The sequence below is a fragment of the Haemaphysalis longicornis genome, unplaced genomic scaffold (assembly GCF_048455015.1).
Source record: "Haemaphysalis longicornis isolate Haplotype H1 unplaced genomic scaffold, Haemaphysalis longicornis Haplotype H1 scaffold_1, whole genome shotgun sequence".
Classification (NCBI taxonomy): Eukaryota; Metazoa; Arthropoda; class Arachnida; order Ixodida; family Ixodidae; genus Haemaphysalis; species Haemaphysalis longicornis.
Genome location: NW_027526203.1, coordinates 150,611,359 through 150,733,254, shown reverse-complemented (window position 1 = coordinate 150,733,254; position 121,896 = coordinate 150,611,359). Strand labels below are relative to the sequence as shown.

The 121,896-nt window shown below is 47.7% G+C and overlaps 1 protein-coding gene and 1 pseudogene across 1 annotated transcript; one reads left to right on the top strand and one right to left on the bottom strand.

The window, feature by feature from the left end:
- The first annotated feature begins 4,902 nt into the window (after window positions 1-4,902).
- LOC144166589 (chitin deacetylase 7-like) lies at window positions 4,903-46,154 on the top strand. Its single transcript, XM_077696098.1, has 5 exons — window positions 4,903-5,022; window positions 23,014-23,468; window positions 25,731-25,943; window positions 33,108-33,350; window positions 45,149-46,154. Exons 2-5 carry the CDS (start codon window positions 23,101-23,103, stop codon window positions 45,678-45,680), a joined length of 1,356 nt encoding a protein of 451 aa, XP_077552224.1. The 5' UTR covers window positions 4,903-5,022; window positions 23,014-23,100; the 3' UTR covers window positions 45,681-46,154.
- A 41,051-nt stretch (window positions 46,155-87,205) lies between these two features.
- On the bottom strand, window positions 87,206-111,206 carry LOC144155159 (uncharacterized; annotated as a pseudogene).
- Window positions 111,207-121,896: the final 10,690 nt, after the last annotated feature.

The window sequence follows — 121,896 nt, the reverse complement described above, 5'->3', positions numbered from 1 at the left end:
AAGAGCTCGTTATGGCCTTCCCCAGCCAAAGGGCCAATAACTGGGTTCGGAATTTTCTTGAAAATTGACCAATTCGGCTTAACGGCATGCATCCAGGATGGACTCCAAAAACCTTTTATCTAGACAGGGGTTTTTCCCAGGGTTCTGTCCTTGGACCCATTGTTTTTTTTTTTTGGCCATGGCACGCGTAGCCCGCAAGCTGGAACGGGACACTGCAGCTCGTTTTGCTATCTACGCGGACGACCTCCCAGTGTGGGTTGAAGCCGCCGACTACAAATGCACTGATGACAAGGCTACAGAATTGCAGGCGGTGGCAAACAGTCTCTCAACCATTCTCCCAGCCCTCGGACTTGAACTGACACCACAGAAGGCAGAATTTCTCCTGCTGCACGGTCAGCACCAACCGCCCGCCAACATGCATCATACTATCTGCATCGGCGACACACCCACTGCCTCACACTGTGGCCATATCCTTCTACTAGGTCTTCGCCTCGCCAACCAGAACAGTGCTTGGCAATGGATAACGCAGCTCCGCAAAAACTGGAAACCGATGCTGCGCCTAATCTCTCGCCTTTCCAACAAATTTGGCGCGTTAACCAATCGGCGTGTCTCACGCTCTCAAGGGCAGTAGCTGTCGGTCGTCTGACTTACGGCGCCCCGTCTTGTGACCTCTCTTCGACTCAGAAGAAGCACTTTGCGGTGCTTTACCGGGCCATGCTTCGTACGATCACCGGATTTCCGAGGCATACTCGCATTGACGCTCTTGAACGGGCTGCCCCGGTCTCTCCGATGGAAGAGCTCCTTGCGGAAGCCGTACATCAGCTTCGGCAGACACTAACGCAACAGGGGACTGCACTCTGTGCGTGGGACGAACGTGTATCTCCAGTACTTCCGTCGGCCTCACCACCCCCTCCCCTTGGTTAAGTCCGCCTGTTACAGTTGCTCCCCAACGAACCGGAATTCTGCGTTCCCGTCGTACTGCTCGCGAAAAGGCCCTTCAGCACGTCATCGCAGTGACATTGCCGGACGAGGTCGATATTTTTACGGACGCTAGCCTCTCCCCTTCCCATATGGGTCTGGGCTGGCGCTGCCCAGCTCGACCGAAACTGGACGGCTCCCTCACACATCACGCTTTTAACTCGTCCACCCTGGAAGCGGAACTCTAGAGCATCCTTAGCGCACTGGATCATTTGGCCTTCACTAGTTCAAACCCGCCATCTCTACGCATCCGCATTCTCACAGATTCTCACCAAGCCCTCCAAGAGCTGCGCAAGCCCTTCACCGATCGTCGAACAGTGCACCGAATCCAACATATGACCACCATTCTGGCCCGTAATGGGATCACTACCTGTTTGGCATGGGTGCCGGGTCACACGGATCCGAATGGGGGCAACAAGGCTGCACATGATGCAGCACGGGAGAATGGGCAACAAGGCTGCACATGATGCAGCACGGGAGCGTCTTGATAGTACACCTCCCCTGGTTGACAACGCGTCGCCCTACTCTCCCTGCCCTCGCCTTCAACTTGATCACGCATGCCAGGCACGGAGGTGCCGTCTTTCTTCTGTTACCCGTCCTGGCTATCTGGCTCTGGCTTTCCTGATGCCTCGCTCTGCGGAAGTATTCGTAAAAAAAAGCTAGGGCCAACGCAGCTCTCACACCACACATCACTAGAAAATGAATTTACCCAGCGGGGTCTTCACCTCCTTACTGTCCCCACTGCCGGATGACCGTATTCGCCAACTCTGACCACCTAATCTAGCGCTGCTCCGCGTTTTCACTGTACCGGCCTATCCTCACAAATGCTATGCCTCCTGATGCCTCCTAAGATGGTCTTCCATTTGAAGATCCAAATTTTATCAGAGCCCTTGGGCAGTTTGGCGTAGAGAGTGGTCTGTCAGGATTAGTGTAGACTGGGGCCTACTCCGGTCGTGAAAATCCCCTAATGGTAGATCTTCACCTTAGCCTGGCCTCCGCGGTGTGAAGTTAACCCCTGGGCGGTCTTCATGGACACATCATCTTTTTAACTGGGCTACTCCTCCGTTCCCCTCCTTCTCCTGCCCTTGTTTTGGCCGCATGGTCTTCGTTCGCTTACAACAACAATTTCGCACGCGAGAAAAAACATAAACAAATTTACATCAACTTGTGGTGAGGATTTTCCCAAATACCCAGCGATAAACACCATCTCACTGTTGTGCATAACAACTGAAGTGTCGCTGACGCAGTCATTTCTCTTTTTCCTGATGTCGTAAGCCTCGCAGATATGTCTTGCTCGGCTACCTTTGTATTTACACAAACATTAGCGCCAATCCACCCTGTGAATGTGGTTGGAAAGCGAAGCTGTAAACGCCACTCACAACGATTACCCACTCCACGTCAGTTAAATTCACTCACGTGGATCTACAAATAGTGAAACCAGAGAGAAGTGAACACCCTCTATTACTTCACTTAACACCCTCTATTACTTCAAAGAGATATTCTTGGTAAGGTTAAATTAAAGCATGATGCATGAACGGTGGTTGACAGAGCTGTATTGGTGTAGCACGTGAGTGGAAACTGTTTCTTTATAAAATGAAAGCTCAAACCAGGCGTTAGACGATCTCATTTCTCCGTCTCTGCCGTCGCGTACACAGGCGACGAGATCGGCGGCAGAGACGGGGGACTAGCAGAAGGAGGAGGAGGAGAAAGAGGTGGAAGAGGAAATACTTCTATTCAGATTTATGAACGGCCCGAAGTGCGGCCTATGGGAGTGGTTCCTTCTTCAATGTAGCCCGTATTCAGTCCGCGCCACCTATGCTCTGTCGACCAGCTGAAACTGGGTATGCCCAGAGTAGCTTGACAGCAGCATCTCCCATGGCGCTTGTTGGGTAGTTGACGGGAAAAGAGGAGGGCGCTCAGGGCTAAAGTTGCACACCCCGATTATGTGGCAGAGTGTTCCTGCTTCTTAGCAAAATTTACATTTAGCGTCGTAGCGATTCGGGTGCATTAAGTGAAGACGCGTCGGGTGTGGGAAGGAGCCGGATTGTGGGAAGGAACCGGTTGTTGGAAGGAGCCGAACTCTGCGGGAAGCATTCCGACTTCTCCTGGCCTTCCTGGAGGAGACGGACCTCATACAACTGCTGTAGCCGAATGCCTACCGGCCATCCTTACGCAATTCTTATCTCTTTCTTCCTCTCTCTACCTCTTTCTCTATCCCCATTTTTTCTCACCTATCCCCTCTCATTCCTCTTCTCCCCTTCCCCGAACTGGGTTGTATGCTTTTGAACTCCCAAATGAGTTCAAAATAACCCCAGTTAGCTTCTGTTCCACTTTCTGTATCAATAAATCACTTACTCACTCAGGGTAAGGCGAAGGTAGGGTCTCTCTCAGAAGGCGATAATGCTGGGTTATGTCCGTGAATGAAACAAGCAGGTGACTGTCCTCGTGCAGCTCCATAGCACGGGGGGTAAAAGTGCAGGCTTGGTGGACGTATTCGTTGCCCTCCATGGAAGCCTGAGCGGGTGTCCAGAAGAGCTGAATGGAACCATTTGGGGAGTGGTTTTTTAGCACACGCATTCCAAGAATTATGCGCTATCAGTAAAGAGAAATAAGGTAAACTTTAGAACTGGTGCCCGTAAACGTCATAAAACGTCAAAATGAAAACAGCACACACACAACCGCTTTGTCAACCGGAAGCACGTGACCAAAATTGAAAGCCAATCAGAGAAGTCTTCCGGCAAATTCCCAGATTTCCCGGGAATTTGTGCAGTCGAGAATAAGGCCCCAATCCCTTGATGTTCTTGCCAGGTCTGCATGGCATTGTTTCCCCGTGGCTGCCGTGCAGCTGTCAAAGGCTGGGCAGACAAGCGTTTGGGCTGGGTAAAATATCTGGCATATGTACAACCAAACACGCGCACATTTGCCAGTCACACGATATCAGCGAAACACCCCCTCACCGCTTACAAATACAACTCCTCGCGACAAGCGTGCGCACATCGGGACAACGGGCATGCATGCGAAGACGGTACATGAGTCTTGTAGAGTCTTATCTATTACACGTTTCTACGTCGCTGGCCGCAAGCTTGTGCAAGCGCTCGCACTGTGCTATTACAGCTCTATTTTATGGGACCGAATATATATTCGATGAAACGTCTTCGATGAAACGGCGTTCGATGAGACAGTATTCGATGAAACGGCGTTCGATTAAACGGCTTCTGCGAAACGGTTTTCGATGAAAAGGTGTTCGATGAAGTGTCCGGAACCAATCGAAAATAGGTATGTATAGGCATTTACATTAATGTAGGCACGAAATTCAAAATAGATATTTATAGGCACAATAGAATTACAGTAAAAGTCCTTCTTAACCTCTAATTTATGCTCATGTATCAAAATGGCACGATAGGATCGCCAGGAACAGAATAGGCATTTGCCTAAAATCCGGTCTCTATAAGGATAAGTCAGTGAGGCAGCCCGTCGTTCGATGGGACGGTGATCCGGCCGGTTTAGACAAGTTTCTTTATAAAACGTAAATGAGAGTGACCCCAGGTTTTTTAGTACATCGGTGGTGTTTTTACTGCCAGTACCACTGGGTGCTCGTAATACTACGAAAACAGCGGCTCCTATTAAGACAAGGTCACCCTGGCAGACTGCATAGTTTCATATTTATTTATGTCTTGCATTTTCTGCTAGCTAACTTTAACCGGCTCGCCCATCTATGAAACGGCTGTCACTATTTTTACCTTTTGAAGCATCCGAAATTGGTGCCTTTCAATCTACCTACCGAGAACAGGTCAATAAAAAACGAAGTTATAATTGGTTTTTGGAAGCTGTCATGAGGTCTTTCCAGCAAAACGTTCCATCTGCAGCCAATCGCTTTCTCTGCAGTCACTTCTCGAACCTGTGCAGAACCGTCACGGATACCCCAGCTGCCCAACAACCGCAACGCGTGTCAGTACTGTGATTTTTTTGTTACTTTACAAGCTTGAGCGCACGACAAGAGTTTCGGCTAGAAAACAGGACGATCCGTCAGGACGCCACGCTCAGGTAGGTGCCCCACTGCACCCATTTCCACGCTTGGTTCTTGAGCTGGGGGTTTATAGTGTATTATACCTTCACTGCGATGAGCTTAATTTCCGCATACAGTAATGGTAGGTAAACAGATAATCATGAAAACCCGTCTACATGGTATCACATCAAACGTAAACACGCTTCGGTCGACCAATTCTTAGCGCAAAAACTTTTTTGGTAAACTGCTGCCGACTATACTCGGTTTTCACACAGTTTTTAGGCACAGGGAACAATGGGTGCTCTACCATCGCAAGAGTGTCGATTAAACGTGAATTCTTCAGTGTTTCTGAAATTTGTGTCATGACTTCGATCCATGGCAGCCGCTGTGCTGTCGTCGGTCCCGGAGTCAATACACTTCTGGCGGCTAACCACACGGTCATATTGAGTGGCTGCAGCTTCAGAAAGAAGGAACAGAGTGATTACATATCTTTGCGCCATCTCCTCCGTCTTCCTAAACTCACTGTTTCAAAAAAAGATACCGCATTTTGGGCAGTGGCTAAATTTGAAGAATGTGCACGAGAACAAAAGTTAAGGAAAACGCTCTTTATTTTAGCGCATCCGATAAACCGAGGTCTTTAAAGCATACTGTTTTGTTCTTATTACTGTGAACTTATGTGAAAAATTTTGGTCCCCCGAATGAAGTTCAGCTTGACGTGCACAACATATTGCAGTAATAGCACAAGGCAGGAAGAATGACTTAGGGAACGCAGTTTATTTGTGACAAAGGCGTTGTGTGCACAAATTCTCTGGTGTCTAATAAAACACATGCTTTCTATAGGTCCTATGTATCGTTGATACGCAGAAGCTAAAACCCATTTTCTATGCCAACTCTTATGACCGCACCTGTGTGAGCGTATGTTGAGATGACTGTGGCGTTTAAGGAACGAAAAATGCGAGAATCCGAGATTTGTGATTTCGCACACGGGTGCTAGATCTTCATTCATATGGCCGAAAATGTAATAATTACTCCGTGACTCACCCCCTTTTTTCATGGGTTCGCACTGTTCACTATTTCAAGTTAAGCCCCCCGTGACCTTATGCAACGAAGACACTAACATACCGCTGCTTTGTGCGTCCCATGGCTAGGGCAAGTTATCGTTCGTATCGAAGTGGTGTCAGTTGGGGTAAGTCCCTCTTGTTCTAAGTCATGTTTTTTCCGCTGTCCTGCAATTATTATGCTCGATGTCATACTCGAAAAGTCAGCATTAGTCACTTTGCTTTGAGAACGTAATTATTATTTCGAGTCCCTGCATACAACGTTGCGAGGAAAGATATCTGCGGATCCGCACTATAAGAAAAATGTGCTTCCCAAATTATCCACGACTATTAAACCATGCATGCTCGTTGTAACTGAAAATCAACGTGGAAAACTCATTAAACGCGTAAGCCCAGCATTTTAATGACGATGGTCTTTCTTGGGCTACCCAAAAATCCAAATTTTGGTCTGTCCGTCTGTCACTAGATTCAACCTCCCGCCCACAAGAACGGGGAAAGAATGCTTGGACACGAAGTGTATATAGACACGACCGCTTCTGCGGCCATGGCTCATACTGGTGCCATGGCTGCGGCCAAAAGTGCAGGCATGGCTCGTACGTGCCTACTTTATTAGGTGCTGTTGCGAAACAGGGTAGCATGGTCGAAGTGGACCGTGGTTGGTGTCGTGCCGGGCAGTCATGATGACGAAGTTGACGGAGAAGAAAAATTTATTGGCTCCGTGCGCTGGTGTTCCGAGCGCGACCGCAGCGCCGCCGAACAGCGGCGCCGTCGAAAATCGATGTTGGTCACCCCGAAAGAGCGGCTTACCGGGCGGAGATTCCGCAGTCGTTGTGAAAAATTCGAGCTAGTAGTGCGCATTTCTGTACGTATTGCTGGGTCTACGGCTCCGCAACATTTTAAAAAGGTCGCGAGGAGGCTGGCGAAAAAATAGTTTATCTCGGTCCCCTTGAAATGAAGCGGAAAGGCGTCAGCGATGAACCCGCGCCGTGCGACGGGCAATGTAAACAACGCCGATCGACTTCTTGCCATAACGTTAGTTTTGCTGTTTTGTGTAAATGTGGTTTACGCTCTGGGGGGACCTTGTTCCTGTGCACACCCGCCATCAACTTCATGCGACAGCCGGCGAAACTTGCACCGGCAACGCGAGCTTCGTCGGGAACAAAAACAGCGCGCCAGCATCTCACCTGAGTGCTACGCAATATGACGCACAGTAACGGTTGACACGAAACTGCAGTGATCCAACAGGCAACCACCACAGCTAAACGAATGGGCCATTAATATGCGCGTCAATCATCTTGAAGCAGTAACGGTGTCGGTCGTTTTCTTTTTGTCGCTGAGCTTATGCTTCCCCGTCATTTTAGCATTACGTGTTGCTTATGCTTTACCAATCTGTATCGGTTATTCCTCTTCTGTATTATGGTGCTCATCGCTGCTTACCCCTTCCTATATAGGTGTACGCGCGGAGGTTCTGCCCGTGCGGCCTCGGCGGCTGCTTTGACGCAGATATCGCGGCCAACTCCATACGACTAACATTTCGTTGATTCGGACAGAGCTGGAACACCGGCTTTGATACCGGCGCTAAAATTTGACAATAGCTGCCCGGTGTTCACAGTTATGAGTTGACGAACATAGCAACTGCATCGGCATGTTTACGCGAGCCGTGGCACCCGGCCTTGCGCGTGCCGCTTCTCCCGCCTACCTCGCTTAGACTCACTGAACTCATAATAAAGTGCAGAGAAGCGTGAGCCGCGTGTTTACAACAGAACTCACAACCATTCACTGTAGCCGCCTCTAAGTAAAAGTCGCAGCCCAGGGTCACGTCTGTCATGTGCCCAACGCCATTGCTGGAAACATCGGACGTCTCCGTTGCGTTCGCTAGCTCCTCCCGGATGCAGTAAACATCGTTTGCGGCGTGTGTCGTAAAACCGTTAAAACGAGCGCGCTGGTTTGAGCAGTCATCGCAGCGTAGCACGGGCAGTACGGGGAAGGGCGCAAGCGATGACAACATCCGATAAATGCCTCCAGTGGCCGTAGATGGCGCCAGTTGTTCAGGCGCTGGTGTCGCCACCATACCAGCGCACGGAGCCTATATACAAGTATTTACTTCTCGGAATCACAAAACAGGCAGTGCGCTCCTGCCCGCGAGAGATTAAATAGGCGCGTTGGGTCCGTTCCCTTCACCCTTTTCCTCGGCTGACGTCAGGGCGCACCAATCACAAATTTTATGGCACTGATAGTGGCGCCCCCCCCCCCCCCCCCGCACGAACACACACACACGAGAGACCCGCTCCTCTCTTGCGCAGGGGAGAATAGGTTGCCTGCGCCGTGGCAATCCGCCGTGGGTCGCGGAGCCTGCTTTTGTCCTGACGATGTTGCACCACCGGCAAGACGTCTTGCATTCCTCTGTCGTAGTAGTCGTCGAGTGGCTTGTTGAAGACGTCTTCAGCGTCGTCAAACACGCCACAAAAAGGGCATGACAGTGATGCGCGGGCACGCCGTCGAAGCTTGCAGTGCGGGCGCCAAGCAATGCTATTGTCAGCACCACCGCTGGCCGGTTGGCGCTTGAGGGGCCACGAGGTCGCTGAAATGCTATTGTCAAGTAGCCGCATAGTTCGCCACTGTGAACACGCCGAGTCGTGGAAAGTCGATGAGGGAAGACCGGCAGCAAGTTTTAAATGCAGAGCATTTCTTTAACTCACGATGTCACCCGGCGTTGGCGTGCCTCGGCGTCCGCAACAGCCGTTACAGGTGCGCCCTCTCCCCCACTCCTCCTCTCCCGCATTACGCTACCCTCCTCGCTCTCAACAACAGGTCCGCACCCCTCCCCCTACAGTATATAAAAAAATAATACTTACCGGCCCCTGGTTTCGATCCCACGACCCTGCGGGCGGAACGTAAGGTACATGGTGCTCTACCCACTGCGCCACAAAGCCGACACAGAATGGAAGGCTACGAACGCGCCTTATATCCTTGACTCATTCAAACTACGTCAAGAAGCTGCTGATACAACGCATTCACTACCTGTGGGCGGAACGCGAGTTACATGGTGCTCTTCCCACTGGGCCACAAAACCGACACAGAATGAAAGGCTACGAACGCGCCTTATATCCTTGACTCATTCAAACTACGTCAAGAAGCTGCTGATACAACGCATTTACTACCACCAACTCCCCAAACACTAAACGTTAACGCAATACACCACCCCCTATGCGACGCATTTACTCGGGTCCCCCTCGCGGGGAGATGGGCCCTTTTTGGTGGTTCACCCGAGCGCTGAAGCCGGGTTGCGTAACAGCATCGCAACAGCACCCCCGCCGCCAGACTATGGTGGCTAGCCACCATAGCCAGACAATGCATCAGGATGACGATCGGCTCATCGTGGCTCGACTGGAATGATACGGGTAGTCAGCAGGTCCATCCAGGGCTTGAGGCAGAGTTCTCCGAAGTGCTGCTTTGTTTCTCTGGTCTCGTCCGCGAACCCACAGAAGGCACGAACACAAGGCTCCTGCAGAAATGACGAACTCGACAGTACAGCCATTGTCGAACCACACTCGATGCGGAAAGCGCCTTCTGAACACCCCTCGGGATGCCAGACCATGATAACAAAACAATTACTGACCCCTTAAAATATTACACCCCTCAAAACAATTCGAAGCGCTCATCTCCTGGCACAAGTTCCGAATCAGCCCTCAATTTCGGGAGTTATTAAAATAACTACACTAGAGCAAAAAAATCATGAATGTACTATAGGCCTCGTGCGCTGGTATGGTGGCGCCACTGAATTTCAACCAGCGGCGCCGCCTGTCGATACGCGCCGCATCTTTTGCTCGTACCGTGCTTCGCCGGTCCGCGTATCCCGTGTGCAGGGCTAGCGTGACTACGCGAAGCGAGCCGTGCGTGAACTGGTCTGCGGCTTCGAATAAATAGGAAGCCCTGAGAAATACTAAACAATAAAGGCTACTTCACCTGCGGGAAAAAAAAGAAACCAGGCGCCAGCAACCATGTCTTCGGCATCAACGCAGAAATTCAGGCCGAAACAGGGCCCTCTATATAGCCGTGGAACATGGTGTGATTCAAATGAATTGTTTAAAATGCAAGTGCGGCTGGGAGTATAAGCAAAAAATATAGAATGTAAATTTTAATCCGTCAGCATTTTTTTCGTAATACCCCAGAGCCCAATCTTTGTAATGCCTGGAATTTGCACAATGGGAGATCGAAGTTAACGCGTCGTAATAGTGTAGCTGTAGACCATTTGTCGAGTGAAGTTAAAAATACATACAGGAAAAAAAGAATAAAAATGAACTTGCTATATCGAGAAGTCTGCCTATTGACAACAATCACACGATTAATAAAACAAAATTATAAAGAACACGGAAATGCAACCCGAACAACACAAAAAATTATTAATACGCACCAAATCCCAAACGCCTTGCATTCGCAGAAAAGGGCATAATTATTAAAACATTTGTCGCATAGTAACGTAAATGTATGTTATTTGTATAAGAAAAACTAAAAATACCAATAGAGCTAGAAATGAACCAACGGAACAAAAAGAAAACCAAACCGCCGCACTCACCTGTTTATTGATTCCAAAATAACACAAACCAGAAAAGCAAACAAAATTACGAAAAAATCAGACAAGCACCAATCTGGCCGCAATTAAAAGCCTCAAGTTGAACAGAAGCGACATAGGAATTCATACACACGTACAATTCTCTAAATTTCTCGAATTTTGTTGATATTTCACGTACATAATACCTTGCTTCGTTTCTGTGCTCGTCGGCAAACCCAAAGCGCTTTTTTTTTTTCGAGGAAGCTGCTGGAAGGCTGTCTGCCACGGCTGGGGCTAACACACGGCGACGGCGATTTTACATCAGTAGCCACGACAGCCGAGCAGAAATTGTCCACAAAGTTGCCGTGTGCGTGGGATAAGCCATCTGTGCGTCCAACGCAGGACACACAGCAGCAAATAAAACGCTTATTTAAATGTTAGCACGACGAGCGCTATTGAAACTGTCGAACATCGAAATCAGTGTACACGTCACACGAAAAAGGTGCCCGCACAAATGCGTGATGTGAAATTCGGTTTTGCTGACGTTCCTGCGTGCGAGGGCAGCCACAAAACTGTAGAGCCAACATATGCTCCGACAGACGCTGTTGACGAAGAAATGCTGGCTGTCCCCTTTTTGCCCAGGACAATTTGTCAAAGCTACTTAGTTAACTAAGTAGCTTTCAACTGCCGCACGAGGTAATCGAGGCAACCCTCGCCTTTCGCCACCGTCTACAGTACAAAAGTCAAAACTACGAGACGGATACAACGGCACAGCAAAACAAAGCATGAATTCACATGACTCTTTGAAAAACAACACTTTGCACGTACACTTACGAAAATGAAACTTGTGATAACATGGAAAACATAGATATACGAACGCTTATCTGAAAGATAACCTGCAGATAGCTAGCTCACAGAGCTCGGCTACGTCAATCAACAATTATCTCTAGCTTCTCTTCTTTACACTGAACCATAAAACTCCGGTTGGGTTATTATTACGGAAGACAACCGAACTGGCACATAGAAATGCCTCAAAACACGAACTGACCATAAACACGTAGCACTAAACGGGCACACTTTCGGTGTGTACATACAACAACCTCGTACACTCCATCAGGGTGAGACGAACTGAACACTGACACGCCTATTACACCCACCTTCACTGTGTTCAATCACGAACAATAACTATTCTCCAACGAACGACACAAAATTTCCGCTTAACTCACGCTGTGTTCGATCTGGAACAATAACTACTTTTCTAATGCCGAACAAAAGGTCTAACTACGCGGTGTTAGGTCACGCAGATGAACCACTTCTTCAGTTGAAAAACACAAAAAATTTACGCTTACTTCCCGGTGAGTTCGATCACGAACAATAACAACTTCTACAACGCCAAGCGAAAGTCTAACTACGCGGTGTTAAATCACAACGATCGACACACTGCTAACCAAAAGAAGCAGACGCTTAACTTCCTCCGTATTACGAAAACTCGGTAAACACTCCACTGACAATAGAGAATGAGTAAACTACGCAGTTTATGTACGCGCAAGCGGATTCGTCTGAATCCTTTGAAACATCCTAAGCGCTCGTCAAAACAAACACGTCCGGGTGTAGCCTGCCGAAACTTTGCTGCCACGTAGGCCGACCGGCTCTGCTCATCTTTTGCAAAGTATACCGCACAGTGTACGGGGGAGGTCTTCGACACTGAAGGGGAAAACAGTCGCAACGCGTGCCGAGAGTACGGAAGTGAAGGGAACCCAGAGAAAAATGGGACGCCCGACCATGACGAATGTGTCGACGGTGAACACTCTCTCCTCGAAACGCCTTCCCCATCGGTCTCCCAGAATTCCTTCGGAACCTAGTCACCCCCTTCTGCCCTTTCTAGCATAGTGCCCCTTGGCCTTTGTCACGGCTAAGGAGAGGCTTCTTTGTTTACCTCAGACGTCTGAGTTTTCGTATTTCTCTGCCGCTTCTGGCCATCTTAGCCCTGAATGCTGAAAAGTGAGAGGTTTCGCCTTCTTTCTTTGGCTTTTCATTTGGATTCTTTCTCAGTTACCTCAGATTCTTTCTTTTAGGAATCACGGCACATTCGAGCGGCAACGCACCGATCCCAGGCGACTTACAGTCAAATTTGTGTGGCTTGTAGCCGCCATTGCTACTCTGGCTACCCGGGCCTACAAACGCTTCTAAGCTTGCATAGCCAAGTGCCATATTCTGGACCACTGTTCGCGCTGAATACCCTTGTCCGTACGGATCATGAAGGTCCGCATCTTTCCCGCGTCTGTCTGCGGAAAACAACGGGCCTGGCAATAGCCCCGCTCGGTGACATGAGTCATCCCTAGCGACTGCTATCTCCAAAGTCTGGCCATGGCCCATAACAATGGTTTGTGACCTAGGTTGCTTCGTCAGCGACCCAAGATCTACGGCTTCACTCACCTTCGCCTTCGGCCCGCCCCTGTCTGAAGCTGCTGAGCCTTCGACGTTCTCGTGGAGAGAGCTTCACGTCAAACACGTGTTTTGTTTGATGACAAGCGTCTCCTTCTCAGAGTTCGAAAACTGCTGAGAAGTTTCTGACGAGGGGATCAAAACTAGGCTTTCGTCGCGGTCCGTACACTTCACGTGCTGGTTGACCGATTTCCGGCCCTTGTCTCGCACATCGCGATCTACCGACAAAAGCAGCTATACTCGGATACCACTCAAGAAAAATGCGGCTTTTCCTCATCAAAGGACCCCCCTCCAGCCAATGGTATCACCGTATCAACGTGACGTCATGGTAGACCGCCTCTACGCCGCGTTCACGGAAGAAATCACAGAGCATGTTCTTCCGCGCTTACGAACTTTACCGAAATGGCCACCTCCGCTGTTCGCGTCAATCCGCCGGCAGCGTCCGGCTCTGAGAATGATTTTTAGTGCCGTTCAGTCGTATTAATTGTTTGCGTGTTGTGTGCAGTGTTCTGAACATGCTCGGTAACGACAATCGTTATGGTGTCTTTTCTTCTGCTTTGTGAGCGACCGGCGTTGCCGGGAAATAGCCGCCGCTGCAGGTACTGGATTCAGAGTACGCTGTGTGATACAAAGCGGTCGTCGTCATCCTGTGCGGGCGTTTCGTGTTGAGCGTGAAGTGCTTCTCGTTCTACCGTTTAGTCCCTTCTGTGTCTGTGCTACGCACGTTATCGCACCAGTCACTGCGACAGGGGGCGATAGCTCCTTGTTAATTTCTCGTAGATTACGCCAGTCGTAAATATTACTGTTGTGCATAGCGCACGTTAACGCCATGGAGAGCTATGCACGGGGCGAAACGCAAACAGCGCGACGTCGCGCGCTGCATTTCGTTAGAGCATATGTCGAGCCGTGTGTCCCAAGTCCATGCCGGGCGCAAGCGTGACCAAATTGTGATCAAGTCGCTAAATACAAGAAGCTGAATTATCGCGTTTTTTGAACGTGAATGCGTGCGAGCTGTAGCTTAGCTGCGTGATGTGATTTAATATGCCACCTTTTCTATTTTGATTCCCGGTTACGCGGAGATTCCATTGTTAAATGTGTTATTTCAAGCTGGTATGTTTTCTTCGCCTGTTTTATGTTGGAGCGCTTTAAATTGCTCTTTTGGACAAAGCCCTTTGTGAATTAAATACGAATAGATATCTGTGTTGAGTTTGCATTGTCTATGATAATAAAGATTGTACATGAGTATTACCACTGTAAGTTCAATTTCATTGTCTTGCTTAGGCTTCGCAAATGAGCTGTGAATAGTGAAATTTCATGAGCTAGATTTCACCGGTATGATTAGCTGCAACAATGCATGTGAAGATGTGAAACACAGCAATGAAATCAAATAACCGAACTTTCAGTTTTTCCTACACATGCGCATGCATATTCCTCACCAAGTCAAATTCTTGCATCAGAGATGTGCATTATTACAGCTATATAGGCACTGCTCGCCTTGTGTTTATGCCACTTAAGTAAGAAGCTGCTTCTGTAATGGTGATCTGCATGCATGTGCTGTAAATTCGAGGTAGTGCATTCAGGGTGCAAAAAGTGAGCATTTCACCCATTCTCCTTGTTGCATCACAAGTGGCTGCTGGAACGAGAAGCTCGCTGCTCCAGCAGTGCTCAACATCGTGGATGCCAAGTCGAACAGTAAGCTGCTGCTTGCTGCAGCGCTGTTCGCAACCCAACACGTGCCATGTCTACACATATATTAGGAGTGTAAATCACAATGACAGCACATCAATTGATGCCAAATTCATAACACGGGCAATGAAGTATGTTTGAAGGGTTACTTAGTGATCTGTACCATAAAAAGCTATCTACACTGGTTGATGTATGGCATGTCGGTTGAGTGGACGCATGGAAACACACATATGATACATGTCGCTCCGCTGAAACTGGTCAATGGATATCATACTTTTCTTGTCACGCAAGAGCCAGAATCGGATCATACGCTCAGGAAGAAATTTATTATCTTGACAAAAATGCACTACATGAAATTATTTCAATACATGGGAGGGTCGATTTAAGCCAACGTAGTTTCCTCTTCCCAAAGCTTTGGGAATTGTCTTTATTAACGTTGTGCTTCTGCATTTTATCCAGTGGCTTAGGCCACAGATAAAACCCATTTATCCTAATTCTGGCGTAAGACAGCAGATAGCAGCTAAGCAGAATCAAAGTAGAAATAAAACACCGAAGCAACTTTTCTGGTCCTCACTGCTGTTATCATGTCAGATTTGGCTGAGACAGCTAAACAGACACACTGCTGAATTATGCAGAGCAAATGAAATGAGCAATAAGAGACTGAAGCAGATTCATTAGTTCTCAACGCTCAATCAAAAGACAACTTGGCTCAGCCAGCTACACAAGCAGACAATGTTCAGTTACATGCTTTCATGTAGGCATTTTATTTGCAACTGTTTCTGCATCCCATCGTGCGTAAGTGTCCAAACAATGTAAAAAACGTGCAGTGAAAACTCAAACTAGTGTCTTATCCTGTAGGTGAAACTTGCCTTTATCACCATTTACACTGTCGCACAAGGAGCCCCAACGCCACACACCGCAGAAGTGATTCTGCTTGAAGTGAATTTGTGAACTCGCTGGACTCGGCTTGCAGACACCTTATGCTATACATGCGAATAGTCACCCTCCTCGTGCAGCGAAAACTATCGCACAGTGTAATCGTGGCTTTACTTCCGGAAAATAGTTTGTAACAAAGCAGGTTTTCTCTAGCTCGAGATGTACGGTTTCGTTTCATGAATACATATGCCACGCAGAATCCTGTCATGACTGAACTTATTCGGCTTAATTCCTGCACCACACTCATAACAAATGAGATCATAAACCAAGCACTGCAAAAGCCTTTTCTGATTCTCACAGCTACATGTCAAGGCAATCAACCATAAGCCAGCACCACACAAAACACCGGTCCGTTCACTACAGCAAATGAGATCATAACCCGATTGTTGAAATAGCTTCTGCCACCCTCACTGTTATACTGGAAGATCACTGTTGAGTCTGCGACGCAGCAGACAAATGAGATTACAAACCAAACATTGCAATGGTCTCTTCTGATTCTCATAGCTACATATCAAAGTAATCAACCCTGAGCAAGTTACGCACCACACACAGGCTGCTCAGTCAACTCCAGAAATAAATAAAGCACACAAACATCATATATGGTCTTCTCCGCTGTCTGAAGGAGTTTCTTGCTTCAGCGGCTATGTAAACACAGGTATTTAAGCTAAACACCGCACTCCGCATTATCTGAACGAGGCAAAGGCGGCACTGGCGAATAGGTCGCAGCCTTACACATCTTGAAAGGACTCGATAGCAGATAGGTCCCTGTCGGAGTCCATGTCTTCACCCAGATGTATTATAATAGGTTGAACATGCGCACTTGCTCCACCGTCTCCTCTGAACTTTGTTTCAATGCTGATCACATGCTGAACAGTGTTTGCCCAGTGCTGAGCTGTTACATTGGCAACTTCTTCCCTCAGGAGCACCTCTACATCTGGCAGCTTAAATGTGGCATTTCTTGCTGCGACGCCTCGCTTCATCTGTGCCCATATGCGCTCAGTGGGACTGAGCTCACAATGGCAGGGCTCCCGAATACATCCTGTCCTTTCAGCTGCACCGTCAATACGTTACCTGATTTATCGTGTCTTAACAGAGGCCACAAGGCTGAGGAGCTCCTTTTTAAGCGTTTTTTCATCCCAAGCAAGTAATTCGGACGTGAAACAGTCCTGAACAACATTTTTGCGCGAAGTCGTCGTAGGCATCGCTTCTTCCAGCCACGAGTGGTACGAGGCATTGTCCATGACAATTACACTACCGAGTGGCAGTTGTAGCAAAACGGCCCCCAACCACCTTTCAAAGCGGATGTCGTCGTCTCCTCGTGGTATTCGCCTGCCTTCGTACTCCGAAAGATGTCCAGGCACCCACCGACGAAGCCGCCCTCGCTGTGCGTTACAATCAGGCGCTATCCTTTCCCTGACGGCTGCTTCAAACCTGTCGTCAGACCACGCATGAAGGCGTCGTGGTGGGAAGCAACCATCGTGTCCGTCAAACAGTCGATATCGTGTGTCCCGCATTCACTCAGGTTTCATCAAAGTAGAATATTTTTTTACCTTCAATCCTGTACCTGACGATGTCGTACAGGTACTTCTGCTGCCACGCGACAGTGTCGTGCCGCTCGATCAGCAGCGAGTTCCGGCCCCTCTTCTCATACCTGAACCCGATGTCATTCAGCAGCCGGCGCACAGTCCATGGCTTGAGAGGAGTAACATCGCCGCTAGCGTTGACATCCGCAGCAATCGCCTTCACTGTCGGGATCCTGTTGGGGCGAAAAAGGCGATGCACGGACGACCGCAATGCGCACTTCGTGAAGTCGTCGTACACTTCTGAGCATCGTCTCTTTCCACCGCTTCGCGGGCACTTTCGGGAGGGCGTCGAAAGATTGCCATCGTTATTTTTCATCTCCTTCTTCACGTCCATCCCCAAACTCACGCTGATTCCAAGAAGATCGCTCGTTGTCGCGACCGTTTCTTCAACGCTGCAATCCGGGTGTAGATGCCGCAAGGGAACGTATGCGTTCCGGATCATCTCCCGCCCGCAGCTGCACATGGCACGGAGCTTTTGTTTTTCTTGTACCATCGGCGTGGCGTGGATGGGAACGCACCACAATCCTACCGTTGTCAGATGGTGGAGGGATTGGCACCAAAGTGCCGCACCCCAGAGCAGCAAAACTCAACCAACCATCATCATTCAACTCCGAATCCTCTGTCTAGAACGATAACGCAGACTCACACGCTCTATGCTCACACGCGGCTTCTTCGTGCTCCAAACCGGAAAAGGGAACAGGCAATGCATAAAACGAGAAGCAAGCAGTTGAGGGAAAACCCAGAAGAGCAGAAATTTACCATTAGCAATAAAATTGAAACTTACAACTCAGGCTGACGAATAAGTTTTTTAACGTGTTGCATTAAATTGGCAAATAAAGAAGTTTTAACTAAGGTTCTTATCTCGGCTAAAAATATAGGCGTCCTGAGAACTACTTTTCGGCGCGGACTCACTCAGAAAAGCTTGGCTCCGAGCGCTGCCTGCAGGTGCAAGGCGGTCGGCCGCGACGTCACGTTGATAGAGCGGCACCATTGGCTGGAAGGGGGGTACTGGAACTGGGGGATTGAGCTACGCCCCTTTTTTCTTGACTTGTATCCGAGTATAGCTGCCTTCCTGCGAGGCTACTGGTTCGGCTCGCGCTCTGCGATCCGCCGACGCAGTGGGCTCGCTACTTCTCTGCGCGCCTACGGACTTTGGTCGCGCTCAACGATCTGCCCACGCAGTCGACTCGCTACTTATGTGCGTGGCTATGGAGGTAGCTCGCGCTTCGCGATCTGCCGATGCGGCCGACTCGCTACTTTCCGGCGCCGCTACAGGAGTTAGCTCGCGCTTTGCGATCTGTCGACAGGCGGTACCTACTCTGCAGGACAGCTGTTTTGACCTTGTCATACACCTCCGCATTCTCTTTAGTCAGCCACGCGATTACATTGGCGACCCTACACGGCAGCAGTGCCAAAAGTTTTTGGGGCCAAACGTCGAACAGAAACCTGCCTTCTCGCAAGTGCACTCAAAATCCACAAGAAAACCAGCGAACCTTGAACGGCTGCAGAAGGTCTTGGATTTTTAGGGTCACGGACTGCCGCAAGGATGGAGCAGAGTGTTCGGCGGACATCTGAAACTCCAACTCCTTCCTCTTGAGTTCATGCGCTGTCTCGGCACCTTTCCCTGGCCCTAATTTGCGCCTGCTGTCACGTTCAGCCTGCATTTTTCGCCGCGCTTGTCTCTCGTGTCCAGCGGGCTGTGTAATGTCCTCATAAGCTTCCTGGGCTTCCTCTAGAGTTACCTCATCGGCCTCCATGAGCTCGAGGATCTGTTTTTTTTTTCACCTGCGGGGCCAACAAAAGACTCAACTCCTCGCAAATTTCGAGGAGGTCCCCGCACTCTGAACTTGTCCATCGTGATACTGCACCCCGAATAGTCTACCCTCACATACTCGCTACAACGAAGTAGAAACCAGTGACAATAGTCAAAACTCAGAACGCACGGCGCTGCGCTAGCAAGGTCTCGCAATACGAGAGGTAGAACTTCAGGCACTTACCACACCAAGGTGCTGACGCTGGCCGATCCCGCCGAGCTGCCATCCACTGTTGCGAACCAGGGTAGCGTGGTCGAAGTGGACCGTGGTTGGTGTCGTGCCGGGGAAGTCATGATGATGAAGTTGACGGAGAAGAAAACTTTGTATACAAGTATTTACATCTCGGTATCAGAGAACAGGCCGTGCGCTCCTGCGCGCGAGAGATTAAATAGGCGCGTTGGGTCCGTTCCCGTTCACCCCTTTTCTCGGCTGACGTCCCAACGCAACAATCACAACATTCATGGCACTGATGGTAGTGCCCCCCCCCCCGCGCGCGCACACGCACACGCACACGCACACGCACACACACACACACACACACACACACACACACACACACACACACACACACACACACACACAAGAGACCAGCTCCTCTCTTGCGCAGGTGACCCTTAGGTTGCCCGCGCCGTGGCAATCCACCGTGGGTCGGAGCCCCGAAGCCCCCTTTTGTCCTGACGATGCTGCACCACCGGAAAGACGTCTTGCATTCCGCTGTCGTAATATTCGTCGAGTGGCTTGTTGAAGACGTCTCCAGCGTCGTCAAACACGCCACAAAAAGGGCATGACAGTGATGCGCGGGCACGCCGCCGAAGCTTGCAGTGCGGGGCGCCATGGCAATGTTATTGTCAGCAATGCCGCTGGCCGGTTGGCACTTGAGGGGCCACGAGGTCGCTGAAATGCTATTGCCAAGTAGCCGCCTAGTTCGCCACTGTGAACACGCCGGGTCATGGAATGTCGATGAGAGAAGACAGGCCGCACGTTTTTGGTGGTTCACCCGAGCGCTGAAGCCGGGTTGCGTAACAGCATCGCAACAGTGCTAAGGGCACTTAAAGAATATTTGATTCACCGGCATTCCTTCATTAGCAATACAAGTTAGTCCAACATTTTTGTACGATAGAAAATGAAAAAAAGCGTAAAAATTGTGTCGGAGAGAAGCGAGATAAAAGTAAACAAAAATAAAATATATCTTCGTCTGCTTCAAGCACAACAAAGAAAAAGGCCGCAACAGATGGTCCGCCAGCAGTGCAAAACGCGGAAATATTGAATTGAGCAAACCTCCATGTCATTCATCATGAGAAGCGAGGAAAGCGTTAGGAGTGGAAGGGGGACAAAAAAGGGTGTTATGTGGCATAGCTGGCTGAAGGCTTCCGTTTGTCAACAATATTCGTAGCTAAATACGCAAGTACCCAATACCCAATACAAATTTGACTAAATACCCAATTTTAGGTTTCTTTACCAGCTCATGGGGTTCCGCAGCTGTTTTAACGCGAAAGAAGAATACCTGCATGGTCGTGTGAGGTATCGGGCACATAACAATTGTTTCTTCCAAGGAGAGGGATGCGGAGAATGGGATGAGGAAAGAGTAAGGGATAGCTCAACCATCGTCAAACCAGCGCTTCGTGTGCTTCCGCAGTGAAAGCTTCTAATTGCTATTTCGTTCCCACAGTAGGGCTGTGGAGGGGGGAGGGAATAAGCGGATAGAGGTAGGGCCCGTGCCATCAGAAAGTGATACAAGAAAGCTCTGGTTGCCTCCAAGTTCACGGAGCGTTGGCCCCAACCCGGCACTGCGCCGAGCAACTTCTGTGTTTCGTCTTGCCGTGCGGTTATGCTAGCGCACACAGTGGGCTCTAGCCTGAGAACCGATCTTTCGTTCGACAAACTTGGTTTAACCGCGTTCAATCACGGCAAACTTGATGGCTATGGTTGCCTGTATGTATCCTGGCCGTGATGTAAAACTCTTAGGAACGACCACCATCCACACTGCAGAGGAATAAAATTTGCTCATACCTTCGCCCATATTCTTCGTTTCCTTTATGTCGTGTGCTAAAAAGCTTTGATCCACCTTCACTGAGCGGAATGGCTCCTAATTATTGATCAGACGTCCAGCCGGTTGCCCGAATGCCGTCAATCGAAGCTGCCCCGGTAGACGAAGGATTGCAGAGGCTGTGGTAACCGTAAGAGGAACACATTTATTCTGGTAAAACATGGCCATTATAAAAAAAGAGCCTCCTGACGGTTACGTAACTCCCTAACCCGAAATTTGAGCGCATCTGTTTAGATTCTTCGACATTGCAAAATATGTTGCGGCAGAAAATTGATTGATTGATTGAGTAATTGATTGTAGGGTTTAACGCGCCGACGCAACGCAGGCGATGAGGCGCGCCGTAGTGGAGGGCTCCGGATTAAGTTTGACCACCTGGGGATCTTTCACCTGCGCCGAAATCTCGTACACACAGGCGTTTTTGCTTTTCGCCTCCATCAGGAAAGCGGCAGCCGTGGGCGGGAATCGAAAAAGTGTCCTCGTGCACAACCGCACATTGTCTTAGCCACTGAGCCACCGCGGCGGGGTGTTGAGACAGACAATGTCAGACAGGTATACAGTACGGGCGGCGACGGTAAGCATCTGCGTAGACAGCGCCAGCTGCAAAGCCTCCTCGCCGACGGCGCATAGCTACTGCTTCGGTGATGCGCACGTCTGGATTCTGACATCGGCGGCACTGGCGGCATCGAACTCACAACGTTGCGCGGTACTGTGGCGTTATTCCGTAGCGGGTCACCACCGCGGAGCACGTCTCGTGCGGCACTCGCGGTATTTGCGTTCCTCCCCTCACTTTTGCCATACTCTCCTCATCCGCTTTCCTCCTGTTCTTTTCGTGTCCTCCTCGTTCTCTGAGTTACATCGAGGGACGACGGCGAGGCACGCCGCGAAACCACAGGAGCGAATACTAACAGGACTTACCTGTTAATATTCCCTTCCACTCTGTGAAGGATAAACCAGTGGGCAGGGCACAGTCCAAGAAGGGCTCAAAACGTTGTTAGCAATTAGCTATGGAGTATACGTCCTGCTGAATAAATTGGATAATACTTTGGCAAACATAGACAAACATGGCGCTGTTCGTTTATCTCCCGTAAGAGACTGATACCACACGAGAATCAATAATAGTTACAACTTGTCTGGGTGCTGCGGAATTGTTAAAAGTACTTGAAACTCAAACTTATTGTTCGATTTGTCTTAGCCTCTAATTGCCAGATAATTTGTTTTGGCATTGTGCCAATAAAAGAAGAGCTACAGCCGTTTTCTGTAACAATACTCCCTACGCAGACGGCCGTGTGTTGGTGTGTTGGCAGCAACCGCGAATTCAGTAACGTTTACAACTTCACTGTGAACTAACTAATTTTAACAAGTGAGTGAACCTCGGCGTAATAATAGAGTTGTCGTAGCGGCGTATTTCAGTACGCTATTTTTAAAGATGCTTACATTAGATTGAGAGCTACAAAGCATTTCACCAGAAACTTGGCTTTGACGCGAGACTCACGATTGTCGACGCGACTTTTTTCTACACACCCTGTCGACGCGCGCAGGTTGTCTCAAAACTACTCCTATAACAACATAACTCCGATATGAAATGAGGGGTGCAGTTCTTTCAGTCAAACGTCGGTGTGTTTGCGGAAAAGTGAGTTATTGCTATTATGCCGTGTGGCGGGCGAAACATCTGGGCGGCTTTCCTCTTAGTTGATATGCCCGCGGACGGACCTGCGGTGCACTAGGATTTATATTTTGTGACGTCTTTTTCGAAATAATCTAGTGGATAGTGATCGCTCATCCCGCCTGCTTGTCTTTTAGTTCTCAATGTTATTTTAACCATCAACCAACCCAGACAGCAAATCATTTTACAGTACAACGCACATTCAGGTTGCAAGCGCCCTTATGCTATCGGACCTTTCCTTTCAGTGCAGCTACATCCCACGAAGTGAGCAACCCTGTGTGCTGTCAACGTTACCCTAAAACCGACTCCGCTGGTTCCCAACTGCAGCCACCATGGGCAAGGAAATAGGTTTGGGTCTTTGGTTGTTGTACTTATTTTGCTCCTGCGAATCCGCCGGGCGTACCAAGTGCGACCCCACGACGTGCCGTCCAGATAACCAGTGCACCTGCATGAGCACGCAGCCCCCGGGCAACCTGAGCATCGTTGAAATGCCCCAATTCGTGATGCTGTCATTCGACGATGCCGTCAACGAGCAGAACATGGGATTCTACCGCCATCTTTTGGCTCCGGGAAGACGGAGGGGCCGTGCGAGCGGTTGCAACATGGCAGCCACTTTCTTCGTGTCTGCGGGCTATACCGACTACAGCTTTGTCCACGAGCTGCACAGCGTCGGAAGTGAGATAGCACTGCACTCAATCACGTAAGGGAACATTCATAGGTAGAAACAGCGTTCTTTATTATAGGAACGGGTATATATAGATAAACCTCTACACAACACGAGCGACCTTTGAACACGTGGGCCAGTAGGCAATAGCTTTCCCGTTTTAAACTAGGTGTTTCTTCATAATTAACCAGGCAACCACCACCAAATTTTCTCTTCCTAAGCATGATCAGCCATTTCCCACATTAAGTACTGCTGTCATTAAAAGGGTGATATTTCGCAAACAGCTAGCCTTTCGCTTGCATACTAACTCATCAGTAGGACTGAGTAAATTTTCTGCAGTTAACCACAACTACCAACAAAAAGATGCCGCCCACAGAGTAATGTCAGATAGTTAGCTTCTTCCTGAAGCACAGAAGATCCAGTTTATAAAGCGTAAATTCAACACGGAACCTGTTTTCCCCTTGAATGGCAACTGCACCATAAAATTTATTGGGAAAATCAAGACTTTCAGATAAATAGGTAATGGGATGTCCTGAAATCCACAGAATTGTGCTTCCGCATGCTAAGGCATTTTAGGGAAAACAATCTTGAACGAGTGTACGCGTCTGTTTGTACCAGTTATTGTACTTTTTGGGCCTCTAGTTCCATGTCCTCCCGCGTCTTACTGCATGCATCTTAAAAGAAATTATACAATGCTTTTACGGTAGCAAATCTTAAACATGGCATCGGTGCATGTTCACTTATTTCGAATCATTACTATTCCATACAAATGTAGAGAAGTGTTCGCGGGCTTCCGAACCTAAACGCCCAAGGCGTCCTGAATATTTAAATACACAGGACCCTAGGTGAATGCCTTGGTCCCCTGGAGTATCCTTGAATAGCCTTCTAATACAGTGGTCTTGTTCATGGCGTTATGCGCTCCCCTTTTATATCCTCCTCACGGTATGTTCAACTTACGTACGGGGACCTGGGTGCCGCTGTGTCGCCACCCACTATCACCGAGATTGTTCAAGGCGAACCGTACTAGGCCCAGTATACCCGAATGTACGCAAAACCCATAGTTGCCACCTGCACTCCCTTCCCCACGTTCCCCCGAGCAGCACAAGACACTGCTGTCCAGCTACCACTCTTGTGATCAGCTCCTGCTGGTTGAGAGAGTGGTAGCAGCCAGTACTGTGCATGGCTATCTGCAAAAAGGCTACAGTCCTACAATAGTCTCCTCAATAAAGACGCTTTACGCGTTCACTCTGTCTTAGACGGTAAAATATTTCGAAAGACGGTATTTCACATTAGACCGATGGTTTTCATCAGTTGTTTTTCGCTGAAATTTAAAGCAAAAGCGTTTGAAACGCGGTAATTTTCCCGCCCATTTTTCGACGTGCTCAGAAACGAGACTACAAAACAATTGTGCGGGTTTAATGCGTGACATTCAAATCCATACTGCATAGAGGGGCACGGGCCTCCAAAACTACTTTGGAGCTTCAATGGCATATTCGAATCCGTGCAGAACTATTGCCACGAGATAGCAACGACGGGTTAGTTGGAACAAGCAGAGCTACTGACGACGAAGAAGCTGTGTCCGGCACTCAGCCTGGGGGGTTCTGTCTCATGGCCGACATCGTGTAAATAGTGTAAAAACGTCGGTTCACCGTCACCCATGGTCACTTCATCATTGCCGCGCCCCCACGTAACAATCTTTTGCCGATATACTGAAATCTCAAATATTGAAAGTCAACCATGCACCACCGAGAGTGGATTACACTTCTCTGCTGCATTATGATGTGGGTAATAAATACATTTGTTCATACCGTCAGTCCAAAGCTGTAACAGCGCTGTTGAAATTCTCAGAGCGGGGCAGGAGAAGCATTGGTTATGTTTCACTTGGGAAGAAGGTGGAAGTATAAGCTCTAACAGACCATTCTCGCCACCCTGGGCTTTCATTACATACAGTCCGCCGGGACTACCTTCTTTTACCCAGGACTATGTTGCATGATACTAAACTAGGATGTAGCTCTAATAAAGTTTTATCATGCGTCACTTTGGAGTTATATTATTTGTATCCACGGCATGTAGGTGCGCGAGAAATCCCAAATTACTCGACGGTGCTCTTAATTCCCCCATGTCCGACAATGTATGTCAAAGAGGCACTTCTTCGGCTGCACTAGATTCACTGCATCTTTGACGAGCATTTTTGGTTCCCAAAAAGTTGCACACATATTTTTTGTGCAAGTATAAGCTACATTGAACTTTACGCGTGAACGTAATGCCAACCTTTGTTCGCGGCGTTGCACGAACCAGGCACGTGTACAACCTGACCTACTGGAGAACACTGGACAGCACTGGGTGGGAGGCCGAGTTCGTCGCTGAGCGTAGAATCCTCCGGAACTACGCCCTGATTCCCGAAGAGGACATGGTCGGTGCGAGAGCACCTTTCCTAGAAGTCGGAAGCGGGGGCAGCCACGTGATGATGCACAACAACGGATTTCTATACGATTCTTCGGTACCAGTCAAGTGAGTCCTAAGAAAATAGCTGCTATAACGCATGTACAGTAGAAAAGGAAGCAAAACAATATCCACCCGACAGCACAAATTTTATTAATACGTTCTTTGAAAGACAGCTCATTGGCTCCAATCTACGCTGTGGAGGTGGTTGGAAAGCAAAGCTTTAAACGACACCCACACTAATAGCCCATGCGACGTCGCTTGAATTCATGCACGTGGCTCTACAAAGAGTGAAACCAGAGGTTCTGCCAGCCGTTACCTGGAATTCGGTGAGGCGGTGTCCCGAACGCAGCACCAGCGTCGGCCACGGCCGGGCTAGAGCGGTGGACGCCACCGCTGTAGCCCAGCCGTGAGTCGGGAGAGAGCAAACAGAGAGGAGCGTCATTCCAAGATTGAGACTGCGAAACCTAGCCATCCTGATGTGCTAGCTTGGGGCTACACCACCGCGCGACACAAGCGCAGACACCGGAACAATTCGGCATGTGAGCGTAGTGATTCCCATTTATACAGATTTAAACTGGTTAATTTAGTAAATTTGAGAATTGCGAGAAAGCTGAGGGAACTTTTATAATTCCTATTCATCAGAGCCTGTTGCTACTTTCGCCTTCTGTAATACCTTTTAAAACACAACCGAATTGGTAATCACCAATTTAGAAAACGGAGTCCCATTCCCGGCAACCAGTGTGCAAAACGTAACCTTTCTCTATTGGCCAGATGTCTGTATGGGGTTTGTACATTTTTTTCCGGCCTGCAAACCAATCCATAAAGGGGTTCTGCAGCAGTTACCATCGACTACTGCGAATGTATGTTGGGGTAAATTCTTTTGTACCAGCAATCTCCTTCCGCAAGAATTATGAAAATCCGTTCACTATCACCGAAACTACTTGCGATGAGAAATCGCGCATAATCGTCCCCTCTCAACTCGACCGCGGACAACGCGACGAGAGCAGCGCGCTCTCTTCCGGAGAGGGGGGCGGCTCGCGGCGTTCTCTTCCGCGGCCTTCGAAATATCACAGGCGCGGGAGTTTTCTCCTTTTCTCCGCAACGTGGAGGGGTCTATTTCCGGTGTGGCGCCACAAAAAAGCGGACATGGGTGCCTGCTCGCAAGTGCGCGCTCGGGCTGGTAGGGCGTATTTGAAGCAATAAACATTTTTTTGTCGAGTGGTCTGGTTGAATGGGAAGTATTGAGCTCATCACTCAAACTCTGAGCGCACTCAAAACATAAAAGAAAGGGCAGAACTGTGCCTACAGGTCCAGGCATAGAAAAGGTTCGTACACAGCGCTGACGACGGCGGATAGTCACAAGAAATGCGAGAAATTAGCCGGAAGTTGACCAGTGACAGCCAATCGGACAGCCATGGCCTCATTGACGTCGTTTAGGCCATGCCAGGGGTGCATAATGAGAAGTAAAGAGAGGATGGTTGGTTTTTCTCCGTGTTTCACAGCGATTTGAGCGCTCACCGCTTCACGAGCACGTGTAATATTTGGCTCAGGTATTTCTGGTAGTGTAAGCTAAGCGTCGCGCAGGTTTACTTGCACTGCTCAAAGAGGGTTGCAGGGTCTCTTTAACGTATGTTTGCCGTACGACTACTTCATTCCGTCGGGTGTGGGTTACCCTGGAGGCGCTGTCGAACAAGTTAAGCCGTGCGAAGGCACCGGGAAATGGACGCGAATCTGCACCAAAACAGGCCCAAAACAACCGCCGCTGAAGCAGACGGCACAGTCGTAACGCCGACGCTGCCGCTGGCGAGCAGGCATTCCCGCACGGAGAACGATGGGTAAGTTCGCGGCGCCATCTGTAGTGTGCAATGTGAGTGAAACCCTCTGCCCCCTCCCTCCCCCGGCCGCCGCCTCCCATGCGTAAAGAGTTTATTGTCCCGCACGCCACGAAAGAACCGTTGGCTGGTAGAGCTGTAAAGCTTTGCTTTAAAAAGCGGAGTCATAACACTTTCGGTTTATCACAGATGTTAAGGATAAACTGCTATGGATAGAATCCACGTCCTAGTTTTTTACCGGTGCGTATATTTATTAAAACGAATAAAAAATTCATTGGCGCACTTAAAGGGGCCATGAAGACAAAATAGAACTGGGTTTATTTCAAAATAACTAGCCTTTGGTAATTCGCTCAGCTCCATTGAAGCACCCATGGGGTTATCTTTGGCCGAAAGAACGCAAGAAATATGGAAAAATCTTAAAATTTCGTGCTACCGTGACGGAATAGCTGCAGGAGTGACGCAATGTGGGCCGGCCCTAAAACTTCGTTATCAGTGTGTTAACTTCACGTTCCCATTAAAAAAGATATGCTGAAACGTAAGTAGAGGCGTACTACAATAGCCCGGAGCCGTAATGTTTCATGGCAGCGGGTTACGTCTCCAGCCGCCAATCACACAAACAAGATTCTGTGTAGTCACAAAAAAATCGCGGGAAGGCGGCTGGGGAGTCGCCACTGTTTCATACGTTTTCTTTAGAGTGTCGATTATCGTTTGTAGTTTCCGATAAAATTGGTTATCATTGATGAGGGGGCAAGGCACTCTTTCTTACGAAACACCCGCCGCGGTGGTTCAGTGGCTGTGGGGTTGTGCTGCTGAGCTAAAGGACGTGGGTGCGATTCCTGGCCGCGGCGGCCGCTTTTCTGATGGAGGCAAAAAGCAAAAACTCCCGTGAAAACGTTTGATATTTAGGCGCACGTTCAAGATACCCACGTTGACAAAATTCATCCGGAGCCTTGCACTACGGCGCGCCTCATCGCCAGTGTAGCGTCGGCGCGTTAAACCCCACAATCAACCAATTGCTAATGAACCAACCCTGTATTTTGTCTTGATTCCCCATTTAAGCCTGCTTGCGAGGCTAGAATAGGAAAGCATTATGACTTTGTTTGGGATGGCTATAGAAGGCTTGCGTACTGCTGCATTCTGTTTGCATACCTGAGTTCAGAGCCGACTCCTGTAGACTAGCACTAAGTTCCTGTCGTTTTGCGTTCGCCGCGGCATTGTACGCCTCCTGAGTTGAGGCCGTATTGGCGTGCTTGTGCAACAGCACGCGCCTATTCGACGGTGAAAATGGCCGTAGAGCCGGCGAAAAGCGTCTTCCACCAGGAGACACGGCGGACGTCATCACGAAGACTGCCGCCTAGACCCGACATGGCAGGCCAAGCGCGGTATCGAGCAACGGGGGGCGTGTGTTCGTGGCGCCACGAAGGGCTCGAGCTCGTTTTTAGGGACGAATAAATTTGAAGCACACCAGACGATCGCCCCTTCTGTACCGCTAAGTATAAAATACATTTGAAACTTTGGTGACTTTAGGCGCTAAAGCTAAGCCTGAGCTATGATCCATCAAGGCTCACACCTCAGCTCGTTGTGTTGTAGTACGTGCGCAATTTTAATAGGGACGTATAAATGGCTACAGGCTGCGGGGTGTTTTCACGAGAGATGAGAAAGGCGTGTCCGGTCTGCATCTTTGATTTTGATGAAAGTTTGTTAGCTCCTTGTGCACAGGAGAAAACATGAGCAGAGGTATTTTCTGGAAATCATTTTTCCCTTTCTCAAAAAAATTCCCACAGCCGGCTCGGGTCACTGGCGCGTTGACCGGCTAGCGAAAAATGTGAAACTTCGACCGCTGTAAAACAAAAGCTACTGCAGCTATCGCCCTAGTTCTTTTTATGTAATGACTTTGAATACTCTCAAATCATTGAACGTATCCGTGTTGGTCTTGTGGAGTCAATTTCTTTAATAAAAATTCTCAAATTGGAAAACATTTTGAAAATAGGCCAAATGAGGAGGGGGGGGGGGCGGGGCTTTCCTCTCGAAATTTAAACAAAATTGGTTGTTGAAAGTTTTTAGTGATTTTGTTTTGTCATTCTTCAATCCTCGTGCCAATTTTAGTCTATCTCAAAATTTAAACAAAATTGGTTGTTGAAAGTTTTTAGTGTTTTTGTTCTGTTCTTCTTCAATCCTCGTGCCAATTTTAGTGTATGTGGTCAAGACAGTTCAATATGAAAAACGCACTGTACTGCAGCTAAGTAACGATATTTGGTATATTTGGAAAGTCAATTAAAAAAAGGCCATCTTCGATTTTTTTCAAACATTCAAAAATTTAAAAAAAATTACATGTCTCATTTTTTTTTGTTTTGTTTTGCAGCTACAAATCGCTAAATATAGACCTGTTAGCAGTATTGCGGTAACATGCTCAGGTTGTTTGTTAGAAGCCTACAACCGCAATGTAGGGCGAGAAATGGCCGTTACAAAAAGAAAATTAAGAAATAAACATTGCGGTGAGCATGCTTTGCTGAAATTAAGCGTGAACTCCTAACCAAGAGAAAAGGGGAAATTGTGTCTTGGTGTTTTCGTAAATTCTTCATTTTCTCGCTAACCCGTTCACATATCCAAGTGCTTTTTGCTGATATGCGCCGCCCTTACGGATATCTAATGAGCATTTTTGTGGTTTTCCCCTAACAAACATTATTGGGCCGATTCTGCATTCTGAAAAAAAAAGGGTGTTCTGAAAGATTATCAAGTATATGTTTCGCTGATTGATTTTTTCAATTGGTTTTCGCTAATAAATGTCACTAATACAAAAACACAAAACCAGTTTTAAGAATGTCGCCCTGCGGCGCAGGTAACGGCGCGAAAAGATTTTTTTTATGGCACGCCTGACGAGCCGAAAAGGCCTAACAGGTGATATCAACGCGTAGCTAAACTTTTCATTGAAATGGTTTCAGATTTCAGAGCACATTCTGATTATATTGTAGGAGCTCAATATTGCTGAATATTCTAAAACATTATACACAGGAGGGAGTGAAGGGAGCTGAAAAATTTTTCCTAAATTTATGTTTTTTTACCGCAGGCAAGTTCAGATATTGTACTGGCTTTTGTTGATATAGGTAACATACAGGTATCTAAACGCTGATTTAGAAGATTTTTCTATAACACCTAGCTGAAATGGACAATGATGATTTTGAGAAAATTATGTGTTTTCACAAATTACTCAATAACTAAGGAGAGTATTGTTATATCCAATTCGTTTTTACTCCGCTACCCATAAGTTGTCCAAAACCCAGTTTCAGGATTTTGTCTTAAGCGGTGCATAAAGACGAGAGCGGGATTTTTTACCTTATACCTGTGTGGACGTGGAACAATTTTCTCGCGTTCGCATAGCTGTAGCCATCTGCTGGGAGTTTTTGCAACCACGCGCTTCCCCATAGCAGCCCGCGTTATCATAAAACTTACAGATGAGTACCCTTCATACCTACTTAGATAACACTTCCCATGGGCATGTAGCCGTTTGTGCGCACCATCTTGGTACAATTTGTTTATGGCGAGTTCAAATAAAACACAAGTTACAGCCTTTTCCCATTACCACACGCCTCCGGTATTGACAACACGCGGGAGTTCCCAATTCTGTGCAGGGCAAGTTAGCGGCGGACTACCTAATTATGACTAGAAATTACTGAACAGGTATTATGGCCATTAGTGTCGTTAGTATAGTGGCCCACTCGGGCATCGCCGGGTACTACCGCTAGTCGGTACATAATCTTTTTCTCTGTAAGAGCGACTTCCAGAACCTAGTTAACCAATCCCCATGGCCGGCTTTTGCGTCGATAAAGCCGCCCTCCGGCGTGATCTTAGAGAAGTTTTGTCTGCTTTTCTTTTGTTTTGTTATTTAACTGATCCTCTTAGCTTGTTTCTTTCCTTACTTTTATTTTATAATTTTTTGTATTTTTTTTTCTTTCTTTACAAGCCAGCCTTCTCATCCAGGCGGGTTTGCCTCCTTTCTCATTTTTCAACCAATGAGCATCGAGTTTGCAGAAGCGTTTTCTTAGGTCTTCACATTTTATGCTTCCGACATCTCGGACAGCTAGCGTAGAAACTTTTCACATACAAATAACGTTGCTGTTTTCGAGCATCATGTTTTCGCAACAAAGGCTTCATATTTTTTGAAATATTGCCTTGGAATTTTGCACAATGTTTTCTTGCATAAGTTGGATGTGTTTTCAGGAGGGGGCCTGGTAGTATCATAAGCAAAGGAGCTTCCTGGTCCTTATCCTTGCGTACGTTGCTCTCAGAAAAATTAAAATAAATTATACAAGCCCAATCCTCTGCATACTTTGCATAGTGCCTTCGCAAGGGTTTCTTTTTTTCTGCTTATACTGAATGGTGCTATGACTTTTATTATGTATGGCAAAGCGTACAAATATAAGAAAGACAAAACAGTAGAACCGCGATAATTCTAACTCGAAGGGACCCCAGGATTTTGTTTGGATTATCGGAAGTTTCAATTATCCCAAGTTGTCATAAATATGACTTGGCTCATCATACCAACTAATGTTGCACTTAGACATTACTTATTTTTAATCATACAGCATTCGTACACAATATTGAAGTTCTATTAACAGTATAGAAAATCGCGAATGGTTGATGTTGGCGGCACCGCCGGTAATCAAGTTGGAAGGATAAAATACGTTGCCGCGCAGCAGCGGCGCAGGCAGCTCAACACAACACAAAGCACAAACTCGAAACACAGGTGGCGTGCTCTGGCGCGCGCGCAGTTGGCCTAGGGTAACGCGTGTCACTTTCCCACAAGCCCCGCCTGCCCCGCCGGCCGAATTGTTGTTTTTTGCTTTATTTCTTGCTCTATCCACACAGGGTTGCTGGCGCACGTGATTTCGTTTTGACACGTCTACGCAGGTAATAAAGTTCATTTCTCGCTGTTAGGGATGTAAGTATGCACAAGTGCAGCAGAAGTGGAAAATCAAGCAGATGGTTTCTGTCAAAGACAGGCAAGGAGCACAGGTTAACCAATTTTTTCCAATGGAGCAGTTTGAATTAAGCGGCTTTGAAATACATTGGAAACATAGCGGGTCAACAAGTATTTTCAAATTTCTTTGAATTACGGGAAAGTTTTAATTGTGCAAGTTTGAATTATTGCGAGTTTACTGTGCGTCGGACCCGTACAAGTTCCTGTGCTGTTCCTGTATTCTTTTGCCATTTGTCTTTGCAACCACGGGCCCACTTGATTGCATTTAAAGCCCTGCAGTTTCTCGTCCTGAAGAAGCGCTTTTTATATCTGGACCGATTTTGGCTGTCATACGATCACTGTGAGGAAAGAACTTACATCTGTGCGAAAGTCGTTTTAGTACTTCTTCGATTTAATACTTCAATTTGTTTCCTTTTACAGTTTGACCCAAAAACCAAACAAGCTATCCGTCTACCCGTACACGTTGGACTATGGCTTCCAGACGGACTGCTACATCTGGCCATATCCCAAAGGCGTGTACGAAGGTCTGTGGACGGTGCCCCTGAACAACTTCTACCGAACGGCCCTCGATGACTCCGGATCACGCATACACAGCGAGTGCGCTATGGCCGACGCGTGCTACCCTCAACCGACAACAGCATCCGATACGTTCGATTTTCTCAGGTGAGGACAACACAGCTCAACTGAGGACCATGTGAGAGTGGCCAGTATGTGAAACAAAAAAAAAAAGTTTGATGGTTTAGGTTCAAATCGCAGAGCCTTCTTTCTCGATCTGTTGATAGCAAATCAACAGCACGAGTTCTGCTGTAGGTGACAGACAAGCCAAGTGAGGCGCTGCTGTCTTTGCTTGAACTCTTACTTTGAACCTCCCGTGGTTGGAAATAATTCCTGGGAGATTTATAGTGCATTGATGTAATAATACACAGTTAATCAATTGAGGGTGCATTATGTTGATCACGGACAGCCGCCAGCCCTTTTTAGAGACCCAAAAATAAACATAAAAAAACATGAGGAATATTATACGGTGTTTTGGGAATTCCCCCGCATACGTCAATGGGCCAGTAATGGGCATGTAACACTTTGGTGGGTTTCAGAATGCACAAAAAAACATCAGATTTCGGGCGCAGATTCTTTGCGGTCTTTGCGAGGTCAGTGCTTCCACTCAAATTATTTGGTTGTTAAATTCCTTGATTTATTCGTACACGCGCCAGATGCGCATACACACCATTCTACTCGGTGTGTATGTACCACTTTCCTAGAACAATAGCCGCAACTGTCGGATATGTACACCATTAGGCCTAAAGTTTCTCATTGAGGTCATAGGAGATTACCAGGCACTGACAGCTTCACGTAGAATGGCTACTTTTTTTCCGATTCGTACCGGTTGAAGATGTTAGCTCTTATAGCAATTGGTGTTAGGCCTAACATCCTCTCTTTATTTTTAACGTTAGTGGAGCTTTAGGATTAGCCTTACGACGTGTCAAGCAACGCCATACTGACTGCATGTCCGGCTACCGGTATTTGGTTGACGACGTTCGTCCTCAAGGCGTGCCGTTACGCTGTCGCCTGCCCGCGTAGGTCGGCTGTCTGTTTTGCATCAACCTTTGCGCTGGCGAGATATAAACTTAAAAATGCGGGAGCCTTCACGAATTTTCCGCGAAACCGGCAGAGTTCGGATAATTGTGCTTTCGTACTGAAAACGGCACTTAATTTGACGTGCTCCATGGCCGGTGCGATAAGAGTGCTATTTATTTATTTTTTATTTATTTATTTTGAATACGCTAAAGGCCCCAAAGGGCATTACATAGGGGGGATGCAATTCAAACAACGCAACTCAACACACATTAATACAAACTGGTAACGGCAGTCAGACACCTATCTGTGTAAAAGGTTCAATTTACAAAAAATTTAGATAAAGAGAGAGAGTAAGAGGGCAATTAACATCTGCAGTGCATGACAACACTGAACCAGGCACTCGCGGGGGTCAGTTTTAGAGGAAACTCACTGTTCAAAACAACACCAACAACAAAAAAACAATTCAAAGAAATCAAAGGGCTGACAAAAGTGGCATGTGTACATCTGATAGTTGTGAAAATATCCTACACACGCAGATTGGAAAGCAGAAGTGTTAGTGAGAGACCCATTATTTTGAGGAAGAACGTTCCACTCCTGTATAGCCAACACCAGAGGGGAGTTTTGATGCTTTTTTGTCCTGGAAAAAATGGGAGCAACTTTGCATGTATAGTCATTGCGGATGGACACATAATGAGGGGGAAGAATCTGAGTTGTTGAAAAAGATGAATTGCAATAGTAGATAGACTGAAAAAGGGACAAACGAAAAAAATTTCGGCGCGTGCTCAGATCCGGAAGGTAAAGTGACTGTTTTAATGCCGAAACGCTTTGATTGCAACCTGATAAAGCACAATGAAATAAAGATACAAATTTAAGATATAAAAACTAAGCACATGATAGAAAACATAGACCAGCATAACCTACTTTAATTCGTTAATGCCCAGTCTAAAATCACAACAGGAATATCGCAAAAACATAACCAAAATTCCTGTCGTACAGCAAAAAATGTCTTGTGACTACAGAAGTCCTGTTGTTACAAAAAGCCAGCTGTAGTTACGGCACACAGTTCTGTTGTAACGACAAAGTCTGTTTTCTCAACGACAAACATTCCTGTAGTCACAACAGAACTGCCAATTCCGCTGCCAAAAAAGACGTAAGTACGACACGCAAAAATACGACAAACTACAGAAATTTTTCTTTTCTTTTTCGGGAGGGCGCAGCTTCATCCGATGTCCAGCCTGACCATACATCTATTACAAACGCTGGCGCTTAAACACCTCACCTCTGGAACCAGCGCAGTCGGCGGTAAGGGGTGATTTTCCCTTGAAAAGAGAATTTTCTGAAAGGGGCCATGCAGACAAAACACAAGTTTGGTTCATTCAAAAGATTGCCTCGTTACAATCATACTGCACCACTTTAACCTAAAGTTCGATCAAACAAGTTTATAATTAAGCAAAAAGGAAATAGCAACGCGACCCACTAGCCGATTTACCGCAACAGAAATTATGATGCCATATGCCCAGCTGTGCGATTGGCTGAGGTCGGCAAAATCAAACGCAAATTAGGCAGGGCTACAAGCTTGCGGAACGAGCTATTTGCGCTTAAATGTAATGAATATTCATTTTACAGCCGTAGGAATGTGGGGTAAACAATTAGTTACGAAACAACGTGTAAACATAGAAGTAAGAATCCGCACTGCTGTTGGTACTGGACGCACTATGCTTGTTTTAGCAGCACAGCAGCCCGCCGCTTTGGAGTTGTCTTACACGCCACTGGCCCATTGGCGTAAGCGACATTCTTACGTGGCCCTGTTTCTCGAGCATTTCCGATGCTCCACGAAACGATTACTTTCTACCGTAACAAAAACAAGCCAGGTGCAAATACGGTCAAAAACAAAGCAGCGGCGGACAGCGGTCCGCGGCTCCGTATGGTAGCGCTATCTGGAAGGACTCACGGTAACCAAAGCTGCAGAGCCTAATGACGAACTGGGAGTTAGTTTGAGTACCCGCCGTTGTGACTTCATAGTAGATGTCAGGAAAACACACGATTTGGAGGGAGAATCAAAATTTCAACCTGAATTGATTAATTTTTCAGTTAATGCGGCGTCGTTTGTTGCCGTACAAGCGCTGGGGGCACTATGAAAACGAAATCTTTCGAATAAAGCAAACTCGTATTTTGTCTGCATGGCCCCTTTAAAAAAGGCTAACAATCCCCCGATGTATAGGCCTCCTGCGCTGGAGTTTTGGCGACATGCAGCGCCCCTAGCGGCCGACGCCTCTGGGTAGTACAAAAGCAGACGACCCTCGCCGCCCTCCATGTGTTTTCGATTACAAGCCAGAGTGAAAGTTGGTTGTGGCGCTTTGTGGCGTGTTTAAATGACTGCATACTGTATGAAATAGCCCTTAAAGTAGTTGCAGAGGCTAAGCAAAATAATATCCGCTAAAAGAAGCCGCTTTGTCGGCGTTCTTTTGAGCGAGCTGTCCCGGTGGTCGCGGCGTGGGACAGTATCGCCAGGTCGGGTGGTTTAACTGTTTGACGACAGTTACAGTTTTTTCTTCTTGCGTGTGGTCGACAAAGGAAAGTTCACGAGTAGCATAAACAAGGAGCGCTGCTCGTCCTATATCCTGAGGTAACTGCGAAAGGTTGCTTCAGCGGGAGCATGCAAGCGAACGCAAGAATAGCGCAGCCGACTCAGCTGACACTTCTGGCCTGGCACCGCCTTTGAAACGAGTGGAAATTTTGTTTCGTATTTTCGCAAACTAAATGATTCTTGCGTAACGGTTTACGCCGCATGATTTACGAACGGCAGGGTACATATATACTAGCGAGTAGGTGGAGCAATAACGCCAAATAAACAAATTAAGCGCTATTAAAGGACGCAAAACATGCACCAAATCACACGCCCGCTGCCTGCAGAGATGTGTACTTCTATAACATCACATAACACAGCCGAACGGCACGGGGCCCCGAATCACTGACTGTGTTGGTTTACTAGTGCAGGGCTTGTCGAATCTGAACGCCGACACGCCAGTTTTGACTTCAAATGGAGTTAGACAGCGAGACAAGAACAGAGAATGGGAGTCCTCCAGTTGAATTGCCCCCCCCCCCCCCCCCATCTTCACACTTCACCAGATTATTGCCAAATGTTATTAGAAATTCGCTGAATTTTTTCTCTTTGCATCCAAAGCCTCCTCCTCCTCCCGCCCGATTTGCCGTCCAGCCCTCCGCCGTGTCGGCTGCATGGAACTCGGCCGTTGCTGACCCTCATTCTAGGCTATTAAGTGCGAACTGGGAATGTATGCTGCAAGAGCGTAATTAAGTAAAGTGGGAGCAAACAAGGAAAGCAAGCAGCCTCTTAGTTCGCCCGACCACTTTGTTTTGCGGCCACTAATTTCGGAATCGCAAAACAGATTTCACGCTTCTGACGGTAGCGGCATTTTGTCACTGAGACACGCAACAAAACGGCAAGCTAAGCTGCACCATGTATTCGTAACGGCAATGCAAACGAGCACTGTTTAATGAAAGTGCACGCATAGTGTGCAGGTACGCAAAAGAGCGGCGCACCGCAGCAGGCGAGCCTGCGGTCCGCCGGACTCGCTGGCTTTTTAAAGCGCGATCATCGCCGATCGCGACACTCTTCTTTTTTGATCAGCCGTTTTTGAGAAGTCTTTGTCACCTAGAGTAGTAGTTTAAACTAGAAATTTCACTTAAAATTTCACTTCGTACGACCATCCATCGGTGAACCTGCGAGTAGCAGACGCCGTCACGGCCCCGGCACTTTCGTCGGCGCTGTAAACGTGTTTAGCGCTGCAAAGCTTTTTCCCGTAATGCCAAGTTGATCGCTGAAATAGATCGGACGCGTCGGGGATGAGCTAGTGACCACGTCGCAAAATAATAGGGAGCGTCGAGCTCATTTTGCGTCAGTCAACATGGGATCCTATGGGACCCGCGCAGCTTTGTACTACCCGGAAGTACAGCCCGGAAGCCGCTTGCGCAGCGCCCCCTGGGCAGCGCAGGAGGCCTATTGGCGCCCTTGTCCACCAAAGAGCCGATACGCCATTTACCCTGTTAAGTGATCGTGCTTGTGCAGCACGCCCGTGCAAGAACACTCATGACGGCATGGCAGAATGAAGGCACGCTAAATATTGCTCAGTGAAGCCGGCTTGCTTCTGCGAGAAAGCTTGCGCTAGTTGGAACCCTACGTAATAACGGCTCCTGTTTGCACCACAATCGGCGTATGGGGTGCTCTAAACCTAGCTCGTGTAGCTATTATGGTTTAGTTTGCATGAATAACACACGGCTTCCTATTTTGCTCTGTACGTTTCTTATATATCACCCATCATTTTATACATAACCTACCCACCATTTATCATCGTGCGACTTCATTTGGCGTCGCACGTTGTATATTACGCATGCTTGTATTGACATTTCGAAGCCCACGCCTTTAGTACCTGTGAAAGGTTTTTTGTACCTGTGTATCTAAATAAAAGATACGTCATTTCTAATCCCCACCCTGTATTTTCTGATACAGTAGTAATAATATAGTAACGATAAAAACTATTATTATTGTTGATGTTTTTATTATTCTTATTATTATTGTTAATTGTTTCGTATATGTGAGGGGGGTGGCAAACTTTCTGGGCTCCGGCTGCAAGTTTGGCCAGCAACGCCTCCGCTCCTGCAGTAAGCGTAGGGCTCGCCAGTGGAGGTCAAGTATGAGTGGACGGGTAGTGAGGGCTTCGCGTTCAAAAATATGTGCGTCGCAACCGACATTTGAGGCGTTGTCCTCAAGCCTGCGTCCAGTGCGCACTGCTGTTAGAATCTTTGTGTTTGCGCTGGAGGGGCAACTGACCTGCAAGGTGCGGCTTTCTACTGAGCTGCATACTAACTTAGGGCACCACGGCATTTAACGAAAGGCATTGAACTTCTTCGTGTTTATAAAAAAATCGCCCAAACTTCTCGCCTGGCTCCTTAGCAAAAATAACATCCTTTCTGCTGAGGCATATTGTCACGCAGACAAGGACGATGCAGTTGTCTTGAATGAGAAACACGTTTATTGGAGCGAACTTGTGCTCCCCTAACAACTCAAAAGAATACAGAGGCGGCGAAGCAGCGGTCAACAAAGTGACTTGCACAAGCGAGTGTCGTCGAATCGAATGCCCCGGCGTCCGCACTGCAGGCTTTTTGTCTTTTGGAGCGCGTGGTTCTCGAAACGTCGATTCGCATCGAGAACATAGTAGATCCAAGAAGATTATTCTGGGCTGTTCACGTTAGATCGAAATGCTCTCCCTATCACAACAGACAACACATGCGGCACAGAAAGAAAGAATGGAACACGCGCTTCCCTTGGCGCAGAGATAACACAGACCGGCGCAGCCGGGCGGTAAAAGCAAAACACAAATAAAAAAACCCAAAGTATGGTTCGCGGCATTACCCCCCCCCCCCCCCCTTTAAGAGTGCATCGACCCGATGCTAACATAAGCGACAGTCCGAACAAATGAAAATAGAAGTTCGTCATCGTCCGTAGAAAGGTTTTAAGCGAACCACGTGGACGACTTCAGGCCGCGTGCGTTGTCGTGATGTGCCGGAGTCACCATCGGGGATCACTTCGTAGGTAGTTGGCCAACACGTCGTAGAATCTGGTAGGGTCCGAAATACCGTCGCAGGAGCTTCTCACTGAGTCCGCGTCGTCGGATGGGAGTCCAAACCCACACACGATCCCCTGGTTGGTACTCGGCGTCTCGGCGTCTCGGCGTCGGAGGTTGTAGCGGCCCGCATCCACCAGCTGCTGGTCCTTTATACGAACTCGAGCGAGCTGGCTGGCCTCCTCCGCACGTTGAAGATATCCGTGGACGTCGGCGTTGAGGTCGTAGTCTTCTACGTGCGGAAGCATGGCGTCGAGCATCGTAGTCGGCCTTCTACCGTAGACAAGCTCGAACGGCGTCAGCTGCGTCGTCTCCTGGATAGCCGTGTTGTGCGAAAACGTGACATACGGGAGCACTTCGTCCCAAGTCTTATGTTCAACGTCAACGTACATTGACAGCATATCTGCGATTGTCTTGTTCAGACGTTCTGTTAGCCCGTTCGTTTGGGGGTGGTACGCCGTCGTTCTTCGGTGATCCGTGTTGCTGTAGCGTAATACTCCTTTCATCAGCTCCGCAGTAAATGCCGTTCCGCGGTCTGTGATTAGGACTTCCGGTGCTCCATGTCGCAGCACAACTTGGCTTGTAAAGAACTTCACCACTTCTTGTGCAGTCCCCCTTGGAAGAGCGGCGGTCTCTGCGTAGCGCGTCATGTAGTCTGTCGCTACGACAATCCACTTGTTCTGTGATCGTGACGTTGGGAACGGGCCTAAAAGGTCCATTCCAATCTGTTGAAATGGTCTCGATGGGACGGCGATCGGTTGCAGAAGTCCGGCGGGTCTTGTCGGCGGCGTTTTTCGTCGCTGGCAGTCACGGCAGCTCCGGACGTAGTGGGTGACGTCAGAGGTAAGGCCGGGCCAGTAGTACCTCGCCTTGATTTTTCCAATAGTGCGGGCTGTGCCCAGATGTCCGGAAGACGGGTCGTCGTGGCACGCTTCCAAAATTTCGTCACGAAGGTCCGCGGGGATGATGAGAAGGTAATTCGCTCTTGTTCCGGGGCTGAAATTCTTTTTCACAAGGACGGAGTTTCTCAGGCTGAATGCTGGTAAGCTGCGTCTGAAGGTCCTAGGAACGGCAACGTTGCATCCCTCGAGGTACTCGATTATGACGCGTAAGTCGGGGTCGGCACGCTGCTGGGCGGCTAGGTCGCTCTCCATCACGATCCCGAAGAACGCGCTGTCTTCATCAGAGTCTTGTGGTGGTGGGTCAACGGGGGCGCGGGACAGGCAGTCGGCGTCGGAGTGTTTCCTGCCGGATTTACAAACTACTGTAACGTCGAACTCCTGCAGGCGCAAGCTCCACCGCCCAAGACGGCCAGAGGGGTCCTTCAAATTGCCGAGCCAACACATCGCATGGTGGTCTGTTACAACCTTGAATGGCCTTCCATACACGTATGGGCGAAATTTTGAAATCGCCCATATAATAGCCAGGCACTCTTTCTCAGAGGCAGAATAGTTTTTCTCCTCCTTCGACAGACCACGGCTGGCATAGGCGATTACCCTTTCGCAGCCGCTTTGCTTTTGGACAAGGACGGCACCCAAGCCTATATCACTGGCGTCTGTGTGCATTTCCGTTTCGGCATTTTCGTCGAAATGAGCGAGCACGGGCGGGCTTTGCAGGCGTTTTTGCAGCTCGCAGAATGTTTTTTCTTGGTCGTTTTCCCAGCTGAAAGGGGTGCTATCTTTCGTCAAGCGCGTGAGTGGCTCTGCAATGCGTGCGAAGTTTGCGACGAAGCGCCGGTAGTATGCGCACAGCCCGAGAAATCTTCGCACGCCCTTCTTATCTTTCGGCCTTGGGATGTTCGCAATGGCTGAAGTTTTTGCCGGGTCAGGTAGGACTCCCGCGGCGTTGACGATGTGGCCCGAGAACTTGAGTTCCCCGTATGCGAAACGGCACTTTTCAGGCTTCAGCGTCAACCCCGACGTACGAATGGCCTCGAGTACAGACTCCAACCTTTCAAGGTGTTCGTCGAAAGTCCGGGCGAATACCACTACGTCGTCGAGGTATACGAGGCAGGTGTGCCACTTAAGGCCAGCTAGCACAGTGTCCATGACTCTTTGAAACGTCGCTGGTGCTGTGCACAGCCCAAACGGCATCACCTTGAACTCGTATAGGCCGTCTGGGGTTATAAATGCAGTCTTCTCTCGGTCTCTCTCGTCCACTTCGATTTGCCAGTAGCCGGTCTTCAGGTCCATCGATGAGAAGTACTTCGCGTGGCAGAGGTGGTCGAGGGCGTCGTCGATCCGGGGGAGGGGGTACACGTCCTTTTTCGTGATTTTGTTCAGTCGCCGGTAGTCAACGCAAAACCTTAATGTGCCGTTTTTTTTCTTTACGAGTACGACGGGCGCAGCCCAAGGGCTTTTCGATGGCTGTATAATGTCGTCGCTGAGCATGTCGTCGACTTGAATGCGGATGGCTTGCAGGCGGAGGCTGGCTCTTGCAGGCGGAGGCTGGCTCTTGCAGGCGGAGGCTGGCTCTTGTTGGACTGGCTTGGCGGCTTCCCGAGGTTGTAGTGGGCATGAAGGGTGCGTTCCCCGCACCTCCACCAGATGTCACGGAGACAAGGACGATGCAGTTGTCTTGAATGAGAAACACGTTTATTGGAGCGAACTTGTGCTCCCCTAACAACTCAAAAGAATACAGAGGCGGCGAAGCAGCGGTCAACAAAGTGACTTGCACAAGCGAGTGTCGTCGAATCGAATGCCCCGGCGTCCGCACTGCAGGCTTTTTGTCTTTTGGCGCGCGTGGTTCTCGAAACGTCGATTCGCATCGAGAACATAGTAGATCCAAGAAGATTATTCTGGGCTGTTCACGTTAGATCGAAATGCTCTCCCTATCACAACAGATAACACATGCGGCACAGAAAGAAAGAATGGAACACGCGCTTCCCTTGGCGCAGAGATAACACAGACCGGCGCAGCCGGGCGGTAAAAGCAAAACACAAATAAAAAAACCCAATGTATGGTTCGCGGAATTATGAAGCGCATCAACTGTTATGGATGTCATGCCGCGGATTCAAAGCCAGCGGAGACGCGAGGCCGGGGCATACCCACGCAGGCAGCCCATTAGAATTATCCAATTGTCGGAGGCGTCGTTATGTGGCTCTTTGCGCCACTTAAGCGTTAGCGTGAAATTGAGGCCAAAATGGAACAGGGCCTCAATGCGGATGAGGAACAGAACGCAATGCGGGTGAGAAACATCGAGTCCTCGTTGCTTTCTTTGCGGTGAAGGGAAAATGGGAACAGCAGCGAGATCGTTACACCTCGTTATTTTGTCTGGGCGCACAGGAGGCGTCCGCCGGGCGAAAACAGAACTGAGTTTTCGGGGATTATGGAACAAGGAGGATACCCTGGGACGGGGTTTCAAGTTCGGCGGGTTCGTACTTGTCAAAGTGGAATAGTCCTAGAACGCGACGCCGCTGAGAGAAACGACTGTATTTTTCGCTTCTGTTGATTAGTTTCATTCCGGTTCTTTTTGTCTGCGGCGCTCAGTGCGATGCGATGCGATGAGGTTTTACGGGAGGGGGCAAGAGGGAGAGAAAAGGGCCCGAAACTGTCTGGCGTGGGGTGCCGACACCTTATCAGGCCCGGCGCTCAGTGAATAATGAAGATAAACGATAGACCCTCGGCTACTCCTACGTGCTTCCCATGACTAAATATTTTTCTCTACAGTGATCCAGAATGCTCACCTCAAGTTAAAAAAGATCAGTGCCGTAAAATTGGCTGACCGGCACACCCCATTCTTCACAGCGGTCCTCCTGAGTTCTAAAACGAATGGTTTGCGTCGGACTGGTGTACTCTCGAAGATGCTGCCTTGACATGACGTCTACTAATGGTTATTACGACGGTTAACTAACGTGGAAAGCTGGGCCTGTTGGTCTATCATTAGTTTAATAACTGAACCAGCGGAAGAACCCGTCACAGAGACAGGGAAACAGAAAACTCAAGGACAGCCACTGTTTTTTATTGGAAGCACTCCCTTAAATATCTTTTCTCGGCAAATACGTGGAGGCGCAAATAGGAAGCAGCATTTCCCGCTCAGGCTCAGTACCGAAGAAGGCCAAAGAGTACCCCGAACTATCACATCGCTCTCCCCGAACTTCGTAACGCGATTCCTTCGTCGCTCAAAAACATTCGTGGTTCTTTGCTGCAAATTTCTAGTTGTAAGTTTACCAATAAATCCTCCAGTAGCTTCGCTCGTGCTGCGATGAACCTCGACCCTTAATGAGCACAGGTTTGAAATCCTGAATAAACTGAGGCACGTAATATCACCAACTTGCTGCCGGCGTCATTCTTGAATCTCACGCGGTGTTCGCTGATTCGGTCGTTAATTTCACCGCCCCTTGAAAGAAGGAGCACATAATATGCTACCCGATAAGAGCCACTCTTAGGAGATAGTAAAAAAAGCTCGAAAGGGCGCTATCACGCACTGCTAAATTCTAAACGCATTTATGAGTATACTACAAGCATGGATACTTTGGGCCCATCGGTTCATATGCATGGGCGAATTTAACGAGCTGATAAATTGTTCTTAACTTCAATGAAACATTAAAGGCCTTGGCGACGGCAGTAAAACCCAGGTCCGTGGTCGAACTAGCTATACAATCTCTTCTGAGCAGACAGAAAATAAATTTATGCAGAATGGCTGTTGATTGTTCTCGCTCCTAAGTGAGTGAGTGAGTGAGTGAGTGAGTGAGTGAGTGAGTGAGTGAGTGAGTGAGTGAGTGAGTGAGTGAGTGAGTGAGTGAGTGAGTGAGTGAGTGAGTGAGTGAGTGACAAAACACCATTTCTAACTTTATCACTCCGTTCAAGGCTGGAAAAGCGCCAAGGTATACCTTACCGGAAGACTTGGAATATAAACGTTAGTCGAAGGCATTGAGCGTAGCCTAACAGAAAATCGAACAGAAAGATTTTGCCAGTAAATTTTATGTCACCACAGTAATCTTAAATTGAAAATTAACAGGGGAAAAAAACGGCTCGAAATGTGTGGAGCTCACCCTCTGCAAGTGCTCGTTTTTCTAAGCAAGCTACGATTTTCTGGGATATGTTCGTCTCACATGCATAGGCTGAAAAGGTCGTTTAGATATCCGGCGTATTCGTGGGCCTTAGTAAATGTGTGATTTTGTAGCGTGGGAAACGGGCGACCACCAACTACATGTCTAGCTCATTAGGGCGACATTCCTGGTTTATTCCGTTTCAAGAACATAACGAAGAGAAGTCTAAACTTTGTTCTCCTTTATCTTTGCAGGTCAAACTTCGAACTACATTACAACTACAACAAGGCGCCCTTCCCGGTGTTCATTCACGAAACCTGGCTTCACCACGCCGACCGACAGCGAGGGTTCATGACCTTTATTGACTGGCTGCTCGCCAAGGATGACGTTTATCTCGTTAGCATCGCTGAGGTGGTGCACTTTATGCGCAACCCGAAACCCCTGGGCGAATACTCACAGTCCAGGTGTTCTAAAGCCACAGAGTTTCACCGCTGTCCCATGATTTATTCGTGCCGCTTTCCAGACGCGCAAATAGAGGAGGCCCGTTTACTCAGGGGCTGCAAACAGTGCCCGGAAGAGTATCCGTGGCTTCGAAAACCTGTTGATAGGCAAGTGCAACGAAACAACGCTTTTGATCACGTTCATCTCAAACACCGCTTCTACAGTGCAGGAAGCCTCTTGCTGTTTCCTTTCGCTTTTGTTTGTTTTCTTTGCTATTTTCTCCGGCAACTTCTTGGGCAGCACAGCCGCAAAAATCTGAGCGCTTCTCGTACGAAAGTCGCTTAGAAGTAGCAACCTCCGATGTTTGCAAAAAGCCAGCGTTGTCAACTCGGAATGTGGTTGACCGTCTGCCAGTTTTGAATGTCTTCGGAAGAGCACGAAAAACGACTCTACGAGCACCTGTTCTTTCCTCTTTATGGCTTCGTATAGCCTAGGGTTTCTTTCCGCTGTGTCACTGGAAACTACACGCGCCTCGTTCAAGGAGAAATCGTAAACGTGAAGTGCTATTTAATGGTATCTACGGCCTACATGTGAAGTGCAACCAGAAACTGGTCGGCTTGCCCTAGTGGCGTCCTCTAAAGAAGCGTTGCGCATTATAATTGTCCCAAGTCGGAGGGACGGACGAAAAAATTTTTCAGCAGTTGATCACCTCTACTTGTCCTGAAGAGCCCACGAGCACATCAAAGCTATGAAGGGATTGGTAAGCAGTCTCCTTACCTTACCAAAATAAAGGCTAGAACACAAGCGCTTTGTTATGAGTTGTTCGAGCTGCTTTAATATACAGTTAAACCTAGAAACGAAGTTGACAAAAATTCATAGTTTTTTGTTACATCCAGGTTTTCGTTACATGCAGGTTTCGATTGGTAGATCCCGGGAATGAAAACGAAACGAAACCAATACGCTAGGCATTTGTAATGCTGAACTTACCCTTGTTCAAGGATATATTTCACACTAAAAAACTGCGTGATTCGCGCTTGCTGCTGCTACTACACGACCCCCGAATTCACAAAAAGTAACTAAGTATCACTTTTGCTTTTTCATACTCTTCGGTGCCTCAGCGCGTTTCAAGAACCAAACTTATGCTGAAAGAGCGCCTTTCGAGAACTTCGTGCTCTTTTCTGCACTCGAAATTGTTGTAGGGATGCTAGCTGGAACACTGTACCGGGTGGTGACGTTCTTCTTTGTCGCTGGTCGAGACGCCATATAAATGGTTTTCACGAAACCATTTTCTCCTAAAAAAAAAAAAAAAGGCAGAAAACGACACGACACGGTATGGTGGCGCCATCTAGGTACAGTAACGTAGACAAACGCGCGAGTACCTCAGTGCCTGCACCAACGTACAGGGTGGAGACACCCTTTGAACGGTCCCGTGCCGCTGCAGTTGGGTCAACGTGCACAACACGTCGTTCTTGTTTCCCACGAGACCCAGCAACGCGAAACAGATAAGATGATTCAAACTTCGCCAGTTAACCCCGTTGCGGCGATAATTTTAGCGCGGTTTTGATACAATGACTTGTTTCGGCAGCGAGCGAGTGGGCCAAAATGGCGGCGCCAGCGCATACGTGTCTCCACCCTGTACGGCGGATGCGTGAATCAAGGGACCATAGGCTGCAGAGCGGTCGGTTCCTGTGATGTCATTTGGGACCACGAAAACGCACGATTGAGCGGGAAAATCAAAATTTTTACCTAAATTGATTAATCTCTCGGTGAATAAAGCATCGTTTGCATTCGGACAAGCGCTGGGGGCACTATAAAACACGAAATCTTTCGAATAAAACAAACTTGCATTTTGTCTTCATGGCTCCTTTAAAGAGAAGAGTGCGTTCGAAAGTGCGGCTTCATCGCATCCCCTTCTCTGCCGATTTCCTGTGTTCTGCCGTGACAACTCAATGTTAAGCACACGAGGCTGAATTTCCCGCATTGCTCGTCTGCGTATCCAGTACGATGTGTGCGTGAGCAAGCAAAGAGCCGATATAAACAATGAATGCCATCATCCGCCAATTGCCTCTCTTTTGAAGGGCATTCGAAAGCCCTGGTTGCCCAGTATATTATCCAGTGTGATTATCCAGTGATTATTATTATTATTGTGATTATTATCCAGTGATTATTATCCAGTATAATAGCCAGTGTGCACGCTTTCCTCTGTTTGTTTGGAAGGACGTGGGCGGGTGCAATCTTAAAGACGATAGTCTTTCTTGCGCTACTTAAACGCGAGAATTTTGGCCTGTCTGCCTCTCGCTCGATGCAGCCTCCCGGCCAAAGCTGAAAAGATTTGTCGACAAGAATGTTATACCGGCAGAACCATTCCAAACTATAGCAAAGCTGCTAGCGCCAGTCCCTATTCTTGTCCCTATGCATGCATGTCCCTATTATTCAGAGCAAAAGAAACCTCACGCACATTTGAGGCAAAATGTTAGTACTTAACCGGTAGTCCCCTCATTCGTTTAGCTGAGAATATACGTTTGTTGGTTTTACCGATAGCAAGTGAAAAGACAACTCGTGAAAGCGTTAAAGATGGCGCCGAAGTGTTCCAGCCTGTGCGATGTAAAAGCAAGCACAAAAAGAACAACGCTTCCGCTCGTGCGGTTAGTCACAACAAGTAAAAGAAAAGGTCAAGAAATAGATTGCCGCTGTACCAGAAGATGGCGCACGACCAGTGAAGAACCGGAAGAATTCAATTGCATTAAACAAAACTGCGCTCAGATCAGCACAAGATCAACGAAATAGGCAGGGGAAAGTCCTGAGGGGTGTTAGTGCAGCGCGAAGAACGGGTTACGTGGAAGAGGCGGCAGACGACTGTCTTTGGACGAAATTTGCATGGAAGGGAGCTGACAAGCTTTAGGAAATTCCTGGCCAAATTCGGCGCATTCTTTCAGCGCGGTTGAATCCGCAAAGATCTGCAGCATCGTGGTGAGCTTGGGACCCGTCCGTTAAGCGAACGTTCGCCTTATTGGGGGCGAGATTTCAAAGTTAGGGTTATCATCACCCGAACGCCATTGTGGCTGCTTCCAGATTGTAGTAGCTAGCAGGTGGTGATGACTTATCACTTGCATGACAATTTTATAAGGTCACGTAGGTCTCTATCACTGGGTTGCACGTTTCCTCGCAGCCTGCAGTAGCTACTGACAACCTTGAATTGCTAGTTATACATTCCTACGGCGCCATGGAAAATTCCTTTCCTGGTTTGAATATTCCCGCTGCAATTGGCTTGGAACATTCGCCCATATCTGTGAATGACCATCAGGAAGGAGGAGTTTCCAAACCCCACTTGGAAAATCCAACGCACCATTCAGCGGCAAACGCTGCAAGCTCTGTGACTAACTTTGAAAACTGCGTCCCACTTTGTGGTGACGATTTATCAGCTGTAGCAGCGTTGGGGCTCCCACACAGCTAAGCAAAAAAAAAAAAAGTGGGTTTCATATCTGACAAGCGGAGCAAGGTGCCAAGGATTCGAGGTGCCAAAGGGTCGGCCACGGACTCGTAGGAGGGATCAGCTGCGGAAATTTGGTGGAAAGGGTGGACCAGTGCACTCGATAAACGTGGCTGGAGATGTTAGGAGAGGCCTTCGTCCTGCAGTAGAACCAACCAGGCTGATGCTGATAATGACGATGATGGTATTAAAACAGATACGCGGGCAATTTGTTTTAACGCGATAGTTACTGGTCTGATTCTGGTATATTTTCATGGGTGCACACCTCCGCCATCGGCTTTGTTCATCAAGCGTACAGAGAAATACTTGATCGCTGCCAACCAGCAACTACTACTCAGGAAGCTAGTTACGGTGGCTCTTGATTGATTGAATGATTGGTTATGAGGTTCAACGCGCCTACGCTACACAGACGATGAGACACGCCGTGGTCGAGGGCTCCGAATTTATTTTGACCACCTGGGGATCTTTAACGTGCGCCGAAATCTCGAAAACATGGGCGTTTTCTCTTTTCGCCTCCGTAACAAAAGCGGCCACCGCGGCCGGGAATCGAACCCGCGTCCATGGCCTCAGCTTCACAGCGCCTTAGGCACTGAGCCACCGCGGCGGGTAGATATGGGGGCCTTCAAAAATGTGGAATACGGTGCAGCGGCAACTGGATGTCGAAAAGAGGATGATGTACTCGTTGTAGGCGAAAGAAAGGATAAGTGATATTAATGTGCCCCCAAACTGACCCCATCACACCAAGGTGCCTTTCCAACCACAACTGAGACAGGAGCCACTATAACGACTGGTATCGACAACGGTGAAACGCGGGAATACGTTACTATGATTCGTATGAGCTGTTATGTACCTATTTGTGGGCATGATAAACTATCGACAAAATAGGTTTTCTGATTGTCTGCTAACTTATTTGGCTCCTTCCTAGCGTGAATCGTCATCGCGCGCGTTTCGTTTTGCCTCTCCCAGGTGGCGCCATCGTTCCAAGATCAGCTTGCACATCTAAAGTGGCCACCGTTTCTTATATGTGAAAATCGCTTTTTGTTTTCTGAATAAAGAGCAAACAACTGCCGTTGTTCCCAATGTCAAACAAAATAGACCGCAAAATGCGACCTTTTTTAAAATAAACCCCAAAATGCAACCTCGTTTTAAGTTTTTAGGTGTTTAAATTTTTGAAGTGTTCCATTTATCGATGTAACACACTGTACAACAACGGCTCTCAGGCGACGAGCAAGCAGAAAGAAACCAAGTGTGAGCAACTGCCCTCTGAACCCCAAAATGCAACGCGTATTCCTGCGCAGGGTCTCGCACAGAAACACGACACCGATGCCCGACGCCAGATTGTCCTGGAAGGAGAAGTAAGCGTGAATAGAGAAACGCTAGCGAAACTACAGCTTAGTCATGGCCTTCCTCTGTCCCAGTTGCGCAAATCTTGGGTATTGAAAAAAAGACAACTCAGAAGTAATCAGAAAAAAAATGGAACCACTCATGTTAACCCTACCACCTTTAAAACTCGCTGCCTTCAGAAAGCGCATTAAGTTCGACATACAGTTTATCCTTGTCGTCGGCGTGATCGGTGTACGACGACGGCAGTAACTTCCGCTTCGACGCGTTTAGTCTGTCTTTGGAGAAGTGCGGGAGTAGGCAGCAAGTCAGCACCTAGTTGAGGCCGTTGACGATGCGACGTACGGCACAACGGAGGCAAAGCTAGCGATGATGCACTCGCCAGCTGACAGTGGGTTGTCCTGATGAGCTGTCGGTGATGGCACGGTTTTGCCGCTCGCGCTGGTTGCCATGCTTGTCGACGAGGAAGGCCGACGTTCCGTGAGCTGCGGCTGCGCCGTAAGGACAATCGTGACATCCTGGCTAATAGGTGCGTCCTTGAAAGGCGCACAGACGTTGCCCATGTGAGTGGTGCGGCTGCTTTCGGTGCTCGAAGCTGTACCATGTGTACCATGGAGGGATGATCACCAACGGTGTCACCGCTAGAGAGATGGTCTCCTCAACGCCGATGTCCGACTAGTCCCATGCGACGACTGAATCCGTTGCCGAGAACAGTCCTGATAGGGTAGATAGTTCGTCCTCAGACTCATCACTGTATGGTAATTACCGGGCGTCAGGTGGCGCACGGGGCAAAGCCTGGAAGTTGTGAGGTGCTGCCGCGTAGCCGCGTAGCTCGGCGGCAGGCAGTCGGTCCGTCAGTAATCGCCCCCGCAACGCCAGTACTAGGCAGTGAAATCTGCCGAGTCACCTGTTGAGCAACGACGACACAACGGTGTCTTGCAGTCGCTGCCGCAATGGTCCGCCTGGTTGCAGCGCGAGCAAACCCGCAGTACGCCATTGTACTCGAGCTGCACGCACAACTCTGACTGACACGAAATTGAGTACAGGCTTTGGTACCTGAATGCGCACTAGTCCCTGACCGGTTCGCCCGTGGTGTTGGCACTTTCAAAACCGGCGGTTGCTGGACCCCAAGCACACACCCGAGAGGAGTCAGTGCAGCCGCGACAACAGCATCACTGACGACGGGTTTAAGGAGGTATACCATCACGTAGAGCACCTGCGAGCCCAGTCAGGTCAGAGTGTAAGAAATACCATTAAAGACGACAAATCTTTCTAGATCGACTCTTTGCGAGCAGCAGCAGTGAAGGCTGCACCGCGCGAAAATTGTATCATCCCTGTCTCCACGCCATTACGGCCAACGATTCCTCGCAGCGCTGTGATCAGTTCATCGACGCTCACGTCCTTGGGCGAGCTGCAGCAAAGCACATGGGTCTTGGGCGGCGGCTGCGAAAACTCCAAAGCCATTTTGACGCGTCGGACCGAGGTCGGTTGGTCAAAAGTGGGGGTCGAGTAGTTGGGAGGGAAGGTGGCGTCCACGTGCAGGGAGGTGCGCCGGAAACGAGTCAGCGTCGGGCCACGACGTAGGTAGAAAAATGACGATAACGATTGGCCGGAACGATGCGTTTGCAGAACTCCTGTTTTGACGTCCGTGATCAAGACTGCGCGGGTGATAGGTATCAGAGCCTGGTGGAGGAACCCAAATAAAGTGCGGCACCAAGCCACAGGGTTATGCTGGGGTAAAATGAAACCGTGCCGGAAAGCCCTCGCTGGAGCTCAACCGAGCCCCATATTGCGCTACCATCCCGCTTCCGTGATCTTTATTTTTCACACTCTCTGTAACACGAAATACCGCTGAAGACCTACCGAAAAAAAATTTCGCAGAAGCCACGAGTATACCATTTTCAGTGAAATATTCCTTGCAAGGATATGTAAACTGGCTTTAAGAAAAGAAGGCCGACGACACCTAAATGCTTCTTTTGTGTTTTTAATGCGAAAGTATGGATGTCCAGCTAAGCGTCTTACACGCCTTGTTTCACCTCGAGTTGTCGAAGGGCTTTGCAATCTTCCACTGCAGACGCTTTGCCTTGCGATTCGTTTTATCACTTTCGAATGGCTTCGATCTGTACCCTACGCGTTGGACCGCCGCGCGTTCATACCGGGGTGGAATGAGAGATTGAACGACGACGGTGAATTCTGCTGGTTGTTGTTCCTGTCCATCTGCGGTATACTGGTGAGGACGACCATTTCTTGCGACTGCCGAGTTTAATGCCGCGCCATGGAACACCTCGTGATATCTATGGCTTCCGCATGACCATACCACCGCCATTTCTCATAAATCGCTCTAGGCTTCCTCTGCGCCGCTTGACAGATAACCTGACAGATAAGTTCGCAGGTAAGTTGAGAGCCCTCCGCAGTGCAGGCAGTGTACCAGAACGGCACGTACAGAGACGTCAGTGCGAACTATCACGCGTCAGAATGAGTCGTTTCCTGCTATGGAAGCCGGGCAAAGTTTTTTTTATAGCGAAGCTGGTAGCCTCCGGTTGGTCGGAAAATTTCGTGTCGTAAAGAAAACCCCAGGCACGACCCAGCAGTTCTCGCCCAAGACGCCGAGCGCACGCGCCAGGACCCAGGATTTACTGCCAGAGAAGCCGAATGCAAGCGAAAAGCCCGCCGAGACAACGAGGAACATTACATACCCTCCCCCGGCAGCATGTGTAGCGGTTTAGAAACACTCGGCTGGACAACCACTTTCGCAGGGTGGAATGGCGACCATTTTTTTCGATCTATGCGCCATTCCACATTTGCGCTTAAACATATCTTCGCACGAACGTTGGCGAAGCATTGCCCTCACTATGAGAACATCCTCAATAGCAATTAAATGATCGACAAACAATCGTTCGCGCTATTGAAGTGCGCATGCAACAGAAGGCGCAGGCTCCCGCTCCACAGAGGAGCTAGGGACAGACGAGTCGATTGCACAGCAGAATGGCACGCACTTGTTTCTCCTTAAGCGGGAATATAATCGTCTCCAAAAGAGATCAAATAACATTTCACTCAGCGGAGCAACGAGAATTCCCCACCTCAGTTGCCTGGCCGTACGAGGATCGGCGACTTAAGATAGAACAAATCTGTGTTTAGGCGTGATAAATTACCCTGTGGTCCCACTGGGGATTTGTATCAATATTTTAGAATGAAATTACCTCAGGCCTCAGTTGCAAATTGAACTCATTCATTCAACGTCAGACTTGCAAGCAAGCAATGGCTGATACCTGAGGTGACGCTTATAGTAATCGTGTCTTACACTGGACTAATGAGGCATGTATTGAGACCGGGGCGTATTAGATGATTTCCCGGAGTAATACGGTCGTAATGTTTTAACTGCGCTTCGCAAGTAGCTAAAAACTCGTGTACAGGAGGCTCGTTAAGACGAACTCAGTGATACCAATTTTCATGGTTAGGACGAACAACCCTTTTGCTCTCTTTTAACGTGCACAACGCAAAAAAAAAAGCCCGCTCAGACGAATTTATGATAATACGAACACACCTTCATGGCCCCTTCAAGTTCGTCCTAACGGGAGTTTACTGTTATTTTCGTCGAAAGAGATCCAATTTTTTTAGCGCCCTGTGGCGGGAACATAGAGAAAAAACACTTTCCGTGCGTTATTCTCGGTGTCGTAGACAGCAGGGTCTCTTTTGGAAACCTGTACAGGGCCCCTATCTTGATAAAAATATTAAAGGGACAGACAACCGATTTTTGTCGAGTATATATTCTCTATCCCAAATGAAAGGGCATCACTTAAAGCACCTTGACGAAAGACGGTTTTGCTGATAACGCCCTAGAACTTTTTAAATCGAAATTTTTAGATCTACGAGCCTTATGTGTCCCTCCCAAAAATAATTCTGGCAACCGTGACATAGAGTAGCTCGGCAACATACTTTTGTGTGTATGCGAAATGAAAAACGATATTTAAAAACTTGTCCCCAGCTAAAAAGTTTGAATCGCAGGCTTTCCTGTTCCTTTATGTGTGTTTTTAATGCACCCTAGTCTATTTTGCACGAATGCGCCATCTGTTAGGATAGACGATAGGTAGAATCTGGCTTCACGTTGTGGAGGTGGGAAGTTCGATTCTCCCTGGGCGCGACGTTTTTTTTTTTTTTTTTTTAGGCTGCCGTTGGCGTATTTGGAAACTGAAATCAAATATTTTGGCAGAAAAAACGCCCCTGACTCAGGCAGCATCGTCAAAGCTCCCTGACTGGGTCTGTTTACTGAACGCTGCCGTTGATTCTGGGCATGGAGGCTCAGTTAGCCACACTGAGAGCACCCCAGCGACGGTGGGCGGCGTGTTTTTAAAATTTTCAAAATAATGTTTAGAAATAAATATTCAATTTAACCTTGTACAAATACTTGTATTGAAAGGTTTTCAATACTTAAATAAACGTTTCAGCAGTTACAGTAGCTGCTAGGTTTGCAGGTCCCGTGACCAGGACACATATTGTATTGTCAAGTTTCGACACTACGAACCACCAGCTTTCCGATTTCAGGAAGTTTGCTGCCAAATCAAAATTATTTCCCCCCATTTGTTTAGAAATTGCTTGGGGTTACCGGGTATATAAAACGCTGGCTTTCATATAAGCTACAGAACCTATACGCGACAAAAATCGGTTGTCTGTCCCTGTAATAAAGATGGGCGGCTATAGCCCTCAATCAAAGAGAAGAGCCAAAATATCGACAAAACAACTATAAATACCCGTAATAAAGCGCCAGGAGGATACAACACCACTTATTTCAAAGTAACACTAGTACGAGATGCCGAATCGTGGAACATTCAGCTTTGAGGTACACAGCCATCTTTACCGAAATAAAAAGTCTTTTCGGAGAGAAAACACAAACATCTTGCTTTATTAGCTCAATTCCTTGGAGAAAGGCACTTTTTTCTCAGAACACAAAATCAAAGAATTCGCACAGGCACTGTACTGCTTCAACTTCGGAGTTTTCATACCTGCGATTTAGGATTTACTTAAATCGCCACAGTGTAAGTAGCTTAAATCGTCACAGAGCTTCCCTATTGTTACATTTGCCTCGATTCATTCTCACCTTGTGAGCTGACACAAAAAGCTGGGGAAAAGATCTTTTTGGCTTAAGTATTGTGACATCGTCAATTGTACATTTAGCCTGCGTGCACGCCCGGGCGACGGCTACTTCGGCTTGGGTCTCCTGGGGCTTGGGTCTCTTGGCTTCGGTTTATACCATGGCAATGAAAAGTCACTGTAACCGAAAGGGGTATCCACGTCACAAAGCATAGACAGTAAGCTCGGCAAAGCGGTAAAAGGGACCAAGCAAAACCATCACTGCTATTTCACCTTGGTAGGTGCAAAATTTAGATTCGACCACCTAGAGCTCCTGGCCAATACTTAGCGTGCAAGTCAAGCAGGAAAGCAAATTTATACAGCGAGTTCCTAAAACGCAGAAACGCCCTGTACCATATGAACTTATTTGTGGTTCAGTATCGTGCACTCTTATCATGCTTATAATGCGCTAACTTTCCCAACATTTCAATTTTACGAACTAATATACTAGGTACACAAACAGAAAAGCACACCCCGTTCCTACACTCACAGCCCTACGGCATGACGCTGAACGAACGCCTTGCACGTTTGCGGCGGGCTCAAAGACTGAGTGATTTATTGCAGGATTTGACGCCCTGACGGAACGCAGGCGATGATGCGCGACGTAGTGGAGGACTACGGCTTAATTTTGAGCACTTGGGGATCCTTAAGGTGCGCCGAAATCTCGTACACACGGGCGGCTTTGCTTTTCGCCTCCATCAGACAAGCGGCCGCCGCGGCCCGGAATCGCACCCGCGCCCTCTTGCTCAGCAGAACAACGCCTTAGCCAAAAAGCCGCCGCGGCGGGTGGAATAGACTGGAGGACGAAGAACTAATACAACGCGAAGCTAAAGCTGAACTTCACAAGTGCGATCATATGGCCGGGTTCAGACTGCTATCGCAATTGTCGTAATACCTTTAAAAAGTGATGTCATTTCACGTCTCAGCTAACGAAACTGCGGGAATTGGCGATTTTGTTACGTCCGTAGCGCACTATACGGCTGTTACGTCGGTAGTCTGAACATAGCCTAATGCAGAACTAAGACAAGTGGAAGCAGGAACCAAGCGTTGTAATCGCGCACAAACTTATAAGGCTTTCCCGTATAACACATGAGGAGTCCTTATTGATTTGTCGTATACGAAGAAACAGAAAACGTCGCATTATCCGCCGCGGTGGCTAAGTGGCTATAGCGTTGTGCTGCTGAGTTCAAGGACACGGGTTCGATTCCCGGCCTTGGCGGCCGCTTTTCAGGCGGAGGCGTAAGGCGAAAACGCCCGTGTGTTCGAGATTTTGGTGCACGTTAGAGATCCGGAGGTGGTCGAAATTAATCCAGAGCTCTCCACTACGCCGTGCCTTATCGCCGCAGTAGCGCCGGCGGGTGAAGCCCCACAAAAAATCAGAACGTCGCATTGCGGGGCAGCAGAGATTACAGCAGTAAAGGATAGAAGCGGCCGTTTTTTGGAAAAACGAGGCACTTCACTTTGGTTAGAGTAGAGGTGCCGCCAGAGGTAACTGGAACACGGGTGCTGTGGCCGAACCGCAAAGGAGCGCCGTGTAGCTGCACCGGCAGTAAACGAAAGGAGCAGAACACTCCTGCGCGAATTTCGACGGTGATCACCCATCTATACCTCTCAACCCACTTCTTTTATTTATTTTATTTGTTTATTTATTTACCGATACTGCAGACCAGTATTTTGGCCCTGGCAGGAGGGGCTACACAGTATACATACAATATAATGAAGATTAGTAACAACAATCAAGACAACACGAAGACTACAGCAACGTTCAACCATCAAAATTTACAATGTGGGACTCAAGCTCTTTCATAAAATCAGCAGATTAAAAAACCTCTCGTGCCAAAAAATTTCATTCAGACACAGTTCGGGAGAAAAATGTGTACTTGTGAGTGTCAGTTCTGGCGAAAATTGGCGATAATGAGTATTCATGGTTATGTCTAGTTGTCCGTGAAGTTAAAGGTTTTATACAATTAGGAAGTAATAATTTAGTTTTCCCTACAAGACAGTCATGAAGAAACCCAAGGCGACTAACTTTCCGGCGAGCCTCGAGAGTCAATACGTTGTAGTTCTGCATCAACAAGGATGGCGAATCATGCCTTCTATATTTACCAAAAATAAATCTCATTGCCTTTCGTTGAACTCTTTTAAGCTGCATAACATCCTTCTTAAAATGGGGATCCCATACTTCAGCAGCATACTCCAGTTTTGACCACACGCATGTATTGTAGGCTAACATCTTAGTACTAACTGGAGCATTTTTAAGTTTTCTTTTAAGGAACCATAGCTTGCACAGGGCTGATGAAAAAATATCCAACATATGCTCTGGCCAAGTAAGCTTCCTCGTAAGAGTCACACCTAGGTACTTATATTGGGAAACTTCTAATACAGGCTGTTGATGTAGTATATAATAAAAAGAACTAGGACATTTTTTCCTTGTGACCCGTAAAAGTACAGTTTTCTCTGAATTCAGCGCCATACCCCAACGCATACACCAATCATCAATTGCCAAGAGAGTTTTTTGCAACAGGAAATGATCATTTGTGGATGATATTTCTTTGGACCAAGCTGCAGCTCGACGAAGATCGCCGTTGTAACAACGGTTCGAAGCCATCGTTCCCGAATTGGAAATCGGCAGACGTTTCTGCGGAAGGAATCGTCGGACGCTTCTGCGCCGGCGCGGCCTGCAGCTTCGGCCCAACATAAGCGACGAGCTTCCTGGCGGCGGTCACTTGGCAGCAGCGGCAGCGGCCTGTTCGCAGCTCTAACCAGACATCTACCCTCGTTGCAGGTTAGTGCCTACTGAAAAATGCGTTTATAATTCACGTTTCTGCTGCTATTGCTGCCGCTGCTGCTGCTGTTGCTGCCATTGACCGATTTTTCATTTCACTGTCAGTGTGTATGGTATAAAAATTGAACCAATGTCTGACACTTGTTCTTCGTGTAGGGCCGTCTTTCACGAGGATGAGCCGAATGTAAACTGTGCTGAGTGTTCAGGCACGTATCATTTCGGAAAATGCGCTGGTGTGACAGAAAAATCTTTCAAAGGAAAGAGTAAAGCTGCAAGGAAAACTTGGCGATGCCCTCAGTGTCGCGATGTTGGACCCCGTGCTAGCAACAGCGAAGGTAGCGACTCTGAATTGGACATCAAATCGGCTCTTGCGTCCATCATCGAGAAGCTAGACAGCCTGCCTATCCTAGCGCAAAAGGTTGAAAAGATGGAGCAATCACTCCAGCACATATCTGACAGGTTTGATGAATTTGAAAAACAAGTTGGCCGTCAAGAAAGTGAAATCAAAGAACTGAAAAAGAGAGTAGCGGAGCTTGAGGCAAAAGAAGACATGAACCAAGTTGTTCAGACACAGTTGCAACAAGAAGTAAATGAACTTGAGTTCCGAAACAGACAGCTTAACTTGGAAATTCATGGTATTCCTGCTGTGGCTGGTGAGGACCTGCTCGCCTTGTTGAATAGCGTAGCGGAAAAACTGGAAGTTCCGCCCCTCGCAGAAGCAGATATCCAGACTGTTCACAGGCTTCCAACAAAGCCAGATAAGGTTCCGGGCGTAATCGTCCGTTTTACGAAACAGGCTGTGAGGGATGCTTGGCTCAAACAAAAAAGCAAACTAAAGGGGAGCGAACCACCCATGTTTATTCAGGAAAACCTTACGCGTCACAACAGAGAGCTGCTTCGAGCTGCAAAGGAGCGTGCCAAAGATAAGGGGTACCGTTTCACATGGCACATTAATGGAAGGATTCTTGTTCGCAAGGATGATGGGACGCGCATCATTCGTATCAAAACAACGACCGACCTCGACCGCCTGTAGATAATATGCTTCGTATTTGTAATGCCAGGAAAGCATTAAAATGACTCAATCTCACTTTTACCTTCCAACTGATTTAAACCGTATCGCTTCGTATTTTCCAACTACGTCGGTCAAGGCAATACACCTTAACTCGCGCTCGGTTAGAAATAAAATGCAGTCTTTGGAAGAATTTTTCAGTGAATTCAATTTTAAATTTTCTGTCATAATGCTTAGCGAGACCTGGAGCACGGGCACGCATGATGTCTTTATGATGAATAGCTATAAAACACACTTTTTGAACCGATCTTCTGGTCGTGGTGGAGGAGTTGCATTACTTCTTGAGGCCAGCCAAAATGGTCAAATATTGAATTCTTACAGTGCAATCACACCCGACTATGAAATATTGTCACTCTTGGTGGGTAGATCGGTTTACTCTGTGTGCTACCGCCCTCCGAATGGGGATATACCTGTGTTTTTGGAGTTTTACGATAACTTTCTGTCATTTCTGGCAGAGAATAGCTACTTGTTTGTTGGCACAGGAGACTTTAATATCGATGTGAGCGCGAACAATAGATTTTCAAAACAATTTACCACCCTCTTAGTTTCGAGTGGTTTTGTTAATGTAATTAATGTGCCCACCAGGGTCACCGCTGATAGCCAATCCATTCTAGATTTATTTATTACAAATGCCTTACCACCAAAAATTGAAGCTGGCGCTTTATCCTGTGCTATTAGTGATCATCTTCCTGTCTTCCTATGTATGGACAGGCCTCTAGAAACAGTAAAAAAACAAGAAGCTTTTACTTATCAATGCATAACACAAGGTGCCCTTGAGGCTTTTCGAATGGCTGTAATTCAGCAAGATTGGGCCAGTATCACTACAATTAATAATGGTAACGAGGCCTATAATGTTTTTCTTGGTATATTTACGGAAATATACAAAACTCACTTCCCTTTAAAAACCCGTAAAATATCTCGCCGAATCCGAAAACCATGGATTACGCCAGATCTGAGGCAACAAATTAAACTTAAGTACAAATTGTACAGAACGTTTCTAAATACACGTTCAAGTGGTGATTTTAAGTGCTTTAAGCAGTTTAGAAATAAGCTAACACAACAACTGAGGTTAGCTCGGAAAGAATATTACTCGGCCTTGCTTGAAGCCAAGAATGTCGGGAATGACTTAGTATGGGCACGCTTAAACTCTCTGTTGAAGCCTGAGAAGCCCCAAAATGAACTTTGCAACCTAAATATTAACGGGATAGAACTCTCTGGAATTGAACTAGCTAATGCCTTCAACAAACATTTCACGACCATAGCGGCTAGCGGTTCATCGCAGGATGCATGCAAGTATATAAATGTGCACAATGATAAAACAATATTTCTTGAACCAGTTAGTGTAGAAGAAGTCATGTCAGTAGTTTCAAATTTGAACAACAGCCGGTGCCGTGACATTAATGACATCCAAGTGAAGCCCGTTAAATATGTCGTGGACGTAATTGCGCCAGTTCTCGCACATATATTTAATATTTGTATAACTACAGCTATATTTCCAGAACAAATGCAGATAGCAAAAGTAACTGTTCTTTACAAAAGTGGGGATCGCAATGACCTTGGAAATTACAGACCTGTGTCTATTCTTCCTGTTTTTTCTAAAGCGTTTGAAAAAATCTTGCATTGTAGATTGTCTAAATTCATTGATCAACATAACATCCTTACCGAAAATCAATTTGGTTTCTGCAAAAACAAATCAACAGAACTGGCGCTACTGCATCAAAAGGAATATATCCTTACACAATTTGAAAATAAGGCTCTGGTCATAGGAATTTTTGTAGATTTTTCCAAAGCGTTTGACTTAGTGAACCATGAACTACTGATCAAGAAACTAGCGTGTTACGGTATTAGGGGCACTGCTGGTTTGTTGATAACGTCATATCTGTCTAATAGAAAACAGGTTGTCCACATAAATGACGCTTACTCCAGTGTTAGCCCTGTGGTCTCTGGTGTCCCGCAGGGCAGTATACTGGGGCCTCTGCTGTTTAATCTTTATTTGAACGACATTGTAAATATTAGTGACACAGCTACACTTGTTATTTATGCAGACGACACTAGTATGTTTTTTTCTGGCGATAATATTGATGAACTTATCTGTACATGCAATCTCACGATGGAGGCGCTGCACAAATGGTCTGATGCAAACTACATGCGAATTAACGAAAATAAAACAAAAGCAGTTATATTTCGCCCTAAAAACAAACCGGTTCCCTCTCATTCTCCCATTAAACTAAATTCGCGAAATTTACAGTTTGTGGATAGCTTCAAATGCCTAGGTGTCGTGTTTTCCGCAAACATGTCGTGGGATAATCATGTTGATCATGTTATAAATAAGTTGGCTCGAATCACTGGTGTCGTTGGTCGTTTAAGGTACATTCTCCCCAAATCTGTGAAATTGCTTCTGTACAATTCTCTTTTTTATTCTAATTTAAATTATTGTCAACTTGTCTGGGGTACCGCAAAGTATTCCTCTTTACATAAAGTTTATTTACTACAAAAAAAATTTCTTCGTCACGTTTATAACAAATCCTATAGGGAGCCAACTAGAGACCTCTTTCTTAAAAGTGGTGTAATCAAAATCTTCAACTTGTACAATTATCGTTTGAGTAACCGATTCAAAATAGAAACCAAGATAAACATAAACTACATGCGTAATTTGGCCCGGTTGCAACAGAAAGAAATCGGTTACCCTTTCAGGAATAAGGAAACTTGGGCGGTCCCTACATCCCGTTTAAACACTGGGAAAGAGCGCATACAGTGTACCCTGCCTTCTCTTTTAAATGTATTTCAGTGCGCCGATTTTGATATCTATAAATGTTCTAAACGTCAATTACGTGTCATGTGTACTAAACTGCGTTAACCTTTCTATGTATCTCATTTGCTTTCTTGTTTAACTGTTCTTTTTATACCTGTTGAAAATGACGGGTTTTAGCTTTTATTGTTACTTTTTTTCGGTTGCCTGTATAACTGTGTGTTTTCTTTTGTCGCGATGCTGCTGTCTGAGAAAAAAGGGGGCTGCGGCCTCGTCAAGCTGTCTATGACAGCTTTTTTCCGCGGTTCCTTTTTCTGTATCTGTGTTTATGTATCCATATCTGTGTTTATGAAACAGAAATAAAGTTTCATTATTATTATTATTATTATTATTATTAAATACAGCACAATCATCCGCAAACATACTTATGGATACATCATGAGGCACTACGTCCACCAAATCATCTACATAAAGAAGAAACAGCAGCGGACCTAAATCACTCCCCTGTGGAACGCCCGACGTAACAGAAAGTGCACTAGAGGAACAATGATCAATTTCTACAAACTTTTCTATCGGCTAAATACGAGGCAATCCACCGAATTATGTACAAAGGTAACCCTATACACTCTAATTTATACAATAGTTTTCCATGAGGCACTCTATCGAAGGCTTTCGATAAGTCTAAAAATAGAACGTCAATTTGACTAGACTGACCAAGTACACTCGATATTTTGTGTGCCGTCTAAATAAGCTGCGTGGTTGTAGATAGGCCCCTTCGAAAGCCGTGCTGATGGGGCGACAAAATATTGTTTGTAGTAACGAAATCCTGAATAAACGTCACGACTACGTGTTCCACGTGTTTGACGTGGCCAAGAGGATTCTTCGCCTCATACAGGTGTCAGCGATCGCGCTGATGGCAAAGACACAGCTGGCAGCGTTTCTCCCACACTTGCACCGCAAGCGAACTGCTGTAGAAGCGGCACCATCACAGGGATCTCAAGTGACAATTTTAACAGCGAAGCCGTTTAGCAATTTGTTAATTTCGGCGTTTCACAAAACTCAGGGTAACAGTATAAAGAAAAGAAATCACCGGCACCGGTAGGATTCGAACCTGTATCTGGTAGATTAACGGAGATTAACACCCCGTACTTAGATTAGGGGGTCGCAAAGTACCTCAGCCAGAAATTACTGCTCTATGCCTATCAGATAACTTGTAAACTCGCTCAAAAAATTTTTCTCTTTTTCGTGGTCTTGGCATTCTTCGACGGCTGGAATTACTTCACTGAGGCCAGGTAGCAGCTGTTGGCCGGTTTTCGTTCAGTCGCAGCAATGAACGCTTTTCGATAGCAACTAAAAAAAAGCCACGAAAACAAAGCAGAAATGGAAGGCGTATCTGGTGCGATGAGTAAATCATGCAATGCCGCTCCGTGCTCGCGATAGCTATAGGTGTCGCAGTGGCTCCAGACGCGAAGGAAAGCGTTAAAGTGATAATTGAAAGTGTTGCAGGGTTTCTTTAAGTTTGCGTGTTCCGTTCGTTCGTTCTGCTTCTTCGATTTGATTCTTCTTCACCGTTATAGCAACAAAGATGGAGTAAAGCTCACTGCGACAGCGAAGAAGAAGCAAATCGGCTGCAATCATGAACTTAAACGGTCGTGAAGGTCGTGAAGGTCGTGAATATTGCGCACAGCTCCGCTACCTTCAAGTCTTACGCGTTAGTGTGAGCTTCCTCAGTTTCTTCGGGTGTAATATAATAGGTGCGTCTGCTATCAGTGCCATCGCTCAGACCAGTATGCTGCAAGCAGAGCTCTTGGCCACGTTAAAATAAAATGGTTGAGAGGTAAAGATGGGTTATCACCATGGGGAGCCCCGCATACGTGTTCTGCTCCTTTCGTTTCAACCGATGTAGCTACACAGTGCTTCTATGCGGTTCGGCAACAGCTCCCGTGTTCCAATTACACCTGAAGTACATAACGGATCAGTTAACACGGGCACCACCATCACTTTTGTGTAGCACACTAACGTGTAAACTCCCTATATTACTACACCTAGCAGATCGCCACGTCCTGCTTATTCAGGCCTGCTGTAGAGAGAGAGAGAGAGAGAGAGAGAGAGAGAGAGAGAGAGAGAGAGAGAGAGAGAGAGAGAGAGAGAGAGAGAGAGATAAACTTTATTTTGAAACCTGCGTCCAAAGGACAGCTCGGCGTCTTGGTTAGTTACAGGGACTATATTCCAGGCTATAGTCCTGGCTGTCTTTAGTCCTGGCATGTTTTTAATGTGGTTCACAAGTGTGGTCCAATAGAGCTCTTCAAGCTCCTTAGGGGGTGTGACCCATGCCTCCCAGCAAGTAGGCCGCTTTGTATAGCGTGTTTTGTATAATTGTTTGGGCATGTCCAGAGGGTGTGTTCATTGTTGGGGTATTGGTCACAGTGTGAGCGTTTTGGTGTACCTGGAAGCCCGTCTATGTAGTGTTGTATGTGTTGTGTTGGTAGCGTGCCGGTTTGTGCTCGGCGAATGAGGACAGCGTCAGGGCGGGCGAATTTTCTGGGGTAGGGGAGGTTGGTTCTCTGGTCTCTGACTTCCCGTAAGTACTTTCTACGAGTCTGATGCATTGCTCAGCGGTGCTTTTTTTGGGTCATAGAAGCGAGGCCAGGGTATTGGGGCGCCCCGATCATAGAGAGCAGCTCGGACTAAGGCGTGGGCCTTCTCATTCCCTTTTACGCCTGCGTGTCCAGGAACCCATATCACAGTAGTATCAAGCTCGGGGAGGTTATGTGTGATGCTGGCGAGTGTGTAGCGCATGTGGGGGTACATGGGACTCTCTCGTAGATTGCGAACGGCCGATTTGCTGTCCGTGATGATGACCAGTTTTGTTTGATGTTGGTGTGCTTCTATTGCGTTGACAGTAGCCTGAAGCTCCAGACATGTCGACGATGGTGCGGGGGCGTACTTGGCTACTTCGTAGAGGACGTCGCTATGGAAAGCTGTCGTTCCGATTTTGGTGTCTTTGTTGTACGCAGCGTTGGTGTAAATGACCTTAGTTCCTGGGGAAAATGTCTTCCTGTTGTAGCGGTTTGCCCTGTCAGCGCGGCGACGTTCCTGGTCTGGACCCATATTTTTGGGTATGGGCTTCAAGGTTATGTTGGCTGGACATGACCATGGTGGCGGCTCTGGTGGAATATACTGGAGCTGCGAGATGTTATGGCCCAGATCAAGGAGGGTGAGACCACCCTGAGGCATCGGTGCCTGACGCTGGCGTTGGTTTTGTGCTGTTCTCATTTATCACCAAGATATACATCCGACGCTTCATTGTCCATTTCTGGCACCCTTCTAACATGTAAGGCTCTCATAGGAGAAATTTACGCGTAGCGTGAAAAAATGCTATGCTTGAAAAGTGGACTTGGGCCGACTACGTAACGTGGAGGATGGGCAACAGGCGGACTGACGCCTAGCACAAAGCCGGGGAAGCCACGGGTTGACAAGTAGCGAAACAAACTATATCTCTGTAGAAGGACATGAAGGAGTATTGGGGGAAACGTATGCATCGGATCCAGGAAAGGTAGGTTGGAAGCCTGCAGAAGGGACCTTTGTCCAGGAGAAGAAAACGGGTGGATGATGGTAATGATGGTGAGGATGATAAGAGTTGGCGGTTTCATCATTGTTTGACTCGTCTGTGATTATGAGTGTTACTTGTGACATTTTCCACACGTATAATGAACCTATAGAACTAATGAACTCATGTTTAGGTACCAGCTAAATATAGGTCCATTAGGTGCGTTTAGTTCTTCTCTACTTCCCAATTTGTCATCACCATTATTCCTAGGGTAAACGTTACGAGGCACACAGGGGACTGTAAAGGGCATATGACGTGACAGTAACGCTTGATGTGGCGTTTAGGGTAAAGCACGCCTTCCCCCAAATTGCAAAGACAAACAAAAATGGATAAGCCGAACGAATTATAAAGCCGTCAACGTATAGCCGCAGTGCGTAACGGTCTTGCTGAGCGACATATTTACTATTCCTGCCTCGGTTATACAAAGTGCTGTCGGACCGACGTAGGAGGTCATTCAGTATCTTCTGGCATGAAAGATGCAAGAAAGTGCGGCAGGAATTTGTTTTTTATTCTCTGAAAGGGCACACTTACGATTGTGGTATATCCGGTAAGGCTGCGCCGAAGGCGAAAACCGGGAGGGTCTCCACGACCTCAATCACTTGAACTGCAAGTAGCAGGCACATAAGAACTTCAAAAGCATTGAACATAAAATTTCTACTATTGCGGATTAGGACCTCAAAGTAGTTTCTCATACTGCATCTTGCGCCAGTATATTCCGCGTGACGCACGAGTGCGTTGAAATTGAACCTTAGATCTATGAAATCACCGACCACGATATTCCCCTTTATGAGAGCTACGTTAAGCGAATACTGTCGCCGTAAAGCAAGCATGTGAATTAAGAAAAAATTGCCGAAGTTGAATGACAAACGACATCCACGAAGTTTAATCCGTAGTAACACTGAGAAATAACAAGTTTAAACGAAACATTTATTACCTTTGAATTTATGAACTGTTATCGCAATGCATTGACGACGTTATCTCTTGTAATATATTTGATGAAAAAGGATAAGTACCTGCTGGATAGTACATCTGTGGAAACACTAACGCGGCGCCTGCTGTTGATTATGCGCGATTTAAAGCTGTAGAGCCTACCCTTGATGAGGGAGGTTCAGTGATTTTTCATACCACAATTTGTGGTCGAGACGCAAATAAATTCCTTAAAAGTACAAGTTACTACTTCACGCTTGAAATAAAGTATGGCACAGAATATGTTTATTACGTATACGTTTATTGAAACGCTGTTTAATTATTTAAACCCCCATGCCAATAAAGCACTACAGAAGTTGCTGTTATTTTTTGAGCATTTTAACTCACCTTTGCTGCTTTATAATACAATCTTAATGTCCTCCCTTGTTCAACCATTCACGGAAAGTGTTACGAAGAAAACTCACGATAAAGCGAGACCAATTCTTAGGCGTCCATTTTTAACAGCAAAGCTGTTTAGCAAATCGTAATTTTTCGCGTCCGAAGTTAAAAATACCAAGAAATCACCGAGCGCGGTTTCTTGGCCACAAATGGCCACAGAGGTCGACAAATACTCGAGGGAATTCCAAATGCCTGAAAATCTGTACCGTCGCCCTATATATTTTTCCGAAATACGATGTGTGGAAAGTGGAAAATACCTAAAATTAATGCACGTGGACGCTTTAGTTTAGGCATGTTCTTTTAGGGACGTGAACGTCCTGTTACTAATCATCGCCAAACAGGTGGCCTTTCTATCTAGCGCGAACAAGTTTCTTTCAGTTCTAATTTCCGTGGGATGGACTCCCTGGGTTAAGAATCGTATCTAAAGATTTAGAAAATTGAACGGTTCTACAGCCGTCTGCTCTAAGCGCCAACGTACAAGCAGCGGAAAAATTCCACTATTCATTTACGGATAGTGCAAGAGGCGAGACCACTAAGCTAGGTGTTGGTTGATACTTTGTACACTTTTCACCCAAACGCAACATCTCGCGACATGATCTCAGCGTGGCCGATACTTTGCGTTTTCCGAATCTGATGCACTGCTTCACTTCGCGAAAAAGAAAAAAAAATGAAGGAGGCTCAGACAAACGCGTAAGACTTGACCGTAGCGAAACTGTACGCAATCTTCACGACCACCACGACGGTTTAAGTCCACGATTGCAGCCGATTTGCTTCTTTTTCGCTGCGGCAGTGACCTTTAGTCCATCGTTGTTGCTATAAGTGTGGGCTTCCTTCATTTTTTTTTTGGAACTGACAATCACTGGACATTACTTTGGAGGGGGGTACGCTATGACGTGTCTTTCTGATTCCGAGCGTTGCCAGAGATTACGACGAATGCTGGAGTTTCTTTTCCGTAACCAATCTCCATAAGTGGGTATGCTACGCTTGACAAATGCGCGTCGGGGACGCTGGGCGGTCGCCGCGAGGCCCGCTATTTCGTGCGCGCTCGGCAATTTCTTGGTATTTAGAACTTCGAACAGAAAAAGTCTCGATTTGCTAAACAGCTTTGCTGTTAAAAGGTAAGCTGGAGAAAAACAGGCTTCAGTTGTCATCCAATAGCTGCTGAAACAGCTAGGAAAGGTGGGATATTCTCGCTAAAACAACGAGTCATGCCGCATTCAGTTTCGCGTTCACAAACTTCGCCTTCTCCGCTGGCGTGTATTCGGTGACCAGGAAGAGAGTTCGTAGTGAGATGAAGCTTTGCTTAACTGGTTCCAAGATGGTTCTTGTCCAAAAAGTACATAGTAAAAATCTTCTTGAGGAGTGCACGAAAAAAGCTCGATTCAGTACAGCAATCGTAATATTTTGTGCTGTTTAGTAAACGGGAGATCTTAGGCTTGTGTATATAGATTGCTTGGTGGCAGTTTTACTGTCTCGCGGACTCTCGCCTGTGAATTGTGAAAGATTACAGGAAGTGCAAAAACAACTGATATCAGTGATACAGGGATCCTCTGACCAATGCCGTTCTGTCATATAAATGTATTTCCATTGTAGGTAAATCCTTGATTGCAGAAACAACTGGGCTCCAAAATTAGTTATCAATGAGACGCGGAAGCATATTTCGTGTAGGACACTGCAATATTAAGCATTAGGTTACTTCCTGAAAAGCTGCTTTATACAGCCCACACAAGTAACATCAAACGCACCGCGCAGGCACGACTCAGGGCATAAGTTAGGCGCAGTGCGTTACAATTTGGATTACACAAAAACTACGCCCCAGTTATATGTATACACGCCACAGGAACTCACTATTCTAGCACATACATTCTAACAAATAAATATAATGTATCACCGCATACTGTCATCTTTTCATTGTCAACTGCAAATCGAAAGCATTTCCTAGGGACTTAGACAACCTAGTCCCTATGAGCACTGAATTTATCCCTCAAGTTGAACTTCCTAAATCAATCCTCCATTGCCTCAGTCGGCTTTACTTGCCTGCGTTGCAGCAGTGCTACTGTTGTCAATGTGCTGCATCTGCTGTGGCAGAGGATGAAATCATGTGGTTGAAGTTCAGGACGCAGCGGTTGTACTATCTTTTAATTAATTTTTAATGTTTAAACTGCCTGGTGTACCATACTTCGAAATTCATTAGAGACCCTCAGGCCTGCTTATTAGCTTGTCAGCCCTCCACCAGGGTGCCCCATGTTTAAAGTGTAGCTTGGTCGCGTTTGAATTGTTGTTTGATTAGCTCGACCACGCTGCTGGCAATGATCAATGCTGCTCATTTTGCTCAACTTAGGCTACCATATTGTCTCATTTGGCTTATAGGAACCTTCGGTATAATCATCAAGGCCGCCGTTCTTTTTTAGGCCGGGGAAATTAGATTATAGTCTGCAGCATAACTTGCGTAAAGTAGAACATTTACGTTCTTCCAGGTGATCAAAGGTGATCATGGGGATTGTGTCATGATAACAAAACCATGCGGCGGTTTTGCGGTAACAAGCAAAGATTTTACTCCGATGCATGTCCGTCAGTCCCCTACGCTCTGGTATCCTCCCCCGCTTTACGAAATACAACGAAATTTTTTTTCCGTTTACAAAGAAAGTGTCTAGAATGTTTCTATCAGGCCCTGGGAGCCACGTAACCAAGTTAGACGTGACTGAGAAAGATTACGCACTGTCTTCTGGTTCACCGCAAAAGGAGCGCGGCCAACGCTGCGTGCTCTCAGCAGCCGGCTCCTGTCTGCGACGGAGCCGCGCCAGGCGCTCCTCCTCCCGCTGCATTCGCAGGTCCCACCTGCAAAAGTGACATGTCCGTTTGCGAACTGACAAGTTTACAAGCGATACAGAGAAAGCAGGACCTAACTGGAAGGGCAGAAGCCATTCGCAAAAGATAAATGAGGCGCGGTGGCTTCCTTCGTAATACATGGATGGCTGTGTTGTGACATTAATATGGAGGCTTGGGTCAAACTTCATTACGCGAGCATTGCGGATATGCGTTCAATCAAGAGCACAATTACAGATGACTACAGGGTCAGCAAGTATAAAAGTTCCGTCAAAAGAATGAACACAAAAAAAAAACTACTTGAGGATGTTACCAAGTGAGCGAAATGGCGATGCGCTCAGCAGGACTACTGTGCGCTCGCAATTCACATGGATTGAGATCACTTCTTCAAAACGCGGTTCCCTTACGTTCGGTCAAATTCATGCTGAGCGCCAAAGTATTGCTCAATAGTCATATACTGGTGTTCCCATGAGGCCCGTGCACGGAGCTCTTGTTTACCACTGTTCGCTCATTTTACACCCGGCGTTTCGCCATATCTTGAAAAATTACTGTGCAATACAATGTGCTCGGAAAAACTTGAAAGGCGGTTTCTCTGTATCGACAACTAATCATCGTGTGAATGCAAAATGTTTAAATTGCTTCGTCCACCTTACCCACAGTGGCTCTATGCTCCTACAAGCGTACGAAACACTTCAGTAGGCTTCAGTGTACCTTCACAGGATTCAGAATGCGGACACAGATTTCTCGTGGTTGGCCCTTCCAGTGGGTGCGCTCAAAGTAATCGATTGAAGATTGATTGATTCATTGGTTTATTGATTGATAAGAAGAATCTTTGGTGGTGCATGCCCTACACTATATTCCGCGCCAAGACAGGTACAAGCCCCGCACTTCCGGTGGGATGCAAAATGTTCACTAAACGGGAAGATATACCACACGTCACACCTCGAAACCGGCCTAGAAGACACAAATACACTTTTATTTACGAGAGGAATGCGCACAAGTGAGCTAAAAGAACATTTCGCACACAAAAAAATTCCAGATGTGATGAAAAAAAAATGTTGGCGCTGCCAGCGCTGTAGCCCGAGACGTTTGTACCGAAGCCCACCCCCGGGCAGACAAACAACAGCATTCTTTCAGCAGTTGTACAAAAAAAGATGAGTGTTCCAAGCGAAGCAGTTGACGGCGCTGGGTGGACACGGGAAATGTTGGCCTTGCACCCTCGAGGGAATGGAATCTCGCTACCTCAGCTTGCACCAAGCTCATAAACCGTTGACCTGCGGGCACGTGGCACTCGGTGGAAATTTTCCCTTCGCTAGGCTAACAGCTGCAAATGTCGGGTATGCGTCTATTTAGGCCTAACGATGTGCCATGAGGTCTTACGATGTAAATCGTTATCCGCGCCTTGACGTACAATGAGTACTTCCTTCAATAAGTGCCGGTAGATTGCAATAATTCACACCGCACTGTTAAGTCTATCGGCACGTGTCTAGACGTAGCGTTGGCTAACCTGTAAGTTAAGGCTTACGCCGGTCGAAGCAACTCCATGCTCATTGTCAAGGGAGCTGCGAGTGGCGGCGAATGACGTCAGAAAACAAACGCAACGTTTGCGTTATCGCCGGCTCGTCGCATACCTCTACTGGGCATCAACCTGTGTACAATTGAGCTGCAAAATCAGGGTCCGGAGCAACAGCCAGCAAGTTCTGCCGGCGGTGCAACGTCGGTGTTATTACCCGCAACGGCGTACGTTGCGGGCGCGAGAGGATGTTAATTATCCACTGGCCATGAACCATCACCAACATCATAGTGTCGTAAATAATCGTGCCAAAAAAGCTTTCATCCTCGTATACAGAAGCCATGGGACCGGCCTCCCTCGCGTACGTGATCCGCTTCAGTGCCGGCACTGCAACGTGTGCAGTAGTGCGAATGCGTCTCTCTCATTATCGCCACCATCCTTACCTATTGTGGCGTTTTCTTCCTCTTTCAGTCACCATTACTGAGAGCCCCGACTAATCGGGCTCGAGCTACGTGCAGGCTATTGGCGGGAACGTGCTTCGCAACGCGATATTCCGTTCCAAGATAGGTTTACGGCCGGCACTTACGTGGGAAGGAAAGCGTCAATTAAACGGGTGGACATGCCGCCCCACACCTCTAAAGAGGCATAAAAGATACCAACCGACGATCCATTTACGAAAGAAATGCCCATAATTGAGCTAACAGAACATCTTACTTCAAAAGAGATCACGGATCTCATGAACCAAATATTGGCGATGGTACGGCTCGAAACTGACCTTCATTTCAAAACCTTCGTTTTTACCCCTAGGTTACTAAAGCAGAACAGCACAACTCCTTTAGCAGTTGCCTAAAAAAAACAGAAGTAGTTTTTGAAGCGAAGGAAGCACTATATGGCACTCGGTGCGCACAGGAAATACCGGGCTTCTACCCATAAGTTTGCGGAATCTCGCCTTTCCAACACCCTGAATTGCTACTTGTGTAATTAGCAGGCTGAAATTTCTTGTGTAGGACTCAGTACACGTCTCTAACACACCTTTCCAAGTCGGAGGTCGCAATTCTTTTCCAATGTACGGCTTTCCTAGCCTACAAACATGGGGTGCGGCAGCAGGTGTTCTGTGCTTGTTTCGCATTCCGGAGCACCATGTTGCGTCATCCACCCTTTCCCAATTTACCCAATTTTCTTTACAGCTCAGTTAGGGACTTTGTGTGTGCGCAATACCCTGAGAAATGTGCCGTCAACCCGGCGGTTCATTTTTCGGTGCGCTGATCATTGATCCTATACGCAGTCGACCGTTTTCTCTACGGTGTGAGGCCATGTGGACCATGGACGCGCCTGTTTTAGAGGAACATAACTAGTGCTTTCGTATGAACACATTTTTTGCTAATAAACTTCGTTATGTGTTGATGCCGATTTCACGGATACTGCGAGGTGCCGTATTCGCGGTATTTTCACTACGACGGAACATATTCACGCGAAACCCTGCGTTCTGGGGCGCTTGCATATTACGTGTTTACACGAGCAGCTGTTGACAGCATGGTGTCAACCGCATGGGTCTTTACAGGCTTCCTATGTTCTTTCGGCCATAATTATTTGTACCTTTCCCGGCCGCGGCATCTTCTTTTCTGATGGAGGCGAAAAGCGGAAACGCCTGTGTGTACGAGATTTCGGCGCACGTTAAATATCCCCAGGTGGTCCAAATTAATCCGGAGCCCTCCATTACGGCGTACGCGTCGCGCCTCATCGCCTGCGTTGCGTCGACGTGTTAACCCCTTCAGACAGAATTATTTGTACCTTATAAAACAGGTTTCTCCCGACGATTTTGAAGATGTCGTGTAGTTTGTTGTGGCTCTCGCCGGGCGGGAAACGAACGAAATGAATAAAAACAGGTCCGTGTGGGATTTCAACCCGCATCGCCGGAGAAGAAGTCCAGTTCGCTAACCCTAGCGTTAACTCGTCTTCCCGCCAAAATGGAACAGCACTTACTCTGAGGCGCCGCCGTGACAGGTAAATGTGGAGGCACGTCCGTAGAATAGGCGCACGTGCACGCAGGAGAGCTCTCACTATGGGGAACCGGCTGGACGAATTGCAGCCAGTCCGCAGGCCGGGGTAAATTGCGTCGAAAGACAAAGAAACGACAGCGAAAAGAGGCAAACTGGATGCAACAGTGCATAAATCTTCGATAATGGCTAGCTTTCCCCTCCAAACCACGTAAGCAGACTTAACTGCCCGAGCAATTCTTGCACCTTTGTGTATTGCAGGGCCGTAGAAACATAAAATACCTTTTTTTTTCTTTCCTTGTTGACCGTTGAGTCCTCTTCGCCCATCAAATTAACTTTGACGCAGCTATGTGTCTGTGACGCAACACCTATCAGACGGAAACGACGATGAAGACTACTGCGCCGCTAAGGGCGGATTCCACCCCGATTACCATTCCCGAATATGGTTAAAGCTGCCGGTGATCGGGCTATAATCGGGCTGTTCGGGCGGCGGCCAATTGATTCTGGCACCGTCTGTGGAAGCGACTCAACTCCACGGCGTGTCTTTGTTGGAACCAATGTCGATCTTGTTCGTCCGTGGCAGAAGATTAGCTTAGTTTGTGCATTTAGCACGAAAATGGAGGTACAAAAAATTACCGTGAAAAAACATAACGCGATGACGTAAAATCAAGCAAGAAGCGTTGCCGTTGTCGAAGTGATTAGAATTTCTTCCAGTAGGGCCCCTCTCCACCCATTGAGCCGGACGTATCTATTACGTAAATAAAACTTGCCATTGCGAGGAATTCTCTAAAATACTTGTTTAAAAATGCTGTATATCTGCCCAAGGCAAAAAGGTAATTGAAGAAAAAGCACCAATAACCCGCAAATAAACGTCCTAGCTCAAATATGTAATGAATAATACAGCGAGTATCACATCAAAATCGCAATTTTAGTATCAAGTAGATGCAGGTGTGAGCAAAAAAGAACGACAATAGCTGCATAAAAGAGTAATTACAAAACAGAACATTTAGTGATACCTTACTACGTCTAGCAAAAGAAGCAAGAATTTTGACGGAGTTTGCGATTTGAAGAGAAGTATAACAAATGATGTATCTATACACGTAGCACTATAGTAACCGAAGAATTGGAAAGAGTGCAAAATGATATGTCCGCTAAATAACTGGCTAAATATACGCGGCATGAGTACAGGCGTAAGCACGACTGTCGACGGATAAAACCCGATATTTATTTTGTGAAAACGGAAACAAAACACACATAGAAACTTTTCAACATATTTTTCACTCAAAAAGTATGAAAATCTCGTTATAACTTCTGCTGCTCTGGTTAAAACGGACGATAATTAACCATACGGCAGTCCCCCATAACGGCGCCGTTTAGTCGCTGTGCTGTTCTGACGGACGTCCTTGTGTCACGAGCTACTTCATGGCAGCGGTGGCTTGTGGCTGTGTGGTTAGGACCCGTGATGTCGCAGTAGTTTCTGTTGCGAGCTGTTTTGTCGCTCATTGCTTTGACCCTCACCCAGTGCCGATGCCCGCACATGCACACTGGATTTGGCTGCATGCCTTTGAAGGACAAAGCAGAAATACTCAGTGGTGATCAAATTTTAACTTGGCTATTTTAGGCAACTTCATGCAGCATACAGATATTTGGACACGTAAGCCAGCAGATAAAGTAATTAACGATGCAGTGGAACTAATTGTAGCACCTACCGCTTACGGCGACGTTCCTCTGCCTCGGGCTTTGCATGCCTGCGTCGGTATACTTCATCGGAGGTATCCTGAATTGCAACATGAAGGAGGACGAAGGCCGATTATAAATTGCTGTCCGCTCAATACACAAAATAGAACTGATATTAAGAAAATATTTGCAAATTTCCTTAAAGCTTAGGCGGGTACCTGCTACTTTCCATACTCAGCGGATGTCTGAAAGCACACTTTAGCCTTGCACTGCCCGTAACTTTTTGGTACGGTACTAGAAGATTGCGGACCGTGTTACGAGGTTAGTACAACTTTCATATCATGCTACCTCGCCGCGACACCAACCACGGGCCAATACCCCAATGCACATGGCTCGGCGACATTCACCCACGAAGAAAACTGTATCTGTCATAATGTCCACCAAACGTGCATCCAGCGTTGCAGCGCTGCAGAAAAATGTCCTGTATAATGGGAAACAGATGCGCCGAATTGTTATGCAATACAATAAAACTTATGAAACTCTTTTGTTCCTTTGCCACCACATAGATACTTACCCTTGATGCCATTTTATTCTCAAGATGCACTAATGAGAACGGTCATTATAGGGTCGTCTATCAGAAGTCAGTGGCTGGCAAAAACAGAAAGCTAGTACGCCATTACGTCGAACCGGAAAGTAAATTCTGAAAGCAGGTTTCTACTTTGCTTGGCTGATATTGCTTAGCTTCACTATTCTCGGCCCAATGAAAACGTTTTACTTGCCGGCGAGACTGTATTTGTAAACACGGTATTGGTTCCTTAAAAAAACGGAGAAACCTTGTAGAACTGCAGTTGATGTTCCTGTGGTCCGCGTGTGTATGTGTTAACGACCAACGTTGGTGCATAATAATATCGCTGTGCAATCTCCCCCTTGGCACACGCCAATCATCATCATCATCACACCATAATCATCATCCACCGTCGTCGTCGTCGTCGTGCAGAATTAACCCATGCCATTAAATGTTTCCCTCCTCCCACCCTGTGCCCGCACTTACAAAAAAAAAAATAACAGACCCTATCACTGATCCGGAGTTAACAATCAATAACCAAGCAGTGCCCGCAGTCTCCCGCCTGCGCGTACCCTGCCTCAGCATCCACAAAAAACGACATGACTCTCAGTCCCTACCTGCAATACAACGCACCCTTACACAACTCACCCACCTCGTCAGCCAAATCGCCCATCGCCGCTACGGCCTTCAGTAGGACATCCTCATAATAACACAAGCAATACTGATCAGTTGTCTAAACTACGGCCGACCATTACTGGCTCTCAAATTCGCCGAAAACGAAAATCTTAATACCTTCATCCGCCAAGCCCACAAACACGGCCTAGGCCTACGTCTCTCAACATCCACGCGCAAGCTGGTCCAACTAGGAGTATACAATACGTTAGAAGAATTGCACGAAGCTCATCGTCACTGCCAAACCACCCCCCTCAAGCTCACACATACCGAACGAGACACGCTTACACTCCTCCGATATCCAGTACCGCCCAAAGGAGACCAGCGCACAACGTGTCTCCCTTCACATCCGCCAACACATTCGTGTGGCACCCATGCCGCGGAATATACACCCCCACTACAACAAAGCATGCCGCACAGCACAGGTCGACGCGGTTGCTAATAAGCACACAGGGAACCATACCACTCGCTACAGGGACGTCGCAAGCTACACTTGCAAACCCGGTCATACAGTGACGGTGATCGACCACAAGGGAACTCAAGTCTGCTGCCACGATATGCCTCACCTCTACAAACCCCGCCGAGGAAATTGACATCACTGTAGCACACACAACAAATAGCGAATACATTACAGCCATCACGGACTCTCAAGTAGCATGCCGCAACTACCATTCGGGCCGCATATAAGCCTTCGGCCTCAAGATTCTTAAGCGCATCACGCAACTTCCCGACCCCTACATAGTTTTGACCCCTGCGCACCAGTCCTTCTACGAAAAAGGCTCACACGCTGCTTCCCGAGTACACACCCTCGGGGCTATCTCCAGAGAGAATCATGACCAGAAGACGATCCCGCCCCACACAATGGCTACGCGGACATCTCGCATTTCCCTAGCTGAACAGACCACACTCCGCCTGTTCCAGACAAACTCGTACTCCCAATTTACCCTCTTTCACCGTATCTACCATACCCAATATTACAGTACCTGCAACACTTGCCGCCACCACGGCACCTTGTACAATTTGGCCTGGGAATGCCAAAAATCCCCACCTCTCGTACCCAATCCCCGTTCACGTATGAGCAGTGGGTGAACCGGCTCTCCAACTCGGAACTGTCGGTCCAGCGCATGCTTATAGAGAGGGCACGAAGCAGGGACGAGGACATCCCATAGTAGCGGACGCCCCCACGAGGCTGGTGCTCTCACCATCCTGCATCATTGAGCTCGCAATTGAAGATGTTTATTCTCTCGTTTCCCGTTTTGGGGAACGTCTTTCTTCCGCTAGATTTGTTTGTGTCGCCACTCAGAAAGATGGTCCCAAACGCCAAAGGAGACCATACACGCACCTCCGGATTGAGCTTTGCAGAACTCCGCTATTCTTACTGCCTGGCCCTGCCCTTAGCCGTGGGGCGCCATGGCTGGCCCCGGGCGGCTACTCACCACTGAAAGCAACCTTCACACGAAGAAGCTACGCCGACAGCGACGCGTCCTTCGTGAAGTCATTATGAGGCTTCTCAAGGCAGCGACCAAGCTTCTGCAAGCCCCCTCACCGTCCTTGCACGACTTAGGAGAGGCCTTTGACGAGCTTGTAAGCCCAAGCGGCACACTGTAAGAGCTACAAAACAAAATCATTGAGCTATTTGAAACTGCCGAAGTGTAACGGCATTACATCGCACATTGGAGCTCTAAGGACACACATGGAATGCCTTCAACGGGCTGCGCTATGCCTTGAAAGTCCCGAAAACGGCCGGTTTGAAAGTTAACCCCAACAGAATTTCAGGTAACTCATGTTGCGTTCAACCATCGAACATGTTGTCGAAGGGCGGTCGCCCTGTAGATCATCCATACGAACATTTTCACGTTGGCTAACGAACATCAACCTCGAGAGTTGTCCCACCGAAGCCGCAGGTGTCCTACTTTCCCCGTAAACCACGTTGGTGGCCGGGATTTTTGAACCATTTCGAGGCGATGACCGGCAACCATACGGACGTTTCGGACATCGTCCATGGCAGGAGCAATGCCAAACATTCAGAGCTCTCCGGGCTATCAACCGAAGTTCCGCAGGTGCAGGAGCCTAGTACAGGTCGTTCACGTCTATCACGCCGACAAAACGAAGCGAGAACGCATACTAGGTTTTCGCATAACACAGTGCTCGCAATCTGGAGTCAGGATAGTGTGATGCCACGAGGTTCATTGGAGTACAGCTCCTCAACGATGGAAGCGCAAGACCATTTTAGTCTACTGCGATGGGTAAAGCTACACAGCGGTTTTTTTCCCTACGAGAACAGCGAGAGACAACCGAAAGCAATCCAATTCATCCGATAAGATACGTGAAATTTCCTTTTAGGAATAAGTCATCGTTAGAGCCCCGGCTTCACCATCGCAAAATGACGAAGATGGGACTCAATGCAAGGGCGTGCCAGCAGCAGCCAGATAGGATTAAGCATCAAGCGGGCAAATGAATAACGGCAAGTTTTAAGAACGAAATCATACGCCACTCCTAGGCAAGGGTGAGTGCGCGTCACTTCAAACCGACGGCGAAAAACGGAAATGAAGTACAAGAAAGAATATAGTCGCCACACCATGTGTGTTCGAGTACATCTTCCTTCCTCACATCGTGAACAGTGAATCCAGACCGCACGTTCTTGAAACCCGAGAAGCGCCAACCTATCAACTACTGCAGGATGTTGCACCCGTGCACGAAATTAAGTCGTTCCATTTCACTGAAGCTGCACAAGCTGAACAACCCTTGCTCATCACTTCTGCCCCATGAGAGAACAGAGCGAGGACTGGTAGAAATTCCGCAGAAGCGTATATTAAGCTGTCATCCATCACAGAATTAAACTCAGTTAAACTCGCCAGGAGCGGAAAATACCCAGAACCAAATCCAGAGAAGGCACAAAACTTCTACGAACGCGGCTCAACTCGCTTCACCTGCGCTACCGTAACACAAAGATATCGAGGATCCCCGATAACACCTTTCGGCTAATGGCTCCAGTACTAAGGGGCTAGACACGTTTCAGGAGGCTGGGCGCATATTTAGGGTGTCCTCCACTTCTCCGCAGCGACGCTTGGCTATCCTGAAATTTCAGCTACCGTGTAAGCAAAGCTAGTACATGCCGTGAGTGCATTCCACGACAGCTTTCGAATGATTCACATTGCGGACCAAAATTTGAAATTTTAGGATTGCTTACTAACTGCTCAACCTCGAAACGGTTTCTCAGTGGCGGGAGTAAGGGATGTGAACAAGCCGCTTCGACCTAACGGGATTCAGTGACCTGTGGGAAAACAAGCATTCATCTTCATATCCACAGGTATTTTGCACGTTCACACAAGAAGCGTTTGCTGCTTCTGGGTACACCTCTCCCGGTTGTTTCAGCGACAGGAACGTCACACAAAGAAAATAAGTTAAGAGGACAGTACTACATGACTGCAGCACAAAGCCAAACCCGACCGAGAAACAAAAAGTAGGTGAGATTTTGCACATTCTCTGAGCCCAGATAAAACATAAAACGCATCGACAAGCCTACCACGGATTTTCTGGAACTGAAAGTCTCCAGAGATTTTTTCCGCAAATAATCTGCAATCTAACCGGAAAGAGTGTCACCGCATGAAGCCCCGAAATTAGTTAGATCCACAGGACGCAACTTGCAAAAACGTTTCCCTCGGCCAAATTTGCAGACCCTACCACGCTAGCCTACGGAAGCACAGGTTACATACGCAATCAGGTTATATACATATAGGCGTTCATTGCCGCAATTCCAAAGGTTGTCTTATTTTAAAAAGAACTGAAGTGCTGCCTAGAAGTCGTGACTCGTAAGCTGGTACATACCTAACTGCTCGCGGAGGTAAGTATGCGTATGTGTGTCATTGGGTGATTATTATCGTAAAGGAATAGCATTTCTGGCCGGCACGCTCGGTGATGAGTGCCCCGCTCTAGGCGGCTTGTTCGTTACCGTGAATCGTATTTGTGCGGTTTGGGCCGTGTTTAAATCGTACTATACTGGAGCAACAACTAAATCTAATTTGTTATTCAGGGCGGTGTGGCATGTGTTTCTCTTTTTCTGTGTCCTGACGTTTGGAGAAATCTTTTTATTATCGTGAGACCACGCCGTCCGTCATGTTCTTCTGGATGTTTCTTATTCGCTTGCAGTATAGATCTTTTATATGAATGTACAATAAATTAAACGAATAGTTACAATACATGCACTACACGGCTTTCTATTCAAAGCATTCTCTAGTATACGGGTGAAATTTACAAGCTTGCACCGAATTCTGTCGGCTATAAAAGAAGGCATAAGGCAGCTTCATTAGTATTTTAGCTCGTAATTTACTGCTACCCAAATGACAAGTTTATTAAAAAGCAAACGATCTTTGAGTATGAGATTCTAGCTACTTGATGCCATGGTTCGGCTAGATGGGTGACGGTGATATAAGACGAGCATAACGTCAAAAAGCTGTTGTGCGCGATATTCTTCACGCGCCCTTATCTTCACGGCGCTATAGGGGGGCCGAGGAATGCTCACGCAATCCACGTCGGCTCCGGCAAAACCTCTTCCCAGACCGTACCTACTGTCTTCAACCGCGTTGCGTGGCATACCATCGAGTCCCCGACAACGAGAGTGTTCGCCTGACACCAATTTTTGGTGATTTCTACCTGAGTTCTTTAAATCATCGGCGCCTGAAGGTTCCACCACGGTGTTCCAAAAGCTAGGCCTACTAGGCCTAGCTCGACCCCGACGTGCTCGCCTCCTCAACCGGCGCGGTCTCTCCACCACGGACATCCGTCGGAGGCGTCGTAATGGAGAATCTCGTCGAGGGGGTGGATGTGGACCCCGAAGAGTTCAGTCACCCTGACTGGACGGACGTCCGCCGCCGCCAACGTTCACTCCAAAGAAGCCATCGCCAGGCCGATCTTCCTGCGGCCACCAAGCCCAATGCCGGCAAGGTGAAGCCTTCACCCCCACGTTGTCGACGCCCTGCAGCGAGGGCGCCTCCTCTAATCCCTGTGCCCTCCGAGGATGTCAAGATCATTCTCAGGCCATGCTGTGGTCTCGATGTCGCCGCGCTACCACCCGCTACGATTGCCGACGCAGTGCTGACTCAGGCCAATCTCCCCCTCAGCCACGCGGACCATATACGACCGCACAGGATCGCCAATTATATCCTGGTGCGCACACCCTCCGATAACCTCCCTTCAACTCAAGAACCAGCCTTTCCCGGTCTCGGCCCATGTGGCCGCTCCATCCAACACGGTCACGGGAGTACTATTTAATATCCAAGAGGACGACACCGAAGAGGAAGTCCACAAGATTATTTGCGAGTTCAACCCTGACCTTCCAATCAATTTTGGACGCTAAAAGACTGAACACGTCGAACACGGCCCAGATTCTTTTTCACGGAACAAGGGTACCTTTCTGGACACGATATCGCTCAACGACGTACCGTTGCCGCCCATTTCGACGAAAGACCGAAGGCTGCCCCCTGTGCTGGTCTTCAGGCCACAGGCCGGACGTGTGCCCTCACACCAAGTTGCCCCCCCCCCCCCGTTGCCCCCGGTGCGGCCAAGTCAACCCCACGGAGCAACACCCATGTCACGCCCAATGCATCGTGTGTGGTGGCGCTCATCTCACCGGCTCATCGGACTGCCCCAGGAGATATCAACCCAAGCGCCGCACACCCACCTACACCCAGATCGCATCGCAGAGCCTTTCCCAGTCCGCTACTACCCCAACTAGCCATGGAAAAGAGTACCCCAGACGTCACCCTCCCGGGACCGGTTCCTCCAGACAAGCCGGGCGTGGATCGGACCTGTCCCATCGATCCCAAGCCGGGGCTGCAACCTGGCCACCCCTGCAGAGCGCAGCAGGGACGACCCACCAAGCCAGCAATGTCTTGACCCCACAGGTGAGCTGCTTAGCGCCGTCCACCCACTGCTCCGGGCCATTCTCCTCCACCCCCTCGGTCGCACACGCGGATGTCCTTAAGGAGCTTGCGGCCATCAAAGCCGAAATAGCCTCCCTCAAAAAACAAAATGAAGCTCTCCGCCAGGAGAATCGTATGCTCAAAACACATACTTCCCCCTCGCGTGATGACCCCTCCCCTCCGCCCCCTCCTCCCGTTAAACAGAAGGCAGTCTCTGATGCCCCATCCGCCCTCGAAGCCGTTCACCAACAGGACGCTGCATTGAGAGACCAGATCGCTCAAGTCGAGAGCAAATGTACTCTAGCCCTTGCGACGCAACAGGCTGAATACATCTGCCTCCACTAGACCGCCTTCGCCAATATAGGCACTATTCAAGGCAACATTGAGTCATGGCGCGCGGAAATGCAGTCAACCGTCCGCGAACTATTCGCTGCAGGAAACGCTCTCACTCCCTGTAGCTCACCTCTCCCGGATTCCGATGCACTCAACGACGAAATGTAAAACGGATACTCTCCAGGTCTGGCAGTGGAACTGTAGGGGGTATCGTAACAAGCGATGCGCCTTACAGACCTTATTACAGTCCCAAGAAACTCCCCCAATCGTAATCACTCTTCAGAAAGAAGCTACAAAAGTCTCGCTTGCCGGCTACAAGGCCTATCAAGGCCACTGCACGGCTACGGCTACACGGCCACGGCTACAAGGCCACTGCCGTCTTGGTGCATCGCAACGTGTCGGCAGAGCGTATACAATTTGTCAGCATCGCGATCCCTCACGATTTAGTGGTGGTATACCCTCCGCAACGTGGTGACATCAAACTGTACGTACTAAAACTTTATAGCTCTCCCAGATCAGTCAACCACTCATTCGACCAATTATTCTCCTTAGCAAAACGCAAGGCGGGTCCCCACGCACTCCTTGTCACGGAGGATTTCAATGCGCCACATAGCGCCTGGGAGTATCACCACAGCACCCGCAAAGGACAGCGCCTCTGGGATCACATACAGGCACTCCGCCCTGTGATTGAATCGGACCCGCAGAGCCCAACGCGTGTGGGTAACAGCGTTCAGAAGGACTCCTCCCTGGCACGCTCACGTTAAACACCCCTGAGACAGCCTGGGCTAACCTGACTCACACACTAGGCAGCGATCATTTCATCATTCAAACCACCATTCAAGTCCTTAAGCAAACATTCTCATAGTCGTCTCCGCAGGATCCACTTACCGAACTGGGACAAATTCCGAGAGGTGCGCCGTGGTCATTAACGACCCAGAAATCTCACCGCAAGGTCTCGAGCACTGGGTCCAGCAAATGGTAGCTGATGTACGACAAACCAGTACTCCCCTTGATACATGCATACCGGCGCAAACGATCGACCCACACCTACATCTTTCGGCAGCGTACTGCGGCATACAGCGCCGATGGCGGAAGCAAAAACATAATTGGAAATTTCGGCTGAGGGTAGCTCGTATGGAAGCGGAAGTTCTCAGATACTCGGCTCAGGTTACCCGTAACCGATGGTTTGAGATCTGTGACGGCATTAAAGGCACCTTAGGCATGAAACGCACCTGGTCCCTCTTGAGGCCCCTTCTAGATCCGACAGGCTGTAAGACGGAACAACGCAACCGCCTCACAGTTATATTACAGAAATGCTCGAGGGATAACGAACAATTCCTGCGCACATTGAGCACGCATTACATCCCCACCGGTCCCTCGATTCCGCTCCCGTCATACCGCGGCTCGCCTAACGAAAAACACCCATCACCGAAGGAGAAGTGAGAAGCGCCCTCCTACTGATTCGGTCAGGATCCGCACCAGGTGCAGATGGCGTGACCAACAAACTTCTTCGCAACCTAGACGACCCTTCTATTACGGCTTTAACTGCTTACTTTATTTATTACTGGACTCAAGGCACCCTTTCCCCAGCATGGAAACATGCCTCCATAACATTAATTCCTAAGGCAGGCAAACCTCTTACTATCGTACACCTTCGACCCATATCTCTCACTTCGTGTATGGGCAAGGTCCTAGAACAAGTAATCCATAACAGACTAACCGCTCACATCATGAGCACGGAGGCCTTTCCCCCCAGTCCTAGGGTTTAGACCTAAACTGTCCACCCAGGATGCCCTCCTGCAGCTACACCAAGAGATAATTTCCCAACCACCTAAACGCGACGTAGCGGCAATCCTTGCACTCGATTTGACAAAAGCATTCGACAGAGTCTCCCATAGTGCCATCCTCAGAGGCCTAGAGACCATCCACCCAGGAGAGCGCACTTACAACTACGTACGCGATTTTCTCACCGCACGCACCGCCGCACTCCAGGTAGGCGAGCTCCATTCTGATCTCATCCGACTTCCTTCCATAGGTACACCCCAGGGTTCAGTATTGTCTCCTCTTTTGTTCAATTTGGCAATCCTGAACATCCCCAAAAAGTTAGATTCGGTACCTGGCCTCCGATACAGTCTATATGCCGACGACATTACGATGTGGGTACCTGGAGGTAGCGATGCTCAGATAGAAACAATCCTTCAACAGGGTGCCCATATGGTGGAGACAGAGTCGCAACTCGCTGGGTTATCCTGTTCTCCAGAAAAATCTGCCCTGCTCATTATCCCTGCCCGGTCTTGTCGTGATCCGCCGAACATACAAGTTTCCCTCGGCAACCGAATAATTCCAGAAGTGCAAACCCTTAAGGTGCTAGGCCTAATTATACAAAGCAATCGAGGTAACGCTAAATTCCTCTCCATACTTAACTCTCCTGTAAATCAAACAATTGGCCTTATTCGAAAAATCTCTAGCCGTCACCAAGGGCTCAAGGAGAGAGAACGAATACGTCTAGTTCAGGCTTTCATCATCAGTCGGATCACGTACTCTCTCCCCTACCTTAAGCATACCACCTCCGACATAGGCAAAATTGACTGCCTCATCCGAAAGGCAAACAAGGCAGCCTTACAAATCCCCCTCCACTCGTCCACTGCCAGACTCGCCTCGTTGGGAGTATACAATACTGCCCACAAGCTACTAGAGGCCCATCGTATTAATCAGTTACGTCGCCTCTCTACCACTTACACAGGGTGGCACATTCTTCACCGCCTACGAATTGGCAACCCGGTAATGGTAGAGACCGAAGCTTTCTTGCCTCGAGACATCCGAGACTGCCTCCGCATACGTCCACTCCCGCCCAACATGCACCCAGTGCATCACGCGGAGCGCAGGTGGGTGCCAGCGCGCCCGTGCCCTTACAGATAAATACCCCATCTCCCCCACCACCATGTATGTAGACGCCGCGGAGTACCGACACGCGGAACGATTTGCTCTCGCAGTGGTCACTCACCCTAACTCTCCCACCGTCACTTCCCTTACCGTACGGACATCTTACCCCGCAACGGCGGAAGAGGCGGCAATAGCCCTGGCCCTTATCACTAGGCCGCAACCACACATTATAATCACTGATTCGAAGACGGCCGTTCAAAACTTCATTCGCGGTAGCATTTCGGCTACGGCACTCAAAATTATCCCCCAAAATCCCCCTAATCAACCAGTCGACATCGTTTGGACTCCGGCCGACACTGGGGCGGGTAGCAACGAGGCGGCCCACAAAGCAGCACGAGAACTCACCAGCCGTGCTGGGCTCGCTCCTGCTCCCTACCACGCTGCTCGGTGGGCCCGCGATCGACTGCTCTCGCACCAAGAGGTCACGGAGCATTACTGCCTCTCCCGCCGCCGCTATCCCCCTGCCCACACATCCCTCCCCAACGATCAGGAGCGCCTATGGCGACTCCTTCAGACAGACTCCTTCGCCAGTCGGTCCCTCCTCCACAAGATCTATCCCTCTGAGTTCGCTTCACCCAACTGTCCCCTCTGTGACTGCCTGGAAACTCTAACCCACGCCATGTGGACCTGCCCTTTTAAACCACTCCCCCCCATCTCCAGCGTCGAGAAGTTGGAGGACGCGCTGGGCAGCTCGCACCCGGGGGTGCAGCTACTTCTGGTTGACCGAGCTGCCACCGTCGCCGCCAGCCTTCGGCCGGCAGCCACCACGCGTTCCTAGCCAACTTGCTTGGAAAATGAAGTGATTTCTCTCTCTCTCTCTCCAGCGCTAAAATCAACGTCGCACAAACAATGCGAGCTTACGACCGACGCTACTCGATCAGTTGCAGCTGCAAATATGAACTCTCTTTTGACGGAATCGTCTTTACAAACGGTGTGCCCGTTTTAACAGCGGAGCTGTTGTTACTGGCCGTAGGTTCGTGGTTACAGGAAAAATACCAGAAAATGCCGAGCGCTCGTGAGCCCGTTCCTCGCGGCCACCGCCGAGTTACCGGCTCGCGCAGAGGCTTTGACAAAAAAGAAGTGCCACTGCTGTCGTCAAGCGCTACCGCGCATGCGAAAAACAGAACTCCAGCGGTAATGGTAAAGTTTTAATGACAAAGTTGAAAAGACGCCCTGATTGGGAGAGGTCACCGCGGCCCCCGCATTCTCTAGAAGCCATTATGGGTAATTGGTGACATGTCTAGGAGTGTGCCAATCCTTTCCGAGACGACTTGCAGATCCCGCCAGCGCTGCCTCGAGTCGATGACGAAGAGACGGAGGAAGTCTGCAGTGCGGAGGGTGACTTCGCATCGACCACTCACCTCGAAGAAGACGACCTCTTCGATGAATATGACGACGGTTGCCAGACCCGCAACTATGCCAATAAACAATGATACTCAAACTTAACTATGTGTCCGTCAATGCTCACGTACAAGAGATTCAACATTCAAGTAATTAACATTCAACATTACGACATTCAAGTTTTGCGCGTGAGTGCAAGCTTCCCTGAATTAAAAAAATCGTTTGAGAAATCAAACATGTCATGAAAGATATCCCAACAGTTTGAAAGATTACGAGTTAGAAACTAAGAAAATGCATTAAGTGGCTGGAATAATGTTAATTCGGCAGTAACAGGGGGGGGGGGGGGGGGTGCTAGGTGGAGGTGGAGATTTCCTGCAGCACTCGAGGGACAGAGCCATCAGCTCCCTGTCCTGTGCACCATGCATGGAATTAAGGATGTCTGAAAAACAGCGCTCCTTCCACTGCGCGCCATCAAGATATCGCCGATATTGGGGTGAGTGCCTTCTGTAGAGGCCCTCAATGTACACACCCATTCGCTTTAATATTCTACGCCTGTGAAAGAGAAGGGCAAGAGAAGCCATGAAGCCCCGAAATGTTTATTCTGGTGAATGAATCTCCCACAAGTCCCTAAAAGATACAGTATGGTAGCCAACGTTGTCATACGACATAGCTAACCGAAGCCAAGAAGAGGGAGAGAAAGCTTTAAAGGGGTCATGCAGACCTAATACAAGTTTGTTTTATTCGAAAGATTTCGTGTTTTATAGTGCCTCCAGCGCTCGTCCAGCAGCCAACGATGCCGTATTCACTGAGAAATTATTCAATTTAGGTTAACATTTTGCTTCTCCCGCCAAATAGCCTGTTTTCGCGACGTCTGCCATCAAGTCATGAGGGCGAGTATTCAAACGAACTCCCAGTGCGTCATTAGGCTCAGCAGCTTTGCGTACCGTCAGTCCTCGCAGATGGCGGTGCCATTGTCAGCCGCGAACCGTTGCCCGCCGTTGCTTTGTTTTTGACCACATTTGCTCCTGGCTTGCTTTTGTTAAAATAGGAAGTAATCGTTTCGTGAATCATGGGGTATGCTTGTCAAACAGGGTCACGTAAGACAACGTCGCATATGCCAATCGGCCAGTGTCATGTAAGTCAACTCCAAAGAGACGGGCTGATGTGCAGCTGAAAAAAGCATAGTGATCCCAGTACCAACAGCAGTGCGCATGAGTACTTCTATGTTTACATGTATTTTCGAAACTTTCGTTGTTTACCCCAACATTCTTACTGCTGTAGAATGAATGCACATTGCAAATAGGCGCTAATAGCTCCCCTGGCAAGCTTATAGGCCCTGCCTGATTTGCGTTTCCTTTTCCCGGCCTCAGCCAACCGCACAGCTGAGCATATGGCATCATACGTTTTGTTGCGGGAAAAAAGCTGTTGGGTCGCATCACCATTCCCTTTTTTCGTAATTTTATAGCTTATTTGAACAAAGTGTGGGTTAAAATTGGTATCAGTATAATTCTAACGAGGTAATCTTTCAAATGAACCAAACTTGTGTTTTGTCTGCATCGCCCCTTTAATGTTTAGCATAGCTGAGCCTAACAACGAGCTTGGCTTGCCACTCCAAATGGACTGAACAGGGCCTGAATGGGTGAAACAAGCCAGCACACTGAAAACGCACATAAACACAAACAAAAAATGTCAAATTATGGAGTACAATGCGCGGAAGTAGCAACTGCGATATAATGGGGTGCCGTAGTGGAGGTCTCAGGATTACTTTTGACGAGCTGAGGATCCCATACGTGCGCCGCAATCTCGACACATGTGCGTTTTCGCTTTTCGCCTCCAGTGGAAGAGCTTCCACTCCGGCCAACAGCCAACGCACATCCTTGGGCTCAGCAGCACAACGCCTTCGTAACAGCAGAAACACTAGCAGCGTTAGACTCCTGCCTGCTAATGAAGCCGTGGTACTGACCTCGATGCCTTCGGCGTCGTCCGATGGGGGCACCGGATTCAGTCTCCAGCCCGGCACTGCAAGAGGTATTCAGAGGTATTGGGAAACGAGCAATACCACCAATACCACGTTGGCCGGCGGGAAGCGCGGGGAAGGTAGCATTGGAACTTTGGTGCACAAAATTGAATGCTTTTCAAGCGACGAAAAAAAAAAAGTTTTGTTTCTGGTGATAGCTCCACGCACTTCGTTTTTTTAGTGCGATACATGTTTATGTAATTTCCAGCCGGGAATAATATTAAAAATCTGACTACGGCTTCATTAAGAGCCCGAGGATTGGTTCCTGCAGTACAACTAGGTCAGGAAAGGCATTACTGGCACCCGGATCAATAAAATACTCATGCATTTTATTTAGCCAGACATGACTCCTTCTGTAAAGTCTCGCAAAAGTCGCTAGGAATAATTCCTTTAGGCAACATGAACCGTTGTAGCAGTGCGTCTACGAACGACGTGTTTTCATAGGAAGCCAGTCTGCAGACTGCATTTTCTGGATGTTTTTCCCATTCGAGGGTGAGGCAGCCTTGTGTAGTTAAACTTCCTGACGGGTATCCTGTGAAAACGTCAAGTGTTGATCCCCTTGGCCTGCTCTGGGCATACAATATTCGTAGTCATTCCAACCGGCTAACGGCTTGCTCTTTTAAGACCTACACTCTGGTAGCACCCAGCACCTCCCTAACAAACGTAGGGCTACGCATTAGCGTACTTTCGGGGATTTTTCACTACCATCAGCCCTTGGCAGGCATATTTGAGGCATTTAGGCAGATACACAGTACCGTGGCCGCAAAACAGGAGATCGAATCAGCATGCGGACACAGCGGTCGCACAACCATATATCATTCAGGACGATAAAGTGCTTAAAACAACTAAACATAACTTCCATTCGCGAAGCTGAAAGTCACGTTAAAAACGCACAGCAAGATTCCCAGCAGGAATATAACAGAAGCGAACTTACCTTTAACGGCGAATTCTGATGCCAAAGCGTCAACTGATTCCGAGAGGGAACATGGCGGGCTTTCCCTGCAAAAATAAGCGTTCTCCTTTCCGACCCACACTTTGTTTTACGCATATGTCAGCTGTAGTCGAACAAACTACATTAGAATGTAACTACAAAAAGGTTTCGTGGCTGTCATAGCCTATATATTCCTCGGAAATATTTTAGCTTCTTCTTTATTGTAAACACAAACCTCACGCCAACCACACAGGCCAAGTACCAGGCTCCAGCCCCCCGATCACGAAAATTATATCGAAAATTCGGTGATGCATGAAGCTGCGTCCCGTGCAGTTATTGCAGCACTTTGGAAAATAAAAAAAAAGTTCTTAATTTTTTCTTGTGTTCTTAATTTTTCATGCTTTATGTCAAACCGGAAATGAAATCTCGGCTCTGCAACAAGCTGCTCGATGATAACTACGGCTCAGAAGTACAAGGGACTTGGCAAAAGCCGCACAAATTTCTTGGTTACTACATGATGGCCACCATTGGGCGGGCTCCAAGTTTTAGTCCCATGGCAGGGAAAAAATAAAAGTCCCCCTCTCTTGTAAAAACCGAACCAGGACAACAAAAATAACAACCGCAGTTTGTTCTGAGCTTGTACAATTCTGTGGTTGTGCCGGCATATTTAGCGTTAACTTCACGGGAGCAAGAAGTCGAATATGCACCAACTGGATTTTACGCACGGTGTGTAAAGTGACACGCATGTACCAAAATTTGATGACTATATCGGTGCCGATTTTGTTATTTTCATATTACCGTATTTCCTACACAAAGATGAGGTGGATTTGTTCCCGCAGTATTTATTACTACAAATATGGCAACATTATAATTCAGATTAGCATCAGACTACCTATTCCGCAGACGCAGCTATAATGTTTATTTTCATGCACACTTTTGCGCGTCTCACAACTTAGGCAGAATGGGAGCTTTTCTGCAATCCTGCTTAAAGTTGTTTTTCATTTCTTCATTACATATCTATCCCACCACTCATCATTTTTAGTACATGTTCGTGAATGATGATTTTCCTACTTTGGAGGTCCACTAAACAAGAGAATGGCATCCCTAAATCTGAAGTCACTCATAACTAGTGTCCCCGCCTGCTTTTTACATGCGACGCATCTCTTGCTCTGAGGCATGTCCCTCCTGCGTCGTCGTCGCGCCGTCCGTCCGCATCCCTCCTCCGTTCTTCTCTCCGACCGCTCCGACAGCTGTGTGCAACACTCTCACTCCGGCTCATTATCATAACAACAGCTGCTGCGCTTGTTTTTGCGCGCGCTTCGCTGCGTGAACAACTGCTCGGGCGCGCACGGTGTGCGCAAGTGCGCGCATGCGCGACTCTCCTCCGCTGTGTCCTCTCCGTCAGGCGCTGTGAATATAAAGCGGGTAGCGCGCTGCGGCGGTTCAGTCAGCGCTTGCTCTCGTTCGACTCCGCGTGACTTTGCTTGACGACTCCGTGCTTGACTTGATTCTTCCGATGAAGACGTGATGGAAGCGACGGTCCGTTCAGCGAGTGGGCTGACACAATCCAATACCAGCGTCAGCGCAAACGCTCAAGGCAACGTTACGACCAATTGAACCCCCCGATGCGTCGCATCACATCAGGGTTCCCTCGCGGGAAGATGGGCGTAATTTTTTAATGATGCTTTCGAATGGCGGAGGGGGCTCGGAAACACCGGAGTGGGCTCGGGGGCCGTGTTCTCCGCCTGTGGGTTGTATGACGCGGTAAGGAAAGCGAAACTCTACGCCTGATAACGGCGGAGCGTACCGATGCCATCGATTCACCTCACTCATCAAACTCGAACTAAATCAACGTAGTAATGAAGAAAACAGTAAGTTTTCTTTGTTATTTCTCTATTGAATTCGATCATGTGACCCATCAGCTTACTAGAAGGAGTGCGGACCAATGCCATGCGTTGGGTTCGTTGCAATGTAGAGTCCTTGTACTGCCTTCTTGTGTTATTGGCACTCCAAAAAAATAATGTCATTTTATTGTCAAACATAAAAACAAAATACGGCACGTTATTTTTATGACCGTTATCGCTGACTTGGAAACAATAAAAACTACCATTTCTTTCGCTATAAAATATTTTGCAACCGCACGTCATGCGAAACTGCGCCTGCTGGAAATTCACGGGGTTTCACGACGCCCAATGTCGTTGAAATGCTTTGCCTATTTCACGGCGATGGCAACCGCCATTTGCAAGCTGTTCAGTTACACGTCAGTGTTACGCAGGCTGAATTAGTCAATGTGTGACGTAAACGTCCCCGCCAACTGTTTAAAATACATCCCGTCTTCACAGCCAATCACAGTGAAGGCGTGACATACAAGTCGCAGTGTAGTTGAGCAGAAAAGTCGGGGCTACGTTGTCATGTCCGCTGCATTTCGTCTAGTTTTTCATTGACCGCCAAGAATAATGCGCTTTCAGTAGAATGAAATAAGGAAAACTTTAGAACTGGTGCCAGAAAACGTCATGAAAGGCCAGAATGACCAAAGCACACAAAATTTATTTGTCAACCGGAAGCACGTGACCAAAACTGAAGGCCAACCAGAGAAAGCTTCCGGCGAATTCACAGTTAATAGTGAATTTATGCCGTCGAGAATGGGGCCCCAGAATAATGCGGCTCCATTTTCTTAGTTTGTAGAGCTATTGAGCTTAGTACAGTCGATAAGGCAAAAACAACCCCACATAATAGCGGTTATGCAAACCGTACATATCCGTTACGGAACTTCGCTGATTCGTCTTCACTGGTAGTGGGAGCTGCACATATGCCTGCGCGACTGGTCCGCTTGTAGACAATCTAAGGCCAATTAAAGGCAGCAGGAGAGACAGCGGAGTTAGTCTACGTACTCTGGAATTATTCTCAACCTAAGATTTTATTGCAAAGCGTTAAACACAGGTAGCATAAGCACCTATTTCTACAGGGTAAACTATCACATCGTCAGCGTGATAGCGTCAGCAACACAACGACACATTCGTCATAGTTTTTCGGGCCTCAGATGCGGAGCCACTAGAGATAACGTATTTTTGGGGGCTTTGGGGAAGCTTACTGCACAATCTTCATAGAGCAAAAACTCATCTAAGCTGCCCTGAACGGTGCAAATCAAGAAATAAAGAGCTTCTATGACTTGCCGGGTTAGTCTTCAGATATATATACTTAATATTTCTACCTCATCAACGAAACAAAATGTTTTGGACAGGTGGTCTCAAGCACTGGGTGTAGTGTGTCACATACTTAACATTTCCTGCCGAGCTATCAAAGAAAAAGGTTCGGACAAGGAATAAAGAAAAAGGTTTGGACGAGCAATGATGAAAAAGAAGTTAGTTTCGTTAGGCAAGCGTACACTACTACCCGTCTCCCCGACACGTCCGCATAGGACGTACATAGCACCTAGAAAAATGAAAATACTGCAGTCCCCGCCTTACATCCGCATAGGACGTACATAGCACCTAGAAAAATGAAACTACTGCAGTCCCCGCCATACATCCGATGTCACCCTCTGCGTCCGGAACTGCCACGTTTCGCGGCGACGGACGACTGCTGACAAAGTACGCAAGATCGGGGTACCATCGAGACTCTTCGAAAAGATCGAAATAGACCCATGTCCGCTCGCTACAAATCCGTTGCTGTATCCCTAAACAAGCTGACACCCTATGCACAGGCAGCCGCTCTTCCGAAGTGTCTGCCCAGGAAGCCGCGAAATTCTCCGTTGGCAAAGTTGCCCTTGCGACATGGAGCCCTAAAGAAGTAATCACGGAGCTTATCCATGGAATTTTACGCTACAGCAACATGGCTAACCTGATGGGACGGATGGTGATTTCCGAAAAATTGCGTGTTTTCCGAACTGTCTAGTTTGCGCTTACTCCTGTAATATATATTATTGCTTCTTGGTTACACATTTTAGCCATACAGATGACCATACCATGAACCAATTTTAAGACGTCCTGAAAAGCCTAAAAAGAGATAACGGGAGTTTTTTTATTTACACTTCAAAAGACGTGAACAAGACAGCGAACAAATTGACCAAGCAAAGGCGAGAAAATTGTTGCACGGCAACATAAAGTTCGTGAGACATAAAACATGAATGAGCGGTGCGCAGCGCAAACGAATGCTAGAAACAAAATACGAGTGTTTGTAATTTGCATTTTAGCGTTGTTGGTATTTCAATTATGCATATTAAGCATCGCTGAAAACCGTGGACTGTAGTTTTTACGGAGGCTTTGTGATAGTTCTGTAATGGTTTTCGAGCGGCGGCTTCGTGCATTTGCAAAAAAATGGCAAATCATGTCTATCCATAATGTGTACGGGTGAAAACCTCCCAGTGTTCTGCAATAGTTTTAGCAGTAATACATTGTTCAATTCGTTTGGTAATAGTTCTGATATAACAGTAGGTAAAGACGCTTTTTGCAACCATTCTTCGCCCGGTGAAGCTGCTATATTGACAACAGCCGGGAATTTTGCTTGTTTAGAACTATAGTAAGAAATAATTAATTACAAATGAACATAACTCGGCGTATTGAGAGTGTCGTCTCAGCGGCTGTTATAGCATGATTTATTCTTACAAAAATATTTAGATAGTCGACTACCGTGCAGTCGCATGAAAGTTGCCTCTTCTGCAAATCGAATTCTGTCTACTTTTGTCTATGTACGCGTACGCCTGGATTTGACTCACCACAAAGTAAAGACAGGTTCCCTTCCAAACAAAGACTAATGGAGACAACCTGAATTCTGGGTGTGGTGTTAAAATCCGCATATTTAGGAATTTTGCACTAGATATTATGCGCCTTACACGGCCTTATCGCGAAGTACTACACTTACTATGTGTTTGTCTGTGTGCGTGTGTGTGTATGTATGTATGTATGTATGTATGCATGTATGCATGTATGTATGTATGTATGTATGTATGTATGTATGTATGTATGTATGTATGTATGTATGTATGTATGTATGTATGTATGTATGTCTATGCAAGCAGGTAGGTAGTGAGATAGGTAGGTAGGCAGGAATGCAGGAACGCAGGCAGCCAGGCAGGTAGGTAGGTAGGTAGGTAGGTAGGTAGGTATGACGACACCGAGGTGGGTAGGTCAGTGTGACTAAACCGAGCTTATTCCGAACCCGAACCGGACCCGAACCGAAAATGAAATAACGGTTACCGCTTCACGACGAAACGGTTCGGCCCTCCGCTGCTGATAATGCCTTCGCCGTCAAACCAGGTAAGCAGGCTTAAGTGCCCGAGGAATTTTAAGAGCGGAGCACTTTTTGGGCCCGACTTGTCATCGTAGCTCGTTCAGGGCAACGGTTTTAGCCACCATAGTAACGCATAAGGTGGGGTCACCTGCCCAAACACAGGATTTAAAAAAATCTCCGCTTCCCCTGGACGGGATCAAACCTGGGCCCCTCGCGTTACGGAGTCAATGTCAATCCCATTGGGCCACACAAGCGCACCGTCCTGAAACGCAGTGTTGGCGCTGATCTTTGCGCTGTGCCATTGCCTCGGAGGCTGCTGTAGCTAGTCCGGAAACAAGTACAAAATAACACAAAATAAAAATGATATCATCCATTAACGCGTTAATTACCCCAAATTATTTTAGAACTCAATCCGGGGTTTCTTTATAGGCATTTTCAGGGGGCTGCGGCGCCCTCTCTTTACTACTTTCGGTATCAAAGTGCGGTGTTGCTGAAATTAGTCAAGAGAGGGCGCCACTGCCCCTTTTGCGAGTTACTGCTCCGCAGTACACAGCTTTCACGTTAAGTGGAACTGCTTTAATTTGTTACCCCTTGCGCAATGCAGGGCGTGGAAACATAAAAAAACGTCTTTCTTTCCATGTTTCCCGGTGAATCCTCTTCGCAATTCAAATTAAAGGGACACTGAAGACAAAACCGAAGTTGTTCTAAATAGATAAATTGGCATCCGAAGAAAACGAATGTACCAGTTTCTGGGGCAGTACCTTGAAAAGAATCGCTAAATAATAAAAAAAATAAAGCTATTAGTCGCCAAGCTTTATTTTCAACATGAAATGTTATATGCCGGGATGCACCAAGATTTCACTGTCGTCATATCCGTCACGGAAATGGCGTCAGCGCAACTAACACAGGAGAAACGAGAGGAAACGTTTTATTGACGCGGATGGCACCGCCGTCTAGGAGAGGTCAAGCGAAGTAGTGTATCATGACGCTAATGATCGCCGCCAGTTGGCGCCATGATCGCGTTTGCACAGTGATCGCGTTTGGATAGAAGCTTGGACCGTGAACAAGTTCGCGCATTCACGGTCCAAGCTATAAACTCTCCCTCTAGCGTTCCACAACCTCAGCTCGTCGCTATGCAACCTTCTGCCGTACACGCCACGAAGCAGGACCGCACTGGTCGCACCTTTGACGAAGCGACCCGCCAGCAGGACGTCGCTCGCCAAGCACGCCCACAAGACAGCCACCGACCCGCTAATGAAGCTCATTTCTCTGGAGATTTCGCTGCACATTTCACTTTCGTGTTTTACCGATTCCTACGACTGAGCAATCAACCACAGTTTTTTTATTAGTTACAGCTCACAGAAGCTCCCAAGCACATACATAAAATCTGTCTTTGCAAGTTAACTTTTATAAGTTAAAAACAATTGTAAATGTACAGGTATAATACAAGCCGTGTCGACATTCGCAAGCTGCCAAGCTGCAGCGCTGGTGGCGATTGCGATGGTTATTTCAGGTTCGGCGTATTTGCATGTGCGGTATCTCCTTGTTTACATCATGGCGGCAAGTAGCGCGTCGGCCTGCCACGGTTCCGCTCTTCTGTGCACAGTAATTTGCGTCTAATTGAACAAGTTGTTGCTCCCTCAAGTAGCACTGTCTACGAAGTTTGGCACCCAGGTCGGCGGCCGAAGCTGTGTGCGTGTTGTGATGGCGTTCGCTTCGTGATTAAATGTCACAGTATGCTACGGTGTGTGGAACTGTGCGTACTGTGTTGGAATTATCAGTAGCGACGATTCAACCCCGTACGGGGTATGCAGAGTGTGCGCAATTCTTTCAGAGGCGACGCACCCTCGGGGCTAGAGATGTCGGTGTCTCATGCCGTCGTCGTCGTAACCGTCGGCTCACCAACTCACGGTACTAAAACACACGCACGATCGTTTACGCCTCGTGCTAGAACGTAATGCGTACTAAAAAACACCGGGACACTTGTTTAGGCATCGCGCTGGAACACTTCGTAAAGCGTATTAAAAAAAACACGGCGAAATCGTTTTCCAACTCCTCGCACTAGAACGCTTAGTTCTTCAAAGACACGAGACTTACAGCCAAGCTATATACCTCTAGTCCCCAACGGTTTCATCTGCGTTGGCCAATACGCCAAGAGGACAAAAATACACTTACCGTAATTACCCGATTCTAACGCGCCCCCGATTCTAACGCGCACCGATTTTCCTGGAAAAAAAAAAAACGAAAAAACTTGCACCTCCGATTGTAACGCGCACGGAACTTTGTGAGCAAGAAAAACGAATGCGAAAGAAACCGGCGATTTATTTCTCGAAGAAATCTCACTCATCTCACTCCTCGTCGCTCTCCGCTGACCACAACATCTCGTCCTTGGTGCCGTCAACCGCGTTCGCGATGCCACACTTCTGAGCGAAGGTTCAACCATGGTTGATGGGATCCTGGCCCACGCCTCGCACGCCCATCCCGCGGGCTTCTCCAGGGGCGCACGCTTCAGCGGACCACTCGTTTTGAAACCGTGAGAGCCGCTGCTGCCATTGCTGTTATCAAGCGCGCAAGTGGAACGATTTGACGATTTGCATGAACGCCGATAGAAAAGCCTAGGCGCCTATGCTTCCTGCGTCCGAAAAATCGTTGCTAAAAGTTTTGGCGCCATCTTGAGATGGCGATGGCGATGGGTTGGACGAACTTTCCGCTGTTTCGGCAGTCTCGGTGTCGTATCCGATTCTAACGCGCATGCGATTTTTCGACCCATTTTTCCGGAAAAAAAGTGCGCGTTAGAATCGGGTAAGTACGGTATACACTGCATGCTCCGCCTCTCCCCAAGCTTCACCTTAGTGGAGACGGCCAGGGATATTTTTTAAAAATCTCGGCTTGCGCCGGAGTGAAGTGTCTTCGTCGACCCTGTAAATCGCAAGAAGCGAGTGCTACCCTTATGTCGAATAGGACGTCGATCACCTGCTAATTTCACGCTTCGGCCTCAAGCGCATGCCATGATGATGTGTTTTAAGCTCCAAGCCCCTTAGGGGCTCGGGCTGTCGGCGCGTCCTGTCGTCGTCCCTGCTCGTAACGGTAAATCGAGTTGTCAAACAATGATTAAAAAAGTGTATAAGTGATAAAACCGGTTCAAAATAAACTGACATAATTTAAACTAATTTAAAATAAAAAATAATTAGTATTTAATTGCCGTTTCAACAAAATTTTGTTAAATTCTGTCTCGAAATTTGTTTCAAACGTCAGCGCTTTAGTGGGCGTCTACCTCCCTCCCTCGTCCCCTACCAGCGACCTTCGGTCCTCTCCTTCCTAATAAAAGAATTTATCATCCCCGAACGCCAGATTTTATCCTGTTAAAGGAGCACTGACACGAAATTTCTCGCTTTCAGTTTTTATGCTGTAAAGAATACCTATTGGCCCAGTAATCACGAAAATCGAACCGAATGCCGTCAGCCGCCAACACAGAATTAATTATAGCACGTTTATTGCAACCAATTTCAAATTTGGTCGCCGCGCGGGAAAATGGCCGTTCGAAGGCCAGCCTGCAAGCGGGCAGCCTTACGTCACGGTCTCACCCGTGACGTCAGGGACGTTTTTCTTTCCTCCATGCGTTCGCCGCATCGTCTGCTACGATTGTACATGGTCCGCGACTCGCCCGCGCAGTCGACATGTCATCTGAATCTTCAGACTCGGATGAGTCACTGCCACCCGACAGACAGAACAACTTTATTTGGCCAGGCAATTAGGCCGGCGATGTCTTTGCCGTCGTCCGTTTTTTAATATCACTGCGGCTCGAACCGGCGCAGACCGTGATAGCAACAGCTTGTCGCCACTCTTCTAATCAATCTGATCACAAAAAAGAAACTCTACATGCGAGAAACTAGATGTTAGTGTGTTCAAAATTGTGCTAGGAGTTGTTATCAGAGCTGAATTTAAAAGTGGCGTTCAGATATTTGCCGCGATGGGAAGCGTAGGTTCGGCGCTCCGACCCAGCACTGTCGGCACCACGGTGCGGCGAGCGGCCTCAAGATGGCGCCACCTGCGCGCTAGAATCAAAACAGGCCGCGGCAGATGTCTTGGTCACCGATCGCAGAAACGGAAATTATTGCCAAAATAAAGCTTCATATGCGAAAAAGGGGATGATAGTGTGGTGAAAAGTTGTGTAAGGGATGGTCATTCGCAGTTGTACAGATACCAGCGATCAAATAGTCGCCACGATATTAAGTTCCCAACACCCAAGGTGACCCGTGCAACCCCGAGCCCGCTGGCTTGGGCTACAGTTCTTGCGGCCGCCGGCATGCACGAACTCCACGAAGTCCACATTTAGCGCTGCATGTCGTCGCGTGGAAAATAATGCATCTTGGCGTCGTCGTCGATTTGCTCGGGCAGGCTTCCACGAGCAGTACTTCGCATACCGCGAGGTTGCCATAGCACAACTTGGGCGAGCTCGGCGACGCGCACCGCCGCGTCGCCGCGGTGCCCGTCGACATCGCGCACCACGCCGTTTTCGGCACCAGTGTCGAACACCATGCGCCGGCAACGAACTGAAGAGCAAAGACGTCGAACACGCAACGTTTACAAGCATTGCTCACACAGCTACGCCCACGTCTCCTGCCCAAACGAATACCACCGACAACAGCAGCGCAGGATATCGTTTCCGGTTCTGAAAACGACTACATGACGTCACCCTGAACCGGCCAGACACGTAGGCCAATGTTTCGTCACGCCGAAAGCGATTGCGCTAGTGCTGCCGATTTGTGGAAGCTCGCGGCCTGGACAATCAAAATCGATTTTAGATGTGATTCCGGCCTCGGATCGCTGCAAAAATTTCTGTGAGGCATCTGTACGAACTACTGAAGCCAATTATATCATTTTTTAGGTATCAAAATTTGGTGTCAGTACTCCTTTAAGCGTAATTCGTAGCATACTGCAGCGTGTGACACAAATACCACTTACGGCCAGTATGTCACTAATCTAATTGCTTAAATCAGGTTCAACGCAAGAGAGGGCGCCCCCGCCTCAAGAAGCGCGGGATTGCTGCTCCCACCGACGCTCCTCAGGCGCCCAATCAGCGAGCGCCGTGTGGCAAGAGAAATAATTACAATCTTTAAAGACACCTATACCCCGCTTTACATGACCTGCCCACGTCCATTTCTTCTTAATTTGTACTTATATGTCCCCAACACGTGTTCGTACCCTGACCCACTCCGCTCTCTTCTTGTGCCTAATGTCACACCCATCATCTTCCGTTCCATGGAAGGCAAGATAACCTGTTGGTCATTAAGGCTAACAGAGTGGATCCATAGAGAAGGTGAGCGTGTCAAGGGGAGGCAGAAGGTTAGATAGGAAGAGGAGATCAAGAAGTTCGTGGGGATAAATTGGTCGCAGTTAGCACAGGACCGGAAATTAGAGATCTAGAGGAGAGGTCCTTGACCTGCAGTGGGTGTAGGTAGGCTGATGATACTGATACCCCGCATGCTTCGTGCCAATCCAGGTTTCACATTAGTGGAGATGGCCCGAAATTTGTTCGAAACCATTTCGTAATTGCCTTGAAGTTGCATAAAATGTGTGCGTAAAGCTGGGGCGTTTAATTAGGGGCGTTGTGTGCTCCTATGCTTCCACTACGGTGCGTAGTTAAGTAAAATGATACTATTTCTATCATGTTATGCAGCTTTTCGCTCTATACTGGCACCAAGGCGTTTGTTTGTAGCGGTTTGGGCGCTCCTACAAGCCTAAGCACACATCTGGCAGACGGGCTAACAGGAAACTCGTTTCGCAAAATATTCAACAGATGACGCAATGCATTATAATACCGCGACACAACACTGACTAAATGTTCTATCAAACGTCACCTCGTGGTGCCGAGACGTAGCGGACCTAACAAATTTAGCGTTGCAGGCTGTTACAAGTTAAACTAAAAGATGGCGCCACGTTGTTAAGCCCAGTGCATCGAAGCGACTAAAACATGACTTCCGATAACGAAAAGGCAACTCAAAAGAGCGCCTCCGTAGTTCTCGCTGCGGTTGCGCTGTTCGCTATACATTTTGCAGGTAAATTGAAAAGCGGTGCGGCACATTCCCATTGTATAACCAACATGTCACATATCGTGCGGCACGACGATTGACGCACACAGTGACAGGTAACGGAAGTGTAGGGCGAGAAAGTTTTTTGTCGTATGCGCCTAGTGCCCGACCAGTGGTTCGAAGGGCCGCGATTTCTCGCTCAGTTCGTTTTACTTTTCCCGCTAGATCACACCGTTGTCTCACTCGCTTTCGGTCTGAACTTGCGTCATGGAAACGTCATAAAATGGCGCTAGGAATGAAATGTGTCATTCAATTAATAATTTCTTCACAATTAAAGCATCTTTCGCCGCCTAATGAGCGCGGAGAGGACTTCGAGGCAGCTGAACTTTCGTCTGAGCCCAACATGCTATTTGCCCTTCAGCGTCCCTTTAACACTGACGCAGCTATGTGTCTGTGACGCAGGGCATTTGACGGAGATGGCGTGAAGCCTAGACTACAACGCCTCTATTGGCGGGTTCCATAAAATGCTGCAGCTAATCATTGTTTTAAGTGCGAATGCACTTCTTAAGCGAGCCTGAATCGTCCGCCGCCGTCGTCCGCATAGCAACAGCTGCGGGTGCGCGCGCTCCTCGCCTTCCCTAGCAACGGGGGGAGATGGGCGCGCGCTACTCTCCTCCTCCTCTCTCCGCTCAGTGACTGCGGGTGTTGGGCGCCTCCTCTCCACTTCGGGCGGGAGAGCTCTCGCTCGCGTACCGGGCGCTCCGCATTCCGACGCGTGAGGGCGCTCGTGTAGCCCTCGCCGTAACGGCGAGCGCTACTCTCCTCCTCCTCTCTCCGCTCAGTGACTGCGGGTGTTGGGCGCCTCCTCTCCACTTCGGACGGGAGAGCTCTCGCTCGCGTAGCGGGCGCTCCGCATTCCGACGCGTGAGGGCGCTCGTGTAGCGGCCGCGTGGCGCGGGAGGGTATTAGTCGAGCGCGCGCCGTCGTCGAGAGCGGTCGCTGGTCCTGCATCTCGATAACGATGATGGCGGACCGGGCAACGGTACCAGCAATAACGAGTGAAATATCTTTCTTTGTAGTTGTGTGCGTGTGTGTAATCTCTCGACTACTCATTAAGATCACGATATCCACCGTAATCACGCAATCAACAACCGTGCATTCGCACTTACACACTCTCCCCCTCGGGGAAGTGCGAGGGAATTTTTTTGGCTCTGGGTGAAGCCGCCGGTGGTCGGACGATTCGCGGAGCTGTCAGTCGAGTGTCGTCGCCGTTTCTGCGAGCGACTCTCCGGCGCAGCCTATATTTGTTGGAACCCATGACGATCTAACCTGTGCTTCGAACAAAAGCACTTGGTTTTGTACATTTTACACGTAGTTCACAAACATGGATAACGCTGGAAATTATGAAGCATTTCCTGGACGCAGAACCGCGCCGCGCGCGAAAGCCTCAAGCACCTGCTCACACAGTGGGCGACTTGCGCAGCACGAATCGGCATACTCCGCAGCCACTAATGTTTGTCGCCGCCAGGCAGAAAGAAATTCATGGCGATAATACAGTTAAGGATGCGGAAAAGGAGATGGCAGCGTGATTAAAAATTTCGCATGGGATCGTCGTCTACGCAACATGTTAATGCAGAGACTGAATAACTGAGGTGGTGCTAAAATGTTTGTACGCGATCCAGCCTTGGCAGGACCTGTTTTCCGCAACAGCGCCACATGCAGTAAACGCAAGCGGGCCAAGAGTCTTTAATGGAAATTTTCAAATAATGACGTGAGCGAGGGTAGTGTGTTTAGGACCCCCAACATGTTGCCTCCACAACGATGGTTTCCTGATTTACGAATAATGCACCGACGCGAACACGGCAAGCGCGATAGGATTGCGACTGCGCGCAGGCAGCGGTAGGCGGAGCATGCGCTGTGGCCGCTTAAAAAATTAACCGAAATAAGCCCATCACTGAGCGTATCTTGGAATAACGAGGGCCTTGCCAGTAGCCGCTAGGTGTCCTTGCTCCGAGATAGTGAACTCGGGGTATCAACAATGCTTTGAGGCGCCAGAGAAGAACAAAATCCATTTTTTGGGAACGATAACTGGGCTAGTACTGTACACTTGAATCTCGTTTTGTTGAAGGGCGTTTCTGGAATAGTGCTCCAACATTGCGCGAGTAAACGCACAGCCTACAGAGCCCTTTTTAATGCTATTCTGAGGCTTTTGTCCAAAAAATGAACGTGAAGAAAACTACCGTTCGTAAAGAAAATGGAACGACGGAAACTTTAAGCAAAAAGGATAGCCAATATCAAAGCGTTTAGCCTTTTCCCAACAGGGTTCTCGTCCACCCGCTGAATCAGACCCATCTATGGCGTAAATAAAAGTTTCCACTGAACAGCAAAGAATGCTTTGCGATACTCGTTTTCAAACTCTTTGTATCAGCGGAAGGCCGAAATCTAGTTGAAGAAAAGGCATCAATAATACGTAAATAAACGCCCTATTGCAAACATATAATGAATAATGCTGAGAAATTGTATCAAATTCACAATTTTTGTATATAGTAGATGCAGCTGTGAGCAAACAAGGAAAATAAGTACTACATGAAAGATGAATTGCAAAACAAAAAACGAGTGTCAGCTTACCACATCTAGCGCAAGAAGCAAGGATGTAGAGGTAGTTTGCGTTTCGAATAAGTGTATAAGAAATCATATATTCATATACATGGCACTAAGGCAATAAAAAAAGATTAGAAAGTGCGCAAAATGTCATGTCCACTAAATAGCTGGCTCAACGCATACGGGGTAAGTACCGGCGTAAGCGGCACTGTCTGAAGGAGACAAAATCCCACTATTTACGTGACGCAGGAAACGAAACACAAAGAGAAATCTTACAAATATTTTTCGCTCAGTAATTTTGGCACTGCAGTTAAAACTGCTGCTGCTCTAGTTAAACGGTCCCTAACGTGTCACACGGCAGTCCCATAAGCATGCCGTTCCATAGCTGTGCTGTTATGACGCACCTCCTTGTGTCACATGCTGCTTTATTGCTGCGGTGGCGTGTGCTTGTATGGTTCTGACCCGTGATGTCTTGGCAGTACTTTCTCTGGTGTTCTATATGGCGGCTCTCTGTTTGGACCCCGACCCAGCAGACACGCGCGAACGGGCACACCGGGTTGTGCTGGCACCTCTTCGGGGGACAAAGCAAAACTACTTAGTGGTGATTCTAAGTTCTCTAGAATGGTTTATGCAATTTCATGCAGCCCACACATATTTCGACTTGTAAGCCAGCAGATGCAGTCATTGAAAACGTATTGCAACTCAATGTGGCACCTACCGTTTCCCACGGCGCTCCTCTGCTTCGTGCCGCAAATGCCTTCTTCGGAAAGCTTCATCGGAGACGTCCTGTATGGAAACGAGAACGCGAACAAAGACCTATTAGAAATTGCTGTCACGCCCTATACAAATAAGAGATTGTGCCGTTTCGTTTTCACACCTTTGTTCAATGACATTTCTACATATCAGGAAAGAAGTTCTGTGCAGTCAAGCACGTGGTCGATCCAATATACATAACAAAATATTTCATAAATTTATCAGAGTTTAGGTAGGGACCTGCTGATTTCTATACTCAGCCGTATTTCCAATCAAACATAAGCCCCAAACTGCCTGGAACCTTTGGCTACAGTACTCGAGGTTTGCAGAAGATATTACTGAATTCTGGCAGCTAAACCATCCGTATCATATAACTTTGTTTCGTCTAAACCTCGGGCCAATGCACTAATGCACACGACTGGGCGTCGTTCATCCACGGCAGAAACTTGCGAGTGTACGGAGCCAGGATCTAAAGTTGGTGTCATGCGGTTAGTTCATGCTTGAGCTACTCGTTAAAGCAGATTAGAAAAAGGGCAGACGGAAGAGGTAGGAGAATCACTTTTACGCATGATGAACGATCTGCGGCGAATGTCGCCACGTCATCAACCAGCGCTTTCTTGAAAGCACATTGTTATTCTCTGCTTTCCGCCTACAGACAGTTTGGTTTTGTTGTTCTACCAACAAAACTGTATGTGAAGATGTTCTCCAAACGTGGATTCAGTGCTTAAGCGCCGCAAAAAGTGTCCTGTCTAAACGAAAACATACGCGCAAAAGTTATGGGATACCATGGAACTTGATAAGCTATTTTGTTTCCTTGTCACTGCATAGAAACTAACCATCGCTGTAATTTTAGACTCAACATGCTCTAAATGAACCGTCATTTCAGGTCATCTATTAGAAGTCATTAGGTGGCGGAAACGGAAAGCTAGTATCCTATTACTTACAATCTAAAAGTATATATTCTGAAAGCAGGCGTCTTCTTTGCTCGACTAACCTTGCATACCTTCCCTACTCTGGACCAAATCACAACTTGAGGGTGAAACTCTATTGGTAAACACCGTGATCATTGCCTAAAAAAGCGAGGCACCTTTTGGAACTACAATTTATGTCCCTCTGGTCCGCATGTGTTTGTGTTAACGACCAACGTTGACTCAGAATAATATGCCTGTGAAATCTACCGCTGGGCACGCGCCGATCATCGTCCTCATGAATAGTCGTCGTAGTGCAGAGCCTACCAGTGGCATTAAATCAGGCATCCCCAAATTCCGGCACACATGGCCCGGCTTCTAGCATCTTTCTTTCGCTACAGTTGTCGGTGCTGCCACTCAGGAAGATGATCGCACACCACCAAAGAGACCATCCACCGCACCGCCGGATTGACGTTTGCAGAACCCCACTATTTTGACCACCTGGCCCTGCCCTTAGCTCGATGCCGCATTGCGCGAACTTGCCAGCTACTTGCGAGCGACAGTACCTCTACAATCAATCAATCAATCAATCAATCAATCAATCAATCAATCAATCAATCAATCAATCAATCAATCAATCAATCAATCAATCAATCAACCAATCAATCAATCAATCAATCAATCAATCAATAAATAAATCAATCAATCAATCAACCAATAATCAATCAATCAATCAATCAATCGCTTTTATCTTTAAAAAACAGGTACAAACTATTTGCAAAGAGTGGTTGGACCCATTGCCAAGAAGTAGTTGGTCCAAAATTTAAAACGCCTAGTTACAAGCCGTCATATTTTTAACAGTCAGGATGCAAACACAGCATAATATAACCATGCTATGTAAATAGTAATTACCGATACGTCATACATTATACGTAATACCTCCTAAAGAAGAAGGCAATGAATAAGCTATGCCGACAGCGACGTGTCCATCGCGTCGTCATTACTAGACTGCTCAAGGTAGCGACGAAGCTTCTGAAAGCCCCCTCACCACCTGAGCACGACTTGTAAGAGGCAATTTCCGAGCTCACAAGAAAGAATGCCGCGCTGTAAGAGCTAGAAAACCGAATCATCGAGCTAATTGAACCTGGGGAAGTTGAACGGGATTATATCGGCAGGTTGGAGTTCTAAGGAAATATATGGGGTGCCTTCAACGGGCTGCGCTATGCCTCGAAAGTCCACAAAATGCCCGGTTTGAAAGTTAACACAATGGCTCTTCTCTTCATGTAACACAAGGTGCCCTCAACCACCGAACAGACTGTGCAACAGCAGGCGCCCCGCAGATCATCCAGACGAATTATATCATGTCGGCTCACGCAGATCGACGTCGAGAGTTGTCCTGCCGAAGCTACAGGTGCCCGACTTTTTCCGTGAGCCATCTGAATGGCAGGTTTTTAAAAAAAATTCCGAGGCGACCATCCGCGAGCACACGGGAGTTTCTGACATCGTCAATGTCAGTAGCAATGATAACCGTTCAGATCTTTTCCAGCTGCCAACCAATCTTCCGCCGCTCCAGGAGCCTGATAAGGTGCCATTCACGCCTGCCTCGTGGAGAAATCGAAGCAAGAGCGCATTCTACGTTTTCCGCACATCCCGACGTTGGCAATCTGGAGTTAGGATAACATTAGGCCAGCAGGTTCATTGGAGTACAGCTGCTCAACGATGGCAATACAAGACCATTTTCCGTCTACCGGAACTTGATGATGCCAGAACAAAAGACAATCGAGACCAATTCGTCCAATAACGTCTAAGAGGGCTCCGTTAATTAAGAAGCCGTTGTAAAGCCAACGCTTCACCATCACAAAGTACCGGAGATGAGACTAAAGGCAATGACTTGGCAGCAGAAGGCAGATGCAAGAAAGCGTCAATAGGGCAAAAGAACACTTGCAAGCTTGAAGAAGGAAATGATACGCCAGTTGTAAATGATTGAGCGTCACTTCAAACCGACTAAGGAACTGAAGTCAACGACATGAAAGAATACATAGGGCCTCCACCATGCGACTTAGAGTACACCTGCGTTCGAGCCATCGTGAAGGCTGAATCCTTACCGGACGTTTTCGAAACAAGACGAGTTACAAACGACAAAGTACTGGAGTAGGGTACCCACGCGCGAAGATGAGTCGTTCCATTTCACTGCAGTTGGAAAAGCTGAGAAACCCTTGCTCATCTCTTCTGCACCATGAGAGGAGCCAGTGAGGCCCAGTAGAGAAGCAGAGGAAGCGTATATTAAGCTGACACCCATCCCAAAATTAAACTGGCCAGAAGCGGAAACTACCGAAAAATAAATACGAGGCAAGCACTGCAGGCTGCCAAGAACGCTCCTGCATTCGCTTCACCAGAGCCACAGTAACACTATCCAGTTTCCCTACACCACCTCCTTCCAGCAGCTAATGGCGACATTACTGAGGGACTAGAAATGTTTTGGAAGGCCGGGAGCACAGTCGCTACGCTGTAGCGACGCTGGGCTGTCCTGGAATCTCAACGACAATGGAAGCAGCACTAAAAAAAGATGTGACTGCAATTGTCAATAGGACGCTGCGGACCGTAATAATCATCATCAGCAGCCAATTTAGGTCCACTGCAGGACGAATTATCTCAATGATTCAATGAATTATCTCAATGACCTCCACCAGATCCTGGCCTACGCCGAATGATTCCATTCTTGGCATCCAAATTTCATTATTTCGTCTCTCCATCGAGTTAATGGCCTACCGCTTCTGCTAGTCTTGTGTATCAGTATCCGTTCTGGTACCCTAGTAACAGAACGGATACTGATACACGAGTGTTGTCAGTTACGCGGATACACAGATACGGATACTGATACACGGATACGGAGTGTTGTCAGTTCGTGTGACTACATGGCGAGCCATTATCCACATTTTCTTCATTTTAACTATGATGCCTTCTACACGAGTTTGTTCCCTGATCCACGATCCCCATTTTCCGTCCCTGAGTGTTACTCCTACCGTTATTAGTTGTATTGATGATTGTGACAACCTAAGTTTGCTTTCCAGTTGTTTACTAACACGGAAAGTTTATGCTCCATATGTCACGACAGGTGGAACGAATTAGTTAAATACTTTTCATTTTAGGGATAGAGGTAGCTTACTTTTCAATATTTGTGAATTCTCGCCGGGTGCGCCCCACCCCATTCCTACTCGGCGCCGGATTTCTTTCTTGTGGTTGGGATGAGCAGTGACAACCTGTCCAAGGTAGTTATATTCCTCAACTTGTTCTAGTACTTAGCCACCTATGCTGAAGACGGCGCTATGAGCATGCTTATTAATCGTTATCTTTACAGGGGTGAGACAGCTTAATCAGATATGGGAGCAGTTTTTGGAGAAGCGAAATCTCAATTTTGGAACAGAAGAACCTTGATTTGGAGCAGAAGACCGACGTTTATTGCCACCGTAGGAGCGTAAAAAATCAGATTTTTGGCAACTCATTGGGGAAAGGTGCACTTTCAGGGTGTCTACCAATTCTACTTCTCAAAATTCCCGGACTTTTCCAGGTTTTCCCTGACTTTTCTAAGCATATTCCCTGACTAACAGGCCTGTTTAGCAGACACTGTGCACAGAAAGTGAAACATCTAGCGGTAAAAAAAGACAGGGCACTTGCACAACTGCAAAACAAAATCCTTTATAACAATTCATTGAAAGGATTATTTTATAGTATGCAACATTAAAAAGACACAATATTTTTTGTGCATTTACAAACTGAGTCTGAGCACCTTTCACGTTTTCAGCGATTCAATTTCTTGTTGCAGCATTGAAGCCCGACGTTCAGCATCTTGCATGATCTTTTGCTTCTTCAGTTGGAGTTCCTTCACAAGAGCAGCAGTTCTTTTCTTCTTTCTTTCAACATCTGACAACTGCAACCGCTCCCGCTTCTTCCTTTCTAATTCTTCTTTCCATCCGATGTTAGCAGAACGGACCATCTCAATCATCTTGTCTGTGACATCAACTTTTGCAACACCTCCTGCTGCGGACACTTCATCATAGACTAACCTCTGCGCTACAAGCGACTCCTCCTTCATGTTTTCTACAAGGCATTCCTTGTTCACTGAAAATCCGCGCTCCACAGAAGAATTGCCATGCGAAAGGCAAAGCACAATCTTAACAAACAGAAGTAGTTGTTTGTGAGCACTTGCGCAGAGTTCAACCCATAGGGTTTCCAGGCGCTGCCTTGTGCGATAAAAGTTTTGCATGAGAGCCTGTGCGGTGCTGGTCGAACACACATGGACGTATGAGCGACTTGTCCTCTCCGCTTGTAGCCCTGAGAGCCACCCGTGCTCTATAAGCACTTCAAGTGCAACGTTCAGCTGCTTCTGGCCAGTTCCAACTGATGTAGCACAAACCGCAGGGTTCAAGCAGTGGGCGCCCCTAGTCAGCTTGTACTTCAAAGGTGACCTTTCAATTATCTTTTTTGAACACGCCTTAACAAACGAAATACATTCTCTCTTGAAATTCACCACCGCAATGTGCGATGGTTTAGGCAACTTCCTAAGCTCACTTTTTGCAGCAAGTCCAATGTCGAAGGCAGCTACAGCAATCATGTTGTCGGAGTTGTCAAGGTCAATGTTCAATAGTTTCGAGAACGTGTCAGCAGCGTTCAGCTTCTTTTCAATACTATTCGACTCAGCAGGGAGCGCAACAGGCAATCCAGTGCTGATGCAAGAAAAGGAAGCATTGGCTTTTCTGACTGGAACTCGGCCAAAAACGGTTCGAGTTCTTCCGAAACTGAAAGCATAAAGGCCAGTTTCACTGGCAGCATCTCGTCGGCCACAGCCTTCTTGACAGCGACATAACTGCTGCAGGCTGGTGCTTTCTTTTCCTTTACTGAGTGGTCAACATATGTGACCAAGTTAGGCAGAACTTGAAGAGCCCTAGCAATTCCCTTGCTGTTCTCCAGCCAACGAACTGAGCAGAACTTCAGTAGAAAAAGTGTGCTTCCAGTGAGGCTGACGTAATCTGCTCGACGTGCGGGAACATTCTTGAAAAGGTTGTGGATGCTTCGAAGAAACACTACAATGTGCCAGTTTGTCACATTGTGGCCTGATTTAGGTGCACCGTTCACAACGTGCAATCCACAGCTTCCTTTGTCAACCATTTTTTGACTCCCACCAGATGCAGCAAACTCCTCCTTCAAGGATCTCAACACCTTCAAGTTTACGTTTGGGCCGTCCATAGAAATTTGTAGCATCTTGGCCTGTTTAATATTCTCTGTAGCCTTTCTGAGTGAAGCAGCTAAATCTTCTGCGCGAGTATGGCCCAAAAAACACGACGTCAGGTAGCGCGTTTTCACGACGTCGTCTTCAGGGTCCCAAAACCTGATCAAAACGTCCATTTGCTCTTTCTGAGCAATTTTGTTCAGACTCGTCAAAAGCCACGACCATGTGTGGCACACCACCTAGCTTGGGCAGCAGCCTGCTTGGGAAGTACGGAGCAATACCGTAACAAATGGTGTAGCCGACTTTGTCCTTTCCAAGTTGCAACTTCTTTGCGATATCACACGTAGGAAACATGATCGGAAAAAGGGCTGCTGACGCTCCTGCTGAACGAAATGATCCATGCGTCGCTATGGTGTTCAGACACCAAAGAATTTCTGCCTTTGTGACACCTTTTTTCACAAGAAAACCACTACTCAAAGATGCCTTTCCGTCAGGCGCAACAACCACGGGCTTGGCAGGCGCACTTTCAGTGTTCGTGCTTGGCACTACCACGGCACCATCACTATCACCAGTAGCGGAACACGGCAAGTTGGATCCGATACTAAAAAAAGCACGGAGGTTTGTCTGGGAAGCACTTTGGGTTGAGCTCACAGCGGCTTGGTGTGTCTTGCTCGCAGCGTGACTGGCAACTGCAGTGTTCACCATGTTGCTGAGCGAGAAAGTCTTCTGGCATGCTGCGCAGTGAGCCCTACCTGCGTCGTTCGGCACTGCTCTAATCCATGACGCGTACTCAGAAACTTCGGCGTTAACCCAATCCGGGTTAAATAAGCACTTTTTCGAAGGTGGCATAGCACCTCACTCGACGAAAGAACTTATACGAGTTAAAGGGGCCCTGAAAGGCATTTTGAGCACACTACATGAACTAGCGCAATCGCTAGATTGGGTCGCCAACGTCACCTGTGCCAAGTATTACTCTTTTACGCGCAGCGGAAAGCTCACACTTTTGTTGCAAAGTTTGTCGCTTTTTTCTCACCCTTTCCTTCGTGTTTTTGGACGCCGCCATCTTCACATGTCTACATCATCGATTCCCAGATGTTCGTCATGAGCTAGACATCCTGCTATTGGGCGGCTTTTTCACGCACTTCCGGCAAAGAGATGAGTCGTCTGCTCAGCGTCGGCTCGCCGGCCGATCTGCCAGCGGAGTGCCGGAGTGCTTTGACATTTTACGACAAACGAAACAAGTGTAAACAAACGCTTAATCGTTTGTATTGAATGCAACACGGCCATAACACGACGTGGATTTTATCTTACGTGAGTACGTACCATAAAGAAAGTCCCGTGGCACTTCTTTGGTGCAATCGCAGAGAACGCCCTGAGCCGAATGCCCAGGTTTGACGCGTACATTTTATTCAACTTCAAAACAATCCAGAGATGCGTTTCGAACGAACGCAACGTCACAACATGCGTTGCAAGTCTGAACCGCGATTGACAGACGATGAGTTGCCTCCTCCTGCCCGTCGTAAATACGGCACTCACCTCACACCCGGTTTGCGGGGACGAGCAGCAAGTCACAACTCTGGCGCGCAAGCGAGAAGGCTTTTAGCCAGGCACACTGCACATACCCCATGCGAGGTTGAGTGGTACGTCGTTCGAGAAAGATAATCCAGACCATGGGAAGCACTATCCACCCGCAGAAGTACAATGTCGCATTTCATCGCGAAACGAACGCGTCCACAACACACAGGAGGCGATGCACACACACACACACACACACAGCTTCGGTCGCTGCATTGGCTTAGCTGCAAGCTTCGTTCGGACAATCAGCGATGCTACGACGATACAGAGCTGCGTGAGGACGACGTGCTAACCACTTCACGTATTTAAAAACACAGGGGCAAAGAACTAGGTTCATCGGAAGCAAAAAATCTTTCCTCCATTATAGTGCCTGAAATATACTGGCTAGTGTGCCGAGGGCGGGCTCCAGGCGGGCGCCGGGAGCGATGTACGCGGCCGTCTGCCGCTTGGGGCGCTGCCGTGCGGGAGTGTGCGCGTTCATCCGGCCCGAGCAGATCGCGCGGTTACCTCCGAGCTGCGTAGCAGACGGCAGCGGCAGAACTTTCCATTCCCGCTTGCGACGAAAGCGAGCGAAAGCGACGGGAATTCTGTCGCGCAGCCAAAATTTGTCCCGACCATTCGACAAAAACGATCGTCGCGCGACAAAGCGACGGAATTCCTGCCGCTCTCACTCGCTTTCGTCGCAAGTGCGAACGGGCCTTTATGCGCAATCTCAGCCCCACATAAAACAAGCTCTTGCTTGTCGCCTGAGCATACGGTTGATATCTGACTACGTTACACTGTGCTTGCCAGTGTATTTAAACGATGTCACTAGGTTTGAAACGTACGCGCTCGGCGTGTAGCTTTGTAAACGCAAGCGGTTTCACATACGCACGCTATTTTGCTGCTAATAGAGTTTTAGTACAACGTTTGTGGCCTTTGCATACGCTAAACGCTAAATTTTTGCGTCCCGCTACGTGACACCGCGATGGGAGTTTTAGTAGAGCGTCTCATCAGTTTTGCGTAGCGACACACTAATGCATACGGCGCCATCTGTCAAATGTTTTCCGAAATGTCTCGCCGGCTGATCTGCTAGCGGAGTGCCGGAGTGTTTGGACATTTTACGACTATCCAAACAAGTGCAAACAAACGCTTACCCGTCAGTGTTGAATGCAACACATGGGTGCAGCTTGTCAGAACACGGGTTCTCGCTGATCGAGTGCAGCGTTGGTTTGCTCTTCGCCTTCACGTTCATCGCCGCTGATAAAGCGATCCGATCCGCCGCGTTTTGTGCACGGGTTCTGTGTCGGTTGAAAATGTCTTTTTTCACATGCCGCCGGTAGTAGGAATTACAACCACCGCAAAATAACACCCGGCACCAGCGGGGCCACATCTGAGACCGCGCTTTTTGGATAAACAGTGCGCGGTGCACCAAAGGGAACGAGCGCACGATTCTCCCCACGCGGCTGCGAGTTCGCCGCCGATACCAACTGCAGCCCTGCAGCTATGTACACCGCGAAAGGGCCAGGCCAGGCCGCACACATGCGGCCAGGTCATTCGTTCGCTTTTCCAGCCTGTGTCCATGGTGTCTACAGAGATGAAAAAGCCGAAAGAGCTGGCCCGTAGCAGACGGCAGTCTGTGGGAGCGCAATAGCGGAAGTACGTCACCGCTGAGGAGCGGAGCATCATGGGAGGGGAGGCCAACAGCGAAGAAACAGTTGAAAGGAGGAGGAAATACGGCGCGACGATAATTCGCAGTTTTTGATTTACGATTTCTCAGCTAATACTCATCGCTTTAACAAAATTCTTGCAGGAGGAGATTGCTAATACATTGCTTTATTTGGTTACATGTACATCCATGCATCGGCGGAAGGCATTTCAGGACCCCTTTAAGAAAAGACAACAACCGCTACAACGGTCCCGACGGCAATATGGAGGCATAGAGGCATGGAGAAATGCATGGAGGAGCTGCAAACGCGTGCAGCAACTTCCACGTACGCTCCTCGTTTTGGTGCGGTAGCGAGCGCCTCCCGCGGCCAAAACTTGCAAACGGCGCTTCTCCAACCCGCACCACCCGCGCTACTGGGAGCTATCACAACCTCGCAACATGGCCTCCGCAATCAGCTGCTGGGCGCCGTTGCTACAGCGTGCAGGACGCAGGCAGCTGATCGCAGAGGCCATGGTCGCAACCATGATGATATAATTTTCAGCTGGAAGCATTCCTCGCTTGCTTGGCCTGTCTTGCAACGTGCCTTCTGTGTCCCCTGACGATCAAGGCAACAGTGGAAACTATTTTTTTTAGTTCAAGTTTCGCGAAGCTTTTAAAAATGCCTGAAAAAAATATTAGCGTTACTGTTTCGTCGATACAATACCTTCAAATAACTTTTATAACAATATTTAGGTTTTTGCAGCCGCGGGGACCTTTTCAGCTTGTTGGCAAGCCATGCTAAATAACGGTTGAACGCTTCTCCGCGGTACACGACGCCACGATCGCTGAAGCGCCGCTCGTTTAGACACTCTAACAGTGTCTAGGGAAATATGGGGCACTATTACAGTGCCAGATTTTTCTCTATTATATATAATAAACTCTGTGCTCGCGCAGCCTCCCAGCATCTGCAGACGTCACCCCGCGGTATGGTGCGAGTGCTGCAGGGTGGAGACATTCTTTCGGGGCCCTTCGTCGCCAGACCGGCGTTTGTACACTATGAAGCTCGCGCGTAGGGACGCGCCAGCAGTTAAAAGGGGGTGTCAGTTTTCATGACTTGGCGACATTTTTGAAGAATTCCCTGATAATTCCCTGACTTTTCCAGACGTGCCCAAATTCCCTGACAATCACCTGTTTTCCCGGTTTTCCCGGTTGGTAGACACCCTGACTTTTTGATAAGTTTCGAACGTACGTATTACTGGAATAGCCTATCAATAGTTTTTTTTTTATCAGAGTATCACAAAGTACAAACTGCAAGTTACAAACCATGCTCATATTCTTAGGCTCTATGCATAGGTAGCGTGGGGACCGTTGAAAACATAGAATTAAAAACTGAGCAATCGTAAGGAATTTTTATTATAACGTGAATGCCAAAATTAATATTTTTGTAATCCACTCGGCTTTACGCACGTTCTGAGCCACGGCAAAAGTTGCGAAAAGCGAGGTGACAGTCGTCGCACCCCACCGGCCCTCCCATTTCAATCCCTAACGTGCACGTTCACTACGATCGTAATTTGAGTATCGTTGGTGTGTTTAGCCAACTCCCTTTTGCCATTACCGTTCACTTCAGATAGATGAAACATTATTACTAGCGTGCAACAATAGCCCATCCCGCTATCGGACACAGCTTGAATATTTTGCGGGCGATGTAGCCTGCGCCGCAACTTCTGCAGCGTCGATCGTCCCATTCCCGCCGCTCGCAAGCTCGCTGTCAAAGGCAGCAATAACTCAGCGTTTTATAACACCTCAATGAGTCCGAAATTTCTCTTCAAAAACGCACCGTGCCTCACACTTAAGGCCGAAACACGGCGAATTCGCTGGCGCCACGTTGTTTTTGATGAACAGCCGTCTTTCGAGTTGAGCAACTTCCCACAACAGATCAAAAGACTAAATGTAAACCCAGGCACCCCCATAATCAAAACCACGGTAGAAATCTGTGTGAACCACGAGCCTCCCACGAGTTTCCCGGTCTTCACCATACCAAGATGGCGGCGCCCAGTAATGTTTTTCCAGAAATAAGGCGCTTGCACACGTAGTTGTCGCTTAGTACACATAAGTATTTCTTCTACAGTGCTTTGCAATGTTTTTCGATGGGAAAACATTAAAAACGCACATAATATGAAATGCGCAATCCGACATGGTGACTTTCCAAAAAAACTATCTTGGCCTATTTTTTGCGGGTTTTTATTGACTAATCAAACAATAAAACCTTTACAAACAACATCCCCTTGGGGGTGCTGGAAAATTATGCCGTCAGATAGCATTTTTCCCCACTGAAACCGACGGGACCGTTAAAATCCTTGGCTCTCACACTATTTTGGAGCAGTTTGGCGGAATTTTTGCAATTTTCTAGCTTTTAGAGCAGCCTGCCGCTGGAAAACAAATTTGTACCAAAGCTGCGCAATATGCGCAGCTGTCTTATTCCTGCTTTTTATTTACTCATATTTATTTTTAACCGCACTGCGAAACTTTTTGATTCTCGATAGTCAATCATTTTTACAGTTGTTCTACCGATTAACTGATTAACAGGATGTCGTTTGCAAATCTGAGATTACTCTGGTATTCGCCGTTTATCCGTAAACCTTGGTTTCCCCAGCCACGCTTCCTGAATACCCCCTCCAGACATGCTGTGAAAAATTTTGTTCAGATGGTATCTCCCTGTCACACTCCCTTTCGAATCACTCACTTTACGCTTTGTTTGTGAAGTAGTATCCTGCCCGTGCATTGGTCATATATGTCGTGTAGGAGTCTTCTATAGGCCTATTCAACACCTTCCCTTTTTAAATGTGTCAACACTGCTAAGGTGTCTATTGAATCAAACGCTATTCATACTCTATTAATGGCCTGTAAGTAGGTTTATTAAACTCTGAATATTTTTCTATTACTTGATTGATGACCCCCCAAAAAAGATGTGACAGCATTTGACGACAGCTTTCCAAAGATTGACATTCCGGACCTAAATACACAACATTAGGATTTCTTACTATTTGTTCAACCCTGTAACGGTTGCTCACTGGCGGGAGTAAGGGATGTAATCATCCGGTTTGATGATGATGATGATGGTTGGATGTTTATGGCGCAAGGCCAACTGGGGCAAAGAGCGCCAGAACAATAGTCATATATGAGGGGTGAAACCTTAAACACTAAGTAAAGTCAGTAAAAACAAAAGTGAAATCACAAAACGACAATGAGCATGGCTGGTGTATAGGGCCAGATTTCATGATGCGTGATAGGAAATGAGGTTTAAAAACTTGACCTCTGACAAATACTCAAACACACGTTTCACAGAAACAATGGCATCGTCACCTAGAAAAAACAATGGATGTAGGGGAATATGTTGTCTGTAGAGTTCTCTGAAGTGTTTGTGTCGTGTTGTGTGAAGTGCCTTGCATGTGATTAGTATGTGCACTACGGATAGGGCCTCTCCGCACCTGCTGCACTGGGGTCTAGAAGATCCCGTCAGCAGATACGAGTGTGTCGCAATGTTTGTGCCCTATCCGCAGCCTACCCAAGGCGACTTCCGTGTGTCTGTTGCGTGAGTCAGCTGTGTACCGTCCCAAGTGTGGCTTTATTACATGTAGTTTGTTGTCTGTCTGTTCGTCCCAGTGTGTTTGCCATGTTCTGCGCAGGTGTTGTCTTATGTGTGGCTTGAGGTCTGTGTACGGTACGGTTGTTATGTCTACAGTGTTCCTGAGTGCAGCAGCAGCAGCCCTCTCGTCTGCCAACTCATTCCCAGCGATCCCAGCGTGTCCTGGAACCCAGCAGAGGAGCAGCTGATGCTTCTTTGCATACACAGACATGATAGTGTTAAATACAAGATTAACTATGTGGTTTTTGGGGGGTGTATGCGATGACAGTGCGCGAACAACACTCAAGGAATCTGTGTAGATGATAGACTTCGGAATTTGATTTTCAAGTATGTGTCGTACAATCAGCAAATCCCATACGCTTCTGCTGAAAAAATTGTCGTGTGGACGCTCATGGTTCTGGCTGCACTGAAATTCGGACCATGAGCAGCGCAGGAGACCATAGTGGAGGTTTTAGACGCGTCACTGTAAAATTCTGCAAGTGGGTATTTAAACTGCAGAGACAGAAAGTGCTGCAGTATTGCAGCTCGCGGTACCCGATTTTTGTCAAGTTTCATAAAAGAAAGGTCGGAGGACACAGGACGAACTTTCCAAGGAGGTAAAATGTCTGAAAAGGATGATCTGTACACATCTAAAAACAAAGCGCTCAGATCCGAGGCTTGCTCTCTCACTCTAAGTGAAAACGGCAGAGGAACGGATGGGCGATTTACAAAAAGCACAGAAGTAGATGTGTCGTTAAAGACAGGATAAAAAAGATGGTTATTCAGCGATGAAATTTTAAAAGCATAAAGTAAGTCCATGTATGTCCGTTGGTTCTCAAGGCTCCACTTATTACACTCGGCATACAGACTCTCGACAGGGCTAGTGCGAAAAGCACCCGACGCAAGCCGTAGCCCCAAGTGTAGCACTGGGTCAAGCATTCGGAACGCTGTTTTAGTCGCCGACCCATATACCACACTGCCATAGTCTATACGAGACCCAACCAAAGCAGTATAGAGCCGTAGTAGGAGTTCTTTGTCAGAACCATACGATTGATGGGAGAGAACCTTAAGTATATTCATTGTTTTCAGACATTTATGTTTAAGTTTCTTGATGTGTGGAATGAATGTGAGTTTCCGGTCAAACACAACCCCTAAGAACTTGTGCTCCTTGTTCACAGGAAGCGACACGCCATTCAGAGTAATGTCTGGGTCCGGATGGACCCCGCGCTTCCTGGAGAACACAACGCAGGAGCTTTTCGCAGGATTGAATTTAAACCCATTCTTGTCTGCCCAGCCGGCAAGCTTCTTGACACCAAGCTGGACTTGACGTTCGCATATTGACATATTACATGATTTAAAAGATATTTGCACGTCGTCTACATACATAGAATAAGAGATTGTTGGTGGCAGTGACTTTCCAAGAGAGTTCATCTTTACTATAAAGAGAGTGCAACTCAACACGCCACCTTGCGGCACGCCATTTTCTTGGACGTGAACCTTTGAAAGTGCACAACCAACTCTTACTCTGAACGCCCTCTCCGACAAATAACTAACAAGGGTGTTCAACATATTACCCGAAACACCGAGTGACCTGAGGTCACTAAGGATCCCATAACGCCAAGCGGTGTCGTAGGCCTTCTCGAGGTCGAAAAAGACAGTTAAGCAGTACTGCTTATGCACGAAGGCATCCTTGATGTATGAGTCAAGTGCAACCAGTTGATCGTTCGTCGATCGCCCCACCCTAAAGCCTGCCTGGCAGCTCTCGAGAAGACCATTGTACTCGAGGAAGTACACGAGCCTGCGATTGATCATCTTCTCGAAGAGCTTGCACAGGCAGCTCGTCAGGGCTATTGGACGGTAACTTGAGGGGGACGACGGGTCCTTTCCCTCCTTCAAGAAAGCCACTACAATAGCCTCCCTCCAAGAGTGTGGAATGTGCCCCGAAAGCCATATTTTATTGTATAGATGTAGAAGTGCTTCAAGTGTGTCTAACAGGTTCGACCTAGAGGTTCGACCTGTGAGGAAAGAAGGAGTCACCTCCGGAGCCACACAAGCACGAGAAGTATTCCTTGCTTCCGGGTACCGCCTCCTCCCTAGTTTTTTAGGTGAATGATCTAGCACACCAAGCAGCTAAGCTAGAAGGAAACTACTACACGAGTACCGCAGAAGGCAAAACCCGACGGCGAAACAAAACGTAGGAGAGATTTTCACATTGATGAGTCCAGACAGAACATAAAATACATTGCTAGGATTATAGGGATTACAGAGCCATTTTTGACCTGAAAATCTGGAAAGGGTAATCTGGTAATCTGGAAATGAACAGAAAATAGTGAGGCCGCATAAAACTCCCTAACGTCTTATGTTGGCAGCATGCTTTCACCCTGTAAACAAGGTTTCCTTGGCCACACTGCCAGACTTCGATATGATAGCCTACGCGTTCACTGAAATAATGTGTAGAACGAATATCAGATGGCATATAAGCGTCCATTGCCGCTACTCAAAAGGGACCTCATTTTAAAGAGAACTGAGGTGTTGCCGAGAAGGCATGACTGGGAAATCTGAAATTGATCTGAAGCTCGCCGAATTGTTGGCGGAGGTAAAATCTGCGGACGAGTGCCATTGATTTCTTAATCTGATAAAGGAGGACTCATAAAGGACGACCATTTGTGGATGGCACTCTTTGTGTCCAGTGACCAGCTGCAAGCGACTTGTTCGTTACAGTGATTTATAATTTTGTGGTTTGCTCCATGTCTACATCGTAATATATGCGAGAATGGAAAATAAGTTCAATATGTTGCACAGCGCTGTGTGGTCTCTGTTTACGTTTTTCTCTGTCCTGTCGTTTACAGAAGTCTTTCTGATATTGTCAGAATACCTACTCCTCAGGTTCCTTTGCTTGTTTCTTATTTTTATAGTTATTGTTACAATACATGCACTATACGGCCATTTATTCAAAGCATTCTCTCGTATATGGGTGACATTCACAAGCTTCCACCAAAATATGTCGGCTATAAAAGAGGGGGTAAGGCAGTTTCATTAGTATGAGATGATAATTTACTGCCAGCGAAATTACAAGTTATTAAAAAGTATACGATCATTGAGTATGCGATCCTAGCTACTTTAGACCAAAGTTAGGCTAGATGGCTGACTGCAAGATAAGGATAAGAACACAACGTCAAAAAACTGTGTTGTGCGATTATCTTTTCGTGCTCTAACAGCAATCTCTCCAGCGCCAAAATCAACGTCGCACAAGCAATGAGCGCTTACGATCCACGCAACTCGAGCAATTGTTGCCACTGCCCCCAATATTATTCGCAAATATCAACTCTTTCCAGAGCGCATCGTCTTCCAAAACGATTCGGTCACTTCAAAAAAATCGTTTCAAAAATAAAAATAACATGAAAAGAGTGCGAGTAGGGGAGGAGAGGGCTGGGAAATTGTACAGAGTAAGGAATAAGGTTAAGAAGACACCCCGTAACGGCGAGAGGGTGCACACTGGAAGTGGAGAATACTACTCAGCACTCAGAGGCAGGCAGCCATCAGGTGCCCGTCCTTTATACACCGTGCATCGGATTAAGCAGGTCTGAGAAAAAGTGCTGCTTTTACGGCGGGGATTAAAGATATCGATGATGTTGCGGTGAGTGCCTTCTGAAGAGGCCCTCAGTGTATACGACCTATTCGCTTTAGATATTTTACGCCCGTGAAAGAGTAGGGCAATGGGCAACATGCAGCACCGAAAGGTTCCCTACGGTGCAATAAACCTCTCATATTATCCTAAAAGATAAAGTAGGGTAGCCCACGTTGTTATACGACATAGTTGACCGAAAAGAAGAAGACATGTAGAGACAACGATTTAATTACTTTAATAGCTTACCCTAACAGCGAGCTTGGCTTGCCACTACAAATCGGCCCAAAAAGGGTGATTGATAATAGGTGAAGCAATCGCGCACAAAAAAACCGCACAAAATCACGAACAAAACTACTCTACAAGGCGCGCCGTAGTGAAGGTCTCAGGATTACTTTTGACAACAGAGGGAAGCTAGATGTGCGGCAATGTCTCTCAACACGGGCGTCTTTGAAGTTCGTCTTTATTGGAAGACTTGAAACCCCCGCCGGCATCCAACCCACGCCCTTGGTCTCAGAAGCAGAAAACTAGCAGGACTAGATGCCTGCCTGCTAACATAGCCATGGCACTGACCTCGATATCTTCGGAGTCCTCTGTTGCGGGAACCGGCTCCACCACTCTCCAGCCTTGACCTGCAAGGAGTATAGAAACGCAATGAGAAACGAGCATCAGGGAATAGCCCGCACTGGGAATATTGCATTCACTGAGTTATTCTTTCTAGTACATTTTCAATTCCACAGATAACTACAGGTGCATATACGCAATTAACACCCTTGAATCACAACATCTCAGAGGCAAACACACGTAGGCGGTACGAATAACTGAATCCGCATAACTTAAACCCCAACGAAACCTTCCGTTGATTGAACCCTTATGTATGGCAAATCATTGTTGTCTTCCTATTTCCTTCTTTCTCCATTCGGCCACCAGCCATCGCTGCTGAAAAATGTTATTCGATTCGATTCTCTTCCTCCTCCACTAACAAGCCATCCCTTGAGCAGTGGGAATCTGCGCTAACCACCTCTACAGCAGATGTTCCGGAAGCTTCGGAGCGACAATCACTGGATTTGGCACAGTGATACGGTCT

Excerpts from the sequence above, each read along its gene's own strand:
- LOC144166589 (XM_077696098.1), top strand. The coding sequence starts at position 23,101 with ATGGGCAAGGAAATAGGTTTGGGTCTTTGGTTGTTGTACTTATTTTGC. Across the intron at positions 23,469-25,730 it reads ATAGCACTGCACTCAATCAC|GCACGTGTACAACCTGACCT; the intron begins GTAAGGGAACAT and ends TGCACGAACCAG. Across the intron at positions 25,944-33,107 it reads GATTCTTCGGTACCAGTCAA|TTTGACCCAAAAACCAAACA; the intron begins GTGAGTCCTAAG and ends TTCCTTTTACAG.